The following is a 144,179-nucleotide window of genomic DNA, read 5'->3' as shown; positions in this document are numbered from 1 at the left end:
CTAACTTTTGACCCGGTCACTTTTGCATGCTATAGGACTATTGAACGAGTTTCCCGAATACAATAAAGCTGACCTAAAGTTCGTGCACACAATAAATTTTGAGCATTAGTTGACTGCATTTCTGGGTACTTATCCCTATTACTTATGAAAATATACTTGTTTTAGTGTGACTATCTGATCAAAAATATGCATGTATATATACTACGTAAACGGATGATAAAGGTTTTGTTGCATGGTACTTTTGTCACGTAGTGTGAACCCGGTAATGGGAAAACCGGTTTCGCAGTGTGTAGTCACATCAAGTCACAATCCCAGCCTGCATGCTCACTGTTTGTATTGTTGCTCTACAAAAGGTGGTACGAACTTCGAAATCGGTAATGGAAATACCGGTTTCAAATAACTTTTTCTGAACCAGTTTTGCGAATACCGGGTTCGAGCCAAGTAATCCAAACCGGTAGTGCCAATACTGGTTTACCCGGTTGCACAAATTTTTTTTTCCGAAAACTTGTTTGACAAAACACCCTTAAAAAACGTCCGTTTCAAAAAAAATTTCCCATTAATACTCCATATGTGGTGAGAGTTTGTACCATGTTTACATTTGGATGCATATCTTTAATGCTTGGTTTTTTTATTTATCTTGTGTATACTTTGCTTCTCAATGTTAGTTACGATATCTTGCTAACACTTCATTCTTGATTTTTTTTTTTTAGGGATAAGAAAAGAAAAGATAGGGAAAAAACTAACTTTTTCATTCTTGAGTTTTGTTAAGCAAGAATAGAAAAAAAATGATAAGAAAAATTAAGGATTTTTTGCCCCAAGTTTTTTGGCCAAATATGACCAGATTTGAAAGGAAAACTTACATCCATGTATATAAGTACCAATTTACCCTTCGAATTCATCGTTGAAATCCAGAGGTTAACCCTTTGTCAAAACCAGTCACTATTCATCGCCTTCATGTGCCATCAATGTCCGCCCACTCTTGTGTAAATTCTAGTGAAGAAAAAGACAATGAAAAGAGGATCTAAATTCTGGTCTGTGATGCGATATGTGGTGAAGTAAAAGGAGGTGATAATTGATTTTAATGGTGAAGAAAAAGGCTGTGATAGAGGACAAAGTAGATTTGCCATAGAGATGGGATTGTGTTTACCAAGAGAGAAAGAAAAGAGAGTAAATTGTTTTTCTTTTTCTTGTGTTGATTGTAGATATATTAGGTTATTTATTTATTTACTAGGTAAATTAATAGTAGTTGAATATGCATTGCAGCCTTTGCTACATCTTTATTTTTATTAACGAACCTTTTAATTATATTTATTAATATATATACTCTTTGATAAATATGGTTTTCAATGAGTATATAAAATATGGTTAAGGATATAATTGTAAATTTAATATTGTTTATCCTTTCTTTTCTTATCTATAAATTTTAACTCAAGAATGCCTATTATAAATATAAAACTTTCTTTTATCTTCTCTTATCCATTCTTATCTTTTCTTTTCTTATACTTAAAACTCAAGAATACAATGTAAAGGTACTCAAGTGCATTTTCTTGCTTTTAATGGGTGGTGTTTTCTTTTCTACAAACCTACAATTTGGTTAAAATTTGAATCCCCACCCAACAAAGAATTGGGGTTCTCTCGATGTGGTCCAAACAAAGAAGTTCATGAATTTGTTGTGTGTAGATTCGAGTATTGGGTCAAGAAGACAGCTTATACAACAACTAGTCGTACGGTAATATCTTGTCTAATATGATACAATATTTCATTTAATTGAATAATTTCTCCCTTGCATGAGGTCTTGTGTTTAAGCTTTGAGCAGTACATAGGAATTAAATTCATTTATGATGGCTTGACTTGGGTATATCTATGTTCAAGTCTGAGAGGACAGAGTTTACCCCTATTAATCGTCGTGTCTTCGGGCAGATTAATTAGTAAGGAGTTTTCCACCATCGGGTATTTGAAATAGGCATTTCTACTTCGAAGAAGCTCTTTAGCACCGACCCCAGTTCAGACAGGATAACCTAGACCTCTCGATGTCGAATCTCGACACGAAATTTCCAAACGACTTTTATCTTTCAAAAAAATTAAATAACTTTCCCACGTCCTATCGAGTTCTATTGTGCATAATGTCTGGCCACTGGCCCACTGTTCACTCAAAATTTAATACTTATTGTTTGGGCAAAAAACTACAACTTATTTGAGTGGAACACAATACAATGTAAAACTATAATAAATGCATTATATATATATATATATATATATATATATATATATATATATATATATATATATATATATTGTTTCAAATGTTCGTGTCATAGGATGGCTAGCCGTTACATTTATACAGACAGACAATCACTAGCGGTCGATCCACGAAGTCAAGGACCACAGGGGAGAAAAAACCCACCAATTTAACCGCTACAGAAGGCACGACATTAAATTGGAGTTAAAATCTCGCTTGCTCAGACTCAAACCTTGGTTTTCAAGGATTCAAGCATCATTGCAGCACTTCGGAATATTACTTTTAAAATTAAAAGTCCATATGAAAAACAAACATTTTAAACACAATAAAGTACGTGGTTTAAAATAATACAATACGCTCGCTATAAGCCAATTCTGTAGTAGTGAAGCATTTGTAAGTTATATGATTAAAAATTAAATTTTTGCCGCTAAACGTTATTGATACAAACATATTATTGTTTTCAGATTTTAAGAAACTACATTACATTATCAATACCTAACTATTTAAATTCTTATTTTTGTTCTAATTTCCAATGGTTAACAAGGTTGTAAATTATTGTTTTATGTGTTAGTGTGTTATAAGTTACAACTGTGAGTTAAAAAGAGTATTATTGAGGTAACATTTATAAACGAGCATTGTGCTCGCGCGTTGCAGCAGCTAGAAAGTGAGGAAGGCAGGCGGTGGTGGAGATCGCGGGAGGCGGTGGAGAAGGGGGGCGACAACGGAGGATGATAGAAGCTAGGTCGATAAGAGTGTGTAATGATTAGAGGGAATTGGAGAAAGGAGAATATATAAGGGTTTTATGTTTTATGTAGAGGTATTTTGGGAAGAAATTTTTTACTTAATTTCTTAATCCCAATCCTCTTTATAAGGGATTGTAGATGAGATGAGAATCCTTTCTAGTAATAACATAACTTATCAAGTTGTGATTTATGTGCCTATATATATGTGGGGCATTTATCGTAGGTCCTGGTACTTATTATTTTTCACATCTCTTTTTCATTTTATATACGAGCATGGTACCCGTGCAATGCGGCGGTGATGACATTAGTTGCAATGTGGTGGTGTCGACGGATAGTAATGGCGTCAGCGTTAAGTGGTGTAGGAAATTGATACAAATATATTTGAAATTAGGGATAGTGAATATATCTTTTAAAAGATTATGGAATGATTGTGTAAGTTAATTAATTAAGGGTAGAATGGTAATTTCGCATGTCCCAATATTGTAAACTTTTTAACATAGGGGTCTAATTTTTATATAGTAGTAGAGCATGTTACCCGCACGTTGCGGCGGATACCATAGACATGGCATATAAAGTCGTGACTATCGTGATTGAAGAAGGAGGCGTACGTGACTGTATTTTTTTTCTTCCCTGAGTATATCATATCTTGATCTGTATTTATTAAGAGAAGGAGATATTTATTGGGAGATGGAGGATAGCTATGAGAGAAGAAGTGAGAGTAAAAAAGTAAAATTGCATGTCCCAAGTATATAAACTTTTCAACACCTCCATATAATTTTCAATAAGAGTATAGATAAGTAAAACACATCACAATAATAATTAATATATTATTAGTTCAATTACGTTGGGGATCGATATGAGACCAGTATCATTCCGTATCGGTTTTGGTGTTGATTTGGAAATTCACCAAAATGGTATCGGTCGAGATTTTCATATAAGTCGGTATTGGTATAGGACTAAGATGATACCGGTAATAAAATCTACATCTACTCAATACATATATTGAAAAACAAAAGTGGTTTTTATATAAGTCGGTATTGGTTTTCATATAAGTCAGCATTTACCCATAAACTAAAACAGGATTGATATGTTATTGAAACAACAAGTGGTGTAATCATTGATTGACATGTGTCCTTTTAATTTATTTATTAGTTAATTTATATTTTTTAATTGTATATAGATTCAAATTCCTTATTAGACTTAAAATTAAACTCTAATTCTACAAAACACATTATAACCGTATTTGATTGATCGTTTTCTCATTAATTGAATTGTCTCTATTTCTTTCTCAACTCTTCAACCCTATTACTTATATTACTTATAATAAGTTATTTGAGTTTACGATTCGAAATCACAAGGTTATTTGTCGTCATCCACTATGTTTACAAGTTCCGATTCTGATTTGATTGTAAAAGTTTAAGGTAAATCCAAAACACTAACCACACATATGTTATATTAATTATTACTGTTTATCATTATTTAGCTTCGATCATCGGTTTACTTTAATTACAATTTATTACATACTCACAAATCATGTATAATGCATATTAAATTTTATTTATAATACAATATATATAGATACCGTACATTAGTTGGTATATAAAAAAACAAAAATGGAAAATAGCACATTCCAAATTTCCATATATGGGAAATAAACTCTACTTCTACTCCATACATATATATGAAAAAAATCTGATATACAATTTATGAGAAGTTACAAAGCAAAAAGGAGTAGTAATAATTTTCTATCACATCACAATAACTTTTTTCTTTTGAAAATCCAGATATATATTAAAAAACAACCACCAATAAGACATTAGTGAGGAGCAGACGATATAATACTCGTACACAGCAAGAAAGATCAAGCTAAAAAAAACAGAAACACATCACATTATTAATAACTTCATCTTTATTACACTTCACTTTCATATATTTTTGCACATACATGAATAAGACTACCATCCGACTCTTCATTATCCATTGATCGAACTAACGAAGTTATATATATATTTTTTTTTGATCAAAATGAGCTTTTTTGATTCACCTGTTGGAAAACGAACTCGCCATCAATGGGAACTTTATTATCAAAGTACCTTTTCTTCCTTCATCAATCAGTTCAGTTTTACAAACGTACATTGCACACACACACATATGTTTTTTTTTTTCTTTTCTTTTTTTCGTTACTGTTTTGTTTATGGATGTATATGATTGGTTTATTTAATAAAATGAGGATATGTTTGTATAGGCTTAAGCAGACCAAGTTCAAGAAACCGAAAGCGAAACAGAGAAAGAGGGGATTCTCAATCTAGCAGTAGGACTAAACAAGATTTTCCAAAAGAATGTTTGGAAGAAAACAAGGATTCTAAAGCAGGTGATCAATACTGTGATATATACATGTTTATAGTCTAGTTAATTAATAAACGTACTATTGATATGTTTTCTTAACTTGTTTCCGTATTTTATTAATGGTTTTTGTATGGTTTGCTCTGTAGAATCTGTAGTGTTTTATGGATCAACTAAAAGAAAAGTTGATGAAGTTAAGAAAGTTGATGGATTATTGTTGGATGAGCTTGAAGAGGAAAAAGATCCTATAAATGGTATTAGTACTATATATTTTACTTTTCTAAAAAGGTGCATTTTATGTACAAGTTAATTAGTAGATATAGAAAAGGCTAAAAGGTCAAGATAGTGGATCACTCAATGGTTGATTTTTTATTTTTTACAAGAAAAAACGACAATGAAAGTGGGAGTTAATGCAGTTGTGATTCAAACTTACACAGCAAAAAAAAAAAGAAAATAGTGACTGATAGATCTATTAGTCCGGTTTCGGTTTAGGACAGATTAGTCCTAAACAGTTAACCGGACGTATGGTCTCTTGGTTTTCATAACTTGTTTTTTATCAAGTTATTGATGTAAATGAATGTTTTCATAACTTGTTTTGGATTGTACTATATGGTTTTGTATGTAGAATCTGAAGGGTTTTGTAGATCAACTCAAATAAAAGTTGATAGAAGTTAAGAAAGTTGATCAGTCATATGAGCTTGCAGAGGAAAAAGATCCTATAAATGGTATTAGTACTATATTTTACTATTCTAGAAGGAAAATGATTAATCAACCTAATTGACATGCCTAAAGATATGCCTAAAACCTTAAGAATTTGACATGTGGATTCCACTAATTCTCTTTCCTAATCTTGCCCCCTGATTTTTCCACATGTCACCATCTTACAATTAGGCACATCTTTAGGTACACCAATTAGGTTGATTTATCATTATCCTTTCTAGAAACCATTAAAAGGCCCTCCAATCTTTGCATGGGATAAGGATCGAACCCATGAAATCCCATGCAAAGGTTAAAGGGCCTTTTCTACCATTTAAGTAGAAACTAGAAGCAGTCTCTCTACTTAGGTAGGGATAAGGTCTGCCTATATATTAACCTCCCCCATACACCGTCGAGGTACTGGGGCTCAAAACCCGCGGAAGGCGGCACTCAGCAGTTTCTTTCTTTCTTTCTTTTTAAGAAACGTGTATTTTATATACAACTTAATGTAGGAGAAGACATCATATATAAGTTCAAGATGGTGGATCACTCATTGGTTGATTTATTAATTTTTTTGTAGTAAGAAAAAACGGCAATGAAAGTGGGAGATAATGTGGTTTTAAACACATTATTGTGTAACAAACATACACAGCCAGAAAAAAAAAAAATTAGTCCTAAACTGTTAACCGGACGCATAGTCTCTTGGTTTTCATAACTTGTTTTTCATCAAGTTATTGATGTAGATGAATGTCGTCATAACTTGTTTTTGGGTTTTATCTGGTTTCGTATGGTTTGTTTTGTAGGATCTGAAGGGTTTTGTAGAACAATTAAAAGAGAAGTTGATGAATTAGTTAAGAAAGTTAATGAATCATTCTTAGAAGATGAGCTTGAAGATGAAAATGAAATCAATGATATTGATGTCATAAATATTTCTAGTGAGTCATCTAATGACTCAGATTCAGATTATGTGTATGTGTCTGAAGAAGAACAAGAAGGTGATGCTTTTATTCTTTGATCTCTATTTTTAGGATATGCAATTTCAGACCCATACCACAAATTACCCATCTTGACCCATAACCCGACCATCCTGCCTATTATGGCCCCTTAGTATCATTGTTGTTAACGGTTACATTTGTAACAGATAGTATTATTGTTGTTAACGGTTACTTTTGTAACAGAGGCTGACAAGGATCTTCCAAAATCACACACACATTATCACGCGAGTACAAGTAATACGAAAGCACGCCCGTATCAGTCTATTGAAGATGATCCATCAAGTTCAAGTGATAATGAGAGCGATGATGATTCTCTACCAAACAACACTTTGAAGCAGCCAGCAGAGAAGCACTCTCCAATGGATATAAGCCCAATATATATCTTAATTGATACTGATGAGTCTGAAAGGGCAGGAAGTGACTCTGAAGGTAAAAGCTATTATGGTATTTTCTGTTTTATTCATTTATACGACTTCTTTTCCTTTCCAAGTTTGTGGGTTTCTATTTTAGTTAGTCAAACTGTTTACCTTCAGTACTAGTTGGTTTTATGATAGAAAAACAGAGTTTGTTACTTAAAATAGAAATGAGACCAAAGTTGGTTACTTTTTAGTCTTAATTTAGTAATTGCCTATCCTTTTTTCCTGAGTTTTCTTGAATGCAGAATCTCATGTTTCATTGAAAGAGAATGATGGCTTAAAGGAAACTGATAATATTGAATGCACGGATATCTCAACGAAAAGTAAAGGTTATAGTTCAGCAAACTCCTTTAAAACCCGCATGCATGCAAACATTATTTGCTTATCAGATGACTCGGATTCAGAGAATACCATTGTTCTAGAAGAACAAGAAGGTGATGTTTTTTTCTTCTTGCCTATTGCTTCTACATTTTATAGTTCTTTTCTTATCCTATCTGGATGTTAAAAATCATAACAGATGCTGATGAAGCTCTTCAAAAATGCTTCAAATATGGCAAACATAAAATACGGTCTGGATTAGCTGAGAGAAAGAAGAAGAATCGTTCAAGCACAAAAGGTGTTAATTATTACTGTATGTAGACTTTTTTCCTTTCCCCAATTCTAGATCACCGTTCTTTAGATGTAGCAACAATAGACCATTGACCGACCTATGAAGGAGTCTATTTGGGCTATGCTTTATCCGATTATTTCTGACAGTTTAAACAAGCATGACAATATGCTTCAAAGGAAATGGGTCAAAAGTTACCTTATAATCTATTAAAACGTAAGTCACATTATTCAAAAAAATCTGGATTATTAACAATATATTTCAATATTTGTGTTATCAATTATCATAGTTGACACACTAGTTATTTATGAAAGTTTTACGAGTATTATATGAGACGATGATTCTTTTGGGTCAAACCAGCCCATTCCAAAAAAACTAATCTATTTTGACATGTTAACCTCCGGGTCGCCCCACCCATATTGCCACCTCTACGACTTTTACTTTAGATGTTCAAATTTGAATAGAGCTGATAAGGATCTTCAAATCGCAGATGATGATGATGATGAAGACCCACTCACTTCTATTGGACGTGAGAGAAATAAGAACCAGTCCACAACTAAGAACCAACTTCCAAAGGAAACCAAGAGGGAGAAAAATTCGAATTGTTCAGCGCAAAAAGCAAACATGAAGAAAATGTATGAAAAACCAATGAGTAAATCAAGTGGCTCTATAGATGATATTTTGGATTCAGTTATTAAAAATAAAGCTGGTCTTGGAGAAAATGGCGGCGATTGCCTTCCTTTAAAATTCAGATTTGAAGATAGTGAGGATGAGTCTATGAGCCAAAAGACTGATGAGTTCAATGCAGAAGGCCTATTTGAAGAGATGGATTTTGTGCTCGACTGTGAAGAAATTGGTTCCTATAGAACTCCCATGGTTAGTAATATCAGATTCATTCCCCTTCTTATCTGTTATACATTCTAATTTCAATTTTTGTTTATGAAGGTAAATAATCAAGAGAAAGCTGACCACAATGACACTGTTAACCTTTGTGAAAGAGGGGAGCACAGTGACATTTACCTTGAAGAGCAAACGGGCTTGAGGTGTCGTTTATGTGGTGCTGTCCTTCTTGAGAGCAGATACGTGATATCGAAGCTAGTGAGTAACTTCATTCTTGATGCTCTTTCATTATCCTGTGACATGTATGTGAATATCTGATTATTGCGTCTTTTCAATATTTTGATAAACAAGTTTTACTCATGTAAAAAATATTTACCCTTTTCACATAAGTTGAGATTATACTCCTATCTCATTAGACATAATAAAATTTATGTAATATTCTTTTGATAATGAAGAATGTGTCAAACCTAAAACATCTTTTTTGTGATTATACAACTTCAAAAAGCAAATCACATCCCAAAAACTATCTCTTCTATTACATTAATAATATGGATTCAAATCGTTTTAAATTACATTATATTGCTATTGTATTGCAGGCAAACTATGCACCAGATAGATCACAAAGAAGTTATCATTATGATGAACAACAGTGGTCTAGTTTTGGAAATCCATATCTTGAAGCTTCAGACTGTCCTGACATCATGTGTAATGAAACCCAAGGAACAGTGTGGGAACTTATTCCTACTAGTATCAGCTCTCAGTTATATCCCCACCAACAAGAAGGGTTCAAATTTTTGTGGGAAAATTTAGCAGGAACTATAGAGCTTTCAGGACTAGAAAAACTTGGTCCACGTGGAGGTGGTGGTGGTGGCGGTGGCTGCATCATCTCACATGCTCCAGGCACTGGGAAAACCCTCTTAACAATCGTATTTATTGAGACATTCCTTAAAAGATTTCCCAGATGTTGTCCGGTAATAGTTGCTCCAGCAAGCATGCTACTAACATGGGAAGCTGAATTTGAGAAATGGCAAGTTGGCTTTTCCTTTATTAACCTCAACTGTTCTGACCTGAGAAAAGGCAGGACCAATGGTAGTTCCCGACATAATAAAGATTTTATCCGTGCTCTGAAGATAAGTTCTTGGAGTAATGGAGGTAGCATTCTTGGTATAAGCTACAATTTGTATACAAAACTAGCTGGGATTTCGAACACCAAGAACAAAAGTCTTGAAAAAATGAGGAACGTTTTGTTGGATATGCCGGGCTTAGTAATTCTTGATGAAGGACACACACCTCGTAATCAGGAAAGCAACATTTGGAATACACTTTTGAAGCTTAAAACCAAAAATCGTGTGATTTTGTCAGGAACCCCTTTTCAAAACAACTTTCGGGAGTTATTCAATACCCTACGTTTAGTAAGGCCAGAAACAGCAACTAATATTATGAATGAAAAGATTTTTGCAGATATGATTCAACAAAACACGAAGAGATCTAGAAGTAGATCAACTTATGAAGATGTGGAGAAGCTCAAAAAGATAATTTCACCGTTTGTTCATGTCCATAAAGGACATATTCTTGAAAGCAAGCTTCCAGGTTTAAAACAAGCTGTCATTCTTCTAGATCCACCTGCAATTCAAAAGAGTTTTATTGAAAATTTGGGAAATATGACAACTACTTTTGAGTATGAATACAAAGTAGCGTTGGTCTCTGTACACCCTTCTTTGATCCTGCATTGTTCATTATCCGAGAAAGAAGAGAAGTCAGTGAACCAACAAGAACTTGAAAAGATGAGACTTCAACCCGATTGTGGTGTGAAGACCAGATTTGTTCTGGAGCTTATTCGCCTAAGTGTATCCTTACATGAAAAGGTTTTGATCTTTAGTCAATATGTCAGGCCGTTTAAGTTGTTACAGGACCAAGTTGCTCGGGCTTTTGGTTGGAATGTTGGGACGGAGATTATGGTCATTGGAGGAAAGACAAATCAGATGCACAGGCAAAAGATTATTAATGATTTCAATGATCCAAACGGTAAAGTGAAAGTGTTGTTGGCATCTACAAGATGTTGTTCTGAAGGCATTCATCTTTATGGTGCTTCTCGTGTTGTTCTTTTGGATGTAGTTTGGAACCCCTCTGTCGAAAGACAAGCAATCAGCAGAGCATATCGACTTGGCCAAAAGAAGGTGGTGTACACATACCATTTGATGGCGGCTGGTACTACTGAAGAGGAGAAGTATGATCGGCAGGTTGAAAAAGCACGCTTGGCTGAGATGGTCTTTTCCTCGGGTTCCATGGCTAGGGCGGAAGTGAGTAAAAAGGTGATGGATGATCACATCTTGCAGCATATGGTAGACCATCATGAATTAAAACATATGTTCAAGAAGATCAAGTACCCCGAAAATGAAACAAGAGTTTCATAGAAGGTTTTCGGTTTTTAAGGGGCTTTTTTGAGTTCTTGAATCAAGAATATAACACTAGAACTTAAATATTTTGTGCTGTTAGCAGATATTGATCTAAGATCAGTTCTTCATGTATGAATATTTGGCAGTCTTTTGTATGATGTTTTGGCATGTGATCATTAGCTAGTTTATTACTCCTACCTACGATGGTCTTGTTTGAAACATTTTGTTATGTAGTACTCCGTATTTCTTGTGTATAATTATAAGAAACTAAGAAAGTATTAAGACCAATGAAAAACTATCTTTAGCAAGTTGATATTTTTGGGAAATTATATTATTTGGTTCTTAACTGCAATGAACAAACACTGAATGAGTTGAGTATTTTGTTTTAATCTCATTTATAGTTGAGACATTACTCTTACTGGATCGCATATTGGTTTCAAATGAGCCATAAGTTCAGTGTATACTATGTAGTATAGAAGTTATGAAGGTCCTTTCATTTTTATGGGGTTTTAATTGTAAGTTGTAACCATATTTATGTTAATATTTTTTTTATTTTTTTACCTTAAACAAGAGCAAGTACCCGCGCGTTGCGGCGGTAAGATAGTAGGGTGATACCTAGGTCATAGAGTATGATAGGGTATAAGAGTTGATATGTCATAGAGTATGATAGTTAAATGCCTTAACCGTATGGGCTCCGCCCTTGAATTTAAAAATTTGTCGAAAGTATATTGAATGACATTTCTAATGAAAGAGCATCAAATTTTAAGAACACCCATACAATTTTTATAATTTATCGATGTACGGTTTTTGAGATAAAAGATTTTGTATGAATTGGAGGAATACATGATTTATGGAGGAGAGAAAAAAAAGACGATTGGTTGAAATTTGAGGAGAGAGAAAGGGTATTATAGTTATTTTAGATAAATATAGAATAGATAGGAGGGACATTTTGGGGAAGTACTTAAAAATCAATATTGAAAATTTTAAGTTTAATGTTGAAAATCTAGGGAAAATTTGCTTTATAATATAGTATAGATATAGATAATTGAATAGTTGTACCTCATAAGTCATAACCCATTTAATTTGTTAATAGGGGAAATGAATGACATTGGGTGTTAGTCCAGTGGTCTTGGGGTTTTTCACTGGGTCTTAAGTTCGAATCCTGCCAAATGTAGTGAGCGGTTCTTAGTAATGTTATACTTATCTAATACATGGGGAGCAAACTTTTAGGGCATTGTCAGGGATTGAACGGGCATGGGCGCCTCCGCATGAGGGGTGTTGATCATTTATCCGTTGCTGCATTTCAAAATAAAAATAAAAAAATAAATATGGGAAACGAATATCGAGTTATATGATACTTGAACAAAATAGAAGAAATGCTTGATAAAATAATATACAAAACAACTAAATTCCGAAATATAGACTACTAGCTAATCAACCCACATATTATGCGGGTAGTTGAATAGAATTTGGTGTTAAAATTACAATTTGTTTAAAAGTCATATATATAAATCACATTTGTTATATTAAAAATCTAATGATAAATTGATTATTCAATTCTCATACTTCTAACTTCAAAATAGTATTACAATAATAAATTTTAATCTACAAATTTGTTTTCTATTTCAATATCAACCTTTTTGATAACACTTAACATTTCACTTAAGTTACAATGACATCGAAAGAAAAACAATAGTTATATAATTTAAAAAATATACTATGAAAAGTTTAATTAATTATACGAGTTTTGATTTTTAGTTTCTATATTTTGCTCCTAAATAATTAAGTAAAATAAAAATTTTCCATATACTAAAATTATGTTAAAATTATTATATATTGAAATAAGTTTGAAATTGTTTTGTTTCGTCTATTTTTTTGGATGATGTCATTAAAACATTAAGATAATATATTAACATGTTATGAAAAATTCTTTTAAAAGAAAATGACATCATCATAATCTTATTTTATTAATATAAGAGATCTACACATTTGCTTCATCTTCAATCTCTCTCTCATTTTTCCCTTTTATTTTTTGTTTTCTTTCCAAATGTCTTCAAAGATGCATGCAAAGATGTCTTTGAACACTATCCTACATTTTTGGCCAAGAATAGGGATCGCAAAAAAAAAACCCCGACCCGATAGGCAACCCGATATCCGATGAGAATACTCAATACTCAAACCCGTTCAGGTAGCGACTGGGGTATGTCTACCCTGACCCGACCCAATATCAATAACTATATCTATATATACTTATAAGTGATTAGTTTGAATGTCTATTCCATCTTTGTAAATACGATGTTCCACAGTAATATCAACTAATTTGTATCTATATTCTTAAACTTAAACATTCATTTCTCAAAGCATCAAGAACAAATAATATCCTTTATCAAATCATACAAATTTAGTAATTATTCTTGGAAAAATACACATACTTATCGGGTCAGGTTTCGGGTTTTGGACATAATTTTATCTTCGATGAGGTCTCCGAAAGGTATCGGATAACATATTTCTTATCGGGTTCGGGTTAATTAACATTACCCGGCTCGAACCTGACCGATTGCCATTCTTACCCAAGATGCATCATACCTTTTAACTACATCACAAAAGGACAATTTTGTTTAGCAAATGTACTAACCGCATATTGACCCCTCTATAAATTATCTAATATATACTTACCGTTATATTAGGAAGTTTATGTATATGGGGATGACTAGTATATCTATGACATTCTAAAATTTAAAATAACTCAACAAAAGCTTCTCAACAAAAAGTAGATATAATATTTGTAAAATATTTGTAACGTGACGAAGTTTGAAAAGATTGTTACATCAATTGGTTAAACAACCACTTATATACATAACATAAATGACATACCATACCGCCACTACAATATTCACGTTCGTTAATATATGTCTATGTCAAATGGACAAGTCACTCAAAACTTTTGTTTGTGTTTTATTATTTAAATACAAACAAACAAAATAATATAAATATTAAAAGAAGAATTTAAATAAAACAAATAGTATAGATAATTATAATGTTGTGTTTGTGGTATTGTTTTGAAAAAGAAAATACTTTAAACTACGGGATATAAACCATAAACAATTACATTTCATTTAAAAAAAAAACCTTGAGGATATATTATTCTAAAAAATTAACCCATAATTTAAAGTAAAACTGGAGATGACTAGCTAATTCTAACATTAATTATCTTAAATCTCTTTGGTGTTTGGTAGAATGTAATAGAAATGAGGGAAAGAGAATGAGAAATAATTTTTTAGTTTGATTGCATTAGAGAATGAAAAGAGAAAGTGTAAAGTTTCATTCTCCTGATTCTCTATAAATTGGAAAAAATGATAAGAATGAATGAGTATTTTCTAAAGTTGCTTTCAACTTTACAAAGTTGAAAACATCTTAACCTTTGGATTGAAATCCAGGATCAAGATTTAAAGTCATGTTTAAATCTTGACCCTTGATTTTTTAATTCAAGGGTTAAGACTAACAACTTTATCAATGAAATTATAAATAACTTTAAAAGATCACAATTCAGTAAGGATAATAATTAAGTTATGTATATTTTTTTGATATTTTTTTAAAATAATTTGTTTCATTTTTTTAATATTTTAATTTTAGTGTCATCAAAAGAACCGAATGTGTTTTTTTTCTTTTTTGTCACATTTTTATCCAATATTACTAGTTTACTACATTTTACCAAACACCCCTACAACAACCAATATGCCTTCCTACAAATTTTGGAACGTGCGTTCCAGCACGATGCCTCACGTGTTACTATTAAGAAGAAGACGGCATATCATTCATCAGTCATCGCACTATACACAAACACTACTGTTCAGAAAAAAATCACACTATTTCACACTCACCCCTATTTTTCGCTCTATAACCTATAACCCATCGACACGTGTCTCCTCCCAAACAGAATTTCCCGCCCATATAAAATACTTGTGCGTCTCTCATTTCACTGAATCACCTCTCCATATCTAACATCCATTTTTTTCTTTTCTCTCTCTCTCTCTCTCTAAAATCTCGCTCTCGTGTTTATCGTTCGTCGCAGATCGTCGCCATCGTTACACAAAATAGATATACATATCTATATCTATATCTACATTCAGGTAATTTATTTTTTTCATTTATTTTTCAATTTAAAACTGTAATTAAACTATTATTTTACTTCCGATTCTGTATCTATTTTTATTTTTATTTTTTAAACTTTTTTCCAGAATTTCCGATTAGGTTATATATACAGATAATATATCTATATGTCGATGATGATTAATTTAATTCAATTAATTTAATTATCATAACAATTTGAAAATGTTGTTTCATTTGTAATTCTGATTAGCTTACTTCGTTATTCATCGTTTTCACTATTATATCAGATGATTATTAGTTACATTATAGTATTCGATTGAAAAACTCTGTACTTAATTAGGTTCAGATATTTAGTTTTGAGTTTCGCTTTTATCGGTAGTCTGGAATGTTCTAAATATACATATTTAGCTTAAATTTTGTTAGAATTAGAGACTAAGTTTAGTATTATGTGTATACAGTAACACTGTTGAAAGAATTTCTTAACATTTGAGACTTAGATCTATGGCTGTTTAGTACGTTTGGAATCACTTTTTTGTATCGGATGAAATTAGATTGGTGCAGGACTGCAGATTGAGGTGTGTGTGTGTGTGTGTGTGTGTGTGTTTTTCCTGATTTTTTAGTTGTGATTTGCATAATGTGTTTTCTCTAGGATTTCAGATTTAGCTTGACTGTTATATACAGATTTGAATATTATGTTGAATGGAATTTATAATATCGGTATACATGAATTTGGATTAGTTTCAATTGAATGCATCTCAGATTGTGTTCTGTAACTCTATATTTGATTTACCTGCTTGTATGTGTTTTTCTAGAGATCCGGCTTTGATTTGATTTTCTTGTAAAGTTGATGATGATCTATAACAAGTTCTGTTGTTGAACGAATTCCATAACGTGTCTATAGCTGAATTTTGCTTACGACGTACAATACCAATGATCTGTGCTTAGAATGTGTTTGCTAGAGCTCTACTCTAATACAGGCAACAATGAGCATGGGCTTATCCGTGGCTTATATGATGACCTTGTGTTCTAGTATATAGAATCGATATAATGATTGGAGTTGCATAACAATTTTTTTCATGCAAGTCAAGAATATAAATTTGTTCTATTTACTTTAGCAAAAAAATGCTTCCCTTGACATTCTATTTCAAGTTTACTGCATACATCTATGCTGACATCCTGACATTGGTTCCCCATTCATTCTAATCAGTTGTGTTTGTGCAAGTAACATTAACATTTTTAAATCTGATTGATCTTTGCTGTTGGTGTGTGCTGTTGGAATGAAGAGGTAAAGAGAGGAAGAGAAAGATGGAGGAAGGCAGCGAGGGTAAGAAAATAGGAAAGGAGGAAGGCAGTGAGGGAAATAAAATAGGGACGGAAGAAGGCAGCGTGCAAAAAAAAGCAGGAACTGAAGAAGGTAGTGTAGGAAAGAAAATAGGGAAGTCGCCATCGTCATCTTCCCATGGCCCCGATTCCGGACCACAAGGGCTGACAAGGAGACCTTCCCGAAGCGCTGCCACAACCACATTTTCCTCTGAAGTTTTTGATAATGAGGTGGCCCCCGCGTCCCTCCAACAAATTTCACCCATCCTTCGTGTGGCAACAGAGGTCGAAAATGACTCTCCACGTGTTGCTTATCTTTGTAATTTCATCTCCCTTCTCTTCTCCTTTCAACCCAACGCCTTGATTTGATACTTGCATTGATTGCCTTAAATCATTTTATAACTGTGTCCATTGTTTATCTATGAACTAATCAATCGTATCTTTTTCTATTATGTATACAAAAAAGGTCGGTACTATGCGTGCGAGAAAGCAAACAGGTTAGATCAAAACTCCACTGGTCGAGGTGTTCGTCAATTTAAGACTGCTCTCTCCCAAAGATTAGAAAGGGTACATTAACTCTGCGTTTTAGGTTCTTTAGCTTACACTTTATTAATATAATAAGCCATCATTCGTTTTTCAGTTAGATTATTGTCTCAGCATATTTCCCAAACTTGAATTGATTCATAATAATGGATTCTCAATATTAGTGTATGCTCTTTTGGTAAAGCTTTTGACAATAACAATGAATATAATTGTGTTATGATAAAACCTAGTTTTTTCTAAAGTTTCTTAAAAAGAGATACCCATAACATCTTTCAATCATTGAGAAGGCTAATTGTAATTTACATGTGAGACTTAAATTATGCCCTTACTAAGGACTGACAGAGTCCTGCCATGTTGATTGTATTTAATCAGGCCTTCTCCCCCCCTCATTATGAAATTCGGAGGGGTGAGGATGGGATTAGGGCACATATATCTTACAATTTCAATGAGAAACGCCTTGTGAAATTTGGAATGTGCTTATCAGGACGATGCCCCGAGTAAAGAAGCTCGTGTTAAGAAGACGGATATGCGGGAAATTGAGAGCTTTTACAAGCAATATTTTGAGAAATATATCAAGGCGCTCGATCAGGGAGAAAAGGCCGATAGGTAATTTTTAGTCAAGCGTATATGTGATTTTAAAAGGCCAATTAAATGAAATGGCATTGTATATTTAGAATACTAAAGACTAATTTTAAACTTCTTCTTGTCTAACTTTACCAGGGCTCAACTTGGAAAAGCTTACCAGGTGGCCGGAGTGCTTTTCGAAGTCCTCTGTTTCGTACAATCTGAAAAGGCTGAAAAAGTTTCTGCTGATGTCAGTACCTGCCTGTTTCATTAAATATTCTATTTTCTGGTTTTAATCATTAGTCATTACTTAATGTGACTGATCTTTCTTTGTATGCATAGATTATTGCCTCAGCTAGGGATGTTGAGGCAAAGCGGGTAATATACACTCCCTACAACATTTTGCCTCTTGATTCTGCTGGGGAATCACAGTGCATCATGCAGTTTGAAGAGGTATCTCACCGTATATCTACTTTGATTCCTGTGGGTATATCTGTACTGCTTTTATCTGTCTATATTTGTGACACTGCAGATTAAAGCAGCAGTGGCTGCTCTCAGGAACACACGTGGTTTAGATTGGCCAGCCTCTGTTGATCAGAAAGAGCAGAAATCAGGAGCACTAGATCTTCTAGATTGGCTAAGGGCAATGTTTGGGTTTCAGGCATGTCATCTTTCAAGATTTATTTACTATTTGAAGACTAGCTATTTACATATTAGGTTTACTGACTCGTTCATGTATCTTGATTTATATTTTACATTATATTTGGATTTTATTCCAGAAAGATAATGTTAGGAACCAGAGGGAACATTTGATCTTGCAACTTGCCCATCCTCAAGCCAGGCTGACGCCTAAGCCAGATCCAAGTAACAAGGCATGCACCTCATGTTAAACGTACTTTTATCCATTTTATCAGAACCTTATGACTCTTGCACTGGTTTATGCATTGATCATAATAATTTATTATGTTTTTAAGGCTGTTCCCATTATATATGATCTTCCTGACTTTGCAATCTAAAAACCAACCAAACCAAATGATCTTTCAATATCTTTACATCCCTAGTTAGTGTAACTTTGTATCTTTTACGGTGGGGGTGAACTCATGGGCTGTCGTGTCCATATGCATCAGCATTCTTATTATTTGTTTATGAGCTGACATAACGTTTTAGTTTTTTAAGTTCTCTCTATACAGCACAAAGGTGTTTGGTTAACAATATAACTTCTGAAGTTACTGTGATGCAGCTGGATGATCGAGCAATTGATGTTGTTATGAACCAGCTATTTAAGAATTATAAGACCTGGTGTAAGTTCTTGGGTAGAAAGCATAGCTTAAGGTGAGCTCTGCTCATGATTTTAAGTTTCCACGGTAGTTTATGCCAGTGAGCATGTAATTTTCATCTATTCTATATTCTATAAGTTTAAGTTAGCCAATGTTTTGCAGGCTCCCTCAAGGACATGAAGAAGAGAAACAGAGGAAGCTACTCTATACAGGCCTCTATCTTCTTATCTGGGGCGAGGCTGCCAATATACGCTTTTTACCAGAGTGCCTGTGCTACATCTTTCACAATGTAAGTATTCCATTGGTTACAGTTTTACAGTGGTATGTGACCACAAATGTTTTTGTATGAATTTAAGACCATTATCTATTAATGACCCGGTCATGCCATCCATTCAGATGGCATATGAACTCCATGGCTTGTTGGCTGGAAATGTCAGCATTGTCACTGGGGAAAATATTAAGCCATCTTATGGTGGGGATGATGAAGCCTTCCTTCGCAAAGTTGTAACTCCAATATATCGAGTCATTGAAAAGGTACTCTGGTTTCAACCCATACACATATAGTCAAACTATTACTCTTAAAAAATAGTGTAATGATTATTGTTATCATGATGAAGGAAACCAAGAGAAGCAAAAATGGAAAGGCCCCATATTCTGCTTGGTGCAATTATGACGATCTTAATGAATATTTCTGGTAAAGTCTTGAGAGATATTGTAAAAAAACAATATGGTCTCAAACCACAGAATATCTTCTGAACCTAACTTCTTTGCTAATTTTGTAGGTCAGCTGATTGCTTTTCTTTGGGTTGGCCTATGCGTGATGATGGCAAGTTTTTCAAAGCAACATGGGACAGAGAAAAGGTTCATCTCTAATGTATATAGTTCTAACGGTTACAAGCGCCTAGGATTTAGTTTTTAAAAAAAAAAAGACTTGAATATGTATGTGCGTGTGTGGTGACAGGGAAAACCACCATCTCATATGGCTGGAAGCCTTGGAAAATCATATTTTGTTGAGACACGGTCATTTTGGCATACTTTTAGAAGTTTTGATCGTTTGTGGACATTCTTTATACTAGCTCTTCAGGTAAGAAGCAGATGAAGATACAATTCTGCTCTCCTATTAGGTATTGTGCAACTTAGATTGAATTGTTCTATTCCAGATTATGGTTATCATTGCATGGAATGATGTTTCATTGTCCAAAGTTTTTGAGAAGGGGGTGCTATACAAACTATCCAGTATCTTCCTTACAGCAGCGGTTCTGCGTTTCTTCCAAAGTAGGCTTTTCTTTATGTATTTTTTTTCCTTGTGGATTCTGCTATGTTAATAGTTTTAGGATTCAAATTAACTTCATTGGAAAAACATACTTCAGTTTATTGGTCTTTGGTTATCAGTGTGTTGTCATAATCCATAAGTGTCTCGTGCCTGCTATAGGTATATTGGATCTTGTCCTGAACTTCCCTGGATATCATAGATGGAAGTTCACAGATGTATTGAGGAGCGCTTTAAAGATTATTGTTAGCCTTGCATGGTCCATAGCTCTTCCAGTATGTTATGTACACCAAACTGACAACATCTCAATGCCCTTTGGGCAAGTTGAAGATATTCTTTCTTCCCTTAACCGATTTCGGAGCATTCCATCCCTGTACCTTATGGCCGTGGCGTTCTATTTGCTTCCGAATATACTTGCAGCAGTACTTTTCATTTTCCCTATGCTTCGGCGTTGGATTGAAAACTCTGACTGGCTTATTGCAAGATTTCTTCTATGGTGGTCACAGGTACAAACTTGTTCATATCATTCTCATTGTTGAATTTTCAGTTGATCACACATTCATTTGTATCTAGCATCCTTTGCCATATGAATAAATATTAGTTTTTGATTAGACATGGCTATGACTCGAACTTCTAGTTTTGCAATTGTCAATATTCGTATTATGATTATGATCACTATTACTATTACTCCGTATTATTGTTGCCAACAATAATGCCAAAGGTGGCCGAAGTAGATTATTTTGGTCTGTTTGAAAATATTTAAAGCTGCCGCAATATTAGAGTTACAGTATCTTCTTAAAATGGCAGACCTGCTAGTCATAAATGGGAGATGGACTTGAATTTTCTCTTTCTTTATCTCTGCCCTTCCATCCCCTTTCTCTTTTTATGTCTCTCTCACACACACATGGAGGGAGGCTATTCCTTTCTAGTTAGATAGACATATAATCTTTACTGTGCATTTCTCTGCTCTCTGCAGCCCAGAATTTATGTCGGGAGAGGAATGCATGAAAGTCAATTTGCTCTTTTAAAGTATGTGTATGGCTGTTGAGCTTTCTACTGTGTATCATTTTGTATTCAGTTATCTAATGTATACTGTCACTTTTTTCTGTCAATATCAGGTACACTTTCTTTTGGGTGGTTCTTCTAAGTGCAAAGTTTGCTTTCAGCTTCTTTTTTCAGGTTTTTACTCCATGCCCTGAACTTTATATTCCATCAGATTGAATATCAGTGGATTCTGTTACTATAAAAGTTTTCTGCTCCCCAGATAAAACCCTTGATCAAGCCGACTAAAGATATTATGAAAATCAAACGCATACGATATGCTTGGCATGAATTCTTCCCTGATGGTTTGTGTTCATCCTGGGATCTTTCTTTTGTTTCTTTTATTATAAGGGTTTTCATAACTTGCATTGAATATGCAGCTAAAAACAACTATGGAGCGGTTGCTGCACTGTGGCTACCTGTTATTTTGGTGTGTTATATATTGTTTTTGTTTGCTTAATCCCAATATTTACCAGTTTTCTTGTTCTAAACTCATCTTAATTTCTACTGTTACTATTTTCGTCTTTGATTCTCCACTGATGATGTGCTCGCTATTTTATCTTAGTTGAAAAGCTGATGTGCGCTATATGTATTACTCAGGTCTATTTTATGGACACTCAGATATGGTATGCTATATTTTCAACTTTGTGTGGTGGTATTATCGGGGCCTTTGATCATTTAGGAGAGGTACTGAGTCCCTATCTCTCTCTCTCTAACTACCCAATCGTCTTTTTTTTGTATGAAGAAATGCTATGCATTTTATTATGTTTTCACTTTTTATTAGCTGAAAGGCTGAAAGCAGCAAGTCATCCTTACAACAATACAACCTTTGGATTAATTAACATCCTAGGATTAAAACCTTGGTTCTTAGCTGATAAGATCATATCTCTCCTATACCAAATGTTCACAACATTGCAAAAACTTAAAGTAAGAGAAGATATAGAGATATGAGAAATGAGAAATGCAAGAACATTGAGATACCTGCCGTTCTCAGCTTTTGTTTTCTTGTTGGTTAGTTTATAAATTGTTACTCCTGAGGTACTTAATTTCTTTCGAAGAGTTTTTACCCAAGGTCCTAGGAGTTGCAACCTTTAGCTTTTTTCACCCTTTTTATATGAAGGCCCTATTAGGAAATGTGAGGTGGCTAGGGTACAATTCTGAAACTATGCTCTGTTAAACAAACCTGTTTAATGCCCTGCTAAAGTTATCTCTGGCGGGGTACTAACTCTCAGAATTTTACCAGATCAGCACCGAATGCTGTAGTATTCCTTGAGTCCTCTGCTTCTCCACCTGCACAACAGTACTATATAGAATTCATTGACTCCAGCTCTACTTAATTCAATTCAAATAGGTTAACAAACACCATTCTTTTTTTCACTGAATTGCTTGAGTAAAATCTGTATTAGCAATTTTTATCATAGGTAAAGTAAGCATGCATGTAAGCTCAACAGCAGGTAAACATATCTATCTACTAAATTTCGATCAGGTTGGTAAAACATTTGTGATTAATCATTTAGTTACATAACTATGCGTGTTTTTAGAATTTAGTGGGCCCAAAATAATCTGGTTTAGAAAGTGGAAAGCTGAGTTTTGATTATTAGCTTGAGTGCACACTTTGCTACTTAACTGTAAGTACTCCTTTTTAAGTGGAGAGGCAGAAGTCTGTATGACCTTTTATATTTTAGTTAACCACAACAGTATCGAGACTACGTAAGGGTTCAACTACTTTGCTGATGCTACAAACAGTATATATTCTTATATGTGTAGTGTCATGCAGATAAGAAAGTTTCACGAGCATGGTTTTTTTTGGTTTGTTTGAACATTGATTCTTCAGATCTGTATTGCTTGTTCCAAGTGCTAACATTCCTGTATATCGTCATAGATACGAACATTGGATATGCTAAGGTCCCGCTTCCAGTCTATACCTGGTGCATTCAACGCGTATTTGTTACCATCTGAGAGGACCAAGAAAGAGGGATTTTCTCTCTCTAAACGATTTGCAGAGGTACTTGAAGAGTATTTGATGAGAACAGTTATCTTGTAATGAAATGATACATGAGATTGTTATTCCACCATAAATATAGGTTACACCAAACAGGAGAACTGAAGCAGCAAAATTTGCTCAGCTGTGGAATGAAGTTGTATGTAGCTTCCGTGAAGAAGATTTTATAAGTGACAGGAAAGGCCGCTCAACCATCATTTATGAATTTTACCATCTTTTAGTTTTATTTGAGAAGATAGTTCAAACTTAGATATGAGTTTACCTATTGCAGGGAGATGGACCTGCTGTTAGTCCCGTATTCTTCAGACCCCAACCTCAACCTAATTCAGTGGCCACCGTTTTTGCTTGCTAGCAAGGTTTGTTTAATTATTCAAATATTCTTATCTATGTATATTGTTCTCATATCCTCACTGTTCTTTCAGGTACCAATTGCAGTTGACATGGCAGTGCAATTTCGATCTAAGGATACTGATCTCTGGAAACGTATATGCTCTGATGAATATATGAAGTGTGCTGTCATTGAATGCTACGAGTCCTTCAAGCTTGTCCTAAATGCTTTGGTTGTTGGACATACTGAGAAAAGGTTGTGTAAGCTAAATTTTTCTTTAAGTCTTTCAACTTTCTATCTTCTCTACAAAAGCATTGTACCACAAAATATTCAAATAGCTTAAATGAAACATTTATACATATCTAAGTCCATTGAAGTTTGTTCCACTATTTGATGGAAATTTCAGCTGTTTCCATTAAGGATATCTCCTATTATCTGCAGCATATTCTTTATTAGGAAAATCATCAAGTTTCTACGAGTAATTTCTAAATGTCTATGGCATCATTATACAGCTCTACTGGTGCTTTTAGTGCATAAAATAATCTTAATGTTTTAGGCATATGAATCATGTTCCATAAAAAAGTTACCTAGTTAGACATTTTAACTTTCATGTAAGCCTATCTTTAAATATTTGCATAGTCATAAAAAATAGATTACTTAATAGATTGCATTTCTTCCATCTATCAGAATCTCTGGTTTTATTATCCATTGTGTGGCCAACATCTGGCTTAGCAGTCACAAATTTTCTACAATCATCTTGTGAATATGTCTTCTGGATACCCTGAATTTTTCCCTGTTGTTCATAACATTCCTATTAACATTTTTTTACCTATTTCTATATCCCTATGATGTTATACAGACCCCAAGTAAAAAAATGTTATCCTGCCTGACTGCTTTTAAACCCAGACATGCTATCAGCATCAATGTAACTTTTATCCAAACTGTTTGATCGTGTGATCTAAACCCTTGCACACTAAAGCACATATTCATAACCCCAACCAATGAATTAACATGTTTCCCTAGTTGCATCAATAATAATGATATAATCTTAGCTTCTTCAGTGAGCTTTTCTGTAACACAATAAAAAAGACGAACTTGACTGTAAGCACTAACCACTACAGTAATAGGAAAAACATATATCTGTAACTCCGACCTGATGTTCCTATCTCCGTTCTTCATCAACATTGTGTTATATTTGATTGATCATTTGGGTATTTATTCCAATGCTGACTTAAAGTTGTATTACCCTCCATAGAAGGTGGGTATCTTTAACCTTCTTCTTTGAGTGCTATGACCACCACTGAAGTTCTTGATATAAAATTTTATTTTGTTAGAAATGCAAAGGTTAGCAACCGCCACATAATAGTTCACACATTTTCCATAATGAGACTTGAACCCACAACTTGGTTAGTGGACTGACTTAAATGTTGCTAGGCAAGAAGCCCTTTTAAGAACATCGATCCCTTCCACTCCATCTCTGATTTTTGTTCTGTTGACAGGATAATTGGTATCATAATTAAAGAAGTTGAAAGCAACATTTCCAGGAATACTTTTCTAACGAATTTCAGAATGGGCTCTCTATCTACTCTTCGCAACCAATTTGTGAAGTTGGTGGAAATTCTGGTGAGTCATTCAAAAACAGAAATTAGTGCTCTTTGTTAGTGTAGTACTGATCATTTTAACATGTTATAATTATACATGTTGCAGAGAGAGGGTGACGAATCTAAGCACAACACTGTGGTTTTGTTGCTTCAGGACATGTTAGAAGTAGTTACTCGTGATATGATGGTCAACGAAATCCGGTTTGTGATATCAGCATTTCATGAGTTTTTTTTTTTTTTTGGAGCGGCAGATTCATATATTAATATAAATATGTCTATTAGCAAGGTACTAGAGCCAGGCAGCGTTGCAAGGTTGCTAGCTTGAGAGGAAAAATTCCTCTATGGGACTAAGGGGTTCCTAGGCATTTACCCTTTTCAGAGACTAAATAAACAAACAATCGCATTTCATGAGTTTATGATAATGCAATAATCATCGATGCACAGTATATTTTTTATTTGATACATTCTACAATCAGATAACAACTTTGTAAATGTTTGTTTCAGTGAATTGGCAGAACTTGGACATGGTAGCAAAGATTCTGGAGCACAGCTATTCGAGAAAGCTGTCAATTCTAGACCTGCTATAGAGTTTCCTCATTTCACTTCCCAGTGGGAAGAACAGGTTAACTTTCAATTACACGTGTTTTATAAGATATTTCCTTGGAACACTCTCTCTCACACACACACACACACACTGTGATCAGTACTTTAGTTTGCAGTTACAGATGATTATAATTGAAGTTTTACCGTTGCAGATGAAGCGGCTCCACCTTCTTCTCACTATAAATGAAGCTGCCATGGATGTCCCAAAAAACTTGGAAGCACGGCGTAGATTAACATTTTTCACAAATTCCCTTTTCATGGGAATGCCCCCAGCACCGCGAGTGCGTAAAATGCTGTCTTTCAGGTACAAATTTTGTTTTCATCAAGCTATATATATTTAGCAATAAGTCATATGCCTGATGACAGGGAACAGGTCACACTTGTTTGTAGTATTTATGAGTCTATAAATATAAAAATTTGGTAGGAAAATCTCAGTTACTAAGTAGTTTCTTCATGAACACTGACATGTGGATTGAAATTTCTGGATGGTTAAATATTAATCACCACAAAATATGAATAAGTCTTGAGTAGTTAAGTGAGGGTGCTATTGAAGATCGCGAAAGAGAGTTTAAACTTCAATTTGCAATAATGTATCTGCTTGTTGCTGGTACTGCTTCAATTCTTTTATAAATCACTAAATATACATACAAAAGACTGTGAAAGCTGGTACGTGAATCCAGAACAATATGTTAATTTATCAGCATGATATATAATCATTATTTGGTATCTGCAGTGTCATGACCCCCTACTATAGTGAAGAAACCGTTTATTCCAAGAGTGACCTTGACATGGAAAATGAAGATGGCATATCAATCAAATATTACCTGCGAAAAATCTTTCCAGGTTCTGATAATGTAGCATTAACCTTCTAGTATACATCTTCGCTCATGAACACATGTTAATTGTGGGTTGTATGGAATCGAAAAATCGATGTATCAGATGAATGGGAAAATTTCATGGAGCGCATAAATTGCAAAGAAGATTCAGATATATATGAAAATGAGGAAAACATACTACAGCTCCGTCATTGGGTCTCCTTAAGAGGACAGACACTCTGTAGAACAGGTAATTCCATATAAATTTAATGTAAAATATATCCCCGATTTTATTGCGTTCCTAACGATTGTTAGCTATGCAGTTAGAGGGATGATGTACTATAGAAGGGCATTGAAGCTTCAGGCATTTCTTGATATGGCTAATGAAAGACGTAAGAGCAAAAATATTAATCTAGTATTGGCTTTGTGCATGTATGCAGCTTTTTTCCTTTGGAGCATCTTTGGATCCATGCTATAAAACCATTTGCTAGAATCTATATACTTACTGGGAAATCAGCAATGATAAGAGAGGAAATTCATAATAGTTATATGTTGCCCCATAGAAGTTTTCATATCTTCTACTTCTACTCAAATATGGACTAGTAGTAACTGAAAATCATCAAACTCAATTCTTATTATATACTTTTTGATATAATATGGCACTAAAATGGCCATGTGAATTATACTCATCGAGCAAATGAACCATTTTCCCAAAAAATGGCCATGTGAATCAAGCGATTTTAAATTCCAGTCCTTTCCGAAGTGCACACTTATTGGTTCATTGCCAACTTTGATATTATTTACTAGACTTCCTGATGTCTTTTTAGAAATGCAAGTATTTCACACAATTCCACATATATTTACAGTTTGTCCTGTATATCTTCGTTTGGAGGAACAGAATTGTATGTAACTGACTTTTTGATGGTAATTCTCACATCCTAATTCTTTATGTACATAACAAGCAGAAATATTGGAGGGCTATAAAGCTGTCACTATTCCATCAGAGGAGGATAAGAAAAGCCAGAAATCCTTGCATGCTCAACTAGAGGCTGTGGCTGATATGAAGTTCACTTATGTAGCGACATGTCAAAACTATGGAAATCAGAAACGTAGTGGTGATCGACGTGCAACAGACATATTAAATTTAATGGTTAAGTAAGTATTTCATGGGACGTAGAAAATTTTCCGCATAATTTTGTGATTTTATTGATAAATCTGGTTTCCCCTGAATTCTTGGTGAGCAGCAATCCAGCTCTTCGTGTAGCATACATTGATGAAGTTGAAGAAAGAGTAGGAGCCAAATCACAGAAGGTCTACTATTCTGTCTTGATTAAAGCTGTGGATAATCTTGATCAGGTAGTCGGCCTTTAAATTTTCAATAATCATAATTGTCATCTGATATCTCTGGGAGAACATGACACTAAATATTTGCTTACTGCATATCTACGCTTTCTGAAGGAAATATACAGGATAAAGTTGCCTGGTTCACCAAAAATAGGAGAAGGGAAGCCTGAGAATCAAAATCATGCCATAATATTTACAAGAGGAGAAGCTCTTCAAACAATTGATATGAACCAAGTAATCTATTAGTTATTGTTGGCTCTTTATTACAGTAAATGGCTTGTTGTTTAGTTGGTTTGTTTCGTGAAGGACAACTACTTGGAAGAAGCTTTCAAAATGCGTAACTTGCTTGAAGAATTTAATGAGGATCATGGAGTGCGGCCCCCAACAATTTTGGGTGTACGCGAACATATCTTTACAGGAAGGTTCGGGCAATATTTAAGCTGGATTTAGATAATAGATATATGTTTCTGCTTATAGAATTGTACTTGATATCATTTTTTCCCCCTACAGTGTTTCTTCTTTGGCCTGGTTCATGTCAAATCAAGAAACAAGCTTCGTCACGATTGGACAAAGAGTTCTTGCCAGGCCACTGAAGTATGTCACTTCTTCTAAATCTCGTTGAAAGTAAACTTATTACTTATTAAGATGCATTCCTTTGTTTATACAGGTGATGAGAGTGGTATAAAATGTATGCACCATAAATTGCAGAAACATGAGAATATATCACGAGAACATCTAAGACAGTTATTCGTTTGATAACCCTATAATAATGACCAAAGTATCCTAAAACTAATAATCAATATTCCACTGCATGATATCTATCTCCTATGAGGCATCAATTATATTAATATGATATTTCAAAAAGAGCTTCTGTTATTGATTATCTACTTCATTTAATGCTGATGTTAGACTTGAAAAACTAAGTTATGCATAATATTGGTTGGGTTCAGGGTTCGCTTCCATTATGGACATCCAGATGTCTTCAATAGGATTTTCCACATTACACGAGGTGGCATCAGCAAAGCGTCAAAAGGCATTAACCTAAGCGAGGACATCTTTGCAGGTAATCTTGTGCCACATAGTTATATACTCTGTTTGATAAACTTGCCATGATTTACTCAAGATAATGCTGTAACCATTGAGACTCGTCATGTAGGGTTCAATTCTACGCTAAGACGTGGAAATATAATTCACCTCGAGTATATCCAAGTAGGAAAGGGAAGGGATGTTGGCCTCAACCAAATCTCACTTTTTGAAGCTAAAGTGGCATGTGGCAATGGGGAGCAGACTCTAAGTCGGGATATCTACAGATTAGGCCATCGCTTTGATTTTTTCCGGATGTTATCTTGTTACTATACGACTACAGGCTTCTATGTCAGCTCTATGGTATAAACTTTACTAGATGCCAACCACTTTTAAGTTACTTTGCCATCCCTTTTAACTAATCTTCGTGGGCAGTCAAGTATAAAATTTTCTTAGTTCCCAACTTTTATATATAAGGTTTCATACCAAAATTATGCCAATTTACCAGCCTTTAGTACTGATCTGATTGGGTAGTTAAGTACAAAATATCCTTAGTTCCTAACATTTTTAGAACCCCGGTCATCCGAAAATGAGTATTTTGATGGCAATTGGTATTTTAGATTCACGATTGAATTCGGAGCTAAATGTTTTGTTTCAGAAATAAGCTCTCCTTAAATTCATTATATCAAATAACCCAAAGTTTCGATTGATAGCTTTAATGTGTATAATTACTGGCCATTTTACTCAAAGCTGACTCATAATTTCTGTTAATACTATCCAGCTGGTGGTCCTTACGGTGTATGCATACTTGTATGGAAGACTTTACCTCTCTTTGAGTGGATTAGAGAAAGCAATTATGAAATCAGCAAGAATTAGGGGAGATACTGCTCTGAAAGCAGTCATGGCTTCTCAGTCTGTAGTTCAACTGGGTCTTTTAATGGCTTTGCCTATGGTCATGGAGATTGGACTAGAACGAGGTTTCAGAACAGCAATGGGTGACTTGATCATCATGCAGCTCCAATTAGCAGCTGTCTTCTTTACATTCTCCCTTGGGACTAAACTACACTATTTTGGTCGCACAATTCTACATGGTGGGGCCAAGTACAGAGCTACAGGGCGTGGTTTTGTTGTGAGACATGAGAAGTTTGCCGAGAATTACAGAATGTACTCAAGAAGCCATTTTACTAAAGCCATGGAGTTGTTCATTCTGCTTCTGGTTTATCAAGCATATGGATTGTCAGCTACAAGCAGTACAGCATACTTTTTTCTAACTGCTTCGATGTGGTTTTTAGTGGTTTCTTGGTTTTTTGCTCCATTCTTATTCAACCCGTCAGGGTTCGAATGGCAAAAGATAGTGGAAGACTGGGAAGATTGGTCAACATGGATCAGCAACCGTGGTGGCATTGGTGTTCCTGCTAACAAGAGCTGGGAGTCATGGTGGGAGGAAGAGCAGGAACATTTACAGTACACTGGTCTTCTTGGACGTGTGATGGAAGTTTTCCTCTCTCTTAGGTTTTTTGTGTACCAGTACGGAATTGTCTATCAACTTAGAGTGAGCCAAAGTGAAAAAAGCATCATGGTAAGAACAGAAATCTGCTTAGATGGCAATTTTGACCCATATATTTATGATTTGGTCAGCTGGGAGTTGTGTTTTTATCTCAAAAGGGTGGTCATGCTAAAGAATTTTGCTAACAGGGAAACACAGTGAATGGATCAAACTGGTTGAAAATCCCCCAAAAGTGTATTTTTTTTGTTAACTTGACCTTGTAATTCATATTTTTAATAAGTATGCTGTTATTGAAATATTATGGTTTTGTAAACAGATTTGACTTGCTAATTGTTAATAAAAATTAACTATTTTGAAGGTGAAAGTGTTTCAGATCAACCCCACCCCATACCAAAACTACTCATTTTGACTGGTTATCCAACCCACTGAATCCACCCATTTTGTCAACTCTATAAAATTCTTCTTCCTTGAGAACCTGTATCTTCACTGGAAATCATGAAGTTTTCTCTTGTAACAATTACAGGTCTACGGTCTATCTTGGATTGTGATTCTTGCTGTAATAATCATCTTGAAGGTCTGTACTGAAACCAAATTCCTCCCATACTAGTTCTTTAAACCTCTTGTCAAGCGAGCAATACAAAATGAGTCTACTTTTTAATTGCAGATTGTAACCATGGGCCGGAAGAAGTTCAGTGCTGATTTCCAGCTAATGTTCCGACTTCTTAAATTGTTCCTCTTTGTTGGATTCATTGGCACGCTTGTGATTCTTTTTCAGTTCCTTGGGCTTACTGTTGGAGATATTTTTGCAAGCTTAATTGCGTTCATGCCAACTGGATGGGCAATCTTGCAGGTAAACATGCTCATATCTTAGTTTCATTTTTCAGCATATACAAACCTTTTCCAAGATTCAGTCATCATTGTATATCACCGTTTTCTTGTAATGCGCTGTTAGGCTCAGTTATCAAACACACAATAGTAATTCTAAATTATACATGATAGTTATTTGGCTACAGTCTGCTTAGAATCATGATCATTGCTAGAAGTTTCGACTCTTGATAAATTTGATAATGATGTTTATAAGTGATTACCCCTATTGTGGATACCAAGGGACAAAAAAGAGAACGATTTCAACCCATAATCAACGAAATAAATTAGGCTTCCATGTAGCCACCTGCAGTGCTGTTAGAAGAAACTAGATCGCTAAAAACAAGTAGATTAGGTCAAGTCAAATATAAGGGCGTTTATACTGACAAATATAGATCTCAGTGAAGTTAGTGATATTCTGCATTTGCAGATAGCACAAGCATGCAGGCCAGCAGTGAAGGCATTGGGAATGTGGGGGTCGGTGAAGGCACTGGGGAGAGGATACGAGTATATGATGGGGGTGATGATCTTCACTCCAGTGGCCATACTTGCATGGTTCCCAATGGTATATGATTTCCAAACCAGGCTTCTTTTCAACCAAGCTTTTAGTAGAGGGCTACAGATCCAACGTATTCTAGCAGGTGGTAAGAAAAACAAGTAGTCATTAGTAATATACTTAGCAAGTAAATGAGGGTAGATAGTTCATATAGCAAGTAAAAGAGGGTAGATAGTTCATATGTTGTATAAACAGCATGCGCACATTAAATAGTTCATATGCTGTATAAGTGTCTTGATAGGAATCAAGGATACAGAGGTACAAGCCTATAGAACAAATCCTGTTCAAGTGAGGTCGAATATGCTGTATAAACTGTATGTGTACATTCGATGCAGTTTACCATCAATAGTAGTATAAACTTGTCATTTTTTATTATTTTTTTTGGTCATGAAAAGAGGCTCCGTATGTTAAGTTGGTCATGCACTTATTATTCACCATTATTAGTTTGGGCTAGAGGTGGCAAAATGTACGGGTCGGATCGGGTTGGATGACGGGTAAAAATGGGTCCAGGTCAAAACGGGTCATTTATAAATCGAGCTTAATTATATGTTTTTCTTAATCATCGTTATTGTTTATTAAAAGCAATGTTAATTCATCTTAATTATATGTTTTTATTTTCTTTTTCGAATTCAATATATAGATGCTGGTTTGTAAGTTAATTAAATAGTAAAATAGTTTATAACCATAAAACGTTGTAAAAAGATATTTGTATATAAACATGAAAATAAAAATAACTAAAAAGAATACTACAATATAAAAAAAAGATGTATATATAAACTTCAAATGAAATCAGATGTAACTGAATCTAAATTAAATCAAACATCTAGTAGGTGGAGGGTCCCACACTAACCATTTGTACAAAACGGAAGAAAGTATTGCCGCTTAACCATTTATACAAAACGCATATATGATAGTACAATGGCTTTGGTGTTTTCGGTTGGTAAAATGGGACCACTAAATCCAGTCATCCATAATCATTCATTCCTAAGTCTGCCCAATTTAACCCGTAATCATTTTTAAGTCTGCCCAATATAACCCGCTTACTAGTAGAGGGATTGTTTTTGTGGTCCATAACAACCCGTGTGAAACTTGCATGGAGTCCAACGAGATCCATTCTTTTCTAAAAACAACCCAGATCAATCCAAATTGATGTATCTGGGTTTAATTTGCCATCTCTAGTTTGGGCTTTTAAGCATAAACCATCCCATACGTACATAAATAGATTTTTCTTTTGGTAGTATTATGCCATCATACTCCGATCCGATATTAGTTGTTTAGGTTTTAGGTAAAATAAAACAAGTATCAAGGTAAAACAGATAAAACAATAGGGATCTTTTCATTGAAAATCACCGTGCATCATGAAAATCATCGTACATTAATTATCTTGTGAATATTCGTGCATCAACTTAACCATGGTATTAAGGTCAAGATCTTGTTTTATTTGTTTTACTTTAATAGTTGTTTTATAATACACAATCCCGACTTGTTTATTAACTATTGTTGTTTTAAGAGTTCGCCACCTAATGTTACCCTACTATGGTGATTGTGGAATATCTTTTTGCTTTTAGAATGGTATTGAAGTCCTTTATTTGGGTTAGTCCATTGGGTATCTAGTTTATTTCGGGTTCCTCGAGTTTGGAAACCATTGAACCAACTTGAATCGAATACAATTGTGACAAAATTTCGATTCAAAAACCGAGTTCATTTTTGGTTTCAGCCAATCTAAGAACTATTATTAGACAAATACAACATATAATAAATAGATTCATAAATTGTACTAATAAAGAACGGATAACCAAATCCGTTGATAAACTATACAACATGAACAAAAGGAATTCTAAAAGGAACAATGATCAAGATCACATCATATCACATACTAGAGTGAGAGTGTTTTTTTTTTGTTGGGCTTGATTTTTGGTTTGTTCAGTTTTGAAAGAATTACTAATCAAGTGTGCAGTACAATGGCTCGGCAAAAATAAGCAAATATGAGTCAGTCTTCTTAGGAACCAACTTTGGTGGTAAATGTGACAAAACATTGAAATGAGGCTCTATGAGTTTGCTTTAGATGGCAAAAGTGATTTATGCAAGAAGTACAGAGCAAGGATAATGAAGATATGCAAAGTCGGTGACTAGTGCATGTAAACTCTCTTAGAAAGATGAACATATAAGAAAGCTATAATAACATCCAAATATAAAACATGACATCTTGTGATAAAGTGCAAGGCAGGATATGGCAACATTCCATAGTCCACACAATACCTAATAGTGATCTCTTCACATGCTATAACCAACAATGATTTATGTTCTATTGTTCTTGCATCAAGGAAATAGTTGAACAAAACAATTTGTAATAAAATACAGTCGTAACTAGTCGGTAATTGCTCGTGAATTATGCACAATGAACCAATAAAGTAACAAGTAGCCTATTTGTCATAAAATAAAAGTAAAAAAAGAAATAAAAGAAAAGATAATAATCGATGTATTGATTTGTAAATGATCGATGGTTCAAGTAGTGAGTCATTCAGATTTTACCTATAAGGTGAAGATTTATTTTAAGAAGTGCAAAAGAGTTGTTAGGCGAGCCTAGTGTGCAATTTCTTTTGCCACCGTAAGTCAGCTTGTAGTAACGATATCGGTTACCGACTATCCGCTGGCAAGTTAGACTCTCACATTGTTGATGGTGATGGTATTTATCTATTAAAAAATACGTGTAAAGTAAATTCATGTAATAATTTGAGAAAAATGTTATCTTGATTATTCTCCCTATCTTTTTTATATTTTTTATATTAATATATATTAAAAACAAAGCTACAGGAATACGTGCAAAGAATAGTAGAGTTTTTTTTTTTTTACCATATACTTTAAATGTTTATATTTTTATCGCTAAGCTTTATACTTATCTATTTTCTTTTATTTTCACAACAAAATTTTTTATTTTTTATTTTCACCACAATACTTTAACTCTTTACACTTTTAGCACTAAACTTTATACTTATCTATTTTCTTTTATTTTCACAACAAAATTTATATTTTTTTAATTTTCACCACAATACTTTAACTCTTTACACTTTTAGCACTAAACTTTTATACTTTTTTTTATTTTCACCACAAACTTTTTATTATTTTTATTTTCACCACAATACTTTAATTCTTTTCACTTTTAGCACTAAAATTTATACTTTTTAATTTTCTTTCCTTTTATTTTCACCACAACACTTTAACTGTTTACAATGTTAGCACTTAACCTTTTATTTTCTTTTATTTCCACCACAAACTTTTTATTCTTTTTATTTTCACCACAATACTTTAACACTTTACACTTTTAGCACTAAAATTTTATACTTTTTAACCACAAACTTTTTATTCTTTTTATTCTCACCACAATAATTTAACTCTATTCACTTTAAGCACTAAATTTTATACTTTTTGATTTTCTTTTATTTCAGCACAACATTTCAGCCACTTACACTTTTAACACTAAATCTTCATACTTTTGATTTTCTTTTATTTTTACCACAACATTTTAGCCTCTTACACTTTTAGCACTAAACTATTATGTGAATCTTTTTACTTTTAGCACTAAACTTTATACTTTTTAATTTTCTTTCTTTTTATTTTCACCACAACACTTTAACTGTTTACACTGTTAGCACTTAACCTTTTATTTCACCACAAACTAACTTTTTATTGTTTTTATTTTCACCACAATACTTTAACATTTTACACTTTTAACACTAAAATTTTATACTTTTTAACTTCAAACTTTTTATTCTTTTCATTTTCACCACAATAATTTAACTCTATTCACTTTTAGCACTAAATTTTATACTTTTTGGTTTTCTTTTATTTCAGCACAACATTTCAACCTATGTAGCACCGAAACGGGTACGGCAAATGGGTATGAGAACGATACGGGAACGGGGAACGGCAAAACTGAAAAATCAAGGATATGGGTACGGCAATAAAAAAAATACAAATATAAATTATATCAATTTTTATAGAGAAATACTTGAGACTCGAGAGATTATGTATAATTGTATATGTATAATTGTATAATACATGCTTGATCAGTGATCACTATTGAATGTTTAGTGTTTAATAATTGGTTTTGGAATAGAAAAAAATTAATGTTGATCAAATTGTATATAATATTAACCTGTTTGGGTTTGGGGAATAGAAAAAGTCCATTAAAAACCTTGATATTAATTAGATACCGTATGAAAACTTCAAATAAACGTTTCGGTATCTATAGAAAATTCAAGGGAACGTTTCATATGTGTTTCGTACGCGGAAACATTTCCATGAAGTTTCGGAAACGGGTACGGCTACCTGTTTGGAGTTTCGGTGCATCATAGATTTCAACCACTTACACTTTTAACACTAAATCTTTATACTTTTGATTTTCTTTTATTTTTACCACAACATTTTAGCCTCTTACACTTTTAGCACTAAACTATTATGCGAATTACTTTCACTTTCACAAAAGTTTGTTGTTTGTTTTTTAACAGTCGCGTTCAAAGAATAGTAACCTTTTTATTTTTTTTTATTTTTACCACAACATTTTAACACCTTATACTTTTAGAACTAACTTTTATACTTTTTGATTTTTTTTATTTTCACCACAATATTTTTAACCTCTAACCCTTTTAGCATTAAACTTTTATGCGAACTACTTTCACTTACACACACAATTTTAGACTGTTCATTTTTTAACTAATAAATGTCAATTTTTGTTTATTCTTAATCATTTAAATAATACATGTTTTCTTCAAAAAGTTTGTGGTAAGTTAACCTCGATCCATGAACGCACACCTATTTGTAACGCATTATCTTATCGTTATCGAAATGTCGTAATTAATATATTTATTTTATACATTTTGTTATTTCTATCAAAAACTTATTTTAATAGTTTTGAATAATTTATTCTGTTAAATCGTAACAAATATAGTGTCTCCCGGGACAACGCCCGGGTGACATATCTCGTTAAGTATAAAGTTGATATAATAGCAACTTACTTGCATTTTTGTTCATCATGAGAGTTAACATATTTTGTAAAATATCATTTGCAATTAGTCGTACCTATAAAGATGATGGTAAAGGTGTTAGAATATAAGCACATAAACATATAACAATTCACAAGTATGCAACGGAAAGAAACGTATATGCAATACTACTAATTAACAAAGAAGGAATCGAAATGTGTACCTTTGCGCAAAGCTTCCAATAGTATTATTAATAAGATTATTATTATTTAGGGTTTAAAGTAAAACCCCTCTACGATCACACACTAAACACCCCTATACCATATACTAGTACCCCGATTACAAACTCACAAACCAGAAAATCTTTGTTTTACTTCCGTTGAAAAGATTGGAAGAATACAAACTCTCAATTGTCATTGAACCCAACAACACCACCACCATTAATGCAAAAGGTATATGATTAATTAGTATGTGATCTACGTATGAAACAAATCAATACATAGAATTCGACTTGTTGTTTTGTTCTCCCGAGAGGAGGAGTATTATGTTTAGGGTTTTTACAAATCTAATTATCTCTTAAAACCCTTAATTCATGACCTCTTTATGGGAAAAGTATCTGTGGATGTATGTTACTTGTCTCCGATTACTATTGTATGAAAGAAACTTTATTCGTGTGTATTGTATGAAAGAACAACTCGTATCTGAATATTGTATGTAAGAGGTGACCGAATGGAGTAATTTACGGGTTATTAATTTGGGGGTTTCAACTTAGGGTTTTTTGTACAACAAATCATGGGTTTGAATATGGTTTTTTCAATTAGGGTTTTTAATATGGGTTTTATTTGAGGGTTTTCATCATTTATGGCTTTCGAATTAAAATTAGGGTTCAATCTACAGTAATTTCTGGTAATTAATTTGGGCTTTTCAATTATGCGGTTTCAATTTAAAATTAGGGTTCAATCTACGATGATATCTGGTAATTAATTTGGGGCTTTTGAATTACGTTTTACGATTTAAAATTAGGGTTCAATGTACAGTAATTTCTGGTAATTAATTTGGGGCTTTTCACTTACATTTTATAATTAGCTGTATTCTTTGTTTTTTTATTTATGTTGTAGTGATGGGAGAGCCTAAAGTGTTCACCCTAAACATCCATCACGATGGTATGTTTCTATTTAATCCACTGCGGTATGTTAATGGTCGGGAAGATGAAATTGAGACTGTACAGAGGACTCGACGTGAGTTGGTACTCTTCCTAGAGGGTGAAATTGGTAATTTGATAGAGGGGTTGTTCTATCTTTTAAGGCCAGGTGATTTGGATTCCATCATGAAATTAGAACCTCAGACTGATTTTGAAACGTTTTATGATCTGGCTGATACATATGGTACAATGCAAGTTTATTGTGACGACTTGGGTGTACAGTTGGATAACTTTATCCAGAATGACAAAGATGATCCAGAGGAGATAGAGGTAGAAGCACATAAGGAAGGCTTGTATGATACTGAGAATGAAAATAAAGTAGATGATGAGGGTGAAAACAATGTTGGTGGCGAGGAGACTGATGATAACAATGTTGGTGGTGAGGAGACTGATGACAACAATGTTGGTGGTCAAGAGACAGGAAACAATGATGAGGTTCATGAAGAGGATGAAGACAGTGATGAGGAATATGTTGCAGAGGATGAAGATGATGATGCTGGGTCTGTTGCTTCTTTAGACCACTTAAGTGAAGGGGAGGATGAAGTTAGGAGTGTAAGACAAGGAAAGCCAATTGCAAAGATTCCAAAACCCAAAGACTTACCCAGGATTGATCCAAATTATGTTGGTGGGCACAGTCATCTTAATGACAGAAACATCATACAAGAGGAACATGATGAATTCCTTAAGGATCTTGTTGAAGCACTGACCTCTAAGAAAACTGGGGAAGAATATGAAGACCCACTGCAGCCACCTCCTGAACCTGTTCCAACTTTTCCTGTGCATGACAAGGCAACACATTGGAGATTGAAAGAACCAAAGGTAACTTACTTTATTACTGCATCATTTGTTTATATTAATTGATAATTTGTTTATTACTTTATTACTGCATAATTTGTTTATTCTAAAACAATATGAATATAATTGTAGGTTGGTGAGAAATACAATAATGTGGAAGACTTGAAGGAATGTCTCACTTACTATGGACTTGCAAATGGATACTCTTTGTGGTTTGAAAGAAGTGGTAGTGACAGTTTGATTGCAAGATGTGGCAATAGGCCACTAAGACTTAGAGATGAAAGTGTGGGAAAACAGAAGAAAGATGGTGTGCGATATCAACCAAAGCCACAGAATTGTAATTTTAGGTTGTATGCTACTCGGATGTCTAAAGAGAAGACTTTTCAAATCAGGACAATGAAAGGTGAGCATACTTGTGCTAGGAACTTCAAATTTGGGACTTTAATTAATTACAGATGGATAGGCAGACATTTTGCAGATAGGATAAGGCAACAACCAGACATAAAAATGTCTGTAATGCAGGAGTTAGTGATGAAAAAATACAAGTGTTTTGTAACTCATACACAATGCAAAAGGGCAAGATCATGGGCATTGACTGAATTTGAGAAGTCATTAGAGGAGCACTATGCTCTACTTAGGCCATATGGTGATGCATTGTTAAGAACAAATCCTGGATCCACAGTCAAGCTTGGTACAACACAGAACCCAGATGGAAAGGTGTATTTTGATAGATTCTATGTCTGTTTGGCAGCTTTGAAGTTAGGTTGGAAAAGAGGGTGTAGGCCTATAGTAGCACTGGATGGTTGTTTTTTGAAAACTTCATGTACTGGTGAGTTGTTGACTGCTGTTGGGAGGGATGGTTCTTGAGCTTGCTTGAAGAGGATCTTCAGTGTCCAGAAGGTGATCAACTAACTCTAATGTCAGACCAACACAAGGTAATTCAAATACTTCAATTTACTTTCAATTATACTTTAAACACTTTATTTTAAATGAAGTTAATTAATTTCATAAATTTGTAGGGTCTAATTGAAGCTGTTAAGGAAGTTATGTCTAGAGCAGAACACAGGCAGTGTGCAAGGCACATTTATGAGAACTTTAAGAAGATATACAGTGGTGAACACTTCAGGAACTTGTTTTGGAAGGCATGCAAGGCTACTTATCCTGCCCAGTTTGAGGAGGCCATGAAAGAGATTAAGGTAGCTAATCCTAATGCCTTTAAATACCTAATGGATAGAAACCCCAAATCTTGGTCTAGGGCCTTCTTTTGGTTACACACAGGTTGTGAGGCTGTTGAAAATGGGTTTAGTGAATGTTGGAATTCTGTTTTGCTTAAAGTTAGGAATAAGCCAATAATAACCTTGATAGAATCATTAAGGGTCATAATAATGATAAGGTTGGAGGGCATTAGAGAGTTAAGTGCTAAGTGGGTTAATGATGTGTGTCCTGCTATTAGAAAGAAAATGGATTTAATTAAAAATGAGAGGGGTAACTGGTTGGTTATTAATGCTGGATGTAACAAGTTTGAGGTTAGGAATTACAAATACTCATATTGTGTGGACACAGAATCAAGGAGTTGTGATTGTAGGTTGTGGGAACTCAGTGGGATCCCTTGTGTGCATGCTGTGAATGCCATATTCAAACTGAATCAGGAACCTGAAGATTACATTTCAGGTTGGTTTAGGCTAGATATGTACAGAGAAGCATACAACTAGTGCCTTATTCCTGTTGGTGGCATGGACACATGGCAAATAAACCCTGACCACAATGTGCCATTGCCCCCAAGGCCTAGGAATATGCCTGGTAGGCCCAAGAAACAAAGAATCAGAGCTGTACATGAACCCAGGGTAAGTCACAACAGAGTCACAAGGCATGGTGCCATTATGACTTGTTCCAAATGTTGGCAACAAGGCCATAATATGAGGGGATGTAAGAATGAAGCTGTTCCAAGGCCTGCTCATATTAAGAAGCCAAGAAAAAAGAAGACAACAAAGGTTGGACAGGATGAAAGTGCAATTGGAGGGCATACTAATCAGTCATCTCAAAGAATGCAGAGTCAGTCAAGTCAAAGAAACAACAATGAAAGCCAAGGCCAAGGACTGCAGAATCAGTCATGTGAAAGAAACAACCATGAAACTACTCAATCATCACAAAGAAACAACAATGAAACCCAAGGTCAGAATAATAGCCAAGGATTGCAGAGTCAACCATCAAAGAGAAACAACATTCAGGCACAAACTGAAGGTAACAGTAAAGGAATGGGGAGTCAACCATCACAAACAAGTAACCAAGATAATGATACCTCAAAAAGAAGAAGGGTTGCAGTAAACTTGTTTGGGAATTCTAAGCCAGTGATCACTAATTCATGGGCTAGTGTGGCTGAAAGGTTGAGTGGGAAATCTTAAAGTCAGTCTCAACCAGTGACTAATAACCAACCAATCAGTCAAGACATGCAAACTCAACCCATATCAATTTCACAGCCTGTTCAGAAAACCATCTAAACTGACCAACCATCAAGTCCAGTTAGGATACAAAGGCAGTTACCAATCACCCCAGGGAGAAAGGTTGGGATTACAAAAGATGGCTTCAAATTTCCAACACATGTATCAAAAGGACTTGGTAAATAATTAACCTAATTTTTGTGATTATTTTAATATATTTCCAACACATGGATTTAATTTTTGTGATTGTTTTAATATATGCTTTGATATATTTTATACATTAATATTTGTAGAAACGGGTTGCATAAGAAGTGGGAATAAGTTAGGGATCAAAAGAGGTGGAAACTCATTTGGTAAGAACAGGGGGGGTCATAGTGTTGCTTTTGGGAGGACAATGAGTTGGTTAGGAAGTGGAATTGGTTCCAGTGGCACAATAATGCAACAAAGCAGACCACAAAGTGTTGAAGAAAGGATCACAGTATGTGCACCAAGAAGGCCTAATGATGGAGTTAATGCAACACAAGAGTCTGTGCATCAGGGAAGTAAGAAGCCTCCAAAACCCAAGAAGAAAAGCATAACAGTGAAGCCTAGGATTCTCAGCCAAAGAATTGCAGCCAAGAAGCTTGGAAAGAAAATCAAAGGACCAGGGGACAGTGAAGACAATGCAATTGTTTTGGCTGAAGAGAATGAGGTTGTTAACACTGCTTGATTTGTGTAACTAAAGTGTTGTCTGAATGATTGTATTGTATCTTTTGCTAACTATAATTATGTAGGTGGCAGGCAGTTTAGTGCATGACACTCTTTATTGTAATATGGTCTCTTTTGGTAAACTATGAAACTGCATATATGCCACTCATGTCTGTATGAATGAAGATGTTTAGTGGCAGTTAACTAATGCTGCCAATCTTGTTAAGTAACTTGGTGTCTTTTTTTTGGTACCTTATTAAACTGCAAATTTTGTTGCACATACTCATATAAACAGGTTCATATTATTGCACATAGTCATAAAAACAGGTTCATATTATTGCACATAGTCATAAAAACAGGTTCATATTACTGCACATAGTCATAAAAACATTCATATTATTGCACATATTAAACTTGCCATTACAACTTGGTTCTTGGTTCATAGAACAACCTAAGCACATTACAACTTGGTTCATAAAACATTACAAATAAACTTGCCATTACAATAAGTAGGAAAACAATTAAACTTAGTTTAACAAAGCAAGTCCTATTAAAGTTGCCAACACTGCCACAAATCCCACAAAAAATAAAACACTTTCTCCTTAAAATTCAAACCACCATTCGAATTTTTCAAAACCTCCAATGATTTCAGCATTTGCAACTTTTCTTCATCTTCTTGAAGCAATTGAAAGTTACCAGAAATCTTTGATCGAGAATGAAGGTCAAAAAGAAGATCCTTGTAGTATTGACATGGTAGTTCTTCATCTATGAATCTGAAACTGGTACAATGTCGACTTTTGACCTAATTCAACACAAATTAATTATATCATAAACAAAACCCTAATGGAATTTATTCAATAATGGAAGCTAACTTACATTAGGGCATCGTATGAATCGCCGGCCAGGATTCTTGTGAGTCCACGACGTCAGGATGAACATCCTTTCTCCACATTGACAGAACATGAGCCGATTTGTTTGATTTGATGATGAGGAAGATGAAGTCGCCATAGCGAAGAGAGAAAGAGAGAGAGAGAAGAGAGCGGGAAAGAGAAGAGAAAGGGGCGGGAAAGAATGAAGGAAAGGGGGGGGGGAAATAAGATATTTATAAAGTATTTCTCTTTTTTTAATGACGCGGAGGGCCAGATGGCATGTCACCGGCAACAATAAATTTTCATCCGGTTAGTTACATTATTCGTTCACTTTACCGGGTTTATTACATACAATACACACGAATAAAGTTTCTTTCATACAATAGTAATCGGAGACAAGTAACATACATCCACGGATACTTTTCCCACCTCTTTATATAAGACAATAATTAGGGTTTTAAATTTGGTGAACAAATTTAGTCAAAGCCTAAAATCCCCTTGTATTTTTCGGCCCCCTGTTAGTGTACAATTAGGAAATTTTCCAATTTACATTTTAATCATTCTCTTTTAATTAATAAACATTTAACCAATCGTTTATTAATTATTTCGTGATCATTTTAATTAATATATTTCTTTAATATATTAATTAATAATATAGAGTTACCGTATCATTTTGTGTGACCCCGTAGGCTTAAATTAATTCATGACATGCGTTTATGTAACGTAATCACATACCAACAGCTCCCACTTGAGCATGTTATCATAAAAGCAATAACATTGGTTAGCGTCTAGCAACACGCCAATGCTCCTGGAAATATTTAAGAATAGTTTCTTAAATTACCTATTTGAAATGATTTAGTCTTTAATATCCCTTTGTTTCAGATACTCTTGTTAATTATAAATATGGATCAATGTCATTTCATAATTTAACGATCATGCTTCTCATTTCTACAATTAATCAAGATTACCAAATTAGTCAAGACCACCTCTTGAGTTTATTTGGGTATGCGCATACAAACATCTTAATTAATCAATGAGGGCGCCAAATGATATCGTACTTCAGTTGCAAATTGAAGGAACAAATCCTGTATTGACTACAAGTGTCTAGCCATGTCGTTTCTCAACATTTCTGAAAATAGCCCTTTATTACACCTTTGTTCAAGACAGTTAGAACTATATCAAGAAATGCAATCTACACATGCATACCTCACTTGTATCTCAAGTCTAAGGATAAATAAAGTAACTATTTCCCGAATTTCACTTAATGACACCGATCCATAAAATGACAATTCGTTAAGTGAGGTAAGTTCGATATTCACCTTTTTGAATATCATGTGAGTTTTGTACGATCAAAATATTCCCTTAAATATTTTCACCAATCTCTCACATTTGCCTTAGTTTAACTATATTCCATATAGTTAATCGACAATGGACGCTTAGAATATTTCCAAATATTCATGGATCTAAACATGCAAATATAGGACACAATTATTATAAAATGAAAATACTTATACCGCATATAAAAATTTATTTATTAAAATAACAATTGTTTAACATCCCATTATCCAAATACCAAACACATATTACATGATATAACTAGCAATATCTAAAACCTATGCCCACGGCATGCTTATTGAGCTTTCCTTTTGATAATGCCTTTGTAAAATGATCCGCTAAGTTACAATTTGTGTTAACTTTACTTCTACCTTTTTTTATGCATAAAGTTTTTAATTGAACCTTTATAGTAAGTTTGTAAAAACAAGTTAAAGATTACAATAAGTACATAATCACTTTTATCAACAAAAATAATAGATCAGTAAAATAATTGTCAAATATGAAAGCAACATATTAATGTGAAAAAAAATTTTTTTTTTCCTTTTAGAAAATGGCTTAAAATTGTTTACCATATTGAAACTTTGACTTTAGCTATTTGGTATGGAAAATGATAAATGTACCAAAAAAATATAAACATACCATGTCACACTGTATAATCTTCATAGCATGCTGTATAAGTATATATTGTACAGTTGTGATAGATTGTTGTATGAATACAGCTAACAACCCAAACCTTGTATACGAAAACACACGATACAAAGGCTTCTCCGATGTACCAGCGACCCATTCGGGCCGATTCTTTCCGTCTTCTAAATAAATACGAGTCTTCTGAATATGTGTTCTTTTTACTATATTTCCTTTTCCCAATTGACGTAACAAAATTATTACTGTTTTTCACCACTTTCTTTCATTTCTTTTATGTCTTTCCATATATCATGTTACACACACACTACTTCTCAATTGTATAATACTAAATAATAATTACCAATAAACCCTAATTATCTTTCTTCTCACACACTTTCTATATCTGTATCTATATATATCACTTAAGGTAATAATAAAGTACCCGACTTTCTTGTTTATTTTATGTAATGTTGATTTGGGTCTTCATTAAATTACTTTAATTTAATTCCCCTTTATTTTGATTTCAAAGATCTGATTGATTTCTTATCTGGGTGTTTGCTTTTTAGGGAAATTAAATAAAATAAAAAAAAGATTGTGTTTTTTTATTATATTTATTGAGGAATTGAATATATGTCCGTCAATCAATCAAGAGGTGCTGACAAAAACGAATTCAAAAGATCGGGTCGATCCGGTAACCCGAATTCGCCAAGAAACTATCCCGGCGTCGGTGGTGGGAAGGGTGGCGGTGGAGGTGGCACTACCACCGCCCCTCCTTCCGGTACTAATTCTTATTCCGGTAATAAAAGGTAATATTTTTATTTTCACTTTTAATTTTTTTGGTTTTATTTAGTTATTTGATAGGAAAAGTTTAATAAAAATTTGTTTTTTTGATTTGTTTATTTTTAGTTTTAAGAAAGTGGTTGCTAATAATGCTCAAGGAGCACAGAATAGAGGACCTGGTTCGAACCCGAATGTAAATTCGAATTATTCGAGTGGTGGTGGGAGAGGTGCACCTAATGGGCCACATAATCAACCGTCGTCAAGAGGTATGCTTTGAATTTTAATCTTACAAATGCGGCCCGAACACACCCTCAGTCTGTATACTTTTTTTCTTTTTTTTTTTTTTTGTAGAAAGTGTAAAGTTGCTAGCTTTATAGTTGTGATGGATCAAACAGGACTAGATTTTTATAATTATTGTGCTAGTTTACGATGAGACTATAAAAATATCTTTAATTATGGTTTCATGAAGTGTGATTATGTTGTAAGGTTTATAGTAGTTATGCCATATGTTATGGCTGCTAGGTGAGATTGTGCTCTAATTGTCTTGATTAGTGAGTAGATGTGGATTTAAGTGTTAGTGTTACTTAGGTTTACTTTACTAACAACTGAGTAAATTAAGTGGCTTTGTAATTGCGGTTATGTAGAAATATGTAGTCAAGCTCAATTTTCACTATATCGTCCCCAAAAAGAAGCTCGTGTGGTAAGTGGGTGTATTTAATGGGTTATGAGACAAATGTGATCAGATCATTGATGCATGTCTCAATGTTTTGGTTTAAATGGTTAATTCTGCTACACTGATTATTATTATTATTATTATATTATACAAAGGTTGATTAATTGTATTACTTTATACCAAAAAAAGGTTATTATGTTGATTATGTTGGTTCATTGATATGAACTACCATGAATTACCAACGAGTAAACCAGTTTACAAGAGTAAGTAACACAAAACCTCAGCCGATGGGAGTTGGCTGTTAAAATTAGATATGCTGGATTAGAGCTCTAGTAGCTCCCAAGTTCCTCAGAACACACATATAAGTCTTGACAATTAAAACCTAATGGCTCGTAGCCTTATTTAAATATAACGCACACATGACTTTTCTTAGTCAAACTAGTTATAAGAAAACGACACATAGACCCGTGAACTTCTCAGCTTTGGCTTTTCTTCCTTTTTCTGCTGTAAACTTGGTCCCAAAGCTCTCCACTTCCACTGCCATGAATCATATCATTCATGTTAGATCAATTGGTCATAGCTAACCAGGGAGGGTGAGTCTTTGTCTCAGATGTATTTGGCTTTCAGGGTATCCTCGTGATCATTTTCAAACCTTTCTCTAGAAACTCCATGATGTTTACCAACTGAGTCTTGAACTTGAGACCCGAGGACAACAAGATGCCTGACCACTATTAGTAATTGAGAGAGTAAGCATTGAGTATAGAGCCAGCATATGACTGTGCAATTTTGGGTACTTCCACTTATGGACTTTGGGTATATTTAGGTGGCAGTACTACCCAAACAGGTTGAAATAGGCGATTTGAAAATACATTTTAAAAAATTTTGGGCTGGATGATTTAAGCCTTGCATGGGTCTCAATGGTTGTTCCAATATTGAAAAGCAGTGAACTCTCTAGAGAAAGTCGGTGTTGTCGTTTGTATTAGAAGAAATTGAGACTTTTGGATATCCTTTTTTGTTTCGCTTTTAATTGCTTATCCAATTGAAAATCACTTTTTCTTCAGATTATCTTCGCTTTATTCCATTTTGCATCTTATTAATCTATTTTAAAAATATTTAATCAATATTTTATTGATGCCTTGTAATTATAAATGAGTGGTGATATAAATTAGTATTATGTGACAGTGCTGTTAATCTTTTGTTGGTACAAATTATATAGTAAAGTTTAATACAATAAACAATAGTTTATAGTTATACAAAAGTTTATTTATTTAATAACAATCTATTTTTTATATATGTATGTGTGTGTGTGTGTGATCTTAAAAAGAAGTTTATCGTGTTAATCGGTGAGAAGTTGTGCTTGGATCCGCTTTAGGTGTAAATGAGTTAATTGGTAAAGGCATCATGTTTTCTTAGTTATTTTTATCTAAAATGTTTACTCTTTAATATTTGTATTGTTCATCATACAAACTCTTAGGTTATATATATTTGTTTCCATCTAATCAATAATTTATATAATTATCATGCAAAATCAAACCGTAACTGCTTTAACATAACAAAGAAAAGAAAGGAATTTAAAGACATCATATGGACTATGGGCAAAATAAAATATTAAATGTTATATTATTGAATGAAAGTGCCATTTCAGCCCTTAATAAATTTCCCGTTTTAACCCAAATCCGTTTTGACCAGTACTCAACCTGCCTATTCTGCCACCTCTAAATCTGTGAATGTAATTTCTTGTTTTTTTTTATGATGTGAGTGGTACGTGGAATGTCAGAAGTAATGTTCCTAACCTGCCCATATTTTCAGCTATGGAAGAAACTGCGATGAAGTTTTTCTTCCCATAGAGTTGTGTTTGTTAATTAACTTCATTTTAATTTGGAGAATTGCTTGCAGTTATTTCTACATATATATATTTGTGGAGCTAAAAATTGTGTAAAAGTAATTGAAGTAATATAGTAGCAAATCTTATAATCTCTCTTTGTTTACATTGTTAGTATATGTGAGCTTTTTTAGTTGCAGCAATGTGCATCTTCTGCTGACATTATTATCCTTATTTTATCTTTTGTAGGAACACCTGATACTTCTTTTTTTTGTCGTTGCCAACTTTATCTTTTCTGTTTAATTTTAATTACTCTGCAGGAACTTCTGATGTTTCATCTACAGGGGCTCCTGCAAAGTTGGCGGATTCATCAGTCCAAAAGAGCAGCCCAGGCCTGCCAAAGGCTCCACAAAGCCATCCAGCTTCTCACAGTTCTGGCACCACTGGTGCCACAGGTTCCACCACTCCTGTCAAGGGTACGACTTTGAGTGATTGTGCTGTTAGATTTGCATTATTATCTTTGTTGCTTGTTATTTTCCGAGTTAAACACTAAGGTACCATTGATGGAACCAGATAAAGGTTGGAGTGAAAAGAAGTGTTTGTTTTGTCCAATGAATAAGTGGCCATTTTCGCAGTATGTGGCTCTCTTTTTTACACAATGGAGTGGAATGAAAAATTACACGATAAACCAGTTTTGTCTATGTTTTTTCAATGATAAAATACAGAGATTTAATATTATACGTTTCCTGTCGTCTTGTCTTTTTATTAGTCTTAGTTAGGGTTCTAAATTTCCAATGAGAATTTATATATTATATTTAATTTTGCCTTTTATTTTAGCTTTGAAGTTCAATATTATTGATAATATATGGAGGTAAATCCATATACTGTACCTGAATATGGCATTGGATATTCATTTGAAAACTCATCCCAAACAAATTAAAATAATGGAATGTAATGATCTGTTCCATCACCTTATCCTGTTACTCGATCCGTTCCATCTCATTAGTTTAATCATTCCAGCCCACCAATGACCAAATTGACCGTTAATTATGTATTCCGGGTTTAAGCCTTAGTTAATTTAAGAGTGGATAAGACTTCTCTTTTGATGTGTTTTGTCTTCGTGCTTAGGTTCCGGGGATGCTTCCAGGGCTTTTCCACTTCAGTTTGGATCTATTAATCCTGGTGTTATGAATGGAATGCAGGTAATTTGCATAGCTCTGTGCAAAGGGGCACCTATAAAATGTTATAATTTTGACATGTAATGTAAGTAGTTTAATTACCTGTTTAAGAAGCTATAAATGTCTTTCGGTTTTTGTAGGTACCTGCTCGAACCAACTCTGCTCCTCCCAATTTGGATGAGCAAAAACGGGCTCAGGTATGTTTTTTGTAGTTCTCTGTCTCACATGTGTCTGTTAATGACATCGATTCTTATATGTGAAAACACCTTATTAAGAACAATGTATCTGCAAAAAGTCTTGTGATAGACAAACTTTAGAGTCAAGGGACTCCAGCCAATGCATTATCTCAACTTCCTAGGGTGATGATTGGAAAATAAGTGACTGTTTTCCACAATCATGTTTATGTTTGATACTCAAATGACCATTGCTATATTTGAAGGTAGTCTATGTTTTTGAATTTTGCCAAAGAATGTAATTTAAATCTGTATCAATTTATTAAGAAAGAATAAACAAGCTTTTATGTTTGTTCTATACACATGAGTTTTACATGTAAAATGGATATTATAAAGCTAGTGGGTGTTTTTTGAAAAGTGCGATAATTTTGACTAGCTTCTACTCATTCAAATATTGTTACTATTATATTACAGGCGCGTCTTGATTCCTTAAAAGCTGCTGCTTATCAAAATCAAGCTGCTTCAAAACAACACTTAACAAGAAAAGATACCAGACCTGTTGATCAGCCTAATGTCTCAGAGGCCCCTCCTACCTCAAGAGATAAAAAGGAAGTGCTTTCTTCAGCTCCCCCCGTTACAGTACACTCTCAGAAACCAACTGGTCCTCCTGTACCTTCTGTACCAGGGGTTTCTATGCAAATGCCATTTCCCCAATCTCAAATTCATCTTCCTTTTGGTGGCCCAAATCCACCATTGCAATCCCAGCCCATGGTCAATACCTCATTGGCAGTGCCACTCCCCATGCATATACCTCAAGTCCAACCACAGGTATTTGTCCCGAGCATCCAACATCATCAGGGGATCATTCATCCAAGTCAAGGTTTGACTTTCTCACCTCAGATGGCTCAGCTCGGAAATATGGGGATGGGGCTAGGACCGCAATACCCACAACAGTCTATGGGGAATCTGAATTTTGGTGGTGCACGTAGAACAGTAAAGATAACTCACCCAGATACTCATGAGGAGCTACGGTTAGATAAAAGGACCGATGGCTATCTGAATGGCGGGACATCTGGTTCAAGACCACACCCTCATGGGCAGCCTCAGTCTCAGGCGGTTCCATCTTTTCCACCTTCTCACCCGATTAACTATTATCCCGGATATAATCTCAATCCCCTTTATTTCCCGACACATGGTGGTACACAGAGCACTTCTGGTTCTCAAGCACCTCGGTTTTATAATCAGGTTAGCATTTTTATTAATATTTTTAGAACTATGATATTGAATTATATGAATGAGATAATAAGCTGTAATAGAATTTTCTGTAGAAGATAGTGTTTGGACGTACCTCTTGCTATTTAAAGCTGTAATAATCAACTTTTTAGGTGTTTGGCTTTGGCAGCTTTTTGTTATAAATAGAATTAGTGGTTACCAAAAAGTTATTTTTATTTTTTATATAAATTTTTTTCTTGGATAAAAAGTCAAGGTTCTTTTGTGAAATGGAAGTAAAACATGAATTCGGGTAAAATAATCGACAAACAGCGTCCATCGCAACTACGCAATTGCAAGAGTGGAGCTCTGCACAACGAGTACCCTAGTAATCAGTTTTGTTGCACCTGGTATTATGTCAATAATCCACCACTGATTTTTTACTGGTAGTTATTCAGAAGCAGAATCTATAGATATTTGTACCAAAAACCGATAATCAGTTCATTAGTTCCAAACATAAAATCTTAAAACCCTTCAGTTTTTGTATAAGATAGGGCCATAACATGCTTATGAGGTTTTCGGGTAATAGCTGTTGTGATTTTGTCAACTGCAGCCTTCTAAACAGGTGACAGTAAAACCGGCAGTTTCACACGTTGAAAAGGTTGCTGGTTCATCACCGAGCATAGAGAAAAGTGACACTACTAAAAGTCAAAAGTCAGTTACAGAAGGTACCACTGGTCAACCTCATAAGGATTCAGAAACGAATTCTGCTAGCTCTTTACCGCATTTGGAAAAAAGTGACATTACTAAAAGTCAAAAGGCAGTTGCAGAAGGTACCTCTGGTCAACCTCAAAAGGATTCAGAGACAAATACTGGTAGCTGTTTACCACAATTGGAGAAATGTGACACTACTGAAAGTCAAGAGGCAGCTGCAGAAGGTACCTCTGGTCAACCTCACAAGGATTCAGAGACAAATGCTGGTAGCTCTTTACAACAATTGGAGAAAAGTGACATTACTAATAGTCAAGACGCAGTTGCAGAAGATACCTCTGGTGAACCTAATAATGCTGGTAGCTCTTTACCACAACTGGGGAATTTGAAAAATACTATTGCTGCTTCCGCTCCTGTTGAGGATTGCGTGCCACCTGTGAATAGTCTGCCTGAAGTTGTAAAAGAAACAATGTTTGACAGATCTGGATTGCTTCAAGAGGAACAGAAGCAGCCCGGGAAAGAGGTCTTTTCTGTCCCTGTAGACAAGGTATGTATTTAGAGCTTTCTTGATTGATTATTTCCTCTTAGCATCGTTTTCTTTACTACTTCATGACTGGAATATAAAAAGTCCCAAATATTGAGGTGGCAAATGGGTTTTGGCCAACATGGAAATAAATTTATGTGCGCTTCAAAACATGTCAGGATGGGTTGACTTGAAACACTTGTCATAATTTATTTATTAATATCTTCAGTGTCAAATATGTTTTTGAAAATTAGGAGTCTTATTGTTTTTGTAAGAAATATATCTACAGGTTTAATGCATTAAAAGTACGTTATTAGGCAAAACCCATTTTCACCTTTTTATCTCTAGCTTTTCTTTTGGTTTTCTGTTGCTATTTTGGCTACTTAGAGATTTAGCATAACCAGAATTGGCCTGTTTGTATGTAAATGGGATAAAATTGCCACCTCCTCCCTCTCTTCACAACTGTGTTGTAAGAAGCACTTTTTCGCACCAGTGTCGCCGTTTTATTCTTATTGCCTTACTGGTAGGAGCAATTGACAATCTTTGACTTGAATTAGCACTGTTATTCACAGATCGATGGGCAATCTTCCTTTGTTTCAAGCTTATCAGTAGGACATCTTAATTCCAAGGATATTGGTGTTCAAGAAACATCAAAGCCTTCTACTCTTTCCATGCAAACTAGCAATAAAGCAGTGCCTTCAAATGTTGCTGATGAGTCTGTTTCCAGGTGTGAGAGTTATGAAAAAGACGTTGACTCTACCGAAATTATTGGTTCTGGAACCCATCCTGATAACCCCCTTTTAGGAGGAGAACCAATAGCTGAAGTTGTTGTGCCAGAAGAACCAGTCAAAGATCCTGCCGACCAAAATCAAGATAGCACAGTCTCAGATGCAACTGGTGCACAACAAAAAGAACCCATTAATGATACTGACGATAAATCATCAGGGTCAATTTCCACTTCTGATCATGGTGATCAGATCTCCAATCTGGATGATCATTCAAATAAGTTTAATGGGAGAGATGTTGACCAAGTCAATAATCCCGTAACGTCAACTGAAGAGTCACCTGCCATTTCACTTTCTGTTCCAGAAGCACCTTCAGCTTTAGAGGTAGAAACTACAGGCCCGATTTCTCCATCTTCTAGTAAAGTCAAGGGTAATGCATCTAAAGGGAGGAAAAAAATAAGAGAGATCTTGAAAAATGCTGATGCTCGCGGGACTACTTCTGATCTTTATAATGCATATAAACGTCCAGAAGATAAGAAAGATACTTCATCTGCTGTAGAAAATCCATCAGTTAATTTTCCAGAAAAAGAGGTTTTGTTGGATGAGAAACGTGGTCCTACCAAATATGAACCTGATGACTGGGAGGATGCTGCAGACAATTCTACTCCCAAAATGGAAACAGGTTTGAAACATCACAGTGAGGATGACAATGAAGGAATGACAAAGAAGTATTCCAGAGACTTCCTACTGAAATTCTCGGACCACTGTACTGATCTTCCTGTAGGTTTTGAAATAACACCCGAAATAACTGAAGCTTTGTCGGTATCAGGTGTCAATTTGGTTCGTGATTCGTACCCAAGTCCAGGTAGAGGCGGTGACAGGGCAGTGTCAGGGCCACGGCTTGACCGTCGCTTAAGTAATTTAGGTTTAGATGTCAGTTGGAATAAAGGGCCAGGAACAATGGCTCCAGGAACCATGTCTCCAGGATGGGACCCAAGAGTTGAAATGAATTTTCCTGGAAGAGGCGTTAACCATGGCGTGTTACGAACCCCACGTGGTCAGCCACCTGGTCAGTACATTGGTGGCATTTTATATGGACAAATGCAGTCCCCTGGTCAACTAGGCGTTCCTATGCAACGAAATAACTCAGATTCTGATAGGTGGCAACGTGGTACTAATTTTCAGAAGGGCTTAATACCTTCTCCACACACCCCAGTGATGCATAAAGCTGAAAGAAAGTATGAAGTTGGTAAAATAACCGACCAAGAGCAAGCAAAACAAAGACAATTGAAAGGTATTCTGAACAAGTTGACTCCACAGAATTTCGAAAAATTGTTTGATCAAGTCAAACAAGTCAACATTGACAATGCCGATACTCTATCTGGTGTTATTGGACAAATATTCGATAAGGCTTTGATGGAACCGACTTTTGTAGAAATGTACGCCAATTTTTGTTCTCGGTTATCTGTGGAGCTTCCTGATTTTAGTGAAAATAACGAGAAGATTACTTTTAAGAGATTATTATTAAATAAATGTCAAGAGGAATTTGAAAGAGGGGAGAGAGAAGAAGAAGAAGCTAATAGAACTGAAGAAGAAGGTGAAGTTAAGCAGACAGAAGAGGAACGGGAGGAAAAAAGAGTCAAGGCCCGAAGACGCATGCTGGGTAATATTAGACTTATTGGTGAATTGTACAAGAAAAGAATGTTGACCGAAAGAATTATGCATGAATGTATAAAGAAACTCTTAGGCGTTAATCAGACCCCTGATCCTGATGAGGAAAATATCGAGGCATTATGCAAATTAATGAGCACTATAGGGGAGATGATTGATCACCCAAAAGCTAAAGAACACATGGATGTGTATTTTGATATGATGCTTAAGTTATCAAATAATATGGATTATTCTTCACGAGTGAGATTCATGTTAAAAGATGCAATTGACCTTAGAAAAAACAAATGGCAGCAACGAAGGAAGGTTGAAGGTCCAAAAAAGATCGACGAAGTGCATAGGGAAGCTGCTCAAGAACGTCAGGCTCAAGCTAATCGATTGGCCCGTGGACCTAGTTCCAACCCATCGACTAGAAGGGCTCAGATGGACTTTGGACCTAGAGGGTCGAACGTTTTACCTTCAACCCCTCAAATGGGTGGTTATCGTGGATTACCCCAACAGTTTCGGGCTTATGGAAATCCAGATCCAAGACTTGACACTTTTGAGACTAGGCCATTGTCGGTTCCTTTGAGAACCATGAATGATGACACTATTACCCTCGGGCCCCAAGGTGGTTTAGCAAGGGGAATGTCAATTAGGGGCCAGCCATCAATGCAAGGCATACCATTGCATGACGTGGACTCTAGAAGAGGAGTTGCTGGTCCTAATGGTTATGGTTCCATGTCTGAGAGAGCAGGTTATGGGCAAGAAGATTTAGCTTCAAGATGGTTTTCTCGGCCAATTTATGACCCATCCAATATACAGGAACAAAACATGAACTATGTGAACAGGGACACGAGGAATGCAGGCCGCGGTTTTGTTCAGGTTTCACCATCATCACCACCTGAACATGCCAGAGTGACTACTCCACTACAAAGTGGTCCTTCAGATACGGTCATGTCTGAAGAGCATTTACATGATAAGTCCATAGAGACGATTAAAGAGTTCTACAGGTATTGCTCTTGTCTATAGATAAGGAGTCCTTCTATTTGCTTTTTAAAAGTAATTATCCTACTCTTGCGGCTGCTAGTCACCATAATCAATGTTTCTGATTAATTTTGAGTCATATTGCTATAGTCGGTTCCCATACAAGCTGCAACAAAGGGTAAAATAATATATTTTATTTGCTTATTCTCTAAAACTTAGTTTGAGATGCTTTTACTACCATTGAACAGAAAATCTGTTTGACAATAATCTTCTTTGGTTAGATTTGTTAGTTAATTCTTACATATTTGGTTTTTTCAAATATTCAAATAATGATCATTTCTTAAATTTATACAATAAAAGAGTATTCTAGAAAAATACATAGAATTATAGGAACTCTTTTTCTTAGAGGAGATGATAAAGGAATGCTTAGAGAGACATCTACAAAATGCTCACCCAAGTACTCAGCGTTTAAAACATCTATTTCAACACAACTAGATTATTTGTTTTTTTTAAGAAGCTTACCATTTTGTTAGTCAATTAACTTCATTTATAGACAAGACAAAGCAGCAGTTAAACATCTATTTTGGATAAATGTCTACATTCTTTATGTTGTTGGAGTATTGATATATTGTTTTTTTTTCCAGTGCAAGAGATGAAAAAGAAGTTGCTTTGTGCATCAGAGATCTGAATGCACCCAGTTTCTATCCATCGATGATATCCATTTGGGTCATTGATTCTTTTGAGAGGAAAGACGTGGATCGGGAATCACTTACTAAACTTCTCGTTAATCTTGCTAGATCTCGGGACGGAATTCTAAGTCAGGAATCGCTTGTTAGAGGGTAACAAATACTTCGCATCTCTCTATGTCGTGCTTTTTGCAACCACATATAGTTTTAGCTGTTGGTTTAAATTTTTTGGATCGACAAATTCTGCATCTAGGTATTTCATCGTTTAGTATAAAGTAAAATTTATACTAACTGCAACCTAGCTGATTATAAAAGGATAAAGTAAAATTACTATATTACTAAATTTTGTACGCTTGGTTTAAGAAACTTTTTCGTAAAGTACTGGGTATCTGATCATTGCAACTTCTAACCATTAAAGTACTTCCAAACGCATCTGAATCGCAATTATTTTAACATAGCATACTAACTGTATGTGGTTTTTGTTACGTCATCCAGATTTGAATCTGTTTTATCAACACTGGAGGATGCTGTGAATGATGCACCAAAAGCTGCAGAGTTTCTTGGTCGTATCTTTGCAAAAGTGCTTTTAGAGAACGTCATCCCTTACACAGAAGTGTGGCGTTTGATATATGAAGGTGGAGAAGAGCAAGGAAGACTTGTGGAAATAGGTCTAGCAGCCGAGGTTCTTGGAGTCATTTTGGAGATCATTAAAGCAGAAAAAGGTGACCCCTTTTTAAATAATATGCGTATGGGTTCTGATCTTCGGTTAGAGAACTTCCGTCCTCCAACAATCAAGAAAACGTTGAGGTTAGATAAGTTTATCTAGATCTAGATCATAAGTAAAGATGCTCGTTTTTATCTTTAGAAGGATATATTGATAGCAGTTGGTATATATTTTTTAGGAAGGTTGTTTTTATCCTTCATTGTTCTAAATTATTATCAACGCTAAAAAGATTAACTGCAATCTTTAAAGGTTCAAATGAGCATCTAGATTTTACTTGCTGATCCCACGGTTCTATATTTGAACATGTATTTGCTTGAAGTTTTAAGTCACATTTTTGTGTGCGATATATTTGAACATTTCCTGTTTACAATGAATATAATTGTCTAATAAAGCTGCATTTGGTAAGTAGTCTTTAGGAAGTTGGTTGGTATTAGTTAAAAATTCTTATATATTCTATCAAGAAAACTTAAGCAGTATTTCATGTTTTACAAACAACATTATAATAGCTAAAACTTTTATAGATAGCACAGAGTTAAATCATCATTATCTACAAGATTATTACGTGAGGTTGGGACCCGATTCCTGTAGAAGTTGGGTGATGGATGTGTCTTAGTTGCAAAAAAGTTGAGGTTACTTATTCGAGAAAGCTGGTAAAAAGGTGATTAGTTTATAGGTCGGTTGAGTGAGATTTTGGTTTTTTGAAGTGGATTGCTCTGAGAAAAACCAATTGATTGATTGTTTGCTTTCGGTTCATGATTTTCGAACAAAATGGTAAACTGAGTTGCCTGATGTGGCATATGAGAGGATCGATTATATATAAATTAAATTTTTTTAGCTTATTTATATTAGATTTTTGTAAACTTTTATTTGTGATTTGTTTTTCAGTTGAGCATTTCTATTTTCTTTTTTATGTACTCTTATTACTAACCTTGTGAGTTCACTTGTAAATCAATGGAGATCAACAAGTCAACCCAGTAACACCCGTAAGAAGAAATCCTCTTCGGGTTTGGGTTGGTTGTGTGACGGGTTGAAAATATCCAGCTCGGACCTCTATCCTAATAACATTATCGGATTAGGAAGTTCAATGTTTACTTCTAACTTGGTAGTCTGGACATGACCTGTATAACTCTTTCCGTTGGGTCTAACACTTTGACGAGGTGGTCTTGAGTGAAATGACATGTTGAATGAGTTCGGGTTGTATAACTCTTTCCGTTGGGTCTCGCATTTTGACGAGGTGGTTTTGAGTGAAAAGACATGTTATATGCTGCTTACTTGGTTTCATGTCAGATTGGCTTATGTTATATGGATCATATATGCTTCACACAGTATTAAGTTTGCAGGTTGGTGGGTTGACTTGTTTACGGTCTTGACCGGAAAAGTGAGCCGGTTACAGACTTAACAGGCCAACATGTCATCACACACAAGTCATTTAGTTTCGACATCAGTTCTAGGTTGTGGTGGAGTAAAAAACATTATTACGTATTACTATTTTGATGACACCCTCATACCATTTGATTCACTGAACAATATAGTACTGGTATCATTTTTAGCAACACGGCGGCTAGCGTGTTATTTTGTATTTTTGTTAACGTCCAAATACACTTTAATATATTTGCTCTTATATATTAATCTGATATTTTATGGAAGTTTGTACTAGTTTATCATCAAATTATATACTAGCATGAATTCATGAGGTGGGATACTTGCAATAAATTTTTAACATACAATGCGCTTTCATATTTTAGTACTCTATCTTATTTATTAACGGAATATTAGATTTGATTATTTTATATATAAAAAAAAAGAACGAATTGCATTTTTGGTCCTTGTGTTATCACACATTTTGCAAGTTTGATACAAACATGTACAAAATCGCGAAATGCATCCTTGTAATATCACACTTGTTGCAATTTTAGTCCAACAGTAACATTCCGTCTATTTTTTACCGTTAAGGGCATCATGTGCCCATCACATGAGGGACAATATTGTCTTTTTATATAAAGAAGGACTATTCTTGCAACTCACCCAAATACATATATCATCATCTTTACCAAATACTGTTGGACCAAATATAAATAATAAATAAATAATATATTACTCCACATCAATTCACACAAATCTATCTATCCATATCAAAAATATAATCCAATTTACAGACACTGCCATTATTATCAATTAAAAAAACCCCTATTTTTTTCTTAAATAATAATAATAATAATAATTTTGGTTTAGGAAGATATCAAAATTCCTAAAATATCTATGATCTATCCATCCACATGTACTCGTAAATATATCTATATATTTATGATTTATATCTACATAATTAGTAACCATCACCCACACCAACTATCTGGCTAAACTCGAAAATGTTATCCATCGATCGATCTAAAGAAAGAGGCACAGGGACGGTCGGACCTGTGTTTTTTCTGGCGAAAGTTCAAAGAGGTGGTGGGCTGGCGACGGCTGTATGTGTTTTTTCCGACGAGAGTTCAAACGGGGTGGCGGGTGGATCTTGGTGGTGGTGGGGCGAGGAGGCCGGATCTTACATCTTAGTGGTGGTAAGGTGGCCGGAAAACATCTAGTTTTTTTTTTTTAGATCCGTTAATGGGGGCCGAGATTCATCATTATTTTTGATTTTTTGTAATAAAGATATGGGTAGAGGGTGAATGTAAAAACTGAAACCTTGATCCTATTGAGGGATATAGAGATGATGATGATGATGGTAGTGGTGGTGGGCGGTGGGCGGTGGTGGGACGATGATGATGATGACAGTGTTGAGGTGGTTTGTTTTTAGTTTTGTTGTTTGCAAATGACATGTATGTATTGTAGCAGCAGATTTATATATATATATATGTTTTGCTTTTAGGTAAAATAAAACAAGTATTAATGTAAAACAAATAAAACAATAGGTTTTTCTACAGCGATAACCACCGTGCATCATAAAAATCATTGCACATCAATTGTTTTGTGATTCTTCGTGCATCAATTTAACCATGATCTAAGGGTTAAGATCTTATCTTATTTGTTTTACCATAATACTTGTTTTACAATACCCAATCCTTATATATATAAATATATATATAGTTATTTTTATTTCTTATAATTCACTAGTATGTATTTGTTGTTAGTGTGTTTTGAATCTATGATTTTTTTGATTTGTTGTTAATGATGATGATAATTGAAATGGATTGATTTATTCTTATAAATTTGTTTGGGTTTCTTTTAGGAAATATGGAGATTTATAAAATCTTTGATGAAGATGATGATATATGTATTTGGGTGAGTTGCAAGAATAGTCCTCGTTGATATAAAAAGACAATATTGCCCTTCACGTGAGGGGCACATGATGCCCTTAACGGTAGAAAATAGACGGAACGTTACCATTAGACCAAAATTGCAACAGGTGTGATATGACAGGGATGCGTTCTGCGACTTTGCACATGTTTGTATCAAACTTGCAAAATGTGTGATAACACAAGGACAAAAAATGCAATTCGTTCTAAAAAAAATTTAATTGGTAAAATTTGGGTTGAGTAGCATTGAAGCTTCATATACACAATCCATTTAGGATAAGTCACTCATCTCCGGAGTAATTATGTTCATATTATGCCTTAGAATTTTATTTTATTTTTTTTAAAGTAACGTTTCATTTACACTCACCCCGGCAAATGACCGGCGGTGTAAATATGTACAATATTTACATCAAAAACTAAAAGCCCTTAAATTTACACCAATTCTCCCAAAAAATAACCTTGTTCTTCGATCTATTCTTAAACCAAAGGTACCCTATCGACTTAATGCTTTGAATAATGTAATTAGTGTTGAGAGATCCGTTATCGAATTTGATTTCGTTTCTTGCTTTCCAAATGCTCCAACACCTAATACCCTTGAGCGCTTCTTTGAATCTAAAATCTTAAAATCTCAAGTCTCATAAATACCAATCAATTAATTGATCGTTGCTAATATCAAATTATATATTTCATATCGTGTGTACCAATATGCTTTTGACACATCCAAGAGTTTATTTATTTATTTTAACAGTCAGTTGATATTTGATATAAAAAAGCCCTCATCATATAATAGTGAAGTTATGCATGTACTTTCGACTATAAAATGTAGAGCATGAGCCGTTGTATGGTGATTAAAAGACTAAACCCTCAGGATATGTCACTCTTGAAAGTCGAACTCATAACCCGAGGTAAACCAGGATAGTCCCATTGGTAAGGTCTTTTACCTTGGGGGGATCCACCTGGATTCGATCTCACTTCCCACATTTGTAGGGGTGGATTAATAGGGATTTTTCAAGAATCTTGGGTTTTATCCCAAGCATGCATGTAATTTAAAAATAGGAGTAGATTAAAATGTCGTTCTAAAAAAAACCAAGAAAGTCTCTTACTAGTTGATGTAGCTTTCATTTTCATAGCTTAAAGTCTACTATCACAGTTGTTTTATCCAAGCAACTGACTAGTTGATGTACCTCTCATCGGATGAGGATTCACTCAAGTTATAATAATAACTTGAGTCAAGTTAGAATAATCATGACCCTTGGATTAAAATCAAGAGCCAAGATTCAATGATGATCATTGAATTTTGACCTATCAAGTTGTTTCAACTTGAGGGAATCTCCTTCCACCTCTCATTTGCATAGCTTAAAGTCTACTATCAAATGTTTTTCTTATCCTTTAAATTGTTGCTAAATTTACTCTACTCACCTATACCAATTTCCCTAAGATCCTAACTACCACGAAAACTTTATGAATTATGTATGAGAAAATAACCTTAAAACCCAATTTTTTTAAAAATATATCAATTTAGTCAAGTATTTTTGAATTTTCACAAAATACCCAATAAAATTGCAATAATTTTCAAAAATCACAATGAGATTCATAAAATCGCAACGAGATTCCCAAAATTGCAACGAGAATATACAAAATCGCAATGAGATCCCCCAAATCGTATAAAGATTTAACAAAATCGCATAAAGATTTAACATAATCGCATAAAGATTTTATAAATCTCGTAAAGGTTTTGTAACATTTGAAGTTCTTTATGAGATTCTAAGTTCTTTATGCGATTCTGAAAATCTTTATACGATTTACAATGTTCTTTATGAGATTTTCAAAGTTCTTTATGCGATTTTTAAAGTTCTTTATACGATTTTCATCATCTTTATGCGATTTTAATAATCTTATTGCGATTTTAACAATCTCATTGCGTTTTTTCAAAATTATTGCGATTTTTGTGGGTATTTTGTGAAAATCTAAAAAAACTTGAGTAAGTTAATATATTTTTTAAAAAAATTGAGTATTGAGGTTATTTTCTCATTATGTATATATACTTTTATATATCATAACTCTACTGGCGCTATGCAAGTAACTGGTTTCTAAAATGTTTGTTTTATATAAAATTTTGATTTCAAAACTAATTTCCACGTTTTATCAAAGCAAACTGACTAGGGGTGGCGGCTACCAACTCGGTTGACCAGTGACCACAGGATTGTGGCTAACGCGGTGTCATATATACTTGTTGGAGATAAATCTCAAAATAAATAAGAAGTATAATATTTTCGCTTGTTAATAATTTAATTAGTGTCGACCTGTTCCGTATATTAGTTAGGTTATCTAAATATAGATAATGGTTGGATGAAAAATACGATGATAATTTTTGTTTGGAAAATGATTAACCCTTCAAACTCATTCTCATAAAAATTCTTTTAATAATATGATCATGACACATGGTGTAATCAAAGGTTGAAATTATGACAGTAAATTAATGTATTACAAACCTTATGAAATTAAACTTTTTTTTTTTTTTCTATCATTTTCTTTCCTGATAACTAAAAGGAAAAAAATGAGAACTATAGGTCAGTTTATTCAGTCATTATTGGTTGCTCTCGTGTTTTATGGTTGTCGTAAAAAAAAAAGTGAAAATAATGGTACGTTTTTTATTTTTGTCGAAGAGGATGTTTTGATTAAATAAAAATAAAACGTTGGGAAAAACTTTTGAAAATAAAAGTAATAAAAATAAAGAAGTTTTGGTTATTTGATTAATGCAATGAAAATTAATTATGAAAAAACAACACTATTTGATTAAAGTCGGAAAAACCGTAAGTGGTCAAATATTTATGAACCTTTGAGTACTCACATCATTTTTTTTTTTTAAAATGAATCATTACCAAGTTGTGTTTTAAGATTATTTTATTAGAGCAATAACAACATAAATACAACAATAACATGGTCGTGGAACTTTCCTTCGCTTTATGCATGTTGAGATTATAATAAAGTCATGGAACATATCTTTATAAGCATTAAGACTAAAATTTGTAGCAAAGGTAGTGTATATTATAATAAAGTTATGAATAGTAGTTATTATAAAATTTGTAACAAATGTTTTAGAAAAAGATAAAGCTATGAATAGCAAAATGCATTGAAAAAAGGTAAAGTTATAAACAGCAGGCCAATTAATCTAATCAGTAATAAACCCTAATTATCTATCTTCTCACACACTTTCTGTATCTGTACGTAATTCTATATCACTTAAGGTTAAGGTATGTTTCTATATATTTACATACCAGCTTTTCTTGTTTACATTATGTAATGTTGATCTGGGTCTTGATTAACTTACTTTAAAACTATTCTCTTGTATTTTGATTTTAAATATTTGATTGATTTCTTATCTGGGTGTTTTTTTGTTTTTGGTTGATAAAAATTACGTAATAAAGATTGTGTTTTATTTATTTACTTTTATTAACTTAGGAATTAATTATATGTCCGACAATCAATCAAGAGGTGGTAACCCAAGAAACTTTACCGGCGGCGGCGGAGGTGGCACTACCACCGCCCCTCCTTCCGGCACTAATTTTCCTAGAAAAGGCGTGAACCGTGGCATGTTAGGATCCCCACGTGGTCAACCACCTGGTCAGTACAGTGGTCAACCTAATGACTCAGATTCTGATTTTCAAAAGGGTTTTAAACCTTCTCTACCCACCCCAGTGATGCATCACGCCGAAAGAAAGCATTACGACGTTGGTACGATAACAAACGAAGAGCAGGACAAGCGAAGACAATTCCGAGGTATTCTTTACAAATTGACTCCACAGAACTTTGAAAAATTGTTATATCAAGTCAAACAAGTCAATATTGACAATGCCGATACGCTACGTGTTGTTGTTTTACAAATATACGAGAAGGCTTTGATGGAACCGACGTGTGTTCAAATGTATGCCAATTTTTGTTCTCGGTTATCTGTGGAGCTTCCTGATTTTAGTGAAAATAATGAGAAGATTACTTTTAAGAAATTATTATTAAATAAATGTCAAGACGAATTTAAAAGAGAAGGTGAGGTTAAGCAGACAGAAGACCAACGAGATGAGGCGCGAAGACGTAGGGTGGGTAATATTAGACTTATCGGTGAATTGTACAAGAAAAGACTGTTGACTGAAAGAATTATGCATGAATGTATAAAGAAACTCTTAGGAAACAATCAGACCCCTGATCCTGATGAGGAAAATATTGAGGTTTTATGCAAATTGATGAGCACTATAGGTGAGATGATCGATCACCCAAAAGTTAAAGAAGACATGGATGTCTATTTTGATATGATTTTCAAGTTATCGAATAATATGGATTTTTCGTCACGAGTAAGGTTCATGTTAAAAGATGTAATTGACCTTAGAAATAATAAATGGCAGCAAAGAATGAAGGTTGAAGGTCCAGAAAAGAAATGTATAGTGCGCAGGGAAGCTGCTCAAGAACGTCAAGGCCAAGCTACTCGAGTCGCCCGTGAACCTACTTCTAACCGATGGGCTAGAAGGGCTCAGAAGGAGTTTGGACGTAAAGGGTCGAATGTTTTACCTTCGACCCCTCAAATGGGTGGTTATCGTAGAATGACTCAACAGATTCGGGCTTATGGAAATCCAGGTCCAAGTCTTAACACTTTTGAGAATAGACCATGGTCACGAGCCCGAGTGACTATGCCGCCACAAAGTGGTCCTCTAGACAAGGTCATGTCTGGAGAGCAGTTACATGATATGTCCATTATGATGATTAAAGAGTTTTACAGGTATTTTCCCCCTATCTATCTACAGAAAATTAGTCTTTCCATTTGCTTTTTGAAAGTAATTATCTAATTATTGCGGCTGCTACTTCCTATAATCAAAGTTCATTGTGTTTGGACAGATAGATTCTGCTTCTGATTATTAATTTATGACTATTGGCCAGTCCATACAAGCTGCCACAAAGGGTAAAATAAGATTTTTCATTCCCATTTGTAAAACTTAGTTCGAGATACTTTTACTCCCATCTAACAAAACAACTTTTTCACAATATCTCCTTTTTAAAATTTAAATATTGATAATGATCATCTTATTAGTACATTATAAATTTAAACAAGAGTATTTTACACAAATTCATAGAAATAAAGGAACTCTCTTAGAGGAAATGATCAAGGAGTACTCGGAGATACATTCACAAAACGCTCATCCAAGTACTCTCTAAATCTCTAATCAACATCATTTTTGCAAAACTAGCATTTATAACATCCTGATTAATTCATTAATCAGATTATTTGGTAGTCTTTTCGCATCTTTACCAATTTGTTAGTCAATTAACTTAATCTGTAAACAAGACAAACTAGCTGTTAAAATATCTCTTTTGGATAAATATCTACCTTCTATATATTGTCGGAGTATTAAAGAATTGTTTTGTTTACAGTGCAAGAGATGTAAAAGAAGTTGTTTTGTGCATCAGAGATCTGAATGCACCCAGTTTCTATCCATCGATGATATCCATTTGGGTCATCGATTCTTTTGAGAGGAAAGACGTGGATCGGGATTCACTTACTCAACTTCTCATTAACCTTGCTAAATCTCAAGACGGTATTCTAAGTCAGGATTCACTTGTTAAAGGGTAACAGATACTTTGCATATCACTCTGTCATGCTCTTTGCACACACATTAATTCACACATATAGATACAGTTGTAGCTGTTGGTTTTGATTTTTTGGATTTACATATTCCGCGTCTAGTTATTTCTTGCATCATAACTGATTATAATAGGATAAAGTAAAATTAAATAAGCGAATTAACTTATTATTAACACTTAATTTTAGAGATTTTTACCTATACTACTGGTTCTCTGATCATTGAAACTTCTAACCACTACCAAAAGCATTTATATCCCAATTATTTTAACATAACATACTAACTTCAATTCATGTGGTTTTTTGTCGCGTCATCCAGATTTGAATCTGTATTGTCAACATTGGAGGATGCTGTGAATGATGCACCAAAAGCTGCAGAGTTTCTTGGTCGCATCTTTGCAAAAGTGCTTTTAGAAAACGTCATTTCTTACGCAGAAGTGTGGCGCTTGATATATGCAGGTGGAGAAGAGCAAGGACGACTAGTGGAAATAGGTCTTGCAGCCGAGGTTCTTGGAGTCATTTTGGAGATCATTAAATTAGAAAAAGGTGACCCCTTTTTAAATAATATGCGTATGGGTTCTGATCTTCGATTAGAGAACTTCCGTCCTCCAACAATCAAGAAAACATTGAGGTTAGATAAGTTTATCTAGATCTAGATCACAAGTAAAGATGCTCGTTTTTATCTTTAGAAGGATTTATTGATAGCAGTTGGTATATATTTTTTAGGAAGGTTGTTTTTATTTTTCTTTGTCCTAAATTATTATCAACGCTAAAAAGATTAACTGCAATCTTTAAAGGTTCAAATGAGCATCTAGATTTTACTTGCTAATCCCACGGTTCTATATTTGAACATGTATTTGCTTGAAGTTCTAAGTCACATTTTTGTGTGCGATATATTTAAACATTTGCTGTTTACAATGAATATAATTGTCTAATAAATAAAAGAAGATTGTCTTCCTAAAGTATTTTTAGAAAAAATATTATGTGGCAAACCCACATATTTTTTTATAAAAAATTTCTTTGATTTATGATGTCATATATATATATATATATGTGAAAAAAAACATTATATTAAATGCTTATTTAAAATTCTTAATATTTTATTAAAGACAAAGAAAGTTATTTTTCAACATAAATCTTTGAAATTTCTTTTTGTTTTAATCCAAATGGTAATCTTATTTTATGTATTTTTGTCTTAGTCGATTCATTATCTTTATATCAATATCAAGTTATAATATATTAATAACAAAAATTACATACTTTTTTTACTACATATCTTTCATTTCTAAAATTTTAATTAGAATACCCGGGTTGAACCCGGGTTAATTAGCTAGTTGTCTAATAAAGCTGCATTTGGTAAGCCCTAATCTTTAGGAAGTTGCTTGGTATTAGTTAAAAATTCTAATATATTCTATCAAGAAAACTTAAGCAGTATTTCATGTTATACAAACAACATTATAATAGCTAAAACTTTTATAGATAGCACAGAGTTAAGTTGTCGTTATCTACAAGATAATCATGAGGTTGGGACCCGATTCCTGTAAAAGTTCGAGTTTGGGTTGGTTGTTTGACGGGTTGAAGATATCCAACTCAGACCTCTATCTTAATAACATTATCGGATCAGAACGTTCCACGTTTACGTGGAACTTGCTAGTCTGGACATGACCTGTATATAAGTCACTCCATTGGCTCTCTCAATTTGACGAGGTGGTTTTGAGTGAAATGACAGTCAAATGAGTTCGGGTTGTGTTGTCTTATATATGCTGCTTACTTGGTTTCATGCCGGCCAGGTTGGCAAATGTTACAGTATCAGGTTGGCCGGTCGACTTGTTTACGGTCTTGACCGGAAAAATGAGCCGGTTACAGACTTGTAGGTCAACATGTCATCACACACGACAAGCCATTTAGTTTTGACATCAGTTCTAGGTTGTGGAGTAAAAAACCTTAATCATACCCTCATACCCATTTGATCGTTACACAATATAGTATCATTAATTTTTTAGCAACATGGCGTCTAGCGTATTACTCCGTATATTCTTAATTACGTCCAAATACACTTTAATATCATCAAATTTTGTATACTAGCTGCATATTAATCTGATATTTTATGGAAGTTTGTACTAGTTTAGATATCATCAAATTATGTACTAGCATGCATTCATGAGGTGAGAGACTTGCAATAAATTTTTAACATGCAACGAGGTTTCATGTTTTATGGTTGTCAGTATTAATTAATTTGATGCATTAAAATTTGTACTTTGAATTGTCAAAAATTCAAGAGACGGTTATTGATATATAAAATATTACTTTTTATGCATGTAATGATGTAATAAGCTGTTAGTGACAACCTTTAGGCTGTCATTATCATTTTCATTTTCATTTTCCTAGATAGAATATAATATATTAAAAAAATTAAACCGTAAATTTAGGTTAAGTGATTCATATACACAAAAAAAACCTTGTCTCTCGTCCTGGGAGTAATTATATATGTTATGAGTGTAATTATGTTCACCCAAGATTTTAAAATCTCGAGTCTCTCTCTAAATAAATCCAATAAATTAATCGTTGTTAATATTAAATTTAATATTTCATATCATGTGTGCCAATATAGTTTTGACACTACCAAGAGCCTAAAGTCTACTATCAATTGTTTTTCTAATCCTTTAAATTGTAGCTAAATTTACTCTACCCACCTACACCAATTTCCCTAACAACCACGAAAACTTTCTGAATAAAGTATGTATACTTTTATATAGACTGGAATTCTACTTGCGCGATGTATAACAGTAAATGGTTTCTAAAATATTTAATTTCTAAAAAAAGACATAATTTTGAAATTATTTTCCATGTTTACTATCAAAGTGGCGACAACCAACTCAGTTGACCACATGACCGTGATTAACGAATGATGGTGCCGGTGTCATATAGATAAATATATAGATAACACATAAAAATTGTATCAAAAATAAAAATAAGTTGGATGGATTAATGATCCAATTTCATTACTTTTAGGTACAACAACATAAAATGTATAAACATTAATATAAACGTCAATAAAAAATCAATTAAATCCCAATGACAAACTGAAAAATCACAATGCAAAAGCACAAAATCGCAATGAAAAGTTATAAAAATTGCAATGAACAATTGAAAATTGCAATGAGAAATGAACAAAAGCACAATGAGAAAACACAAAGGCGCAATGAGAAAACCTAAAATTGCAATACAAAACTGAAATTCAAAAATTCAAAAAAACTTTGTATATTTATGGTAAAAATTCAATTTTTTTTTTGACTAAGTTGACATATATTTATAAAACTTTGAGTTTTTTTTTTATTATGAACCAAGCTGTATTTCAAATTATTTTATCAGGAGCAAGAATACCCTGTATAATTTACCAGTTAAAATATGTCAAAAGTCAAAACCTCACAAGAATATTAATAGAAAAATTATCAAACTATTGAAAAAACCTGTACATAAACTATGCATAAAGCGTAAATTTAACAAACTACAAGGGGGTTGACTAAAATGTTCACAAAGTATCCAATCTAGTCTTCACCAATCATACAATTATGATTATCGTATTTAGGGCTGTAAACGAACTGAACAGTTCATGGACAGTTCATGAACCGTTCGACGGGAAGTTCGTTTGTGTTCGTTCGTTTAGTTAAATAAACGAACATGAACAAAGTTCTCGTTCATTCATTTACGTTCGTGAAAAATCGATAATCTGTTCGTGAACGTTCGTTCGTTTATGTTCATGAACCATCGTTCGTGAACAATAGTTTGTTTATATTCGTGAACATTTGTTCGTTATGTTCATTTACAAATATAAATATTTGTTTCATGTAATACATATATTATTAATAGCTAACTATTTAACAAAAAGTTTAAATAAAAATACCTAAATTATAAATATTTCGTTCGTTTGTGTTCGTTCATTAGTGTTCTTTCGTTTGTGTTCGTGAACAGCCGTTTATGAACACAAACGAACGAACATGAACAAGTCTTTTCGTTCGTTAATTTATTTGTGAACCGTTCGTTAAGTTAAACGAACGAACATAAACAAGTTCTCGTTCGTGTTCGTTTACAGACTGTACCTACAGTCGTATTACAAGTTTACAACTACAATTACCAATTTTTTACATTACATTACAATAAAATATAAATCGGAATACTCAACGCGCTTAATTTAAAAGCAACCTATTTTAAAACAGAACATAACATTATATACAACACATACAACCAAAATCATATATATTTCATTCATAACCATAAAAACCATAAAGTTTGTTGTCACAAATCTTCATGTTAGTCGACTGTTCAAATTGTCATACTCCATTAAACTTGCCACCAGGAGCCAAATCCATAAGGTGTTCAATATGCCAAGCTATAACCCGAATAGCTGATCACCCATCTCCATCTGGGTCGAATACGCTGTTTCATTCATTGTCGTTTAATGATAACCAGCACGTACCGTCTGGTTATTATGTGCCTCCTCCTCCGGCACCAATACTACATAATTACCCCGTATTGTCTGGAGGAGGAGGCAGAAAAAAGGCGGTTATCGTTGGTGTGTCGTATAAGAATACTAGACATGAACTTAAAGGTTGTATTAATGATGCCAAGTTTATGAAGCATCTTTTGCTTACGAGGTTTCAGTTTCTTGAATCCCAGATTGTTATGCTCACTGGTATGTTCACTTTTTTTTTTTTATAAATAATTTATGTCTGTCTTGATCATTTGTGTTAATTAATATGTTAATTAAGTTTTTGTTATAGTTATGGTTACCAAATCATATTTTGTTGACTTTTTGTTTTCACACATAAATGATTAAAAGATTAAAAAAATGTCATGTTTATGTTCAATCTGAAAACATGAAAAATAGTAAATATATATATATATATATATATATAGTTTTTACTCCAAGCTTGAAGAGATGAGGGATGACAATGGCCCCAAATGTGTCATTTTCTGAAGCACCTATCTTATTATTTTTTACAAAAATATATTATCATACTGAAATTTATTATTACCACACGCTTTTAGCCAATTCGATAATTTATATAAGGTTGATTGGTAAGTTTAAAATTCTGTAACACGCAACTTATTTTCTTTCTGTGTGTGCTGATCCTCGATTATTATATCATGCATTTTCGGATTTTTAGTTATATTTATTAGGTGTTGTCACGACAAAAAATAATAATAATAACAATAGAAAAATAATAACAATAAGAAAAATACTTACTCACAAGCCCAGTTATTAAGGATTTTTTGATATTTTTAGCCGGTTGTAATTTGACATTTTCCATGTCCCATTCAGTTACACAAATATAACTAGATAAGTTTCATTTCTATTTAAATCTTTCAAAAGTTTAAATTTAGCTACATTGACCATTATGCCATATTTTTTTGAACCAATAAAAAACTCAAAGTTTTATCAAAAACCTTTAGACTATCTCCAATGGGGATGTTTTTGGGCGCCCTTGGATATCCTTTGCGGTTGAAGTTTGTCCAAAACTAAAGATTTTTTGATGCATGCCCTTACCCAAGGGCATGCCCTTAGGTGCCCTTACTTATATTTTTTTTTGTTTTTAGTGGAGTTAAAGGATATGTAAGGATGTTTGTATGGTTGGAGGTAAAATTATAGGATTTTAAGGATTTATAAGGATGTGTAAGGATTTGTAAGGATATGATGTGTCAGCTCTAGGACGCCTAAGGGCGTCCTTAGCATTGGAGATAGCCTTATAGTACATGGGTTGAGTAGACCCATGGCTTAGACTACACATACCTTCAGTGTAGTTCCATCCCTTGCTGGCAACAACATATTTAACAATCAAAATTTGAGATTTGGTATCATTTCGAAGAGCATCTGAATATCAAATGTTTTGAGATAGTATGTGTGCCACTAGTGATATATGTGCCATAAACTGCAGAAGAAGAGACAGACCTTAGCCGGATCCCAACAGGTCGTAACATGAGGATGGCATTATCTTGGCTAGTCAATGGATGTCAACCAGGTGACTCACTTCTTTTTCACTTTTCTGGTCATGGTTCACGGCAGAAGAACCGTAATGGGGATGAGATAGATGGATATGATGAAACCTTATGTCCCTTGGATTTTGAAACTGAAGGCATGATTATCGATGACGAAGTCAATGCAGTAATCGTCAGACCCCTTCCTGTTGGTGTTAGACTTCATGCTATTATTGATTCTTGTCATAGTGGAACTGTGCTGGATCTCCCTTGGCTTTGCAGAATGAATAGGTTTGAATCTTTAACCCATTTTTGAAATGTTACCGGAACCGAAACTTTAAAAGCAGTTTAGTATCAGTTTCTCTTTGGTTTACTACAGGTTTGGTTTTAATGTAGCATACAGTGAATAAGGACTTGTGGTGTGCAAAATGTAGTTTTGAAATTTGGAGAAATTACTACTCGTATCAAAAGTCTTGTTTTGTTTTGGTATTAAGTCAAACCAAAGCAAAAAACTGATGATCTAAAATGTTTTGAACTGTAAATTTATATATAATTGGGCTGGGTTTAGTTTTGGTATAGTCCTGTATTTGCACACCTAAATGTCAAATAACCTTGTTACACAAACAGTAAATTCTTTCAATCTTTCGTAGTATATTTCTCATAACTTATATTTGACAAGATAATAGATAGTTAGTCAGTTCAGGTCAAGGAGAAAATGATTCTTATCGTGTAAAGGGGTAGCAAAATGTTTTGGTAATGATTCGTGTCTTGCGACATTTTTTTACACTTCAATGGAACATTTTTTCAAAGTTATGAACAAAATTTTTGGTGCAGCGAAGTGTAAAAAACGGTGCAGAAATATCAGCATCAAGATCTTTTTAAGACGTATTAGCACCAAGATCTTAAAAAAAAATTAAGTTCTCGTGATCCTAAACCTGTACAAACAGAATGCATTTGAACTTGTTTCAAATCCTTACATCATTCTATTAGAAAAATATATATAAAAACTTAAGTCATACTGTAAGTCCATATTCTATAAACCAAAAGCATAATTTACTTTTGTGTCCATCAGATGTCTCTAACTTTTAGTCCATAAAGTTATGTTTTCCAGATTGAACTCTATATTCAACAAGTTCTGGATCCCAGGTCTTATATGTACTGGAGTTATGTTACTAACGGTGAGATGTTTATGGTGTGGTAGAGCTGGGCAGTATGAATGGGAGGATCATCGTCCTAAAGAGGCAGGCATATGGAAGGGTAGCAGTGGAGGAGAAGTCATTTCGATTAGCGGATGTGATGATGATCAAACATCTGCTGATACATCGGTCGGTATTGAAGACAACTTTTTACAACCGACCTGAATAAATCGAGTAATAAAGTGAGAGTTAGGGTGTCAAAATGGGCAGGTTGGGTAAAGTGTAAACACAGGTAATTTTTGTATGGGTCATGTTAGAGTAAGTTGAACAAAATCGCCTGCAGTTTACAACCCTTTAATAAAAGTAGACCGTTACAATACAAATCCAGTTCCATCCTATTTAGTAATGTAGTTATTAAGAAGGTTTTATACGCTTGAATGCATTCTGGATGATGTTCGACTTGTATGACCAACCTGATCCATAATATACAGTAAATCTTTTGTGTCAACCCATCTGACCTCATTAATGATAAAACCTAAATTGGCACATATGTACATAATCGATGATGATCAAACATCAGCTGATACCTCGGTCAGTATTAATGAAAACTTTCTTTAACCGGTGTCAAAATGGGCAGGCTTGGGTAAAGTGTCAAAATGGGTAATTTTTTGCATGGTTAAAGTTAGACTGTTACAATAATAATCCAACTCCAACCTATTTTACCATTTAGATATTAAGAAGGTTTTTGATGCTTAAATGCATCATGGATGACCTTCAACTTGTATGACCGACCTGATACATAAAATATGTAGCAAGTCTTTTATGTCAACCCATTTGACCTCATTAGAGATAAAATCTGAATTGACACATATGTACAGAATTGATGAAAAATGCCACCTCTAACAAGGGACTTCCCTATACAGGCTCTATCAAAAATCACATCAACTGGGGCAATGACGTTTTGTTTTATTGAAGCTATAGAACATGGAAACGCATCTACGTATGGAAGCTTGTTAAGCTCTATGCGTAACTCTATCAGTAATGCTTCAAGAGGGCCTGGTGGTGGTAGTTCCTCCTTTAATATGTTGTTGAACGGACGTCGTGGATTCACTCAGGTATCATCTTATAAAATTTGGAATATGTCAATATGATAAAATATATCTATATATATATATATATATCCATTTATGCTATTTACATTCATAAATGACTGTATCTTCTTATAACCATGTGATGTAGTAATGCATGACTGAATCATATGATATGATTATATACATATGCAGTTATGAACTCCTTTTATTTCTATCTATGTAATTTTAAGAGGGTAGCTTGTAGAGTTGTATATATATTGTATGTATGCATCCTTGCATTTTTATCAGTTATGATTACTACTTATTTGTGACTGACATTCTAAGTTCCTGACACTTTCATGTCAAATCTAATTTAAACCAAATTTTGTTTTTTGACAGGAACCACAATTGACTTCATGTGAGCCTTTCGATATATTTGCAAAGCCATTTTCCATTTGATTCTGGATGCCGATGTACAGTATTAGTTACTGTGTACAGTTTGTAGGATTTCAAGCTGACTTGCAATCATGGATTGTAGTTAGAACTATGGGACCAAGATCGACGTCTAAATTTAGTGATCAGAATGAGCGTGGAGTGAACTTTTTATTGTTGTTTCACGGATCATTAACCTGCTTAAAACCCCGAGGACACAGAGTTTTGGGGCAACTATAACATTTCATTGTTATTTTCAGGAACATTTTCTTTTGTATTGTGGCATTACCTATTCGGTATCCAAAGTAATTTGATGTGATAACATTTGACATTGTGTTTCATAGTTGTAACAAGTCAATAAAGTCAATAAGTGGGTCAAGTGTAACAAGTCAATAAAGTAGTAGTGAATTGAAAGATTTCCTACAATGGTCTTAGTTTATTTGAAGAGCTTGTTTGTTGCTTTGGACTTGATGCATTATTATAAATGTTAAAACTGGACTACCTATGTATGTAACTAGATTCAAATCTTGTTTATCCATGGGTACTGTTACCCTTGCGTGATGGGTACGGCCAAAGATTTTAAACTCTTGAGAGTTGAGACACCATATATTTCGCGAATAGAAAAGACGACCCATGAGCCAACTATTGGTGACATCCCTCACAGACATTAGACCTTACAGATTGTATCCTTTTACTTTGATGCAAACGATCCGGAGATTTTTTATGCTCAAAATAAATCCATAAATATGTTGCCAATGGGTTGGTGGCCCATTGGTAAGGTTTTTGACCTTGGAAAAACCACCAAGATTCAAATCTCACTTCTTACATTTGTAGGAGTGGATTATTATGGGGGGTTTCGAGAATCCTAGGTTTCATCTCAGGCTTGCGTGGTTCATGCACCGCATACTGCCCAATTGGATGTTACTGTGGTGTCTCGAATGGTAACTGCTAATTACTAACTACTAACTCGCTGTTAAAAAAAAATCCATAAATATGTCATTAAAAGAAATTATATTATTTGTTGTTTTGTTTTTTTCAAAACAAAGAAAAATAATCTTTATGTTGGATGTATACATCAATTATACAACAAAAAAAACAATGTATACATTAATTATACAATCTTTACCCATTATAGCTCAATAGTTGAGAACTAGCTTTATATACTGGAGGTCAAATGAATTTTACAAATAAAAGCCTCCAGTGAAACATGTATGAGAGTTTCCATCTTTGCAACACACTTTTTGGGCCTTGTTTTTCTTTATTTTACATTTTTATTATTTATTGTTTACCAATATAGACATTTACTCTGCCCACCCTCAATATCAGGTTGCCAATTATAGTAATCTACACGTTTCATCGTACCTTTACATCTATCGTAATGGCTATGACTTATATTATTTACTAGTTCTAATATCCGTACGATGTACGATATCCATATAGATTGTATCATAAATAATTCGATTATTCGAATCTATCTTATACATGATTCGTAAATATGAAATAAATTGTTGTTAAAGTAATTCGATGATCGAAGCTAAATTATAATAAGGAATAATGATAAATGTAATATATGTGTAGTTAGAATTTTGGATTTACTTTAAATTTTTAGAACCACATCAAAATCGGAACTTGTAAGCATAGTAGATGATGATAAATAGCCATGTGATTTTAAATCGTAAACTCAAAATTTTGAAGTATTCATGTTAATAACTTATTATAATTAATAGAAGTAATAGGAATTGAAGAATTGAGAAAGAAAAAGAAGCAATTTACTAATGAGAAAACGATCAATCAAATAAGGTTATAATGTCTTTTGTATTAATAAGCCAAGAGTAGAGTTTAATTATAAGTCTAATAAGTAAATTGAATTTATATACAACTAAAAAAAATCTAATTTAACAAAATAAATAAACTAAAATGACACGTATCGATCAACGATTACGCTACGTATCGTTTAAAGAACATGTCAATTATGTTTTAGTTTATTAGTAGATAAGGAAGTCACGTTCACTTATTTACACGATTTGTAATCAAATAATACATAGGTCTAAAATCCGTAAGCTTAAAAATGTCATATCAACAGTCAACACAAAACACTAAAATTCCAAACTTTCCTTTTTTTTTTCTTCAACTTCGATCTTTTAATTATGGAATGAATCATTTTTGTTCCCGTATCATTTTATTCCCCAAAAACCAAGAAAAATGTGTAAAAGTAAGAAAAACTTTTTGAACGGTAACATATACAGGCCGGCCCATAGAAAAGCCCAAAACTCTTATATTTTGGGTTTGCTATATATCCGCGAGATACTAGGGTTTTCTTTGTTGGCGTTTCTTCTAATCTCACCTCAGCAGCTCAAGCACCTCCCAAAGCTTCAACACAATGGTACGCCGCCCTCTCTCTCTCTTTTATTTACATATATTTTTTAATAATAATAATAATATATATGTAGCTACAATCAATATATATATTTATGTAAATGGAAATTATATATGTTACTATTGCTGTTTATAGTTGTTGATTTGAGCTTATTGTTTTTTATAGACTTTATATTTAAATAAAATGCTGTTTTTTTTTTATCTGTAATCTGTAAAAGAACATTAGGTTTTTATAGCCTTATATTCCCTTTTCCATACATATATGTTTGAAATGATAAGTATGCTTGTTTTATTCATTATCTATTTTGTATTTTTAATTTGGTTTAGACAATTTTTTGTTTCCATTTCCAATAATTGGAGCTTTTTCGGGCCATTTTATTCGATTGAACTATGTATCAGCTGTTGTAATTTTTTATTATAAATATCAAGCTTGGTTTAGAGGTAGAGATGGAGGAAGTTTTAGGCAATGGACATTTTTGTGCATCTGACTTGTGGATGGCCCAATATGTATTATAAATAAGTATTTACTTATTTTTGTATTGTTGCACATTATAGCGGATACTTTTAAAATTTTTTTTGCCATGTTTCCCGGATTTTGTAATTTTTTTTTTTTTTAATTTTTAATCTTTGTTTGCTGTCTTTATGCTTCTTGTGTTTTGTTATGCTTGTTTGGTAATATATTTGTTACTTCTATATAGACGAAGAGAACTAAGAAGGCTGGAATCGTTGGGAAGTACGGTATGACTATTCTCAATCCTTCTCTTTTTCTTCTATAGATTTTGGTCAATGAACAATTAAGTAGGATGACACACTACATTAAAGTCAAACCAAGGATTAAACACTGAAATATTGGCAGTAAGTCGGTAATAGCCATCTCCAGAATCCAATCTAAACTTTAAGGAAAACTTTCCTTTCCGATTTCTGTGGTTTTGTTTACAAAGTCCTTTTTCTATACGTATTAAGTCATCCTAACTGTCTGGTCTTATGTATAATACTTTGTTAGCTGCAAAAGTTGTCCTATGAAGAAACCTCTCTTTTGCTCATTGTGGCTTGAGATTCTCAGTGACTTATTTATGGTTTAAGATACCACATATAGGTTATGCAAGTTTTATCTATTAGATCTTATGTAAGTTGATCTTGATGTCAGATAACTTGAGTCTTTTGCTATCGGATGTTTAGGTACCCGTTATGGTGCTAGTTTGAGGAAGCAGATCAAGAAGATGGAAGTCAGTCAGCATAGCAAGTACTTCTGTGAATTTTGCGGGAAGGTATGTCTGTTTGTGTACTTCTGTAAAAACGTGACCCACTGTATGTCGATCTTTGCTGAAATACATTTTCTGTGTTTATCCTTGCAGTACGCAGTGAAAAGGAAGGCTGTTGGAATCTGGGGATGCAAAGATTGTGGCAAGGTGAAGGCAGGCGGTGCTTATACATTGAAGTAAGGATAAGGAGACCCGTCTTGATGATTTCATTTCTTGAATTTTATGCTCACATGTCATCACACTAACTTATATTTTCTTTTTGCAGCACTGCTAGTGCTGTGACTGTCAGGAGTACCATCCGTAGGCTCAGGGAGCAGACCGAGAGTTAGATTTTCAGTGTTTCTTGATCCACTGTAATTCTCAATCATTGTCACATTTTAGAAGGTTTTTACCAATTTTGATTACTGTTGAAATACACTCGAATGGGATGCTAAGCAAGATTTGAATGCTATGTGTTTGATTAACTTTGTTCCTGTTATACTTCTCATTTGTTTGTTTTGATTTCTCTTTGAAACTTGATGTTTGCTTAGACGTATGTTAACATTGATCAAGTTTTGATTTGGAACTGGCTGGGTTCACAACCGGATTATACTTGGGTTTCTCTAGTTTATCTGTTATACATATGAAATGATTGATCTAGTTTATGAAAGATACAAGGCTCTTGAAATATGCTGAAAAAAACCGAACTAAGGCATCAGCTACTTTTGATAAGTTGTTAGTATACATACAAGGCCAGCTAGGTTTCTGTCATTACCTATGCACTAGCACTGAAATATGGAGCTAAACTGAAGCTGATCAAAACCTCTAAATACCCATAAACCAGAAACCAGAAAACTGGCCTAGATAACACTGTTTCTACAGGTGTGCTTCCCTATTCATTTTACTGATTTGACAGGTGGAAACAGTTAGTTAGCCAGGTGATATATGTTAGGAACATCACCATAGTTACTTCTGTTTGGGTGTTTTTTCTGTGCTGCCTTAACAGCAGCAACTCTAGCTGCATTGGCTGACCTATTGGCGGCTGCCACTGCCCTGTTAACTCTTTCGTCCACTTTTGCTACATCATATGCTTTTTCTGCTGCTCTTCGTGCTTCCTGAAATGTGACGACAATAGTTGGTTTCTAGTAGTTTAAAGGCATAATCTTAAACATAAGACACTCTGACCTGTTTACTAATAAATGGGTACGATTTGTTTTGTGTTTTATCTTATCATTCTGTGGAAGCATAAGGTACGGTGAGCTGGAAAGAATCAAAAGTTACCCAAACCCAGTTTTAATGTGTACAAGTAGAAGCTTTTAAAACGTTTAGATCTTTAGATTTACATTATTATCATAATAGGTTTTCTTTGTAATAACAATTGAAAACTTATTTTTAAAAACTTTTCAAGCGTAAACACAAGTTTTGGCAGCTTAAACCAGCCTCACACTCTTTGTTGACCTCTGATCAACATACTGAAAAAATCCCTTGCTTTGACCCATTATCTGGCCCACCCAACTTGTCATGCTAGTAATTTGTATTTACCTGGACTGCATTAAGAACTCTTGAATGATAGACAGCAACAGATGATACAGGATGTGTTGCACTATGAGAGCTTGGGATATTGAGGATCCCATTGTCCCAATGACCAGACTGGGTTTCACCATTTCTGAAAGTGTACATACCAAGCCCTTGCCTTCTTCCTTCGTGCCAGGATCCTTCATATCTGTGCCCATTTGAAAAACTGTAAACTCCAAACCCGTGCATTTTGTCTCCGAAGTATTCTCCAGCATATGTATCCCCATTCCTGTCAACAGCAAGACAAGAAACTATTCTATTACAGATATTCTATAAACAAATGTCTTTTCAAGTGAGCTAGGGCGTCTTAAGGATAAAGGCGGTCAAACAAATTGTATTTACCAACATATTATAAGATCAAGATCACGATTAAAGATAATCATTTGAGGATTACAAGAGCAAGATCAAGAGATCACAGGTTCACAAAGCATCATTTTATTGTTACCTGAAATGGTAATGACCAAGACCATGTTTAAGACCCCACTTGAATTCACCAACATATCTACTCCCATCTTCACAAGTATGAGCACCACATCCATGGCTCTGCCCATTTGACCATTCCCCTGCATAAACATCTCCAGTGTAAAACCTATATACACCAAACCCTTGTCTCAACCCGTTTCGATATTGCCCCCGATACCGGCTTCCCCTCGACCACGTCTCAACACCATAACCATCATACTTCCCATCAACCCAGTCACCTTCATATCTCCCACTCATATGATAATAATACACTCCACAACCAGAGCACTTTCCCTTGTGAAATTCACCCTCATACACATCACCATTGTTGTATGTTTGAACCCAACACCCAGAGTGAAAATTCAACTCGTGCTCATTTTTTGTCCTTGACCCAATAGACCACAACACAGGTAACGTTGATCTTGAAACCTTTTCAGGCAACAAAATCTTAAGAGGGAAAGATTTTGCTAGAAACAGTCTGATAGAAGGAAGACGGGGAAGGGCTAGATTTAGAGATAACAACAACGCAGCTGAGAACGCAAATGCAGATAAAAAATCTAGAAAAAACGAACGACTAGGGTGGGACACCAAGAAGTAAAAAAAGGGGAGCGCGAGTAACAAGATCAAACGAATATGAGTACGCAAACGACGTAGGTAATGCAAACGATTCACTAGTTGGGTCACCCTACATTTGGTCTCACAAAACCGCTTGGTGTAATTACTTTTCGACTTAAATGTATTCTCACAACGTCCATTTGTCGTCGTTTGCGAGAAACCGGACCGTTTATGAGGTGTTGATCTGGGGGTTGGTATGCCAACATCGCTTTCGTGGATAACTATCTTATGTTCTTCATTACGAGTCGTGGGATCATTTTCTAAATATTTAATACGTTCAGAAGACAGTTGTAACGATAAAAAAGAAGATGGCGGGGAACTTGTTGATCGAGCCAAAGATCCAATGCAACGTTGGTTCGAGTAGAAACCGGCCTTCGGGGAATGGCTGTGTATTTTTGGTGTAGGATTGAAATCGGAAGAGACACCACTACTATCTTTCCCGATCTGAATTTCGGACTTCTTGTGATGCATTACATATAACAAATACTAATAAACACATTTATGTAGCCTATGTTATTTGCAAAGTTTATATATGTATTTGTTGAATATTTTGTTAAGAGTTTATATGTATGAATGTTTTGTTAAATGTTGAATTTTAAGAAGTTGACGGAAATCTTAACAATGAAAGGGGTTAGAGTTTTTATGTGTAAAATGAGAAGTAGAGCGGAGTCTTCGTTGAGTTTTTATTTATAGCCATTCTTAATGAAATTTTAGTCTTTCTATTTATAGAAGGCACCATCTTTAATATAAAAACAAGCAAATAAAATTTCAAATTATGAGGAAAAAGAATTAATTACAAGAAAGAGGATTATACTCAACACTTTATTTTAAAAAAATGATAATGACATCCCTAAGACTTATTACATGCATAAAAGTAGTACCTTATATATCAATAACCACCCCCTAAATTTTCGTAAGACAAAGTACAAATTATAATGCATCAAATTAATTAATACTGACAGATCTGTCATTAATAAAAGTCTTATTTTATATTTATATTTTGTAAACTAATATGTATCATTAAAAAAAAAGTTGACTTTCAAAATAGACATATCAAATGTATTATAGAAATCTTTTACTACTCGTAAAAAAATTTGAGTATAATACAATTAATACAATGTTCAAAAAAAAAAAAAAATACAATTAATACAGTAAATATATAAAAGTTATTTCTATTGACACTTTTAAAGATTATTATTATTGAGACAATCTATAAATAAAATGCCTAGTGGATTTGAATATTTTAGTATGGTGATGGTGATGTTGTTTAGGTAGGATTTTAGATCTGTTTTAATTCGTCTTTATTATGTTTAATAAACCTTTTTTTGCCAGTATATTTTAATATCCTTTTGTTTCAAGATGTACGGATTACTTTTATTTGTTATTCCTTATAGAACAGACATATTTTACATTATATAAAGCCTTTAATATATTATGTTGTGGAGATGATTTTAAAACTTTAGTTTTCTTGTAATGTATTACTTGTATTTCAATTAGATTCGACGAAAGGTACTCATGTCTCTCGGCTTGAAGCTCTTTTTTTTTTACCCAAAGCTAATGTGTAGGTTGGCTTAAAAGACACAAATTGGATACAATTATCTAAGTATTCATTTCGTTTATTGTGAAAATGGGTTCTTCAATCAAATTACGCAATATTAATGTAAGTTATTTGAGGAAGTAAGTTTTTAACTGTGATTGTATACACATGTAAGGTTTGTAATAAAATTGTTTATTACAGAATTTTAAAATGTCTTTTTACGAGTCACTTTTAAATTAGTTTTAATAATAAAGGATTATTATTCTAATTCATCATAAGTTATTTTTACTTTATGTGAAAACATAAGAGCATTTTGTATTGGAGTAGGATCATTAATGAGATGTCATGTTTCAAGAACAAGTAATTTGAAGAAACACTTTGAAGTGATTCATTACATGGTACAGATGACCTCTCATGGATCCTTTATGTATTATATATATATATATATAATAAAAGAGATTGAGGATACATTTGACACCCTTAATCCCCCTCTTTTAGCCTAATAATCCCTCCTAATCAACCATCTATTTTTTTTAATATTTATTTAATAAATAAATGGCTGACTTTTAATAGAAAAATCTTATAAAAAAATCTTTATTATTAATATCTATATATATATACCACCTAGAAAAAATCCTCTCAAATTCTCAAAAAAAAAAAAAAAACATACAGCAAAAAAAAAACATACAATGGACTACCAAAAATGTTTTTTTCTTTATATACTTTGTTTGTATTTAACTAAAAGAGGAGGTTGGGGTACACTTGACACTCCTAATCCCCTTCCTTTAGCCTAATACTCTCTCCTTATTAATCCTCTATTTTTTTAAATATTTATTTAATAAAAAATTGACGACCTTTAATAAAAAAATCTTATAAAAAATCTTTATTATTGTTATTATTATCTATATATATACCAACTAGAAAAAACCCTCACATATTCTCAACAAAAAATAAAACTACGGCAAAAAAAAAACTACGGCAAAAAAAAACATACGATTGACTACCAAAAAGGTTTTTCTTTATATACTTTGTTCATATTTAATCATTATTATTATTATTTAACATTAAACTCTAATGTTATTGTTATTATTATCTCTTTTAACTTAGTTTGTTATAAAACATTGAATTCTTATATTATTGTTATTATTATGTCTTTTAATTTAGTTTGTTGTCCATTATAGCTTCATTATGGCTTCTTCAACAACAAAAAATAAGACCACATTAGTTCATTTTGAAGATCTTAAGCCAACCTATGTTAACCATCATCTATGACTCTGTGTTGTGCATGTATAAACTGTTTCGGTGTGGAACAACCTAAAGAAAATCAAAACGTTTGAGGCGGTCTTTGTTGATGAATTGGTATGTATTTTCAAATTATATATTCTACACTTTTTGTTTCTCTTTTTATTTAACTAAAGTTGAAAAAAAGGAGTAAACTGGAATCAATATTTATATGGAGTTAATTTTCATATGATTCTTCTTTAGCTTTCCTAATAATTAAGTTGTGATATTGCTCATATTTATGGTTGCTCGAATCATACCATTACTGTGTAATATTTTAATTTGTCTATATTTGATGGAAACAAAAAAAAAATACTGTTTGCTCGGCGGCTTTTCGTTGCATAAGAAAATCACTCTTGATGAATCCAACGATGAAGGTGAATGGAACTATTCAGATGAATTAGAAGACGATCATACGTTTGATATTGATTATTTTGATAATGAGTATGATTCCGATATGTATGATAGGCATTCCCTGAAATATTAATTTATTACGCATTACTTTCTGAACTTTTTGCCTTATTTAAATCGTTTTTTATTCTATTTTTAGGTATTTTAATTTTATTCGGTATCTATTTAATATACTTGAATTCCAATATTTAAGCTTTGATTAATATATTTTGAAACTACCCGTCCATTGGACGGGCCTGAGCACTACTATATATATAGGGTGTCAATCAAATGAGAACCAACTTAAAATGAGAACAAATGAGAACACTTAAAAACTACATTTTAATGTATTAAAAGTGCATAAAACTGACATAGTGCATAACTAATTATCATTATTTAAGTGTTTAACAACACCCCCGTCAAAATCGAAATAAATCACGTTTTTTGTCGGATGCATTATTTTGATAATATGCATCCAAGATGGATGCACAAAACAAAAAACGTGATTTTTTCGATTTTGAAGGATCAATGTGTTGTTAAACACTTAAATAATGATAATTAGTTAAGCACTATGTTAGTTCTATGGACTTTTAATGCATCAAAATGATGCTTTTAAGTGTTCTCACCGTTCTTATTTTAAAAGTGTTTTCGCCAGAGTGTTATCATATATATATATATATATATTATAGGGTAAAGTTATTTTGAGAACCCTTTTTTTTGCGAGAACCTTTGAGAACTTTTCAAATCAAGTCCAACCAATGATTAATCTTTACATGAAAATTGTTTTTTGATTGTTTTCTGAATAACTTATGTATAATTTTGAAGTTTATAATTGTTTGGAGGCATGGATTATTATCCGTTATACCATTATGTGATCAAGAATCCAAATCTCCACATAATTGTATAACGGATGATAATACATGCCTCCAAACAATTATAAACTTCAAAATTACACATAAGTTATTCAAAAAATAATTTTCATGTAAAGAATAATCATCGGTTGGGCTTGATTTGAAAAGTTCTCAAAGGTTCTCGCAAAAAAAGGGTTCTCAAAATAAGTTTTCACTATATATATATATATAGGTTCTAGGTAAAATAAAACAAGTATTAAGTAAAACATATAGCAGAATAAGTTTTTTTCACTGAAAATCATCGTGCATCATGAAAATCATCGTGCATCAATTGTTTTGTGAATTTGCGTGCATAAATTTAACCATGATCTAAGAGTCAAGATCTTGTCTTATTTATTTTACTTTAATAATTGTTTTACAATACTCAACTCATATATATATATATATATATATATATATTCTCAAAAATCTGCTGGCGTTTTTATTTTGTTAAATCAACAAAATCAAACCCCAAAATATTGCAAGCAAACTTAATCTTTCTCTATATCAAGATGATTGCATAAAAATAAACAAACTATCATTGGCTTCTTCACGTGGCCATTACACTCTTTTATACTCATTTATTTACATAAGAAAACTTTATATGTGATGTTTGTGTTGTCTATTCAATTCAAAATGCTACCCACAAACTTTTTGGAAGCGTTTATATACTACTTTTCTAATGGTTACCTTGTGACCTATTGCTGTCCCAAATTCAACAAAACTGCATTGCAACTTGACAATAAAAAAGGTGTAGGTCTTGTTATAAAAGTAAAACGCGTAAGTTAACTAACCCAAATTAACTTGTAACTTTTCAACTAATAAGATAATATACTTTGTTTGATAAAAGATAATTATCCGTACATTTTTTTCCCTAGCCGTATAACACAACACTTACTTTAAACTTAAAATATTATATAATTTATAAAAATGTAAAGTATGTTTAGTGGCATACTAGATTTTAGACCCGTGTCCAAATCTCTATACATTTAAGTCATAAAAGCTTACAATTTTAAAAAAACACGGTTTTAAGTGTTATATTTTGCAAGTTGTAGTACAATAATCATAGGTTCCTTACTGTCATTATTAGCATAGACATATTGATGGAATTGTTTGCTGTAGTCATTCCACAAGGCACATGCTATATATAATAATTTCTCCATCATAGAATATTTTGAAACAGATGTACTCATAATGTGATATTATTAGAAAAAATAATTAAGAATTAAAATATAAACAAATTTGTGATCCTGTACTTGACATTCAAGTATATATGTATTTAATCATGATGCGCATTCATAACACGTATATGTTTATTTTCAATCGCTTGTTCTATGATAATATGATAACAATTATGATTGTTTTTATATTCTTTGATAACAATTAGGACTCTTTTAATATTTGTTAATAAGTCATTAGGTTTTCAAATTATTTTTTGTAGAAAATATTTTATATGTTAAATTTTTTTTATTTAATTAAATGATTGTAAATTTTAAAAAATCCTCTCAAGTTGATGGCTAAAAATGAAGTTAAATGAAGTATTCAGGGCTAAAAAGTGTAAATTATTGATGAAAAATAAAAAAAGTGTAAATTAATGAGACTTTTTCTATAAATTAATATAAATATTAATATAATAATATATTTGGATAATGATTATTAGGATTTTTTATTTGTAGTTTATCTAAATGATGACATCATCAAAAGTCAATTTGATGAAATCGAACGATGTGATTGGTTAATTAGTCATTAGTTCAACTGTCTTATAGTATATATTAAGATGTTTAAAAAAATTAAAAATTACAAAGATCACTTCCCTCTATCAAAGTAGATTTAGTGATTTTACTTTCATGACGAGGAATCTTTAAATCCAAATTATGCTTTTGCATATGATGAATGTGAGGGAGGTGATGGCCTAATCTTAAGATTCAAAACTAAGATTTTGCCATTTTAAGTTTGAGGTTTGCATACATTTATTCACAAACCTTATTTCTCTCCTTTTACTATTTTTGGGTTTGTCTAGAAGAGATGCACTAGCTTTTTATGCACCATATATACATTTTTTTATTCAATAATAAATTAATATAAATGTATGATTTATATATTTTTCTTTGTCTCTATTAACAAAAGTATGTTGTAGCTGATCTACAAGTAATTATTTTATTATAGTACATTTTAGGTTAAAGTTTATTTTATTAAAAAGGTGTGTACATAAGGCCACCAAAAGGAGCCAATGAAGTGAACATTTTTAATCCTACATGAACCATTAAAGAAAAAAGCACATCTCCACATGAAAGCTCCTCGAAAAGTCACTTTGAAAGTGTTTCGTATAAAACCTCATAATACCAAAAAGTAACGAATCATTTTGCATTTTTGCAAAGCAGGCAAATAAGTTATTCAACCGATATTTTGATCTAGATTCCATGTCGATAATTCTAAGGCGATCTCCAACTATATTTCTTATCTAAATAGATTGTATTTCCAATCATTACTTTTAAAATCTTATTCTACATTCACTTTATACATTATTATTCAACTTTTTTTTTTTTTTGCAATAAACAATAAATGAAAAATAAATTTAGAGAATGAATAGTGATATATAAAGATTTCAACAATTTCTCTAAGATTCAATGATCTGTTGGAGTACCAATCCTTCTAAACTACCATTGATCATTCTAATAATCATTCTAACAAAAAAATCATTACACATGATAAAATCAAATGATAAGATGATAAAAATAAAGAAAATGTTAAATGAATCCCTTAGGGCTTCACTTAACGTGCATAAAAAGATTGTACGTTTTTATATCAAAAGTACACCCCTGATTTTGATGGGAAGTGTACAATTATTTAATGCACATTAACGAAAACTCTTGGGACTTCGTTTAGCAAAACCCTAAAAATAAAATAAAATAATGGATTACACATGTCATAATGTCATAGTAGCATGAGGATTACTCGGAAAATATTATATAAAAGTTACAGTATCATTTTCCATATATCTATTTATATAGATGAAAAGGCTTATAGAGGAAATTATTGGTGATGGGCTAAGGTATGTATATTAGAGCTTAAGTTGTGAGTAAATAAACTAGATGGCTGGTGAGCCCGTTGGTTAGATAGTTTGTTTGTCTTTTGTAGTAAACGAATGTTTAAGAATACCATTTTGATTATTATAAACATAAACATAAGCCGTAGTTTTCAAATGAGATAGAATACGGGTGATTTTAAAATTTTTATGTCAGTAGAATTACCCAATCATAATAGATTAATGGTACAATTGGTTATAATGAGAAATAAGTAATGGTTTGAAAAGTAATAGTTTGGTTAATACTATATGACATGGGTAGGCGTTGGTAGTGATGGTAGCGGTGGTGGTAACGATATAGTTATTAATTTAAAAACAGTTAATATACTAGTGTAGTTATTTTTATAGTTAAGTGATGATCTTTTGTAAATTATTTTATTAAGATTAAAGAATATTATAATTATATTAGGTGAAAATATTTATATTAATGTATAAATGAGATAGATAGTTTGGATAAATATGGTTGTAAATATTTTAAGGATATATTGGTTAGATTTAGTGTGTGAGTTAGAGATTTGTTGAAAGTTAAAGATATTTTGGGTATTTTTAAAGGTAAAGAGTTAAAAAAAGTAGATGGTAATTTGTTGGAGTAATAGAGTATAGATACTATTTGGAGAAATTGAAACAAAAAGGTTTTTGAAGATATATAGCAATGGATTTTTAATTTAATGAAAAACCAACCTCGTAAATGAATTGAATGGTGCATTAGGTTTTGGAAGATGATAGATTGATGTTGTGATTCTATTATACACGTTATTTTGTTTGTATTTTGGTTGTTTTTGAAGCTTGTTGGTATCTTAAGTAAATGGTTGCAGCTAGCAACTAATTGATTTGTAGAGTTTTATTTTATAATTATCTTTTCATGAAAATTAATAGAGAAAGTACACGAAGCACTCACTTACTTATCTATTGTCCGGAATAAAGGAGAAAAAGAAGTGTATACGATCTTTTTATATCTTAAAAAAACATAAACATAAGTTTTGTTGGTCATTTACATTCATAGATCTTCATTATTATTTTAATCTTTTTTAGGTTAATTGTAAGTTTCGTCCATGTGGTTTTTTTAAAAACGACTTTTTATCTTTTTGTTAGTTTTTGAGTTTTTTTTTCCATCCTTATGGTCTGATTTCCGTTAAAATCACTTGTCCCTGTTGTTAACTCTCTCACGTGCAAGTCATGTAAAGGACATTTTGGTCATTTTACCTATCTTTATCCATGTTCTTTTTCTTGCCCTCATCTTTTGCCAATTTTAAGATCTCAACAAAACTCATGAAATACAACTCAAACCCAAAAACAAAAACTATCTTACCAAATTGATAGCTTCGAGCTAAGTTAACCAAACACACTGTGATTTTTGATTTCATTTTTATCTTTTTGTCATCGAATATAACTTTTTCAGTCAACCCATCTTCTTTATCAGTAAAGAAGGCCGGTAAAATGACAGAAATGCCCCTTCACATGACTTGCACGTGGGGGAATTAACGACAAGGACTAGTGGTTTCGAACGAAAGTCAGACCACATGGATGAAAAAAAGTCAATGACACGTAATCAAGAAATAAGAGACACTCACTATAGAGTGGGAATAAAGTGTAATACGTGCAAATAAACTCTCAAAATAACATGGCCTTTGAGAAAAAGATGTCAACGGTGTCTTTAATTTTATTGTCTCAATGTCTTTTTTTGTGGTTATCCTCTCGTTATAAGAAAGCTAATTTGTCATGGTCTTAATGGTATAATAGTCCTATATATTTGATGTAATAGTCTTGCTATTTCGGTATCATGGCAAAGTCTGTATCAATAAAATTTGTTGCTAAAAAAAAGAAAGTATGCGTTTATAGAGGGTTTTTTTTTCTTTCTAATTTTAACGACAATAAATGGATATTTTTTGACTGAGAACCAAATTAGATCTTATTTGAGACAAAACATTCTTTTTTTTAGTGACAAATTTTATTAAAAACACTAGTGAGAAGCTACAGTGCTAGTCAAGACCTACAAAAGTTACTAAAAATCTCCCTGATAAGTTTTTGAAGGGAGAGGAGTTCTTGATCCATAAATAAGCAAAACAACTTAATCATTTCTTTGATCTTGACTATTTTTAAAGCTTTGTTGCTAAAATAAGATAATCATTCTTGTTCTTTAATTTTCGAATGCTTCAACATACGGTGAAGATAACAGCATAAATCATTTTCCTTATGTTTGAGAACCATTTATAAATTTTCATGAATTCTAAAGACATCCTTAATTAGTATCAAACACGAATATCATGCATTCATGCCATAAGAGTAACGACCATATAATAGTTGTTGATGCATATACTGTCAACAAGTGATACGTGTCTTCAACGAAGATTTCACAAAATGGACACATGAGTGACTCTATTTAAATTCCTAAACCTTGAATAAACGAGAATCCATTTAGGTAATTTTGCACACCAACCCAATTCCAAATGTAGCAACTCATTTATTTTGACGATGAATATCTTTTGACCATCCTTTTGGTCAAATTTAATAGAGACTTTAAAATTATTAAATTATGGTATGCATTAAATGATGAAAATGATCAAACAAACTGTTCAACCATAACAAGGCCCTTTCCTTCATTTGGGTATATTGTGCCAAAAACATTTATGAGTCGAGAATGATTGGTTTCATCGAATATAATGGACCAATGGTGCAGAAAACTTCGTATGAAACATATCAAAATCGAGCAATAAAAATGAACTTCATCTATGTTAATAGGTCTGGTTTTGATTATGAATATATGTAAAAGCCAGCTTTAGTTTGATTTCCAATTTAAGACAAACTTCGTTTTTTGTTCGGCGTTTCGTATGTATATATATATATTTGTTCCCGGTTAATGTAGTAACCAACTCATTTTGAGAGGTGACTAATCGTAGGTATACCGAACGCTATGCTGGTAGCCAGATGCATCGATCACAGGTGAACCTTCATGGCCACGAGGGCTTAGGATTTGCGTATGACCAAATCTTTTACTACTAGACCTATTTCTATAGCTTTTAAAAAACCTCAAAGCAAACTCAAAATTTAAGAAAATGGTTTACTTCCATTTGAAACCCGGCCGTTGCTAAACTGAAGATAAACCTAATTAGCTTGACGATGTAACCTTTGATTTCAATCATTCATTTTATTAAAAGTCAGACCAATTCCAAACCGATACACGTACGTTCACAATGTAAATGTGCGGTAAAAGAAAGATGTAAAACCCTTTCTCATTCCAAACCGCTACACGTTTTGTAACATATATATGTTTTAGAACATATATATATATATATAAGTTGTTTCTTGTAACAAAACATATGTTTTCAAACATAATTTAGAAGATTTATACCGACAATTAATATATATCTCCCATATATATAGCATCAAACTATAACGATATTTATCGGATCGAGATCTTTCAAGTTTGTTTTCAACATGATATATCACGTTAGATGTCTTGTGAGAGACAAAAAAAAATGGACATTATTCATTGTGGTTCCAAATGTTTTTTCCTATCTCACAAAACACCCAACATATTGGTCATGTAATTAACTCTAAAATGTCGTATGTTGAAGCAACATTAATCTCTATTACATTATAAAGCATTTGTTTCTTGCAAATTTTTTCAACTTTCAATTTTTCAACAACCACTCATTTTTCTCTCTTTTCAAATCTCAACTAATCATTTTCTTTCTCTCTTTTCCATAAATCATTTTATTCTCTACTTCATTCAAATAATTTTATCTCAAAAACCGTACATCGATAAATTATAAAAATTATATGGGTGTTCTTAAAATTTCATGCTCTTTCATAAGAGATGTCATTCGATATACTTTTGACGAATTTTTAAATCTGAGGGCGGAGCCCGTACGGCTAAGACATTTGACTATTACACTCTATGACCTATCACACTCTATGACATATCACACTTTAAGACCTATCACTCTCTCATCTTACCGCTGCACCGCACGGGTACTTACCCTCGTCACATATAAAACATGTAATCACATATATAGCATTATGTGTGCCAAGCCCGTAGCCCCGTACAAGTTAGTACTTGAGCTTGATCACCTCGACAACCATTTGAACGACAATCGAACATATTAAGATTGTTTTCGTGTTGTCAAATCTAGTTTTTGATTTTACAGTTTTCATCATCGCCGTTAACTTTTGGCCAAAATCATCCCTGTGGTTTGCATTTTGTCCTTGGATTCGTTAACCCCCACGTGAGGGGCATTTATGTCTTTTCACCCACCTTCAAGGTTTGTCCCTGTGGTTAAGTGCATAATTCGTCCATATGGTTTGTCGTTTTTCTATTTTTCATACTTGCTTTTGACAAACCTCCAAATAAGAATTTAATCATAAACTAAAACAAACTCAAATAAAAAACCTATATATACCCGATGGTGGTTTTTATTTAGTGCTTTTAAATATATAAAATGTTGTACAAGTAATTATCTCAAACTAACCACATAGTTACGGACAGAGAACCCGATTCGATGTAGTACAGTAAGCGATAAGTACAAGATCGTTCGCATGGATGCTTGTACTACCTAATTTAGTAAAAGTGTAATTCTAGCGGTTGGGGTTGTCACGATTTCCTATTAAACTAATTAAAACTGAAAAGTAAATAGAAGTCGTAACCTCTTATTTAGCGAGATGCTTAGTCTGAAAAAGATTTGAAAAAACAAATAACATTAATTAAATTAAAATACTTGTTTGTAATTTCAGATCTCATGACACGACCAGATATCATTCTACCTATTTGATAGACTGTTGGAAACTTAATCACGGCTCTAATTCTCGTTAGATTCACTTTGCCTAAGTTACTAGTGTTGTCGTTAGACTCACACTACTCTTTAAACAAGTTTTCATTAAATTCATTGTTTAAACATTAATGACCTAAAGTTTATGTTACTAATTTATCTTTTAATATATACTCGGCTCTTAACCCATGACCAGATAATAATTCCCTCCGGTGACCACAGTGCACGTGTCCATGTCACTGGATCGTGTCTGACATTGTTAAACATCATGTTCTATTCATCCTAATTACTATGGTTTTGGATCCCTCAATTCTAAATAAACACCTTTTACATCTAGTTATAGACTGACTAGTGTTTTCCATCTTAACATATTAGTCCTAGTGTATGATCATAGACAACCATCAGATTTAAACTAATATATTTGGATATACAACCGATAATAATATGAAGAACTAGTAAAACATGGATATACGATAAACAGTAAAACACACTCCAACAGATTTAACAAATAAAGTAAAGTAGATAAACGTCTACATGATCACATTGATCCAAACAAGTATTCAGCCTATTAGCCTACCATTATTAAAGGATTAACAAAGTCTGAAAAAATGAAAGACATTGCTTACCAACTAAAAGTAAATAAAAGAGATAGATCTAGTTAGAAGATGAAGATCGGAAGGTGTTAGAAGCTCCAAAACCTCCTTCGAATATGCAAAGTCGACCTAGGGTTTGTTGGTGGCGGCTAGGGCTGCTGAATCGGCCCTCTATTAGGGTTTTGAGGGTTGCTTCGGCTTAAATAAGGATTTGAGTCGGTTGCTGATCTGGGTCGCCCATCGACGTTGGCTAGGTGCCAGCGGCGTTGGCAGTTCCTGATGCTTTTCGATTTGCTTTGTTCGACTCCTGAATCACCTCCATGTGTTTTGTAACTTCATAGGCCTTTATATTGAGTTGCTTGATGCCATTTACCTTCACTCGTATCTTCCTTGAACCTGCATAAAATATCGAATCCATTAAGTACCAATAGTTCCGAAATATTAACTCATTTTAGACATTGAAATGTGGTCTCTTGATAGGGGTTTTTATTACAAAATGAACGCTCATCAATACCTACATATGCAGATTTAATTTATTACCGACCGGCATGGCTAATTTAATTTAATATACTTTTTTATAAAAATGTTATAAAAGTTACTACAATTTAACGAAAACAGTCAAAATATAATTACTATCCACTCAAAAATAATACAGATAGGTACTTTATGACAAAATAAAAGTTATTAAGTTCATAAACTACGGAAAATAACGTTAAAGTAATATAAAAATAATATTTAAAAAAACTCAAAAATAAAATGAGAATACCGAAAATACCGGAACGGTAATACCAAAAAATACTGAAAATACCGGCCGATATTGAATAATGCGGACAAAATACCGGGATAGTGTACCGGATTACCCGCTGATACCGATATTACCGGTATTTAAAATATTGTATGTACGTGTTTGTATTTGAAGGTGATTGACTATATCCTCAAATATAGGTGTATATATATGTTTTTGTTTGTTTTGTTTTGTTTGAAAAGTTCTTTTGGATTTGTTAACTGCGAGGATGAAAAGTACAAAAATGATCAACCACAGACGATTTTTGCACTTAACTCTATAAAACTCATGGGTTTGTTGTTTAGGGAAGATGAAAATGGGTGAAATGACGAAAATGCCCTTCACGTGACTTGCATGTGAGGGATTAACGGCAAAGTTATTACGGCGGAGACAAAATGCAAACCACGGGGATGATTTTAGCCAAAAGTTAACGGCGAATATGAAAACTACAAAATGGAAAACCACTAACGAAAAAAGTACTTGAGATGATGGCAATGATTATCTCCATGCCTAGCAATGCCTAGCAATCCACCAATAACGTACCTCAACATCATTTCACGCCTAAATCATGCCTAACCATGCATAACCCATGACAACCATGACTCCTCATGTCTCACCATCCCTTTACTATTTTTCTTCAGTCACTCCCTCTCCTATCCTCCTTAAATAATTAAATATTTCTCTCTCATTTTTCCATGCCTAAACGGCAATGTTTGCCTAAAACCTTTATGCCTAGCCCTGCCTAAAGCGTGGCAGCGGTGTTTACCGCTAGGCATGGCCATGCCTAACCCCATTGCCATCGTTCTTGACTCTTAAATCTATATTAAATCTGTAAACCACATACTATCAGCATTATACCGTACTAGTTGCGTGTTTCTATTTCTTCCTATTTAAGTCACATACTATCTCAACAATTTGTTCATGTCGAGACAATAAAAAGTCACATGTTTACACGACCATGACCACATGATCCAAAAATCTATATTCACAAGCATTTTTCTTTTAGCTCGTAAGAAGAAAAAAAAAACGTAGTATTGCTATATTTGGCATTTGTGTGCCTTCAATTTCATTGTAATTTGAAATAGCTTGTATAAATTTCATTTACATACAAAATCAGTTCTCCAAGTAGACCCAAATAAAAACAAAATATGATCGAGTGTGATGGATGTATCGAAAATCATCATCAAACTAGCAAAATGCTGTAAAACCACTTGAGATTATTGTCGTTCTAAAGAAAAAAAAAAACACTCGAGATTAGACTTTATCCAAACATCTCTATGCACTCAACGACTTTTCATTTAAAGAGTAAACCTTTTATAAAGCTGCAACATTGAATCACCGACTTTACACCCCAAAGGTATGCAATGTTTTGAGTGGCATATGACAGGCCTCATAACGTAAGCAATAGCTAATTGAAGAGACCAAGCATAAAAAGTATGAATGAGCAATATCATATGGTACAAAACGTTCAATCGAGTAGGAAACTCCTGATGTAAGTTGAAGCACACATCATAGATGACACATGCGCGCCACACAGAATGACTTGACTATTGAAAAGAGGACTAAATATGCAGCTTGTACGTAGCCATAAAGGAAAGTAATAAAATAAAGAACTACAAAATAGAACATTTAAATGACTATTAAGACTGAAAACAGAGTTTTATAAATACTACATTGTACAGAACATGATATTAACTCTACCAGTAACAAACAAATTTATGAGGTACAAGGGGAAAGCACTTTTCCATATAACTCCTACACTAAATTACTTTTTTTTTTTTTTAAACTTGAGCTAGAATCTCAAATTGTGATATAGGTCGCATTTTTTCACATTTTCTGGAATACCTTGTTAGAACCACTTGACAATACAAGGATGAAGACCATCACGGTTTGTGAAGCTTGAAGCCAAATACTCTTGGGGTATAGCTCTGTGAAGCTTTTGGTGGCTTGAGGTGACCGTAAGTCATTAAGAACAAGTGAGGAAAAGTGGTTCCAAAATAAGCACCATCAATGTCTATGGATACGTCAAGGAAAAAAAATATGCGGAACCCAAATAGAGAATTGAGAAGATGAAGAGAAAGTAGTGATGATTATAAAAGAGAACAAAGTTCAATTGAAGATAAACAAGACATGACAACCTACCAATGGGTATACAACACAAAGTATCCTATATTTTATGAAAATTACAAATTATATCGTTATCATGACTGGTGATTACAGAAAAGAAGGTTTTAAAACGTTTTTGGCATTTAAGGGGCTATATGCTATTTAAAATAATTTCATATAAATGACTTCCAAAATGAAGAACCAGTTATTTCATTTTATAGAAAATCAAGTAGATCAAAAAGTTAGCATGAAAACATGTAGGCCACTAAATAGAAAGGATACTGCCTTGATACTTGGATCGCGGGTAGTAGATGTCTTCACACTTGGGACAATATATTTTCACAGTACTTGATCGTGGTATGTCTGATTGGCCAACAGGAAGGCAGGGCTGTCCACAGCAGTAAACTCTTGGGCACCTTCCAAAGTCGTAATTTTTGTACTTTTCTAACTACATTGTATCAATATTAACTTAATTCTGTGATCAATAAATAAAAGGGACAAAGAAAGAAGAGTTAAAATATACCATTGCAGACAATCCTCGGGTAGTCAATATGTATCGGACATGAATCAGACCATACAACATCTCAGCTGCTGATTCAACCAGTTCATTTTGTTCTTCAGTGAACATATCTCCTGCTCATGCACATAGGTAATAACCGAATTTTAGTTAAAACTTGAATATTATGAAGTATGATATCTTTCACATTACCTTCAAATGTTATGATACTACTTGCTTTTTGTAGTTGAGAAAAAAGGACAATAAAATCCAGCACGTTGGGCGGTGCATTAGAGACTTCATCATTTCAAAGTGCAAAACACATAGTTCAGAAAGAGCATGATGTATTGGGTGTAAAAAAAATAGATTCATAATCATAGTTACTGTTTCCATTAGCCTTTCGGATGTTCCAGTTAACATATTCAAGGACTTGCTAACTTGAACATTTTGTATAAATACTCCTCTGTTAGATGTTACTGCAGTAAAATGTTTCAGCTTAAGTCATGTGATCCAAGTATTTTAGCCTAATTAATTTTGCTTCCCTTTAATAACACAACACTTTGGTCTAATAGTGCATCAACAGCCTGCAAAAAGGCGAATGTCACCACTAAAAGGAGATGCAAGGAGGTTCAGAATGGTTTTGAGCATAGTTGTCAAAAGCGAAGGCGATCTCAAAGCGCAAAGACCCCAAATACGGCGAAGTCGAGAGGTGCAAAAAAAGCGCACGTCCGGAAAAAAAAAGGCACACTAAGTAAATAAATACAAAATATTTATATATAGTGAAAAATAATAGTAAAAAAATCAAATGTCATTTATAAAACCAAATATCATTCAAAAAATATAAACTTTTCAACCAAAAACTTCAAATTATTAGATTATTATAAACATATATAAACTCTTCCCCCCATTTTATATTCTCTCTTTTTCTATCTTCTTAAACAACTATCGTCACTCATTTTGGCCGGAAAACATTAGATCTAGCCACAATTTAGCCGGATCTTGAATGATTTGGTCAAATCTTGACCCATTTGACCATTTTGACCGCTGTTGACCACAACAGTTGATCGTCGTTGACCACCTTTTTCATGGTCGACTTGGGCCTAGGGTTTCAGGCGCTGGAGGTGCGCCTCGCCTGCCTTTTGCGCCTAGGCGCAAGAGGCGCTCGCCTTTAACAACACTGGTTTTGAGAGCAAATTTGGGGATTCCTTTCATAAAACCCTAGCTGATCGTTACACCTTTTGTTCTTAATTAGTTCTTGATTCATTCAAATAGATGACATTAGTTGCTTGTATGATTGATACATTAATTTATTAGGGCCAGTAATCCAGTCTAAGTAGGGTTTCTAGGGATTTCTTTCTTATGTTTGTTTCTAGGGTTTTTGTTACGATCACGTTCCAATTGCAAAGCTTTTGTTGATCCTCATGTGTTCATAGTGTTGTGTTCATTGATACGTTTATCATAACTATCTTGGTAGCTGTGATTAGTGGTCTCATCAAATTAGGGCTTCACGGGTGGTGAACTGAAGCTTTCTGTTAGGGTTAGGCATTCTCGCTCTACTTTGTGAATCTTCAGAACAAAGTCCGAACTTAGCTTTTCCAAACAATTCACTTTTCTGGGCTTCATTTTCCAAACAAACTGTTGAAAAAGACGAGGAGTCGGCTACTAGTGGTGGTTTGGATTTCTTGAATGTTGACGGTGCTGCTGATGGTTCAAATTCAGGTCAGGTTGAAATGGATTTCTTGAATGTTGACGGTGTTGATGGTTCAAATTCAGGTCAGGTTGAAATGGATTAACCCCCTAAAATCCCTGGTTTTGAGGCTGCCATTATCATTAATTTGCCGAATAAGTATGTAGGAATGGATCAGGGCAAGGCAACGAAACCTGCCTCATCAGGGGATTCTTATGCCAATATAGTGACGACTAATTCTACACAACAGAGTAAATTTTTGAACCCTTGAATCTGAAACACCAAGGGACGATGATGTTGTGATCCCTTTGGCATCGGTTAAAGAGGTTAATGACAGGCTCCAAAAGGAGTGGCCTTCCCAGTTGAGGAGAATTACATACTAAATACCTGGGAAAAATATGGTATTCAGAAGATTATGATGAACAACAAAGGTTTCTATGTTTTCAACTTATCTGCAATGGAAGGGGTTGAGGATATGTTGAAAAATGAACCATGGATGATCAGAGGGGTGCCTATGATTTAGAATAATCGGACTCTCTCGTTTAACCTAACAAAGGAAGATTTGTCTAAGGTTCCTGTTTGGGTTAAATTACAAATAAACATGATGTTCTTATAGCTGCATTAGACAAAAGACGGATTGAGTGTAATAGCTACTAAGATTGGAACCCCAGCCCCAATATGTTGGAATCTTAAGCTGGCACTATGACCTATGACTTTAGAATCCTAGAGTAGCAGCAGTTATTCTCAGGCTATTATCGAGGTCAGTGCGGATAAGAACATGAAGAAAGCCAGGTTTGTATCCCCAAACTGAAGGGCACCATTTATGTATAAGAAATAGCACGGATTCACCATTTATGTATAAGATATAGTCCGGACTGAGGACAAACGCAAACCTCCAAGATGTGACAAATGTAAAATCTTCAATCATACCTCAAAACAATGTCCAAAGGCTGTGAAGGAGGTTCCAGAGAAGAAAGACTCACCGCAGGATGATGGCTTCTGACAAGTTAAAAAAGGCTCTAGAGATAGCAATACACAAATGGGGCTTCAACTGAAGAAAAACAAGGTGAAACTCGTGTGTCTACCAAGAAGACAAGTAACGAGGCGAGTGGCTCGGATTCACAAGTAAAGAACTCGGATGCATTTTATGGGGCTGATCAGATGTTACACAAGAAGAATAAAAAGACCGATTTAAAGAGTTGGAAACAGATAAAGGAGAAAGAGTGATTTTGGCATCAGGATTAAAGTTATGTCCTGAAAAAAATGATTTTTCCCCAGAGTCTAATGTAGCCTTCCAATCTAGATAGTTTATATTGCTTGTTTAGCTTGTTGCTTGTTTTGTAGTTTGCCGTTTTTTGGCTAAACTATGGGATCCACCCATAGTTGTTGTATTTAACTATTTTTGTGTTTTAATATATTAGTCGTGATAAAACATTTAACCCAAAAAGAAAAACAGCCTTCGTAACATCATGAACTATAAGCTGTCATAATGAAAAGCATGCACATCTATAACTAAAGCAAAGAGATATCGACGACTTGCATTACCTCTTTAACTATGAAGATAACATTCTACTAATATATGGCATCTCATTCATGGCGACATATATTAACTAAGAAAAAAATAGCAACTTGAGGGAGAATCTTCATTTAATTGTAGTGAGCACGTCTGACTAGGTCTTATATCCATAAAAGTTACTAAGATACTATACATAACCTTAATCACTCGCTATAAACACCAGAGCTGCAGAAAATATGTCCGCAAAAAATACTAACAAAACTCTGTAATGTGCTCATCAAGTAACAAGAAAACTTAAGTTAACTAATCTACTCTACATCTCAATCATTTGTAAGTCCTAATATGTAAAATCCATGCATACTATATTTAATCATTATCATGACCCTCATCAATGCTTGCACAAAATTAAAAGTAAAATTCTTGATCCTCATTTTAAGATTGAGAAACTTCTTCGTGCCTTTAATGTCCTACATAGGTTCAATAAACTAATAGAGCCATAAGGGCTTTAGTTTAACTATATTGACTGCAAGCTAAGGAAAAAAGATATCAGGCTAACTAAAACGATAAAAGAAAAAAGTCTAAGCAACAAAAGCTAATCCAAAAATTGAAAGGTGTCTAAGCTAAGAGCATGAACACATCAGCTTCACTTACACCTAAAACGATTGCCTGGTATTCGGTGCGTTGATAAATAGAAAAATATCAGTTTGGTAGTCTTTGTGTTTATGACCTACTTACTGTATTCACCAACGTGGTCAATTTTAAAATATGTAGCAAAACAAATCAGTTTTCTCAGAACGTAACACAACCAACAACCTTGATAACTCTTAGCAGCACAGTAAAATGTGCTTTTGTGCCACGCAAAGATAGCTAACAGCGTCATTCTTCAAAGATGTGTCAACAGTTATTGTCACTAAAAATCTCAATATATGTCAAAGCTCCACCTAGGTGTAGAGTCTACACATCGTATTCAATTTCAATTCCTGTGCCTCAGTACACATCTTACCTATAAAGTTTTAACTAAATGTCGATCAAAGCATATAAATAAGCTTTTCACTCTTTCAAGGAAATAAACCAACGACCACTACAGAATTGGTAATTGGCTATTGATAATCTATTTGTTAATTGATTTGTTGCTCTTGTATAATACCATAAATCCTAACTTCCAAAAAACTACCATATGATTTTTATGTTATGAAGAAAAGCTGAATGTATGTTATTTCATGGGTTCTGTACATCCTTGAGAAAGAATCAAGTACTTATGGTCCCTCAAACAAGACTAGTCGAATATCCAAAGTTCAGACTTTGGGAAAGAGATCAATAATATTGAGAAAATAGCTTACCGTGAGAAGACTCGGCATCTAGAATTAGATCAAGGGCATAATCAAAATAAGGAACTTGACTGCTTAAGCCACAAAGGTTAAAATCATCTTGAATGTACTCATCATCAACTTCGCAGAAAAACTCATTTCCTCTCAAATTGCAAAACCATGAAATCCATGAAGTATCATCCTCGTCAGAGCCACTAACATCAGACTCCTCACTGTCGGTTTCAGATTCATCTGTCACCATCAGCGAAAGTGATTACATCATACTAGTAAGGAAAAAGATTGGCATAAGTGAAAGTGACTATGTCATACTAGTAAGGAAAACAAATTGGCATCATCACATCACAAAATACATTAATTGCCCCTAAAGAAGAAGTAAACTGTAATGGTCTCTAAGAGCAAAGTAACACGGCCAACTAATGATGGAACGATAAAACATAGCAATGTTTGACTTCAAAGTTCAATAGATAATGAGGTTTGATGGTACAAATTTGGGGTTTGTTGTTAGACGTGTAGCTTAGTTGGTTATAAAATAGAGAAATTTACGAATATGGTTGTGTTTATGAATTTGGCGGTGCTTATCTTAGTTTGACTAGTTGGCCGATTCTCTATTTTTGTTGCTTAAATAGATAGATAATAAAATCACATGCTTGAGTGTGTAACAAGATCGTTGCAAATATCGTTATAAGACTTAGTGGTTGGTAAAAATGGAATGTTTCTAACAAATGTTGACGGTGGCTTTAGGTTAAAGATTGGAATATCATATTTTATATATTTGCATCATATTTAATAAAATATGATATTCTAATCGGTAACCCTAAAGCCACTGTCAACAGTTGTAAGAAACATCCCATTTTGACCAACCATGAAGTCGTGAACACATAACGAAATTTGCATCGATCTTATAACGCTCATACATTTCACTCTATTATCTATCTATTCAAGATTAAAAAAAAACACAAAATCAGTCGAGCACCACAAACAAAGATAAGCACCCACCAAATTCATAAACAACCATATTTGCAAAATCCTCTCCTCCGTAACCAACTAAGCTACACACCTAACAACCAACCCCAAAATTGCAACAATTGACCATCAAACCTCATTCTCGACAAAAGATCCTGCATTTCCTAACCTCTAAACTACGCCGAATATCAACAACAATGTATACACATTCAAACAGTACATATAACTGGCCATATCATATACATATACATATACACTATTCAATTTAACAGCATTTCAACTAACGAAAAAACACCGAAAAATAGTCAGAAAGAAACCGAACCATCCGAAAGCTTATTTTTGGTATTAGCAGCTGAGGAAGTTGAAGGCATAGACAATTTTTCTTTTTCTTTATTATTATTATTATTATTATTAAAATTGAAAACCCTAGAAGTTGTTGTTTTTGAAGGTGAAGATGAAGTTTTTTTGTCCAATGCTTCATTTATTCTTTTCCGATCACCTCCGCCACCGCCGCCGACCATCGCCGACGATGCACCACCTTTATCTCTGTACATCTATATAGATTTTGTAGGTATATGTTTGAGATTTTTTTTTATTATTTTTTGAGGAAATAATAATAGATCTGATTTAAATTAAAATTTGAATTGGAAATGAATATGAATGGATGAAAAGGAAGGGAATGAAAAAAATAAATTAGGGTTTGTTGAATATCGGAACACACAGAAAATTTTACCTCTACCTCTTGTTTTCCATTCTGGGTGTATTTTTCTTTAGCTTTTTTATGTTATTTTAAAAAAATATATATTTATATCGATACTATTTTATAATTCATTCGAGATTTCTCAATTTTTTAAAATTTAAATTAATTATTTATCTACTCTATCATTTTATATTTATATTTCCCAACAAACAAATAAGTCAATGATACATGTTATCGCTTTTTTCTTAATAAAATTTTATCCCAATTAAATATTTTGCCTTTAAGCAACTTAATTGGGGTATTTTCCTACTATTCAGGGTGAGGTCAGACTTAGAGTGCATTCTTGAGTTTTATTTTGAAAAGATAAAAAAAAAAATGGTAAGAAATTTTTAGTTTTTATATTCTTGAGTTTTTGTTTTAAAAGAAAAAAAAGGGAAAGAAAGGGAAAAAATAGAATATTTTGATCTCAAAACTTTCTTGCCACTTTTGGCAAGATTTGGAAGAAAAAGTGGTGAAATTATTATTATACCCCTCAAACTTATATAAAGGTTTTAATTACTACAAGGCTATAAATGTAAAATTGTATCTTTTTATCATTTCTTTTCCTTCCCTTCTAACTCAAGAATATATCTATCTATCAATTTTTTTTTTCTTTTCTTTCAACTCGAGAATGCATCTTTTTTATGTAATTATCTATCCTTCTTCCCTTATCCAATCTCCTCCTTTCTTTTCTTTTAATAAAAACTCGAGAATACAGTGTTAAAGTCTTAAACAATGTAAATTGGTTCCCTTATTACAAGTTGATAAAACACTTTATTTATATTAATATTATTTACAAATTAATTTATGTAATTATATTAAGTATTATTTACCATCTCTTTATCATCAATCGATTACTTCTTACAAATCCACTTTGTTCTTTTGACAAAAAATGAACATCCGTTCAAGGCAAGTCGAGAAAAGTTACATGTATGTACATGAAGATGATAAAGAAGATAAGACTTTGTTTGAAATCAACTAATTTAAAGGTTATTTTCATTTGATTTTCCAATACTTGGAAAAATAGGCTCAACTTTTGGTCAAAATTTAAAGGTTCAAATGTGAAATTTAACGACTTAGCCAGATCACCTAGATATGTTATCATAGACATACCTTACAAGTTTCAAAATTTGAAAATGTCAAATGAAGCTCGGAAATTCGTTAGTAAAAAAACGGACAACGGTGGACGTTGTCATATCATCCGCCGGCTTAACCTTTTTGGTGGCCTTAAACGAAACTAATTTTGGAGACCTTTTTTGAAACTTTCTAACAAAAAATCTTTTCATTTATCCCTTTTTGAAATCTGCAAAAATAAACTAAAAACATATAAATGCGGAGTTTTAAACAACTTTATTTGCTTTTTATGTGTAAAAAATTGTTTAAAATATTTATATAAATAATTTTCCATAAGACTTTTTAATCAAAGCTTTATTATCAATTTAATAAGATAATTTTTTCCCAATTAATAAAATAGCTAATCCCTAATTCTCAAAGATATGCAACTACTACTTTACAAATTAAATTATTTTATTATTAAGTTCCCACTGTACGTGATGCCTTATTTTATTAATGTAAAATATTTACTTTTAAAAAGATTAGAATACACAAATTTTCCCCCTGGCTCTTGCTCTATGTGTTGATTGGAACTCAAATAGAAAAGTCTAAAACTGTGTATTAAAGCTTCAAAGTTTTGGGGGCCTTTTGGTGGGCATAAGGCCACTGCCTAGTCCCCTGTCATTATTCAGCCGACAGATTGGGGCATTGGACACATAGCGCTATTTTGCGTTCTTGATGAACTTGATCGATCACATGCATGTATCTTCATGCCTTTATTTTTGTAGCATATTCTTTTTATTGATTTTAACCTATTATTGAAAATGCAAAGGCTTTCAAGTATGAGACAAGTTCGATATTGTATCTCAACTAATGTAGGTTAAATTGAAGAATTTGAAGATCTAATATAAGATAGACTAAAAAGGGCAAAAACTATGAATGTAGGTTTTTTTTTCACAACGTTATCCATTTATTTATATTACACAAAGCTGGTTTTATTTAATACTCGTATTAATGATATGTTTGATCAATGTTGTAGACAGATGATTGTTGGGGATTTGGACCAGGCCGATGAGTTATGCAGCTATTTTCACTATATTTATCCTACATTCGACCATTGCTTGCGGGAAAGGTTTATAGAACACATTTTGGAAAAGAGGTGCATGACACAAGATTTGTTATCGTTATATCAAAAAGCAAATTTTGTGGACATACGGCCTAATGAATTGGATCATGGTGTCGGTAATGATTCGAGGACATTTGCCTACCGGGGTATGAAAGTAAAGCAATTAGATGCGCTACTTTCTAATATGTCGACTGGATAGAACCCGAAGCAATGTAATAGATGCTAAACGTACTTTGGCTCTTGCTTTTGTGTATTGTTAAGATTATTAATTCATATTTTTTCTAGTTTGGTGTATATATCCTTGAGCAATCCGTAGCCAAATCAGCTTTGTCACGGGTACCTCATAGTCCTAGAGAAATGATCCAAAAAGGAGAAAACATGGTTGTATCTGAGGCGGTAAATCATTGTAGCTCAAAGTCAGTGAGTCCATGTATTGGATTGGGTTACTCACCGTAAACAAGCTTAACTTTCAGTAATTTGCCGCCGTCACTCATTTGACAAATTACTTTTCAAAAGACCAGGGTGATTGCAATCGCAAGAGGCAAACCTTTACATTTTCTTGTAATTACCCTCCCGAAATCATCCAGCGAAAGAGAACATGTTCCAATTCATAAGATCTTTCTTTAATACAAGTCCCAACTTGCAACTTCAGTTTGGAGACGCAAACACATGAGTAGGTCTTGCTGCCTGTACATTCGGATGTCTATATCTCGACTGGTAAACAGGACTTTGCTTCCAGTTTGGACATCATTCTAGGCCTTGTAATCTCAGATATCATTCAAGACCACCAAATACTTACGACCCTTTAGTAGTCTATATAGCTTTTTCCCCAACTACGTCTTTGATAGAAGAGCTTAGTATAGTGATTAACAAATCTTTAACAAGATAAACTTTAGAAACACATGTCCAAGCTCGAATATCAAAAAAGTACTCGACTAAAAGATGATTGAATAGTTTTCGAGCCAGAGTAGTCTTACCAAGCCCAGCCATTTCTGCAATTGAGATAACATGGAGTGTCTTTATAGAAGTTAAGTAAGTTGATCAAGTAGTGTCATAATCAAAACTGAATGTTATCATTACTTTGGCCTGTTCCTACTGTTATTATATGTCAGTCATTTTAAATTGTGGAAGAAGATTAAAAACAAATTCTAGCTGTGAATTTGATTACCTGTTTTGTAGAGCTGGACATAAGTTGGGGGTTCATTGGTGGATTTTGGGCTTTTGGCCCTGGGTCTGTGTTAGCAGTGGCTGCAGGTTCATGGGTAAGGTCATATTGGGTAATCATCCGATTATTATTTTTTGTTGGCTGTTGGTATCTGCCGAGTTGAGTGGGCAGAGCACCATATTAGGTGTTATACAATTCCTTTGGCCATTGTGTTATTACTTATTAGTGTTCATGCTTACATAGAATATGAATATCCAATTCTCTTATTCTTCTGCTATATTTCAAGCAATCTATTGTCAACTTAATTAGGGGCTGAAGGGTAGTGCATAACATATATATATGGTTTTCCTCAAAAAATGATTCAATTATGGGATTCCTATGTGAAAGTAGTTATCCAGAGTTACGGACAACTGCATGTCATAACATCCAAATGTTCCCATGTCCTTTAAGCAACTTAACAGTTTAAGGCAAGTGGAGAGCTCCCCAAGCTTTGCTGTGCTTGCAATGGCGAGTATCCAAAGCCAAATCGTTTCTTCCTTCAATCCAGAAACGAGATGGTTGTTATTTGGAACCCTTCATAAAACAAATTAATAAAATTTGAGGTGCCGTTGTCGTATGATATACATACAACTATTTAAGGTTTTGTGGTGTGTCCTAATATTTGCGCCCCTAAGCTGGTTAAAATTAATGATATATATATGCCTTGGCAAGTTGAGGTCTTCACATTAATCTTAGGGATTTGGAGATTTCAACTTTGCCATTTGCCTTGCAAACTGGTTGAGTTTACATGGTCTCCGACTCTCAGGGAGCTATAGATAGGTTTTTACATATATATTGGCAATCTTATGATAAGACCATTATTATAACCGAACGAACATTGTTTATCAGTCGGATACTACATATGTACAAATGTACAATCCCATTCCATAAACCTTTTGTCCAAGATGTCTAACTGAGGACTTTGACTCTATGACATATCTTCTCACAAAAAGTCAAATTAAAGAATTCAGCTCTTCTTTTCCTCTTATCTCTTCTTTTTAGCCAACTAACAAAAAAGTCATTATTTTTTGTCACTTTTATCTCTAATAAATAAAAGTATAAAACCCATCATTATTTCTTCTCCATAAGCAAACTCTTTCCTCAACTGGGTTCCAAAAATTCTACAAGTTCTTCCAAGTAGTCAAAACCAAGAAAGTCAAAGTAAAAAAAATGAGTGCAACAACAAAGTTTATAAAATGTGTCACAGTTGGAGATGGAGCTGTTGGAAAGACTTGTCTTCTTATTTCTTACACTAATAATACTTTCCCAACTGTAAGCAAGCTTCTTCTATATATCACTTTCTTTGTGTGTGAACTTGTTTACGGTTTTACTTGTAACTTTTTTTCTTTTGGAAATTTTATATCAACTTAAGAAAAAATGTGCTTGCAGGATTATGTTCCAACAGTTTTTGATAACTTTAGTGCAAATGTTGATGTTGATGGCCAAAATGTCAACTTGGGTCTTTGGGATACTGCTGGTATATCTCTTCTCTATTTCTGTCCATATATATATATATATATACATAATATTGCATGTGTATTAATTGATGTAATATGATTTTTCAATCTTTTGCATGAAATTTAAGTAACAAAGTGCATGTGAACATTGTTACAAATTCAAATGATTTTGGTCTTGTTAGTGTCTTTGATATATAATATTGGCAATACTTTCTCAACTTAACTTATCTGTTGGCTTTTACTTTTAATCACTTATTATTGCCATTACAATTATTCAACAATTTCTTGGATAATGTCAAAAAGTTAGAGCCATGTGTGTGAAAAAAAATAAATTAACTAGATTAAAAGTTAGATTAAGTCATTGATATATGAAAGATGACTAAAAAATAGATGAAAATTCTTATATAGTTATATTAATAATCATATAACTAATTGGAGGATACCATTCTATAACATATAGTCAAGGTGTTATGTTCTATGCATTTTCTATAGTTGTTACCAACAAATGTTATTGTTAAAACATCTTTCATTGTTTTCTCCAATCATAATCTAGATGGGTCATACTGTCATCTCATAGGACAAGCATTGTTTGAATTGATTATAAATCATCAATCAATGTAATACATGATGTTAATTGGTAAAACATTTAAAAGTGATCTTGATATACGTTGATGTTTTAGTAGTCAATTATTTATAACAAACTTGATTAGTTTATCATACCGTATTAGTGACATAACATGGTGTAATTATGATCATGTTATATTTTTTTATATATATTTGGACCGTATGATAATGATTAGGATGTGCCAGAATGTCTAATCCTCGGCATGAATTTGTCTCAAAGTTTCCATAGGCATGAAAAGTTAAGTACTTTTTGGCCCATTGGTCATTTTGTATCATAACAAAAGTTAAAAGTAACCATGTGATCTTGCCTACAATTTTATGTCATCCCATCATATTCTTTAGTCACAAAGACCATTTTATGCGACTTGTATTTGCAACGAGTATTAAGCTTCCATGGATGCAAACAGAACTATTTCACACATATGAAATGCCAGTGGACCCATTCTCACGGGACGACATTTTGACAAAAACAAACAATGTAGGTCAAGAAGACTACAATAGATTAAGGCCTCTTAGCTACAGAGGAGCTGATGTTTTTATCCTGGCTTTCTCTCTAATAAGTAGGCCTAGCTTTGAGAACATATCAAAGAAGGTATGTCCATTTTAGCATACTCTTTATTTGTATGTGGTTCAGATGATGACTAACTCACTTTTATTGATTATGTTTCATATGTGTTCTTTTTTCTTTTGGGCACTCGTTGAAATCGATCAGTGGGTCCCAGAGCTACGACATTATGCCCCATTAGTGCCTATCGTCCTTGTGGGCACTAAATTAGGTTGGTGCTACTTTCTCTTCATGATTATTCACAAGTTTACTGGTTTTCATACAATTTATCGATCAACGCAATAATAACTTACAAATCTTGAATAAACTTAGTCATTCTGTTATCGCAGATTTAAGAGAAGACAAGAAGTTTTTAATGGACTATCCGTGTGCTTGTACTATATCAACTTCACAGGTACCATCTTTTAAAGCAATAACTATTGAGGATGTACTTAGCTTTTACACCTGAAATACTTGAGAAAGCTCCTAAAGATTTAAATAAATTTGTTCTAATTCCAGGGTGAAGAACTAAAGAAACAAATAGGAGCAGTGGGTTATGTTGAATGCAGCTCTAAAACACAACAGGTTCTTTCTTTCTCGATATGCATTGGGATTTTATTACGTACGAGTCATTGATTAATGGGTTGTGAATTTGGTCCTCATTTCCATTTATGTCAACTAAATGCAGAATGTGAAAACAGTCTTTGATGTGGCTATCAAGGCAGTCCTTCAACCTGTAAAGGCAAAAAAACTAAAGAAAAGACGAGGATGTCTTATATTGTGATTAAACTTATAATCACAGATATTAAGATACTAACATCAGTGTAAAATAAACATCATAGATTCCTAAATGTACAACTTATATCTATGCACCTTATGTCCTAGCTAGCTTTATGGATATCCATTTGTGAATGCTTGTTGATAATGATTATTTCCTCAATCTTTTATCATGGAAATCCATTTATGTCTTTGTTCTTTATTTTCCTTGTGGGCTAGACTAGGGTGGTGGGGTGGGTGGGTTGGTTGGTTGGGTTGGGTGGGGGTGGGGTATTCAGTGCTTGCTTTTCTCTATGCTTATGTAAAAGTCATTTGGATGACATGTTACTATGTGATCAATGAATAGAATGAAGTTGTGCTCTGTGATATACACCCTATCTACAAAGACGATAGATTCAGAACTCGTTCTCCTTGAGTAACCGGACAAAAATCTCCTCTGTTTAGCCATTTTAGCAAAGATGACAGAATCATAATCTGAATATATGAGAACTTTGTTGTTATCCACTAATTGAAAAAGTAGTATTTGTTAATAAGTTAGAAACAGATTTTACGTTAAAACTACACTCAGTAAGGACATACTGATGTAATTATTTTTGATATGGCACCAAATCATAACTTTGACTGTTTGACATCTCAACTTTACGGATATAGTGTAAAAGCCTTACAAAAGATGTTCAAATTTAGTACATTTGTGATCGAGTCATAACTCAAATTCCACTTGAGCTTATCATTAGCAGTTACTACTTACTACCCCATATATAGTTCAAAGACAGAGCCACCACATATCCCACCATCTAATAAAAGGGAGAAGGTGTTTGTGTTCGGATTAACCCGAGGATGGGTAGTCATTTTTTGACTCAGATGTAGAGGCCTAACCAGATTTTTTTGCCATTGGCATATTCCAACCATTTCCTTGTCACCACCAGCAAATCTGCCAACATCTGAACACGAGACTTTGTTAAACTAGACTCCCTACCTGGTGATGGTTATATTCAACCATTTAAAAAGTTGCATCCAATCTGACAAAGACCACTGGCAATGCAAAAAACACATACAAATATTTAGAACGAAACAGATTCACAACTTTCAGTTTTTAATAAATTAATTTCAAAATTCCTCATTATTTAATATCCAGCGACTGAAGTTTACTTATCATTGAAATAAACACCATAACTTCTGAAGTACTCAAACTAGACCACATCTAACATTTTGTTTTACAATGTCACCACCTTACCACCATTGCCACAAAATCACAAGATTTCGAACATTAAAACAGGAACTATCGTTTCAAGGTCCTAACATGTTATTCTTCATAAGATGAATCTTATGCAGCCATAGCACCTGCTTGATCTTCATGATTTCTGGCTTTACCTTTACGGTTCCAAACTGGGGTTGTCTCGATAAGCTGATGAGGTACAAGCCGTCTTTCTCGCTTTGTGAGTTTCTTGAAGTTGTGGACTTTTAGTCTGGCTATTTCTGCTTCCTCTTCTGGGGTTATTTCTCTAAGAACAACTGTCAGTCTACATTCGGGTTTCACTCTCACTCCGCTTCTTCCTTTTGCATGATATGATACCCTTTTCTTGAAAAATCCCTTACCAACGAATGCTTCCGCTGTAACAAAATATGATCATATAAGGTTACAAAATTGTTCTAACTGCTATTAAAAAAAAGTTCTTAGAATCTGATACCAGCTAAAAGTGACATAATGCAGCACAGTCATTTCGCTTCTTTATTATACGAACTGATCCTTTTATATGGGTTCCTCACAATTAGAGATAATAAATTGGGCAAGCAACGGATCAAAAGAAGTTAATATTTGGCAGAGACCCTTTTGGCACAAACACTTTTTTTTTTTTCCTCTCTCTTTTTTGAAAATTATAACTTTAGTGTGATAAAACCCTTTTGCAAAAGCTAAATTACTACCATAGTTAAAGACAGTAACATTTGTTAAAATCAAGAGACTTAGAAGGTTGTATTTCATTGATAGTTTGGACGACCATCGAGACATTAGACATTCAAGCCATTTATTTTTTTTTCGATTCAGCTTCTTTTTTTTTTGTGTGTTACGTTACCAACTCAAAACAACCAATTTAGAAGTAATTGGGTTAAAACTGAAATATGTATTTGCAGTGTAATAATATGTTTCATGGTTAATGAAAAATCCGATTGCACCCCAAAAAACGTGATATGCTAGTATGCTAAATGTAGCCAATGCTGATGTGTCAAATTACGAAACTTGTATTCTTATTACTATGGACTTTGGATTTTAAGTTTTGCGATGTGAGCATCAGACATGCAAGACTTTTTGGTTGTGTCAATAATTTGGGGTTCACAAGTGTGATTTGACTTAAGATAGAAGTTTTTGTTTAATCCAAATTACCAACAATTAGACGATCTGCCTCGAATCCATAATTGTGTGTGGCATTTGCCCGTGCTGAATGGATAACCTGCAGTGGAAAATGACACTATGAAAGATAACACTTGATGCTTGAAAAAACCACGAAACCAAGGAATGTCATGTAAAGAATAACATAATCTGTACTATATGTGACAATTTCAACTTTCAACAGACTATAAGGAAACAGGTCAACTCATGTTGCACTTAATTTAAACCAGTTTTAGCCACACATAGAAATAACCCTTTCTCACCCCAACCCCATTTAACAAATTTGACCTATTACCCAACCCGCCCTTTTTGCCACCTCTAATTTCTCTTGTGATCCTGAATCTTGCTTTTCATTCTTTTACAAAATGCCAAAAGGTTAATGAGCTTATCTATATCCACACGTCAACAACACAGCAAGAGTTGTCACCTGGTAGACAGTTTTTGATGCACGCTTTACTGTCAGCTGCAACTGCAGTAATGCATCCTCAACACGCATGCCACGTACCAATGTAGCAACCAAGTTCACCTTCTTCGGACTCTGAAATCATCAGTTGTATAAAAAAGCATAAAAAAGAGTCATGATATAAAATAAATGTAGCTTGATCAAAATATATTTACCAATTTATTAAGAGAATAATACAAACAATCTTAGAAATTAGCTCAAAGATAAATTTCACCAGAAGTTCAAAATCATTCACATATAAACAGCTAGAAACAATGCAAGTACTCTCTCATTTCATATACTGAAGATGAAGTCAAGTGGCACCTCGTACCTGTTTTATGTTTTTAAGAATCGCCTGGACTTTTGACGGTTTAGAGACAGCCTTTTCAGCTTCAGCTTGACCGCTGCCTATAGCAAGTTGTGGTGTCAAAGGAGATGGACCTGGGACTGCTTCAGATGAAAGCAAGCTTCTAGTACTAGTAAATCCCTGCCATAATAGATAGGAAAACATCGGGACAGAAAGCATTAGCTATCTAGCAAGATCACATGCCTAATCTTATCCTGCATGATAATCTAAAAAACTGCACTGTTTGATTAAAAAAAAGTTGGCAGGTTTGAACTGTAAATATTTGATATAAAAGAAAAAGTTAACAGGTTGAATTGTGTACATCAGATCCATAGCATTACCAATTGCTGGAAATAGTGATATAATGGTCTTGACACATTTGTATATGGAACCGAAAGCCCGTGTAAATGAGGTGGCAAACCTGAAAATTATAACTATAGTTATATTGTGCAAGTATGGTATTAAGATTTATGGCACTAGAAAACTGATTACACAATGGCTATGTCCAGAAGAAAATAAGAATATATGTGTGCTAATTCCCATATACTAGAGTATCTCGTACAACTACTATAAAAAAATTAACTTCAGCACAAGATGGATTCCATAACGTATCTAGAGGTGGCATTCCAGCACATTTTCTTGTAACTTAGTGCAATTCAGGTTAGGTTGTATCTCTAAATTTCTAGCAGGAAGATACAAAAGAACGTATAAATTAGCTTGAAAGAAAATGAGTTAGATGGACAGAGACTGCCCATAAATGTACTTTTAATGCAAAAAACCTCAAATAAACCAATCCTTTTAAAAAATTACTGAAAAAACTATAAATTTTGTAATAGTATACAAATAATTTGTTATTTATTTATAAGATACGAACAAAAGTGAGTCTGGGTAAGTCCACCAAACCCGAGATGGCTTGTAGAAATTTTTTCTATTTTGGACCATATTCATTTGCACCCATCAGTCTACCCACCCATTTTGCAACATCCAATCCAAGCAACCGCCATCTACTAGATATCAGACAATGTTTCACCTTGAAGTGGGGAGAACTTCAATGGAGAACTGGAAAAGTTAGCATGAGCCTGACAACTGTTTTCCACTCTCTTTCCAACCTGTCGAAGTATAGATTTTACATGACGGTGCCAGCCCACCATGACTTATGCTAAATGGCAGTCTTTCACCAGGAGTTTCAAGCAAGATAATTTTAGTTGAGCTACAGTTGGAAAAATAGATATTATTATTGATTGACGGGAAAACCGAGGAAAGTAAACAAATAAACTCATGAGAAGCTAATCAAAACGCCAATACAACAAGCAGAGCAATGCATGTACATGACGAAAAGAGTATCTAAACATAAAGACATAAAGCAGTTGACGATGGTGAAATTCCATAAAATAGACTTGTAAATCAAATCTTTCAGACAGAAGGCCGAGCTAATCTGAAACTAGATCGTTTACATACATAGCTTACGAATTATGATCACATTATCACAAGTCCACACATCTCAAAGTAAAGAGCAGTCACAGTATCAAACTTCGTAAACCCTCATATTCCCCCTCACCCCCTAAATCTCAAGAAAACTAATAGAGTCCCCCTACATCTTATTTCCAACAAAATATTTTCAAAATGCTCGGTCTAGACTACCAGTAAGTGATTATATAATGCTTCAGTAGAGTGCAACCTAGTACATGTATTGACATATATCATGCAACAATTTATAAAGATATCCGAATGTAAAAGAATATTATTGTGCACAACTGATCTTATTACGATTATGATAAAACTAATACCCGATTAGTCCAACACGAAGCGAACTCAAAACTTGATATAGAAAAATAGTAGTAATTGAAAAGATATCAAAAACCTACAAAAAGGCAAACCCACAAAAACTCATTCAGACATTTCATCAAACACCTTATATGCAAATTTACACATCACGAAATGATTTATATAAACTCATTAAATACACATCGACATAATTGCAATTAACATTGTCAAAAAAAATTACTTCAAATCGATAAAATTACTTTAATCATGTTTCAGTGATAATTATACCATTTTAAGGTATTTAAACACAAATATATGTATATATTCATAATAATAACAATAGGAGAAGCTAGTAGAAATCTATCTATATAAATAATATATATAGATATATATAATACCGTCGTCGGAGATAGATATCGGCGGCAGAAAATGGGGTGCTTCGTTTTTGCTTGAGAAAAAGGTTGAAATGAAGCTTGGAAATATGTTTCAGGGTAATGCCCTTTATCTTTACTTTTCATACATATACCTCCTTATATTTTAATTGTAGTTTCGAGATATGTCACCCGGGCGTTGTCCTGTGACATATTACATTTATTAATGATTTACTAGTAATAGAAAAGAATTATTCAAAAGATAATGCGTTACAAATAGGTATGCATTCATGGACCGAGGTTAAAAACCACAAACTTTTTAAAGAAAACATGTATTATTCAAATAATTAAAAATAAAAAAAAATGGACATTTGTCAGTTAGAAAATGATCAGTAAAAGTTTTGTGCGAGTAAAAGTAGTTCGCATAAAAGTTTAGTTTAAAAGTGTAAGAGGCTTAAATGTTGTGGTAAAATTAAAAGAAAATCAAAAAGTACAAAAATTCAGTGCTAAAAGTGTAAGGGGTTAAAATGTTGTGGTGAAAAAAAAAAGAATAAAAAGGTTACCCTTCTTTGCACTTTACAGTTAAAAAAACAGTAAAAGTTTTGTGTGAAAGTAAAAGTAATTCGCATAAAACTTGAGTGCTAAAAGCGTAAGAGGCTAAAATGTTCTGGTGAATATAAAACAAAATAAAAAAAGTATAAAAGTTTAGTGCTAAAAGTGTAAGGGATTAAAATGTTTTTGTCAAAATAAAAAGAATAAAAAAGGTATTATTCTTTGCACGCGACAGTTAAAAAATAAACAGTAAAATTTTTGTGTCAAAGAAAGTAGTTCGCATAAAAGTTTAGTGCTAAAAGTATAAGAGACTAAAATGTTGTGGTTACAATAAAAGAAAATCAAAAAGTACAAAATTTTAGTGTTAAAAGTGTAAATAGTTCAAATATTGTGGTGAAAATAAAATGAATAAAAAGTTTATTATTCTTTACACGTTTTCCTGTACATTTCTTTTTAATATATATGTTAAATAGTTTGTTGCTAAAGTGTAAGAGGCTAAAATGTTGTGATTAAAATAAAAGATTATCAAAAAGTATGAAGGTTTAGTGCTAAAAGTATAAAAAGTTAAAATATTACGATGAAAATAAAAAGATTAAAAAGTTTACTAAAAGTTATTAAAGTTTAGTGCTAAAAGTGTAAAGAGTGAAACTATTGTGGTGAAAATAAAAATATTAATCTTTACACGTTTTCCGAACTTTAAAATAAAAGAAAATCAAAAAGTATGAAAGTTTAGTGTTAAAGTGTAAATAGTTAAAATATTGTGGTGAAAATAGAAAGAATAAAAAGTTTACTAAAAAGCATTATAGTTTAGTGCTAAAAGTGTAAAGTTTGAAACTTTTATAATGAAAATATATATAATAAAAAGGAAACTATTATTTACTAAAAATATTATAGTTGAGTGCTAAAAGTGTAAATATTGAAATTTATGTGGTGAAAATCAAAAGAATAAAAAGCTAAAAGTGTAAAGATTGAAACTTTTGTTGAAGATAAAAAGAATAAAAAATATACTTACTAAAATGTATTATCGTTTAATGCTAAAATTATAAAGATTGAAACTTATTGGTGAAATCAAAAGAATAAAAAGTTAAAAGTGTAAAGATTGAAACTTTTGTGGTGAAGATAAAAAGAATAGACAATGTACTATTCTTGACTAAAAAGTATTATAGTTTAGTGTTAAAAGTGTAAAGATTGAAACTTATGTAGTGAAAATAAAAAGTATACTATTATTTACTAAAATGTATTATAGTTTAGTGTTAAAACTGTAAAGATTGAAACTTATGTAGTGAAAATAAAAAGAATAAAAAGTATACTATTATTTACTAAAATGTATAATATTTTAGTGTTAAAAGTGTAAGATTGAAACTTATGTGGTGAATATAAAAAGAATAAAAAGTATATTATTCTTTACACGTTGATTATGCAAGGATTAGGATGGATATATTGTACCGGCATCATATGACTCATACGTGGTGAATTAATAGATATTCAATTGTGGTACTGAGGCTATGATTTCCTCCATTACCCTTATTTTAAAAAAAAAAACTTAAAACTTAAAAAAAAAAAATTGACAAACCCCAAAAATTTAAAAAGAGAGATGGGTAGGGACAAACATTCAAAAACCAAAAAAGTAGGAAAAAGATATAGGTGGGGACAAAAACAAAAAAAAAAAACATTTAGTTATGTAGTTTGCACGAAAACCTAAGATTTGTTTTTAATATATATATATAATTTGATTCAATTCTAATAATGTACAACTCCAACAAGGATTTCAGAACCAATTTTTCAAATGAGATTATTAGTGTATTAGCTATGAAAAAACATAAGTTATAGTTTTTCCTTTTTGAACATTCAGTCAGTATGTGACATAAGAAAAACCTCACCGTATAATGGTGAAGTCTTGCACGTACCCTAGACAACGAGATGTTGACCATGAGTCGTTACAAGTATTCGGGGAAAAAAACTCCAAAACTTGACATCCCTGACGATCAAACTTAAGACCTTAAGTAAACCTAGGATGTTTCTGACCAGTTGGACTAGTCATCGTTGGCAAGTTATAGTATTAAGGTTGTAGAACTACAACAAATATTCAAATCAAAGTGATAAAAGTAATAAATCTTCATGTTTTAGTGATATAAAATATGGGAAAAACAAATACTCGTATTCTTCTAGAAGCATCATGTTTATAATTTTCTCCTCTCACAATCAATTCTAGCATGTGTGTGAATGTAAATTTTTTTTTTGAGAAAATCAATGATAGCAGCATGCTGCTAGCAATATGGTTGTTAACTCAAAAAGTATTCTTAAGGAAAATAATATAACATCATGTTTTAACAATAAAAAAATAATTCATCTTTTTAAAAGACCAAACGCTAAAGAAATGTTGATCCATATGTTAGTTATAAATATTTTAAATGAAAAAATTAATTATCATGAAAATGTGTAAATACTTAACACTAGGCGTAGAAATATATCTTGTGTTTTATGTGCGAAATTGATGTTTCACTAGATATGAGTTTTATATGGTATTCACTTTGGATATCAAGATGATATATAGGACCAAGGTCATCAATTTACTTTTTTTTCTTATGCGTTGTTGAAGAAATTTTGATGAAAAAATTAATGAACATGTAAATATGTATATATTATACTTCACCCCGACTATCAATATATTAAATGTAAAATTCGACCCTTATATTGATTCTGAATCTATGATGTTAATGTAATAAATCTTACAACAACATAAACATAACAATAAATTAATATATGTAACTAAAAAACATACTTATATCGTTGTCAAATTATGTTAATATAAATCTATACAAACAGTGACATAGTATAGCACCTAAAAAATAGTTAAATTGTTGCCAATAATAATGTTATTGTAAATCTTATACCAGTCTAACCTATAACAATAATAAATGTAACATCCCAGTATTTTAAGGTAATAGAAAATTAACCCTTTTTGTAGTTTTGACATTTAATTAATTTTTTAGTGTTTTGTTTTGAGTTAAGGGATTAATTTAGTTGAAACTTTAGTAGCTAGCAGGTATTTTACCCACAAAAATGGAGATGAGACGTGGCTAGCAGGGAGAAGAGTCAGCCACTTAGTTTTTGACTTATGTTCTTCCACTCACTCTAATTCAACCACTTCTCATTATCTCATCTCAAATCCTTCAAAATGCATGTAATTGAAGCTTCAAAATTCAAAGTAAAGAATTGTAATCTTGAAACAATAACAATAATCATCTCCAATTGAATTAGAAATTTAAATTTGGGGCTTTCTTTGAAGTGGTGGTGGCCGAAATTTTTAAGGAAGAAAAGGGGGAAGATTTTCAATTTGAAAACCCTAATTCTTTGTCTCTCATTCTTGAGGTATTGATTTTCATAACCCTAGTTTTAACTGTTATTAAAATTTAGGGTTCTTAGCCTTAGAATTCGGGGTTTTTGCTATTGGAGATGTTTAAGTAAAACCCTAACTAAATTTGAATGATAAATGGATAATTGATTGAAAGAATTGTTGTTAGTGAAAACCCCCCTTGGTAAGAATCTCATGGTGTTTGGCTAGTGATTATGAAATAAAGCTTTATTTTGAGAATTTGGAGTTTGTTGGAAAAGTGTTTAGTAGCCAAACACCATAATCTTAGAATTGTTGAATGCAAGTAGATGTTTGTAAGTAGTTGAGTCATGGAACTCATAGATGATATGTGATTATTCTTGTATAGGTGTTGAAGAATAAATTGTTGAACTTGTAGCCTTATTGTGTCAAGTAGCCAAGTTTGAGGTGAGTGTATATGCATATAATCATGTTCTTGTTATTAGAAGTCATAGGTAATTCCTATGACCCATTTGTTGAATTTTTTGAGAACTCGTAGGTGGGTAAATTCCAACTAGTCATATTGTATGCAAGAGCTAGTAGGTGGGTAAATTCCTACTAGCCAAATTGTCCATGGTCATGTTGAAAATTGAATGTATGTTGTTTGATTTATATGAAAAGGCTAGCTTGCTAGGCTTATATGGTGCTTGATGCACAAAGTGGAAATGACATGATTATGATTGTATGTGTATGCATTCACTAAGTGTAGCTTACGTTTTAGTTGTTTAACTCTTTTTATAGGAGTTGGTAATAGCAAGGGTAAAGAAGCGATCGAGTGAAGTTATAATTGGAAGTTCTTGCCATTTGAAAGGTTGGCATTATGGATAATTTGGGTCTTGATACAAATGGTTCTTGATACAAATCCCTTTTGGTTAACTCATTTTGGAAATTCTGAAAAATTGTACTTAAATGGGTAATGCAAGTCTTGAAAGATTTGATGAATTATCCAAGTTGGGCATCCGACCCACTTGTTGAACAATGTGTTTATAAAGTTTGTATAGATGTCAAGTCTTTTGAAATGGTTTTTATATGTCATGAACAAGTTTGGCTTAGTCCATGAAAGGTTTTGAAGGAAAATGGCATTTTTGGTTGAAACCATTTTGTGTTTTGGTGTAGGAAAGTTGATTTTAAATGAAAGGGTTTTCTGCAGGTCGTTCCACTGCGCCGCAGTGGGAGTCATACCCTGCTCACTGCGCCATAGTGGGCATTTGAACATTTTATGCCGTGGTTTTCCACTGCGCCACAGTGGAGGTGTTTCGCCTCACTGTGCCGCAGTGGGTACTAAAAAAAAAGTTTTTAATCGATTTCTATTAGAAGATTTGGGTTCTTACAGTAAAACTTTTAAATAAAAAGGAACAAAAGAAAACGCAAAAGAAAAAGAAAGCAACATTTTTTTAACCATAAAAGTTGGGAAGAATAGTTGCATTCACACAAATAAGGATACTTTGATAATAATGATAATTATATTTGACCTTATATTAGTTTTCGATACAAGATGTAATAATAAACTTTACAACATAACCTATAACAATAAAAATAGAACACATGCAACTAAAATGAAAAATAATATAAGAAATGTAAAAGAAAAGAAAATATATTGACAATGACTCTATATGTTCATTGAAGATATTTAGATAAAAAAAGATAATTACCATGTAAATGTATATATTTGACCTTTATATAGATTCGTTGCTGTAATTAAAAGTATAAAAGTAAAAATGTCTCATCCTGACAGGCTGCTAGCTGTTCAGTGAACAATGCAATATGCAACTAATATTCTAATAACCATTTCTTAAAATTGAAATATGCAATACATTTTAACTATTTACTTCAATCACGTGGCAGGTTTTAGCTTTATTCTACAGCAAGATAAATGTATCTTTTACTATAGTTCGAATCAATAACTACTCTCTAATATTGGCCATTCAGTTATCTTTCAGTTTAAGACGTGACAGAATATGGATCCAAATTTCCTAATACAAACTTTGATAACATAGAGTAATGCAAAAACTCGTCACTATTAAACAAACGTAGGCACAGAAGATCACATATGTCCATGACAAATCATGACAGGAGCATATTTGTTTGTCAAATCTCATGATATTTAATAGAAGGTTTGATATCATAACCATTTCAGCATTTGATTTGAAGGCTTCATGTCCATTCTTGGTACGACAAACATGTGCTACAACATTTGAAAAACTGCATGCCATTTTGTATCTATGCAAATATACAACAAATGAACTTCTAACCACTTGTATATGCCATAAAACACTAAAAGAATAGTCCCGTATAATAGACAAAAAATGATATATCACAGGTTATATGTTGCTTCTAAGCGCTCAGTGACTGTTGAATGTTAATAGCTAGTATGGATTTCTATTGCACAAGTCCATTGAGTTGCATGCTGAACAGCTCGGCAAGTGCACCACGAATGTCCATCTGGGCCAAAAGATTACATTTTAGGGCAAATCTAATAACGAAACGATAACCCTAATTGTAATAGAGATCGAGTTGAGGTAACAAGTAAACAGTTTTGTCCCTTTTTAAAAAAATTATTATATAATATATATATATAGTGAAAAGTTATTTTGAGAACCTTTTTTTTGCGAGAACCTTTGAGAACTTTTCAAATCAAGCCCAACCGATGATTATTCTTTACATGAAAATTGTTTTTTGATTGTTATCTGAATAACTTATGTGTAATTTCGAAGTTTATAATTGTGTGGAGGCATGGATTATCATCTGTTATACAATTATGTGGAGATTTGGATTCTTGATCACATGTGCGCGAATATTGCTATGATTACATGTGATCGACTTGCATACATGTGATCATAGTGATATTCGTGCACATGTGATCAAAGATCCAAATCTCCAAATAATTGTATAACGGATGATAATCCATGCCCCCACACAATTATAAACTTCAAAATTACACATAAGTTTTTCAGAAAACAATCAAAAAACAAATTTCATGTAAAGAACAATCATCGATTGGGCTTGATTTGAAAAGTTCTCAAAGGTTCTCGCAAAAAAAAGTTTCTCAAAATAACTTTACCCTATATATATATATATATATATATATGGGGATGAGAATATAATGTTGTTAGGTACCTAAACTTAGGTGTGGAACACTCAGTCACATATTATCTTTTTAATCCATAAAATTCATGGGGGCCATGTGATTTATTTAAAACTCAACAAATATTAAAAAAATTAGTATGTGAGGGGTTCCACACCTAATCTTAAGTGTCGGACAGTCTTATATTCCCTTTTCCCTATATAATATTATATAGGGAAAAGGGAATATAAGACTGTCCGACACCTAAGATTAGGTGTGGAACCCCTCACATACTAATATTTTATTATTTATTGTTTAATGAATAAATGCCTGGGCCCCATGATTTTTATGGTTTAAAAAATTAATATGCGAGTGTCCGACATCTAAGCTTAGGTACCTAACAGCCTTATATTCCCATCCCCCTATTATATATATATATATATAAAGAACTGCATATAACAAAATATGATTATCTACAATATTAGATAATACTGATTTATTCAAGGCGTTATATTCTTTTACGCTACAAAAAACTTTGAACACTTTCTACGTTTTGACGGTTTGACCAGTATGGCTCATTTCCTTTTTTTCTATTATACTCATTTGAGATAAATCCATAGTTGTCAAAGGCGAAAGCGAACTCAAAGCACAATGTATATATATATATATATATAATATATATATATTAAGAACTGCATATAACAAAATATGATTATCTACAATATTAGATAATACTGATTTATTCAAGGCGTTATATTCTTTTACGCTACAGAAAACTTTGAACACTTTCTGAGTTTTGACGGTTTGACCAGTATGGCTCATTTCCTTTTTTTTCAATTATACTCATTTGAGATAAATCCATAGTTGTCAAAGGCGAAAGCAAACTCAAAGCACAATGATCCCAAATGGGGACTAGGCGAGAGGTGCAAAAAAAAGCGCGGGTCCCAAGAAAAAAAACGATGAAGAGTATATAAAATTTCAGTATCTCCAACAAATGATAATGAAGAAAATTTCAGCTAAGGTATATAAAATAGCATAAAAGTCTTAATAATATAAGAATAGAAGAAAACTCACACTTTAGTTAAATGAAGAATAGTATGATGAATGATGATATCGATGATAATGATATATACCAAGTATTTTTAAAACAAAGATTTTGTTGTAATATCCCTATACTATAGGTGATTTTTGTGTGGAACAAAGGCTTTATTTATATGGAAAAGTGTAGACAGGCGCTTTATACATTCAGTGGCCTTGGGCCTAGTGCCTGCCTTTTGCGCCTAGGCACAAGAGGCGCTTGCCTTTGACAACTATGGGTAAAACACAACCTGAATGGGTCATCATTAGGTAAGTAGGTTACAAGCCACCACTGGATAAAACTGAGCACCTTGATAATTGCTCGGCTAGCCCCAGACTAGACAATATAATCAAAATGAATCTTTACGAAAGTGCAGGATATACCTGCTCACAGCATACAAGCTTGGTAATTAAAGGATAGAAACTCCTGAGGTGTTTCTTGAATATCTGATTGTCCATTACACACATTCCTTTAAGAACCTGGAAAACAAATGCACACGCATCAACTGGGATGTTTGTTTGGGAATGTAGTTTTACAGATGTGCTTTGGCTTATTGTCAAAATTTTAGCTTATCCTTCATATTATTACGTCCTGTGAAAATTGGGGTCTCATTAGTGGGTCAAGTCTTTCACTATTTTTCAAAATGTCTAGCTACCATGCAAAAGAATACACGTCCATTCCCACATACTCCCATGATATGCATATCTAAATTACTCCTTTAAAGATTATTTCCTTTGACCTATTAAAACTGGTACATGGTCCTCATAAGTAAAATTTTATTTCAGAGCAATTGCTTTCTTCATTATATGATAAAAGAGATGTTTGACAGGACACGGTTCTAAGAAAACTACTTCTTTTCTGGTTAACCTAAGTATCCGACCCACTTTCCGAGCCAACTAATCCCAGGTTGACCACCTGCTTGCCTATGATACCCTTCAAAAAAAGATGATAAAATTTCCATGAAACAAGAAACAGAAAACAATATAACATTTTAGATTAGAAAAAAGGTGATACCGTAACGATGACCGGGGATCGTAATCCAAGCACTTGATGAATCTCCATGTTATTACTCTCTCCAATACTCGATTGGAAATCAGATGCTTCCTTAAGCACATGTCCACAGAAAGATACCAGTTTCTCTTCAGCAGCAGTCTTTACTGTAGCATCATCTTCGTCACGAGAATCGGTCGTATCTATATCTCCCTTCTGATTTGGATCAATCCCAGAAGTTGTTTTCTGTAATGCATCTAGATAAATGCTAGTCCCAGCTAACTCCTGGCGTAAAAGGTTCAAAGGCGGCCTGACCAATTACAGAACACTTCATGTCAGAATGATCATAGTAAAATATCTTCCAAAACTGTAGGTAGCAAGATGAGGGGAGCGAGACACGGATGGCTAATGGGCCGTGATTAGAGCAGTTTCAAACGAGTAGATCAGGTTGGCCTATGAAAACTCTGTGAAAACTTACTCATCCATTTTAAGAAGACTATAGATAACTTTATATTTATGTTGACCCTACTTTTACAATATGACGTTATGTTTACAATAATAATAAGCTAAACACCAACAGGCCTTTCACCTAGCTCTATCAGAAGTGTATATAAAGTCAATCATCAACCAAGACGTTGGAGTTCATGCCTGCCTGGGACAAGGGTAAAGAGTGTAAGTTTGTTTTTGACTTCTTGCTGCCTCTTCGATTAAAAATGATTTAGGAGGTGGTGTGCATTGAATAAAGACTTTAAGCAACTTTCAAGCCATTTTACAGATTCCTATTTTATCTTATAACTTTAAATTGCCCGTATGAAATAAAACACAACCCAAATGAACAATTATATGTTTTAATATATTGAAGCCTCCACCACTAACCAAGGAATATGATAAATGTTTTTTCTATGTTCTCGATAGGAGGTCGAGGTACATTATACTCACAAGTAAATATGACTTTAAACCAGTCTTTGTCTCTCCTCACCCCATGTTAATATGAATTACAGAATGAAAATGCTGTATAGTCAAAAAGACGAGACATACTAACCTTTCAGAAGAAATGTGTTGCATACGTAGTCTGAGATTAGTGTATGAATTATATGATGCAGAAAACTCTAACATGGAAAACAAAATTTCCAATATGGCGATCTTTTGATATGCCTTTAACTTGCTCCAATACCTTTTCTGTACATTTTGGCAAATCACAAGTGTTAGTCAAAGCCATTTTATTTTTGGACATATGAAGACATGATAAAGTAGGAAGTATACCTGGATGCTATCAAGGGCCCCTAGTAGTAGCAGTTGTGTCACACATTTTCCCCTTACGGTTCCCATAAATGGACTTTCTGTCATATCCTCGGCATCTTGTTCCACAACATCCAGAGACTATATTATAATAAGTAAAAGTTAGCTTAAAAATCCAGGAACTAGGTGTGATGTGCCTTAAATTATGTGAACTAAAGCTGTTATCATAATAAGTAATTTCATTCAAAACTTCACACAGAAGTACATTTCACGAACTTCTGTGCATCTCGAAAAGGTAATTATGAAATAGTCTTTGGGATGGGGCATAGAACTACTAGATTCTTATGAAAAGAACAAAGAACAGGCGTCTTTCAACTTGTTTCATGTTTTAGACTACTTCATCTCCTTAGCTCATCATATCATGGATTTACTTCAAAGAAAGCAAATTTAATTATGGAAAGACCTCAAAATCTGGAATTTAAATGATTTAGATTGTTTTGTTCATCTCAGTCACATGACTTGGGAAGAAATGTATATGAAAATAAGGCTAATCGATTTCATGAGGATGTTAGATGAAATTACGAAAAGTGTCCAGGGATAGAATTTAATGGAAATCCCGAAAACAGTGTACGTGGATAGAATTCAGTGTGGCAAATATCGGCCATATCGGCCGATATTTCGGTGATATATCGGATATCGGCCTTCAACTGATACGAAAAGTGGGTTATCGGGATAACTTCTCGCTTTGGTCAAATTTCGGTCAAACTCGGTACTTATCGGTCAATATCGGCCATTTAGGTAAAAAAAAATGACTTTTTTTTTGAAAACGGGTTAAAACAAAAACTAGGGTTTCTGACTTCCATAGTTCCGTTCACTGCTTTCTCTTCACTCTTTTTTTTGAAGGGTATGTAAACTTATGTCAAATTGTATATATTGTTAGTGTATATATAAAGTTTAGATAAATTCCTTTACAATTTAGGGTATCCAATATATCCCGATATATCGCTTGTTGGGGGTCGGCCGAAACAATACCGAAAGCGATATTTACAACCTTGATAGAATTTAGATGTTCTATGTAAAAGAAACTCTAGGAAATAATATTTGTGTGTATTTATTCCGAGTTAATGACCTCTATCTATATACAAGGAACAGAAAAAGAACCTACATCAAGTATAAGCGACTAAACTAAATCAAATAGGATCATCCTAATAAACCAGACTTAATATATCTTCCACATGCAACTAGGTTAATTCTTGGAAGAACAGGTTTGATATCTAGTCGAAACAATAATACATACACAAACCTATTATAAATTACCTTGGAGGGGGAAGCTGGTATGGCAGAATCTAATGTCGGATTCTTGGGTTTAGAGGTGAAAGTTCTAGTGAAAAGGTTATCCATCATGTTTCCCATTAGTCGTTGGCTTATTGTTTGACTTCTTTGCAAATCTACAGCTTCAGAAGCTTTCTGGAGCTTTCCGGGTGAAGGTGTTTGACCTGCAATACATTATTGTCAAATTCTACCCTCCTCTATTAATCAAGAAGGCGGCCAACTTTCAAGCGTAAACACAAATTTTTGAAGATTTCAATCCACTTAAATGATATAAATAGAATATGATGAAGATGGTACATGTCTATCTTAACAAAAAAGTTGTAAATCCTAACCTTCATGTTCTTGCAGATCCATTGATGGCCTTCCTTCTTGACTGTCTTGAACTTGACCAATCAAAGAAAAAATAATTATTCACATGCAACAATCTAACTAAAGTTAGGTTTATTATAATAATCAAATTACAAATCTTTCTGGTTAACTTTCGACAAAAAATATAAGAATAAAGAAACAACCCCACACCCTTTATAACATTGAGATTAACAAGCTTACAACGCACACCTTTTGAGCCAAGATAAAGAAAAAGAAATAGAGAGAATTCACTAAAAAATGAGAAAATGGGAAATTATGTTCATCATTGTTTATGTTATTACATTAGTAGTGCATTACCATGAAAATATAACGTAAACAAGAGAGACCCGAATGTATAAAATAAATAGAAGCTAAGGGTGGAAACAAAAATTGGGTAAAATTTGTAATTATCTCAACAAAAAGGGTGGAAATATAATTAGACGAAAGAAAAGGTTGGAACTGAAAATTGAAATTAATCCAGAATACTGCTGTTTATGAGGAAGGTTCTGTAACTAATAAATGGGTAGATTGTAAGTTCGTAATTCACCAATATCAAAGATGAAAATTTATCCATTTAACCTTAAAAGTTAAATATCCCTTTCTTTGGAACAAATGGAACACATTCATATGACAATCATGCCACTTACCATTAGCAGACATGGCTGGGGAATTATCATTTGCTGGAACCTCTAAATCTATAGCCATAACCGGCCGAGTCTTCCCACTTTCGATACCCAAAGCATTGAGTAGCTCGAGGGGTTGAGTGGTGTATGAAGCATCTCTGCAGAGGCAATGCATGTATAAATAAGAAAACAAACACAAGCGCGACACAAACTTCAATTAAGACACTCACAAATACTCAGAAAATTACACAAAAATACAACTAGAGAGATGCACCTTATGCTTTTTAACAAGGTATCCCAATCACTGTCGCTAAACTGGTGTCCGCCAACTTCAATAAGGTGGACCAATGCAGCAAGGGATATTGACGCCACCGATTGATCCGTCTTTTTAGCACAATCTAACAGCAGATTTAACAGTGGGGGCAACATGAAACATACCTCCTAGAAGATACATGTAAGAATACAATGTTATATTTCTTTGCTAAGCTTGAGATTTATCAGAATCAATAATTAAATGTTATTAGCAACAATAAAGTAAGAAATGCAGTACTATATAAGATTAAGGTAAATATAATATTCAAAGAGCTTTCTACATACCTTGTAAAATGTATTGAAGAGGTTGCATAACAGCTGTAATGAATGAACACTAGTTTCACGAATCCACTCATCTCCAAAAGATGTAGTCTCTTTTCCAGCATGTCTCACGTGATCAAAGATAGGAAATAGAACACGCTGGAATATACTTTCCCAGAAGTTTGATGAAAATTTGCTTCCCCTCTCATTCAATAGGTCAAACAATACCTCTAGTGCACAGTTGCTGACTTCCGGTCGTGTGTCAGATGTCAGGTCAGACAGACCAGCCAGCATTGGGAACCAATAGTGCTCAGTGATATCACTAGTTGCATCTGCATTGTCATCGATGGGCTTCAACCTGCCACCAGGCACAAGGCCCTGAAAACATAACAAGCAGGGTTCAAATCCGATCTCTTGATAGGATATAGTAGGTGGAAATTTAAATTCATATACTTATCAATAGCTCAATGAAGGTTCTGTTTTTTTATTAGTTCTAACAAGTCATACAGATAAACTAAAATGTATCTTTGGTGGGGAAAGGGTTATATAAATCTTCAGAAATTCTCCTAAATTCTATTGCTAAAGCATAGAACTACTTAGAGCATTTTATAAATATATAAGATTAATGCTGATTATGATAAATTCCCTGGTCATATAATCTTCACAAATTCTCCCAAATACTATTGTTTAATAGGACTCAAATTTAACATCTTCAGTAAAAATAAATTAAATTAAATTCTTGAAAAGAAGCGGACGGCTTACAACTTTTGACCCAAACCCCACCCATTTTCCAACTCTAGAAAGCAGTTATCTGCTGATTACAGAAATTCAATGGAAGTTAATCGTGATATAATTACTCAACGATCAAGAGTTTCACCAAAAAGTAACTTAATACACACTTGCAAGAATAAAATACAGAAACAAACCTCTGCAAGTCGGTCCTCACATATGCGGAGAAGGGCAATCGCCTTCAAACTGATGCGATGAGAAGTTTTATTGTTAGCAAATCCAATCAGACAATTGACACAGTCCATAAAGCAGTCACCAACAACTTGATCAAAGTGTTCCAATATAACTGCAAGTTTATTTAATGTTGGCAATTTAAAATTGAGAAGATTATCTATATTTTGCATGAAACACTAAAAATTAAGGATATATACCCTGTTCTACATTCTCAAAAGCACTTTCAACGATTGGTTCTAAGTTGTCATCTGCAGCAGCTGTGAAAATCATGAAAACACTTCGCCAACCAGATTTGATGCTTCCAACTTTTGATTTAATCATCTGTTTTAGAAGACAGGGTTAGCCCCATTCAAAGATCCAATTACACATAACAATGTCAATTCCCCCTCCAGAAAAAAAAAGGAGACCAAGTAAAAAGGTAGAAAATTAGAGAGCTCGAGTCTTGTTCTAGGAAAATCACTTTTGCCAAAGTTTGAACCTTATTTATACATGATCAATGTGCCAGGTATGATCAATTACATTATTGCATTAAGGTGACTTTCAAACCATTTGACTTGTTCAGTTGTTCCCATTTCTATTTTAGCTAAACTTTTGAACCTTTCCCAATTGACATGTCAAAGATAAAACATAACCCAATTCGAGGTTTTCATTAATAGATGGGTTAAAGAACCACCTACAATCTTTTTGCCTTATATTCATACAAGTCACGTAAAATTGTTAATTTTGTTATACTTCTATTAAGTTTATGTGATCATATTTTTCTATCTTTATATAAAGTTGGAGGTTGAAACATGATTCATTGGGCCACAGAGGCCAAGAGTTTCTTTCTGATATAGAGGGCATACTAAAATAAAGTAGGGTACCTGAACAATGCAATCGACAATCAACCTTCGTATTGATTCACTCCGAGTATTTCGCATAAGCACAACAAATGGTTTTAAGATGTCATTTTGGAATGTGAAATTGGCAAGTTCTGCACGCTCCAGGTATTTCATCCCTAGTTGTCTTAGAGAATCTATAGCATACATAGCTATTTTCTCTTCATGATGGCTACCAGCAGATATAAAATGATTAGCAAGAACAGACCAAATTCTAGCCCACACCTGAAAATATAAAGATTTTGAATCATAAATAAATTACAGAAGCTAAGCATAACATGCTGATGATAAAGAACTATTTAGAAAATATGGCAGTAAATATGTTCATATAATGGGATAAGTTTGTTTTGTTCATGTTCCTCAAAGGTGCCAAAATGAACAGGTTAAACATGGAGCACATGGTTCATTTTAGGCAAGAATCAGGGACTTTTTATTCAAAACTTTTTAATTTTTCATGACCAGCTAGTAAGTCAGATATGATTACAAACAATTTTATGAATTATTAGCAATCCATTTAACCAGTTTCCAATGTCACCTTTTTCTTTCTCCAATTTGACCCATTAAAGATTAATTGCCAGATTCGATGCATGCACATACACATTTTTGCCTGTAAATATCAAGCATGACTTAATGGATGAAGTGATTACCATACGTATACGAGCCATATTATAATAGCTGATCTCAACAAGCTTTTGCAAGCTATAAACACGGGCTGGATTCTGCTTCAACTCTTCAGCCGAGACATTACATAAAGCAGTAAAGAATTCGACTACCGATTCACTAGGAAGTTTAACGCTATTTACAAAAACTTGTTCAGATGGTTTCCCAGCCAATTCCCTTAGGGATTGAAGAACTGCATCCTTAGAGATCTGATTAGATCCAAACATGACTGTAGCAGCCATAGCAGGAGTGGATACTGTATACTCTAGACGCGAGGTGCACTCCAAGACTGCATTCCAAGTGTCTTGAAGTGCATCAGGCTCTGAGTCACTTATATCCAGCAAAGTCCGTAAAGCTTCGACATTTTTGCTTCGCATATCTTTTGGTGCATGTAAGAAAGTGTATCTACAACAGACATAAAAATAACTTCAGAATATATCAAGAAATAGAGGGGGCATTGGCAGATTGAGTAACAGGTCAGCATAGGCATCACTTAATATCTGTCAAAACACATCAGTTAGTCCAAGAACAAACTGTCCAACCGAATTCTTAAAAATAATTAGATTGTTAGATATGATGATAACAAAATATTTCTTATTTTCATAATGATAAAAACAATAGATTAAATAGCCTTAAAAGCTCCTATGCATTCAAAACACTCTAGGATATTTTAGCCATCCTTCTTATTTTAACATTTACCCATTAGGCCATTAGAGATAAAACATAATTCAGATCCAGACATGCATAATCACGTAGGTCAAAACTCAAAAACAGTTGATGCCTGACTATTGGTCAAATATCTGAAAGAACTCTTATCAAAACAAAGTAGAAGGATTCAAGGTCCTAAATCAATAACGCTGTATCAACTAAAATAGGTACTTTAATTAGAAAACTTCCCAAAAGAAAAAACTTACCTGATGAGTGATGTCAAAAGAGCATACCGCATGGTGTCCATTCCAAGCACATGTGTAATGTGAATTCCAGCTTTAAACCCTTCCATACAGAGATATACTCTAGTCTTATTTTCCCTTTCCTCCATACTTACTGCAAATGTAGCAAGAAGTGGCCACCCCACAATTTCTACCATGGGTCGCACAAGCTCAATCTGATGTGATGTATAAAACGTACCCCTTTTTGCACCTTGGTTCCTAAAAATTGCTTGTGTTTGTTTAATAATAGCTTCACTCTCGGACTGTGTATCAGCTTGATTTTTCTGTTTTGGGAGAGCCAAATTAAGAATACCAATAATGCCCACACCTCTTTCCTCCATTTCTGGCTTTTTGCTGCTTTTTCCCAAACCTGCAGGGTCATCCTTCATTTTTATCTCTTCTTTAACGATAGACTCATAAATTTCCTCCAAAAGTTCTATAGGTGCACTTTCTTCTGGATCATTTGCCGCGTTCATTCGTACAAACTGGGGTTTAGTCATTTTAGGCCACACCATTGGATTATGAGCATCAGTGTTTAGCATAATAACTGCATACGCAAGAACATAAGCAGTGTCTGCATTCTTGAAAAGGCCTGGATTATCTGCACAGTAACTACAAAGACAGAAAACAATACAATCACCCCAGGTCTTGGTACTTTCACCCATTTATTAATAAATTGGTTAACATGAAAAACAAAAGGATATAGGTCAAATGTTAACCTAACTTCCAAAGTGTAATTTTACTCCATCAGACCCTCTAAGTCATATTTAAGAAATTAAATCATCATTGAAAATATAACTTCTTAATAGCTTTGACAAACTAATTATTAGGTTAAACCGAAATTTTGGTCATGATATGTTTCAGACGTACTAAGATGACCTTATCCAACCATTTCAGACTTGTAATTTTTTTTACCCATTTTGACTTGTTACCCATCCCACACGACTTACCATATTGCCATCACTAACAATAGATCTAAGAAAAGTCCAAAGAGCACTGGAGCAGCAAAATTTTGCAACAGTTTAGAGCTAGGTTTCGCCATAAAATGGGCTATTGGTAATGTAAAATGATAAATTTATCTAGATATATACCTAACAAACAACCTACTATCACTTGGCATCGATCCACTTTCCCACACACTATTGGATTTATGCCATGTGACGTTAGACGATTTTAAGGCACGTCTTTAAGAGGAGATATCATTTCTCCGTGGTATATTCTCTCGAGAGTGTGTTAAATAAATGATGACTTGAACAAGAAAAAACGTAGAAAGATGCTTACCGCTCAGCAAACTTTTCCATTATACGATCTATCTTTTGTGCTTCACCAGGAAGCCGGAAACCTCTAAGAAATTCACGAATCGCAGTATGAAACTTCATTTCGGAGAATTTCATAGAATCAACATAAGCATGCATTACCGCCAGAGGAAATTCCTCATGTTGACCCAAGTAATCGCCAATCATCGCCTGAACATCCAGAAAAGTAATAGTAAAAAAAGCCTAATCCTGCATGGACCTTAAAACAGTCCCAGACTTAGAGTTGTACCTTATCCAAGCTAGGTGTATTTCTGAGAAATTGAGCAACTGAAACTGGTGTATTCTCCACCAATCTATTTGATTTCAGAAATTCGATACCCTTCACAGGATGGCGGTTGAACTGCGATTCATTAACATTGAAAAATACTTTAAGAAGTGAACGAAAAGATTGGGAATTTAACATTATCATTAGAAAGCTCATAGTAATATATAAGGTGCTTTATATCAATTGTACAAAGAAAAGGGATCCACTCGACCTTGCAAATCAATCAGAAATCAGTAAAATGTACCTCTGATATGGCAGCTTCCAAGGTAGATTTATGAGCTTTGGCTTTCTCAAAGTTGCCTTGAGACTCTGCAGCTGAAGAATCTTCCTTAATAGCTTTTAGGTCTTCATTAAGCTTCGACTCTCTACGCAACTTCTCCCAATCAACTAGTGATTTCAACACACTCACAAGGCACTAAAGATCAAGGAACAAGGTTTACATATCCAAAGATAAAATGAAACTTTTGCACTCGGAAGAAAAGAGACTTTTTACAAGGATATACAAACCTGAAGTGATGAGCCTTTAATGGAACCAATTTGTGCAGCATTAACCGAATTTGGATCCGCACTTTGAGTCCCTTGGGCAATTCTTGATAAGGAGGTCACCTAAATGTCAAGACAGAAAGACAGTAATCATGTACAAATTCGAGCACTAAGAAAATATGCCAGATATCGAAGGGCATGACAGTAGAATTACCATTTTTTCAAATGAATTTGGAGCATCAAGATCACAATCATAATTCACATAAAGATCTATTAGCAATTGTGGATCTTTGCAAACTTTTTCCAGCATCCTGCAAGTTTTTAAGTGAATATTAGAGCATAAGGAACCCAACTAGGTGTCAACAATCTGCATATAAGCAGGTACCTACGCACCTTAGATGTAGAGGGAGAAATGGGCAGGCTGGGTAACAGGTCAAACAAGTACTGTTTCTTAAGGTTTGTAACAGATTTGGGGGGCCTGAAACATGTTTTGTCCAATATGTATATGTATGATAATTTAATGATAGTGTAAAGTTTGATAAGATAATTTAAAAGATTTTTTGCATCAAATATACACGTTGGGCAGCTTTTGACTTATTTAATTTGTTCGACACGTTTCTTTTTAAACTTTTTTCACCCATCAGTGATAGAACATATCACAAAGCGACCCATTCATACATAAACGGGTCGAAATTGACACCTCTACTTTAGAATTCTGGTTGGTAGATTGCTGGAGGTTAGTTGTGTGTGTTAAGATTTCATACTTTACAGAAAAGGGTCATAATGTTACGAAAATCTGAGAGAGAGAGAGAGAGAGAGAGAGAGAGATTTATGTGGTGACAACAGTTAAGAATGTTTTATACCGGAGAACGCTTAATTTGAGGTTGAGTGGGTATTCTGAGCCATCCAGAGACCGCAAAACAATCAACGGGAAGAAGATACCAATTTCAACCTGAAAATCAGTGTTATGCAATATGTGATTCTCGATGAAAAACATCGACACTATGTTCTTGAGTTTTATTTGAGAAGGAAAGGAAACTAATAGAAATGAAATGAAAAGAAATGGATGGAAGATTTTAGTTAATTTAGTTCAAATCAACCATGCCAATTTTGGGGTGATTTGAAAGGAAGGAAGTGAAGCCCCTTCTTTTCCCATCACTTATCTCTCTTTCTTTTCTTTTCTTCTAAATATGAACTCAAGAATACAGTGATAAATTAATGCTGTCAAATTTTTGTGTGTACCTTGAGGCTTTCTCTAAAACGCAACAATAGCACAGCAAAGATTCCTGTTGCATACTGTAAGATAAACAAAATCATATAAAACTATACATATGATTTTTATAAAGAACTACTATTTTCCAAAACATGAAGACAAATGAAATAAATACCGAACAAAATCATTATCGAATGGATCAAAACCTACCTGAAAGATGGCTGGGGATTGCGAAACCGATGCGCGTAGTAACACATATGATAGGTAAGCTTTCACGGAGTCAATGATAGTAAAGTTCTTAGTAAAGGAGTGACTAACGCCCTCCAATAACCCCTGCAAAGTCCAACTCTTAGGCACATGTATGATGATACGAAGGCCAAATAATAAATTATTTTCATTAAGCTGCAAAATGATAAATAAATAGTGTTGCTAAAGTACCTGTAGAAGTTCAAGAGACAGAATGCGTGTCTTTGTTGTAACTTCATCATTATCTTCCTTCATACCCATCTGTAATAAACCAAATTAAACCAAGTCCACAGCCAAAAGTCTACATACTCGAGGCAGATAGGATAAAAACGCGAACCTTGCAAAGGGTACGGAAAAGGAGCAAAGCATCACGTTGTCCAATGCTCATGCTCTCCTGGTCAATCCCACTTACAAACAAAATACAAGGCAAAGAGTATAAGTATTCACGTAAAACATATGCTAAACTGACAATAGATTCTTTATGCAAAATTATACATACCGAGCAGAATGTCCGCCATCTTCAAGTTTCACAGCCTTGTCAAGAACTGCCTCCAGGCCCTATATAACAAACTTCAGCATCTTAATCTTGGCCCAAACATATAGGAATCAGAGAAAATAAAACAAGAATGAAATTCATTTCTAAAAGTGGTGGGATAGGCATGTCTCGTTGAAATGGGCAATTTTAATTATGAATCGAAACAGACAAGGTTGGTTTAACCTGTGAACACTATATTTATTTTTATTCTTTATATACATAACTAATATTTAATGTATCAATTGTGATTGAAAAAGCAATAGCATTACTATAATAACTAGTTTTCTTAAATAGAATGACTTTGGCATCTTTCAGCACATTTAATCTGTTCCCCTTGTGGCTAAACTTTTATATATATAGCCCATTTGACCTTTAACATAGATAAATAAAAAGCGAAATCGAGCCATTCATAAGTGAACGGGCTGAAATTGCCACAACTTTTAAATTTAATCATAAGTTTCAAAAGTATCACCTTTATGTCAGTCCCACCAGCAAGATTATGAAGTTCCTCAAGCGGGGTGTCATTCTTTTGACCATTCTCGTCACCTGATGAACTTTCCTCAACCTTCATGGATGAGCCACTTCTTGTATTTGAAGACATCTGAATTGCAAATTAAATTCAAAATGAAGTATACTACTTTCATCTTGTGTGTAAAAAAGTTTTCTATTACAAACCAGATCTGCTTCCATTCGCCTGAATACTATGCTGATCATTTGGGTAAGCATAGCCTTGGATGTGGCTTGGTTGATGGGGCTTTTGCTGAACATTCAAAAAAGATATTGTTCAAGAATTAGAGGTGGTGAGCTGTTCGGGTAGGGTAACAGTATAAAACAGATTCAGATGAAAACAGGTATATTGTACGAGACGGGTTGGCCTGACACACTTTCATTATTCTCCAAATATGATTACATTATCAATTATTAATAATCATCAGATTTATTATATAGAAAGATTTACAAGGTTCAAGGAACTGAAAGTACACTGCGGGTGACACTTAACCCTTTTGATCCATTAGAGATGAAACATAACAAGAAATGCCCATCATAAGTGAATGGGTCAGCATTGCCACTTCTATTTGGGATAAAAAACTAACAGTTACCTATTAAGAGCGATGTTGTAGCACACTCTAATTACACCCAGCAGTGCTTCCCCATGAACTGCACATAATAAGGTCGAACAAATAAGAGAACAATTATTTATAATTCCCACCATTCATCTCATTGCATATCATTGGTGTTTCATAACACATAGCAATAACAAACCCCTTAAAGCATTCAGACTTAGATTACCTCTAAATTTGGCAGATGCGACAGCAGTAAGTAGCACTTTCAAGACTTGAAGAGTTGTACTGCATGAATTTACATAGAAGTTATTGTAAAGAAAAATCATGAGTCAAAAGAAGGAAGAAATAAGAAGAAAAAATATATACCTATCTGGTGAGGAATTGTCTACACATCCACAGACCATATTAAGAATATCTGTAAACAGAGGAACATTTTTACCATTTTCTAGACCAGGATCTCCCTCTAGATGATCATACGCAATGAGCTTCTGCACTTACAAAATTTTAATGTAAGATGACTTTCTACCAAATTTCTTGCACAAAATACAATAATCAAGGCCCTCAAAAACTCCTTTAACAATACAAAAATTTCTCTTGCAAAACAGGTAGAAAGGGTAAATTTCCCCAAAGTTCTTTTTAATGCATAAAACCTTCAAAACTATTATAATTCAAAAACTGAGATTATTATAATAATGTTGTTTCAAAAGATCATAATACACGTATGTATTATTTATAGGAGTATAAAATTTGACAAGAACATGATTGCAGGTCCACCCGACACTTTTTGTTTTGAGATGTACTACAGAAGTCACATTTCAACACAAATCCAATTTCACCCGTTACCAATCTCCCTAACCTGTCTTCATGTTTCAACACATCATATAGTGTATAGCAAAGGATGCTAGCATATCTATGTATTTATTCTGTATTTAAAGCTACAACCAAACAGAATTGACATACATGAAGACAGTCCAGTGCAAGCTCAATAATTTTGGGATTCTTGGTCTCATACGCAAGCCGCAGGGGATTAAGAACAAGCTCTGACTCAGCTCCTTCCAGAGTATGCCCAGCACTTGCTAAGGTCGTCTTCACATTTCCTACTGGAGCACCAATGTTTTCTGCCTCCTCCGTGTCATGTGAAGCTGCAGGTGTTGTACTTGCCTCCACTTCAGTTTTTGCGCTTCCATCACTAGTTTCCGGCAAATTGAAACGACGCAGTTATTTCAAAAATTGAACAAATGTCAAATGGTAATCAAGAAAATATCAGGATATGTAAAGTTCCAGGTAATGGGCCCTAACGTAACGCAAGAATTATCTGGTGTCAACATCAATATTTATCTAAAGTTGAAGCATTTGGTATAACCCAGCAATTTGAGATTGTCATAGATTTAAACGATCTACAACTACTCATCAACTGTTATACTTGAAATAGATATGGTCGACAAGTAAAGTGTGTTAAGGACTTTGACTGACTGCCAAACGGCCAAAACTCAAGATTGTCAAAAGAGTTCCAAGTCATGCAGGCTAGGCAGTATAAGTAGTTGACAAAAGTGTTTCAATTTTATAGATTTTATTCATTTTTATACACATTTTCTGTCCTGGGTTATATAACCAAAGTGACTTATTTTTGCTTATGGGACCCTCCTTGGTAAATAACTCCTGAACAACCTTTTTCCAAAGCTTATGTTTGCGCCACTTAATCTATAACTACTACTAGCTGGTAGGGCATGTAGGTGCATCTATATTTTAACTAGATCTGAAACAATATGTTGATTATATCAAAAAAATTTCCTGTATACTGATACATGCACTGTCCGCCTCTATGTTACGCTTTCCAACAGCCAATTCCAATTAAAGATAATTTTTCAGAAGGTGACTTTTTCGTGTACGAGTAGTGAAGAACTAAAATATTAGTCTGTTAGATATCATGATTCCTACACAAACATTTATAGACATACATTGGGTTGCAAGCAAGAAAGAGGTGTAGATAATAAACTATGTTATCAATTTTGGTGAAATTTCGGTGGTATTTCGGTGGTATACCGGTTTTTGGTGGTGGGACATAATTTCGGTTTTGATATCGTTTCCGAAATTTTCGGTGGTATTGACCAAAATACCACCAAAATTTCGGTGAATTCTGTTTCAGCACTTCCAGGTTTTATCTTTTACTCTTATATATGTATATATATAAATATATATACATAATATTAGAATTACCGAAATACCACAAAAAAAACGATATTTCGTATACCAGTCCGTGACCGAAACACCGAAATTTATGTCCTTGACTACTTAGATAATAAAGGATCAGAAGCACTTGTTTGCAGCAAACCAGTGGCGACCAAAACGTCGCAAATAGTTGCATGCATTGATGCATATGCATAAACCATTTATAACAATAAATACAGCAAGCACCTTTTATCTTCTCCATCTGAAGATGTCACTGTGTTGGCATCACTTGATGGCACAGCTTTGTTAATCACTTTTGAATTTTCTGAAAAAGCAAGAGAACCCGGAAATCAGTTGATATATATAACAAAGTCAACAATAATATAAAGAAAGTTAAACATGGAAATATCAAAATCCTATAGAACACAGGGACTATGGAAATGATTATCAAGAAAACTTCTGACTCGGAGTGGACCACAGATGCGTGAAAGTAGCACATCGCCTAAAAGGTCTAAAATAGATCAGCGTTGTTACTATCTTACTTTGTACGAGATATAACATGTTAATATGTAATTCTACTTATTTATATTTGTTCCACTTTCTTGTATGTCTAGCTTATTTGTTCACTCCGGTCTAAAAAATGGTTTCTAGCTAGAATTCCAAAATATAATATTTTAACTTAAACAGACATCTAGATCATGTAAAACAGTTTTTTAGAATTAATGAACGACTGCAGATTAGATTATGAAAAGGAATATCAAGACCAAAACCTTAGGTCCCAAACTACAATACAACAATACCCAATCCCGTCAAAATCAGGGTATGGGGAAGTGATTTATTAATAGACAACTTGGCCCAAAATTTCATTACAAACAATCAGCACACCCATGGGTGTAGATTGTATCACTCCTACCAAAATCCCCAATACAAATTCCCATAGAGCCTAATCTGAACTATAGAAATCGGTTACGACAGACCATTAGTTGGGATGGCAAATATACTTGACTAGTCAGTTTACTATCTGCGTTCTTCATTTAATAGAAGCCAGGCAGCCAGCCAGCCTTATTCATGAATGTACTATATATACCGGACTCATACCAATCATGTATGTAATCATATATTTGACCCAAAAAAACCTACCTGCTTTTTTTGTTGTTACTACAACATCCATGTTATATTCAAATCTGATCCCACCAAAGTTCAAACTTATTTCCCTTCCTACACTCTACCCACACTTATCTAAGACACCTTGATAAATAAGTGCACACATTACAGTTGCTACACATATACATATATCTAATATATAATTCTATATAGTAACAACCAACCATCTCCGAAGTGGCCTAGCGGTAGGAGACGTGAAAGTCTAAAAAACGACAAAAGTTCAAAACCTCCATGGGTAAACACTTAGGAATGGCTAGAGAATAGTCTAGGAAATGAAGATAGAAAATATAGGTTAGGCCGCGTACATCTTAACCAAAGGCTCGACTCTAACCGCCAGAGATCGCTTAACGTTTACCCATTTCTATATAGTAGCAACCATTGAACACGAGCTATCCCTATCTATAAGTACTTTTATCTCTATTCGAAAACTCGAAACAAGCTACTACCAAACCCCAAACCAATACATGGAACGTAAACTAATATCGTATATAGATTCTAAAAACTATATCTAAAACAGCATACAAACTACAAACTAATCATCATTACAAAAAATAATTTATATCTGCTAAAATGTCCAATCGATTCCACTCATTTGTACACGTAGCCACACAATTTCCACTCCTATCGTTTATAAAACAAAGGATTTCCAGTATGCTTAGCGTTAAAAGCTGTACTTAAATTACAAGCCAAAATTCAAAGCTAGATCCTAATTAATCGGATACAGAAATCAGCAGGATCTAAATAACACATTAACTAAACATTAACTTCAACTATACATACATATATATACATATATATATAATAACTAAATTATAAACCATATTATTATAGATACATTCAATTTAACTACATATATATATGTGTGTGTATATATAAGATCTGGAAAGAGAGATGGAGAAGGAGAAGAAACCTAGATAAGATTGAATAGCGGATTGAAGAGAAGTGTATTTCTTTCCAGAACATTCTTTCAGCATTGATTCAAATGCGCGCGTAACGAATCCCCCTGCCGCACCTGCTGTTGCTGCCATTTTTTGATTCTTTCTTTTTGTAATGAGTGATTTTAATCGGATCGGGTGGTCAAGTGTAAAGTTTGAATAGAAACTGAATTTGAGTGAGTGTAAAGAAGGAGAGATCTCTGTCCGTCCCTGCAACTTTGAGATCTCTAGAAACTGGGGGGTGCTTGTGTCATGAATCCAAAAGGAGAAAATACAATAGCTAACCCCTTTTTAAGTCATTGGGTTTAACACTTTTTTTTTACATTCAACACTATTCTTTCTAAACAATCCTATCATGTATTTGTTTTGTAGTCTTAAAATTTACAATTTCAATTCAGTACAATTAATTAAATCTTTTAACTAAACACCTACAATTTATTAACTAGTACAATACCCGTGCGTAGCTCGGGTAACGATTATTAAAGTAATTTTATATGTCACACAGAAAAACAAAAAAGAAAAGACCAAACTGAAAAAAACACGAAATCATAATAGTCCATAAACAAAAGTGACAAAGTCATAAGAAATAGATCCAAACACAAGTCGCAACCTAAAAAATGAGATTTGTTCAAACCAATAATACGAACACTTATGAAAATCCATATTTATGCGGTGAATTCTTAAGTAACTTCATTATTTTTCAGTAACATCTTTCACGCCTTCCATATCAAGTCCGTCCTTCATATCTTCATCTTTCACTTGCTCATCCTTCACATTTTCACAAGTATTTGTTGATGCACTTGCACGAGTAGTTGATAAACACCCTCCTCCCCATTGAATTTCGTCCATCATGATTTCCTCATCTTCGGTTACACTATTTGGCAACTCATTCTCGTTAGAATCACAACAGTTAACATGTGAGTGAAGATTACCAAACGTTGGCACCATCGTTTGGCCTACATATCCAGTCACACCATTGTAGTCCTTTAGGGAATCGGGATGATAACCGTAGTATTTAGTGACTGTATACCTACGTGAAAAATGAGGTGCCAAATTATAACCATCAACTTTGATCGCTAAGACGACTGTTATTCCCATCAATTTATTATAGAAGAAATCCCATATCCATTCGGGATCATCAGCGCCCTATAAATTAGAAACATATAAGAAGTTACTGCTTAGGTTGTTTGTTGTTAAATTAATGAAAAATGTATCAATTAACTAACCTCGTTATTAGTCATCATAATCAACTCTTCCACAGTGCATCCTAAAATCATTTCCGTGGCGGTGTTAAAAAGAACACAATGCATTCGCTCCATCTTGTCCATGACTTCTATCACCAGCTTGTAACTATATTGAAATAACATCACTAATACGAAGCAGAAAAAAGAAAAATTTAATACAATAATAGTAGCTTACCTTTGACGTGGGTTTATAACATCCTGTTGACACTTTTCGCAGTAATAATGTACTCCTCTAAATTCCACTTTCTTATAACATTGAGGGCATTGTATGAACTTCCAGTCGTTATGTAAGTCAAATCCGATGACCATTGCATAAATTACAAACGTTGTTCCCTGGTAAGAAAGGTCCAAAGCATAAACACAAATGATTGCATTATATGTATAACGAATTAGTACATCATCAATTGCTATTGCAAAAATACTAATTACCTCACTAACACCGTTATCTAAACAGGTATAAACATATGGAATACTCGTCAACACCAAGTCTTCAGCTTTGGTTTCGACAGATGTAAAGATAACCGGTTGAATTGGTCTGTAATAACATGATGTCATGAAAATAGTTGCGAGTAACAATGGTTAGAAATTGGTCGTGTTTATCTACAAAAAAAACGATAGACTATATAACCTGTCCCTATATTTGCTGGCTTCGAGAATCGGAAGGTTCAAATAAAGCTTGGTTGCTATTGTAGTACTCAATTGCAGTGCACCTTAGAAGTTAAAAAATAATGTCATGTTAAAGGCATGGTAACCTCGAATCCTTTAAAAATACATATATAGATATATTAATTACTCATACGAAGATATTTTCCAACTTTGCAGCAAGTCAATACGATCACGATATTGGTATCCATCTTTGAACGAATCACATTATCATCATAACTGAAAGCCAAGTTTCCCAGCAACGCAATATTTAGCGGCATGCCCCTGCGGTTGTTTTATTATAACTTTGTTTTTGAAAACACATGGAAATAAAAGATGTTATTGGATATGATAAGATACCTCGTGTCGGATATGACAATTTTTCGAACTTTTGATTCAGGTCTTTCGTTGCCTCCAACAACATTTTCGACAGGACCCCACTCTAAAAGGACTCCAATGACATCTGCAATATATATGTCTAAATATGTGTCTTGCATTTTCAGATACCTATAGGATCGAAACATAAAAAGAAACTGACCTGTGAGATATGTATCATTTCCAAGACGAGTATGGATTTTGTCGAATGCCACAAACTCAAAGACATAGTGACAAAACATATGTGGACGTATAGGGGACACTTGTATACGGGTTGCAAATAAGAATTCAACAAAAAACTCACCATATAAAGGCATGTACTTAGAGTCATATTTAACCACCTTGAGCTTGTGTATTTTGTAGACTGAACCTTCCACGACAAAATTCTTGAACTTATGCATAAGATTAACAGGCACCTTTGCATGTATTGAAGATCGCTAATTATGATGACCACAACAAATTAACGCAGACAAATGTGTTAGACAATACAAGTCTTATGTGACAACACATGAACACAATAAAAGTAATTAGTAAACATAGATGGTTACATCTCAGGTTGTATTACTCTATCTTTCCGTAATGTTACACTTACACCTCATTTATCAAGTGGAAAATATTATCTCATAATGATGCCAAATTAAAAAGAACAGATTAAAAGACTGCTTTCTAATATTAAGTACAAGGATATTCAATCATATTATAGTTATTACAAAATGAGTGTATTCACTACTTCCAAAAAACGAAATGATGCATCGAAAACAATTCTTTGCAATCAATTGTTAGTTGATGAATATCAGAAATGGCTCTAAATTTAAGAGCACGGGCAGTGGAGAATCATATGAATTACTTACTCGTTCGTCGACTAATATCATGTCAATAGAAAGAACGCGACCAGTGATGGGATTGTATGTAGTCCATAATCGTGATACCCGAGCATTGATCATCCACTTGTCAGTCAAATTAGGACGCAAATCACTAATATATCTATAACTGTTGCTCATTGTTGTTCAACGTGGCTGCAAGAAAAAAAAAAGGGAAGAAAGTGTTAAACGCACAG

At 33.5% G+C, this 144,179-nt stretch overlaps 11 protein-coding genes across 14 annotated transcripts; 7 read left to right on the top strand and 4 right to left on the bottom strand.

Moving 5' to 3' along the window:
* Positions 1-3,544: 3,544 nt before the first annotated feature.
* On the top strand, positions 3,545-11,293 carry LOC122597214 (SNF2 domain-containing protein CLASSY 3-like). The gene is made up of 10 exons (XM_043769836.1): positions 3,545-3,596; positions 5,228-5,353; positions 5,475-5,579; positions 6,825-7,016; positions 7,200-7,445; positions 7,678-7,866; positions 7,950-8,063; positions 8,530-8,915; positions 8,985-9,137; positions 9,476-11,293. Exons 1-10 carry the CDS (start codon positions 3,545-3,547, stop codon positions 11,291-11,293), a joined length of 3,381 nt encoding a protein of 1,126 aa, XP_043625771.1.
* Positions 11,294-17,732: 6,439 nt separating this feature from the next.
* LOC122595031 (callose synthase 5-like) lies at positions 17,733-32,296 on the top strand. The gene is given in 39 exon segments (XM_043767308.1): positions 17,733-17,854; positions 17,969-18,062; positions 18,155-18,265; positions 18,345-18,473; positions 18,592-18,684; positions 19,053-19,144; positions 19,252-19,378; positions 19,486-19,623; positions 19,707-19,783; positions 19,872-19,950; positions 20,051-20,173; positions 20,250-20,364; positions 20,522-20,865; positions 21,336-21,388; positions 21,478-21,538; positions 21,624-21,705; positions 21,781-21,830; positions 22,001-22,087; positions 23,283-23,405; positions 23,485-23,670; positions 23,672-23,985; positions 25,230-25,353; positions 25,438-25,532; positions 25,836-25,953; positions 26,087-26,238; positions 26,668-26,777; positions 26,874-26,999; positions 27,073-27,141; positions 27,715-27,904; positions 27,994-28,105; positions 28,208-28,327; positions 28,400-28,515; positions 28,604-28,687; positions 29,044-29,156; positions 29,250-29,479; positions 29,898-30,695; positions 31,147-31,197; positions 31,288-31,473; positions 31,918-32,296. Coding segments are annotated over 39 exon segments (5,583 nt in total). The 5' UTR covers positions 17,733-17,774; the 3' UTR covers positions 32,149-32,296.
* A 13,027-nt stretch (positions 32,297-45,323) lies between these two features.
* On the top strand, positions 45,324-57,186 carry LOC122598371 (eukaryotic translation initiation factor 4G-like). 2 transcript variants are annotated; one of them, XM_043770964.1, is made up of 11 exons: positions 45,324-45,401; positions 45,541-45,780; positions 45,881-46,020; positions 48,594-48,725; positions 49,378-49,451; positions 49,568-49,624; positions 50,075-50,845; positions 51,423-52,067; positions 52,616-55,428; positions 56,047-56,241; positions 56,584-57,186. In XM_043770964.1, exons 2-11 carry the CDS (start codon positions 45,605-45,607, stop codon positions 56,912-56,914), a joined length of 5,334 nt encoding a protein of 1,777 aa, XP_043626899.1. In that variant the 5' UTR covers positions 45,324-45,401; positions 45,541-45,604; the 3' UTR covers positions 56,915-57,186. The 2 variants fall into 2 exon arrangements, with proteins under 2 accessions (XP_043626899.1, XP_043626898.1); XM_043770963.1 differs by having other exon boundaries at positions 48,570-48,725.
* Positions 57,187-63,574: 6,388 nt separating this feature from the next.
* On the top strand, positions 63,575-66,560 carry LOC122598314 (eukaryotic translation initiation factor 4G-like). The gene is made up of 3 exons (XM_043770906.1): positions 63,575-64,873; positions 65,524-65,718; positions 66,051-66,560. Exons 1-3 carry the CDS (start codon positions 63,579-63,581, stop codon positions 66,379-66,381), a joined length of 1,821 nt encoding a protein of 606 aa, XP_043626841.1. The 5' UTR covers positions 63,575-63,578; the 3' UTR covers positions 66,382-66,560.
* A 3,434-nt stretch (positions 66,561-69,994) lies between these two features.
* Positions 69,995-74,669, top strand: LOC122598056 (metacaspase-1-like). Its single transcript, XM_043770668.1, has 5 exons — positions 69,995-70,424; positions 71,668-71,998; positions 72,909-73,032; positions 73,767-73,958; positions 74,313-74,669. The coding sequence occupies exons 1-5, from the start codon at positions 70,040-70,042 to the stop codon at positions 74,370-74,372; spliced, it is 1,092 nt and encodes a 363-aa protein (XP_043626603.1). The 5' UTR covers positions 69,995-70,039; the 3' UTR covers positions 74,373-74,669.
* Positions 74,670-76,656: 1,987 nt separating this feature from the next.
* Positions 76,657-78,461, top strand: LOC122597964 (60S ribosomal protein L37a). Its single transcript, XM_043770558.1, has 5 exons — positions 76,657-76,728; positions 77,420-77,459; positions 77,901-77,989; positions 78,077-78,159; positions 78,249-78,461. Exons 1-5 carry the CDS (start codon positions 76,726-76,728, stop codon positions 78,310-78,312), a joined length of 279 nt encoding a protein of 92 aa, XP_043626493.1. The 5' UTR covers positions 76,657-76,725; the 3' UTR covers positions 78,313-78,461.
* Positions 78,462-78,606: 145 nt separating this feature from the next.
* On the bottom strand, positions 78,607-81,085 carry LOC122597963. The gene is made up of 3 exons (XM_043770557.1): positions 79,983-81,085; positions 79,505-79,766; positions 78,607-79,077 (listed from the first exon to the last, which is right to left on the bottom strand). The coding sequence occupies exons 1-3, from the start codon at positions 81,083-81,085 to the stop codon at positions 78,889-78,891; spliced, it is 1,554 nt and encodes a 517-aa protein (XP_043626492.1). The 3' UTR covers positions 78,607-78,888.
* A 14,513-nt stretch (positions 81,086-95,598) lies between these two features.
* Positions 95,599-102,812, bottom strand: LOC122597952 (casein kinase II subunit beta-3-like). The gene is made up of 5 exons (XM_043770547.1): positions 102,359-102,812; positions 101,086-101,304; positions 96,570-96,679; positions 96,329-96,494; positions 95,599-95,954 (listed from the first exon to the last, which is right to left on the bottom strand). The coding sequence occupies exons 1-5, from the start codon at positions 102,588-102,590 to the stop codon at positions 95,824-95,826; spliced, it is 858 nt and encodes a 285-aa protein (XP_043626482.1). The 5' UTR covers positions 102,591-102,812; the 3' UTR covers positions 95,599-95,823.
* Positions 102,813-107,235: 4,423 nt separating this feature from the next.
* LOC122595092 (rac-like GTP-binding protein 5) lies at positions 107,236-109,739 on the top strand. Of its 2 annotated transcripts, none has more exons than XM_043767396.1 (7): positions 107,236-107,430; positions 107,548-107,635; positions 108,647-108,831; positions 108,952-109,015; positions 109,134-109,198; positions 109,303-109,368; positions 109,472-109,739. In XM_043767396.1, the coding sequence occupies exons 1-7, from the start codon at positions 107,329-107,331 to the stop codon at positions 109,565-109,567; spliced, it is 666 nt and encodes a 221-aa protein (XP_043623331.1). In that variant the 5' UTR covers positions 107,236-107,328; the 3' UTR covers positions 109,568-109,739. The 2 variants fall into 2 exon arrangements, with proteins under 2 accessions (XP_043623331.1, XP_043623332.1); XM_043767397.1 differs by having other exon boundaries at positions 107,237-107,430; positions 108,722-108,831.
* An 895-nt stretch (positions 109,740-110,634) lies between these two features.
* LOC122595987 (50S ribosomal protein L22, chloroplastic-like) lies at positions 110,635-114,992 on the bottom strand. 2 transcript variants are annotated; one of them, XM_043768479.1, is made up of 8 exons: positions 114,897-114,992; positions 114,522-114,595; positions 113,765-113,944; positions 113,076-113,155; positions 112,720-112,875; positions 112,374-112,484; positions 111,941-112,007; positions 110,635-111,171 (listed from the first exon to the last, which is right to left on the bottom strand). In XM_043768479.1, the coding sequence occupies exons 3-8, from the start codon at positions 113,883-113,885 to the stop codon at positions 110,885-110,887; spliced, it is 822 nt and encodes a 273-aa protein (XP_043624414.1). In that variant the 5' UTR covers positions 113,886-113,944; positions 114,522-114,595; positions 114,897-114,992; the 3' UTR covers positions 110,635-110,884. The 2 variants fall into 2 exon arrangements, with proteins under 2 accessions (XP_043624414.1, XP_043624413.1); XM_043768478.1 differs by lacking the exon at positions 114,522-114,595.
* Positions 114,993-120,874: 5,882 nt separating this feature from the next.
* LOC122595079 (brefeldin A-inhibited guanine nucleotide-exchange protein 5-like) lies at positions 120,875-141,127 on the bottom strand. Its single transcript, XM_043767375.1, has 34 exons — positions 140,837-141,127; positions 139,009-139,087; positions 137,554-137,782; positions 136,960-137,081; positions 136,820-136,878; positions 136,630-136,687; positions 136,205-136,289; positions 136,002-136,130; positions 135,494-135,552; positions 135,332-135,401; positions 135,187-135,255; positions 134,959-135,081; positions 134,778-134,831; positions 134,399-134,487; positions 133,750-133,846; positions 133,560-133,658; positions 133,297-133,467; positions 133,017-133,127; positions 132,753-132,937; positions 131,457-132,083; positions 130,530-130,947; positions 129,868-130,107; positions 129,202-129,325; positions 128,968-129,116; positions 128,066-128,419; positions 127,743-127,909; positions 127,493-127,626; positions 126,830-126,880; positions 126,483-126,661; positions 125,190-125,306; positions 124,969-125,105; positions 123,951-124,236; positions 123,320-123,415; positions 120,875-121,236 (listed from the first exon to the last, which is right to left on the bottom strand). The coding sequence occupies exons 1-34, from the start codon at positions 140,952-140,954 to the stop codon at positions 121,174-121,176; spliced, it is 5,148 nt and encodes a 1,715-aa protein (XP_043623310.1). The 5' UTR covers positions 140,955-141,127; the 3' UTR covers positions 120,875-121,173.
* Between the last annotated feature and the right edge of the window lie 3,052 nt (positions 141,128-144,179).

This window comes from Erigeron canadensis, chromosome 4 (assembly GCF_010389155.1).
Source record: "Erigeron canadensis isolate Cc75 chromosome 4, C_canadensis_v1, whole genome shotgun sequence".
NCBI classification, from domain to species: Eukaryota; Viridiplantae; Streptophyta; class Magnoliopsida; order Asterales; family Asteraceae; genus Erigeron; species Erigeron canadensis.
Note: the sequence above shows the minus strand (reverse complement) of the source record. Positions and strands in the feature narration are given on the sequence as shown.

Coding starts and splice junctions, on each gene's coding strand:
- LOC122595092 (XM_043767396.1), top strand. CDS start 107,329: ATGAGTGCAACAACAAAGTTTATAAAATGTGTCACAGTTGGAGATGGA. Junction 107,431..107,547: donor CTAATAATACTTTCCCAACT/GTAAGCAAGCTT, acceptor ATGTGCTTGCAG/GATTATGTTCCAACAGTTTT. Junction 109,199..109,302: donor GTACTATATCAACTTCACAG/GTACCATCTTTT, acceptor TTCTAATTCCAG/GGTGAAGAACTAAAGAAACA.
- LOC122597214 (XM_043769836.1), top strand. CDS start 3,545: ATGGCATATAAAGTCGTGACTATCGTGATTGAAGAAGGAGGCGTACGT. Junction 7,017..7,199: donor GTCTGAAGAAGAACAAGAAG/GTGATGCTTTTA, acceptor CTTTTGTAACAG/AGGCTGACAAGGATCTTCCA. Junction 7,446..7,677: donor GGCAGGAAGTGACTCTGAAG/GTAAAAGCTATT, acceptor TCTTGAATGCAG/AATCTCATGTTTCATTGAAA.
- LOC122597952 (XM_043770547.1), bottom strand. CDS start 102,590: ATGTACAGAGATAAAGGTGGTGCATCGTCGGCGATGGTCGGCGGCGGT. Junction 96,680..101,085: donor AGATGCCGAGTCTTCTCACG/GTAAGCTATTTT, acceptor GTGCATGAGCAG/GAGATATGTTCACTGAAGAA. Junction 95,955..96,328: donor GCGATCCAAGTATCAAGGCA/GTATCCTTTCTA, acceptor ACGTATCCATAG/ACATTGATGGTGCTTATTTT.
- LOC122597963 (XM_043770557.1), bottom strand. CDS start 81,085: ATGCATCACAAGAAGTCCGAAATTCAGATCGGGAAAGATAGTAGTGGT. Junction 79,767..79,982: donor CTTGGTCATTACCATTTCAG/GTAACAATAAAA, acceptor TGCTGTTGACAG/GAATGGGGATACATATGCTG. Junction 79,078..79,504: donor GAGTTCTTAATGCAGTCCAG/GTAAATACAAAT, acceptor GTCACATTTCAG/GAAGCACGAAGAGCAGCAGA.
- LOC122598371 (XM_043770963.1), top strand. CDS start 45,605: ATGTCCGTCAATCAATCAAGAGGTGCTGACAAAAACGAATTCAAAAGA. Junction 48,726..49,377: donor TTCCACCACTCCTGTCAAGG/GTACGACTTTGA, acceptor CTTCGTGCTTAG/GTTCCGGGGATGCTTCCAGG. Junction 49,452..49,567: donor GTGTTATGAATGGAATGCAG/GTAATTTGCATA, acceptor CGGTTTTTGTAG/GTACCTGCTCGAACCAACTC.
- LOC122597964 (XM_043770558.1), top strand. Junction 77,460..77,900: donor TGGAATCGTTGGGAAGTACG/GTATGACTATTC, acceptor TCGGATGTTTAG/GTACCCGTTATGGTGCTAGT. Junction 78,160..78,248: donor GGCGGTGCTTATACATTGAA/GTAAGGATAAGG, acceptor TTCTTTTTGCAG/CACTGCTAGTGCTGTGACTG.
- LOC122598314 (XM_043770906.1), top strand. CDS start 63,579: ATGTCCGACAATCAATCAAGAGGTGGTAACCCAAGAAACTTTACCGGC. Junction 64,874..65,523: donor ATGATTAAAGAGTTTTACAG/GTATTTTCCCCC, acceptor TTTTGTTTACAG/TGCAAGAGATGTAAAAGAAG. Junction 65,719..66,050: donor CAGGATTCACTTGTTAAAGG/GTAACAGATACT, acceptor CGCGTCATCCAG/ATTTGAATCTGTATTGTCAA.
- LOC122595987 (XM_043768479.1), bottom strand. CDS start 113,885: ATGGTGGGCTGGCACCGTCATGTAAAATCTATACTTCGACAGGTTGGA. Junction 112,876..113,075: donor ATCACTATTTCCAGCAATTG/GTAATGCTATGG, acceptor CTATTATGGCAG/GGATTTACTAGTACTAGAAG. Junction 111,172..111,940: donor GGCAGATCGTCTAATTGTTG/GTAATTTGGATT, acceptor ATTTTGTTACAG/CGGAAGCATTCGTTGGTAAG.
- LOC122595079 (XM_043767375.1), bottom strand. CDS start 140,954: ATGGCAGCAACAGCAGGTGCGGCAGGGGGATTCGTTACGCGCGCATTT. Junction 134,488..134,777: donor GTTTTAGAGAAAGCCTCAAG/GTACACACAAAA, acceptor ACTGATTTTCAG/GTTGAAATTGGTATCTTCTT. Junction 133,468..133,559: donor TTAAAGGCTCATCACTTCAG/GTTTGTATATCC, acceptor CTTGATCTTTAG/TGCCTTGTGAGTGTGTTGAA.
- LOC122598056 (XM_043770668.1), top strand. CDS start 70,040: ATGTTAGTCGACTGTTCAAATTGTCATACTCCATTAAACTTGCCACCA. Junction 71,999..72,908: donor TGGCTTTGCAGAATGAATAG/GTTTGAATCTTT, acceptor ATGGTGTGGTAG/AGCTGGGCAGTATGAATGGG. Junction 73,033..73,766: donor AAACATCTGCTGATACATCG/GTCGGTATTGAA, acceptor TTCCCTATACAG/GCTCTATCAAAAATCACATC.